The sequence below is a fragment of the Melospiza melodia genome, chromosome 10, assembly GCF_035770615.1.
Source record: "Melospiza melodia melodia isolate bMelMel2 chromosome 10, bMelMel2.pri, whole genome shotgun sequence".
In the NCBI taxonomy this organism is placed as follows: Eukaryota; Metazoa; Chordata; class Aves; order Passeriformes; family Passerellidae; genus Melospiza; species Melospiza melodia.
Window position 1 is genome coordinate 16,605,867 of NC_086203.1, and position 112,191 is coordinate 16,718,057.

At 45.5% G+C, this 112,191-nt stretch overlaps 1 long non-coding RNA gene across 1 annotated transcript; it reads right to left on the reverse strand.

Moving 5' to 3' along the window:
* Window positions 1-7,500: 7,500 nt before the first annotated feature.
* On the reverse strand, window positions 7,501-105,621 carry LOC134422313 (uncharacterized). Its single transcript, XR_010028777.1, has 4 exons — window positions 105,502-105,621; window positions 85,743-85,862; window positions 84,366-84,473; window positions 7,501-7,871 (listed from the first exon to the last, which is right to left on the reverse strand). It is a non-coding gene; the product is annotated as an uncharacterized LOC134422313 (long non-coding RNA).
* Between the last annotated feature and the right edge of the window lie 6,570 nt (window positions 105,622-112,191).

Below are 112,191 nucleotides of genomic sequence, written 5' to 3' on the forward strand. Positions count from 1 at the left end.
TTTGCACATGTCTTTGCAAGGCTGCATTCACAGAGGTGACTGGCACTGAAATTGCCCTACTTACCACAAAAAGCAGTGACAGTGCCACCACCACAGCAGGGGACAGACAGAGCCCAGGTCTTGTTTCAGCCCTTGAGTTGTAATTGGAGCAGGCTGTGCTGCCAGCAACAGGATCCTTTACAGGACCAGAGCTGCATCTCCCACAATGTTTTCAAAGGTAAGACAGCTGCATTTAACTCTTGTCCTGCTGACATCCACAGCACCAGTCCCTGCACACTGCCCAAGGCAGCCAGAAGTGAAGGGGGGAGGAGATCAACAGACTGCAGAGATTCCCAGTGGTTCTGCAGTCAGGGACACTGCAGCACCTCTGCTGGAACATCAGAGTGGGTGAACATTTCACCTTTGAGGAATATGCAGCTTTACGGCTGGATAAACAGGAGTCACTTCTCAAATCAGCACAGCAAACAGAACCATCCTGAGCCTGCCTGCTCTCTCACATGGGGAGTGTCTCGTGTCCTTCTGCTCCAGCATGAGCAGAGACTGAAGTGGGCATAATCAGGGGCTGGTCCAGGCTGTAGGTCTGTGTCTAGGGGCAATCTGTGCCTCTTGCTAGGAACGTGCTGCCCAGGCACTCAGGGCAAATGCTGCTCTCATTTAAATATTTAATTAAAGTTACTTAGGTGTTCTGCTGAGTATTTAAAGGAAGTATGTACCCACCTCCCACTGATAGCAGGAGGACTTGGGCACCTAATTCTGATGGGCTCCTTTGAAAATTCTGGCTTTCAGTGCTCAAAGGTCTGCTCTGAATAGCGAGATCATTGCCCATATCATGTGTGTGCTCTTAAATGATTAGCAGTGGAGCTACCTTACACTGATTCACCTTCTTCTGACTCACAGTCATTTATTTGCACTATTTCCAGCACCAGGAATTGAAACAATGATACATGTTTTCCATACCTTCACAAGAGAATTCAAAAACACCACAAACACACAACTTCGTGTCCAGCCATGCCAGGCTCCCCTAACTTCTCAGCCAAATGAAACCAAACACATCTGTTCTGAGCTGTAAGCATGCTGAACCAAGTCTAAGGAAATATTATTCCAGAGAAAACCTTTTCCCCCATTTTAAGGCAAATTCCAGCAGTGTGAAGGCTGCCAGGCTCAAAGACAAAACGTTTCCTCTTTACTGTGAGCTAGTCCCTCCTGGCTGGTCTTGGCTTGTGCCTCCACACTGCAAAGGAGGGAATGCTGAGAGGGTTGAGAAAGCCCTCCTGGCCCTATGGTGCTTTTCTAGTTTTGGGGTTGCAACTGCCCAGCAGCTGGTGCCAGCTGTGACACAGCTGTGCCCCAGCACAGAACCCAGCAGCTCCCAGCAAGATCCACATGAGGCTCTGAGCCCCTGAGTCCTTCCAGTGCTGCCCAAACTTCACCCTGGTGACCAAACCCCCCAGAGCCCAGGTGGGGCCACTTTCCTCTAACACTTGGGTGTTTTCTTCAGGGATGTCGGGCCAAATAAAAACCAGCAGAGGATTGGTTTCACCTTCTTAATCCAACTGTTAACTTAGGTGTGTTTCTAGACTCTGTTAGGCAGTGGAGGGACCCCAAAGCCACTGAAATTGCAGGATAGTGGCATATAGCAGCCAAGGTACTGGGACAGTAGAAAATTCAGCTACATTTGAACTAAATCATTTATCTCAGGATCCATCACACCATGTCTGACCACTTCCTGAGATGAACCAATGGAGATAAAACTGCTAATTTGAGTCTCAAGCCAGAGCAATGCCCTTGGATTAGTTGAGTGCAGAGTTAGGGCAACTTCTCCCAGAGCCTGACTCTGATTCACTCTTCAAACTCTGAATCACTTGGTTTTAGCTCAGCCACCAACTGCAGCTAAGAGCAAAATGACCATGTGTAGTTCCCCCAGGGAAATACTCTCCAGCTGCCTTCCCAAAAGAGAGGAACTGAGATTGCTCCTGCTGTGCTGGCTCTATGGGAAGCAGTGGGTGGCAGAGGCAAAGAACAGCCAGCCCCAAGACAGGATGGCTTTTTGAGTTTTAATTTGGTTTTTTTTACAGGCTGAAGGGAGACCTTCATACTCAGTAAAATTCAAGGGGATGTGAGCTCTGGATTGGGCTCTGGGGCATGGTAGCCCTTACAGCAGCCAGTTTAACTGGGAAAGGAAGGAAGGGTTGGTGCTAAGCAGATCACTTTTCCTTGAGCAATGGCAGTGAAAAGCTGGGCAGGGATAGATCCCATATGAGTCCAGTACAGGATCAGACCGGGACCATGAAGGGGTTCAGCTCAAGACAAGCTCTGTCAGAGCTGTTCCACAACTACTCTGTCTCCAGCTCCCAGTATCCCAGATTTTCTGCAGTCCTTACAAGCAATTGGATGGTCACAGCTGGGAGCTGAAAAGAAGCTGCTTAAATTCTCCAAGCTCCAGCTTTGAGGGCACTGAAAACAAGCCATGCCTGGGTGGAACAATTCAGTGAAGCCATAAATGTCTTTTCAGCAGCACATGCAGGCAGTGTGGTCTGCTTGTTGCTGTTGTGCTGTAGGACTATGGGAATATCTTACAGCTTCCTGGCTAGGGCTCTGTTCTAACATCACAGAATCATTTTGGAGATTTTCACTAGCTGAGCTCTGCTAGAGGAATGCAATGTGGCCACCAACCTGACATGAAGATCGAGTCAGCCCTGTTTATTGAGGGTTTGTCAGGACCACCCCCACTAAGGATCTTGTGGATCTCACCTATGGAGCTGAAACAAATGTGCTTTGTCTTTAAAAAAGGGGCAGGGCTAAACAAACTACTTTTGTGATCCACTTGCATGCCAGAGGCTCAGCTCCTCTAAAACTTAGGACCATTAGAAAAGACTCTGCAAATAGCCTTTGTCACATTAAAAACTGAGCACTAGGCCAGGCTCAGAGAACACAAGGCAAAATCGAGCCATGTCTGTCCCAGCTCTGCACTCAGGTAACCAGGGAGACTGCACTGCTGAGCAGGCACAGTGATGGTGTGAGGCTGGGCTGGAAAACAGAGCTTTTAGCAGCCCTCAGCAATGTGGTCAGCACTGCAGCTCCTTGGAGAGGCTCAGCAGAGAGGGCAAGGCTTGAAGCTCTGTGTGCTGAACTCTCCATGGACCCCTCTCAGGTGTCAAGCCCTGATCAAAGCAAGGAAGGGAGCACAGAGATAGGTCCATGGTTTGTGACCACGCTCTGATTTTATTGCCAGGACCCAAAACCCACCTGGTTGTGCTCACAGGGCTGCACCATCCCTGTGCTGGGGCTGAATCCCAGCTCTCTGCTTGGCTCAGTGCGGAGTTCATCATACTCCAGCTACCAACCCTCAGTGCTCTTCCACCAAAAAAAAAAAAAAAAAATCAATGAGACAGTTTATGTACCTTCAATGCCCCACAGAGGCACAGCTCATGGCCAGACACGGGTGACTGTGTGTGGGGGGTGACCTTGAGTCCCTACAGCTCTCCACTTGGTGCTGCAATAACAAACACACCCCAGCCCATTGCTGACTACTCTGGTGGGTGCATAAATCAGAGCACTTCTGAGCTATGGCTCAGGCTAAGGTGAGCCATAGCTCACAGGAAGCTGTTCTCAAGGTGGTTTGAAACTCTCTGCCTTCATTTCCTCAGCCTTCTTAGGGCTCATTACAGAAGATCTGTTGTGAGGGGCAACAATTGCTTGTAAGATAATAATTGAATTGAATGAATAACAACTAGTGAAACTTGAGGATAAGTATTAAAACTGACTAAAAGCTATCCAAGCTGAAGAGAATTAAAAAAACACGAAACTCAGCTACAAGCCTAATGAACAATTGCTTCACAACTGTTCCTAAATCATCTTTAAAATATATATTTTAAAAAGGGCACTTTTAAAATAACAGATTATTTTTCAAATAAAAATGTTAAGAAAAAGGAAAATAAATAGGTCCTTGTAAGGATTCATTTAAACTCTACATGGAAAATAACTCTGGACTCCCATTTCCCTCCAGTATGGTCTGTAAGAAATCCCCAATCACTTTTTTGCCCATTTAAGCAGGTTCTCTCTCCCTGTGCCTCCTGGACACTGTGTGCTCTTCCAGCATTAAGGACAGCCAAATGCAATTTAGCCAAATTCACACCTTTCACTCCATAATCTGTGATCTCTGTGTCAGCCTTCTGTGTGGGGATGGAGGGCCACAAAAGGTCAAATGCACCATTTGGTAACACACTCTCCCTTTTCTGGGCTTCCTTAAGCCTTTTGTTCTCCTCACAGTGGCAGCTCCCAGCCCTGAGACCCCATTTACACCATGAGCACACGGCACCTCTCAGTCAGGACATGGCTGGAGCTCCTTATAGGCACAAAAGCCTCCATTTAGCACAAATCCAATTTTAAATGCAAAAGCAGGTTCTTAAAAACAACAGAAAAAAAAGCAGCAAGCCATCAAGGTAGCAGAGTGTGATGGATATTAGCCATGCACTTAAGTGTCCTGCTGAATCAGGGCCATGGCCTATCGATTACGACGCTGCATTAATGACGTAATTTTCTCAGAAATGATGGTGGAGTCTGGATCTTGGCCAAGGTTAGCCAACATGTACAGCAAAAACAGTCCCAACAACAGCCTGGATCTACCCCCATGCCTCTGAACTGACAGCACACCTGTCCATGCCCTGTGGGTCCAGCATGGTGGGTCCCTGGGGTTGGCAGCACCTTGTCTGGCCAGGGCAGATCTGAGCTGGAAGATTTGTGCTGATTACAGGTGGACTGTGCAGAGGTTTACAGCTGGGCCTGTTGTGGCTTAACCCAGCAGGCAGCTAAGCACCACACAGCTGCTCACTCAGTCCCCCCACAGGGGGATGGGGGAGGGAATTAGGGAAAAAAGCCATTCCCCCTTGTACTGTCACTACATGCTCCTGCAAAAATTGCCTCTCCATCTTTCTTATTATCAACATTATTCTTCTTCTAATTCCAAGCCACAACACTGTACAAGCTACTAGGAAGAAAATCAGCTCTACCCCAGCTGAAACCTAGACACGAGTCACTAAAAGTGACCTAATTAATAAAACTTAATTAGCTAGCATTAATCAAATAAAATCCATTAGCAATCACTCTAAGAGCTGTACGGAAAGGTTATAAAGGAAAGCCTATTCAAGATTCAAACTCCAGCTCCATCCCCACTGTCTATATTCAATACCAGCAATGCCTTAACATTCCAGGCCAGTTCCCCACATGGAGTGCATCTCCAGACTGCAGTGTGGTGCCCGCCAAGCACCAGGCATGGCTCTGCCCTCACTGTTCCAGGCAGAGCTGTGCACAGAAGGAGCAGCCATCACACAGATGATGTTGTTTTATTTCTGCAGTTCTCAGCTGCAAAGGGCTCATCCAAACCATAGGCACTGCCAGCTTGCTGTGTGGTCCCTATCTTTGCATCCCTTTGGCCAACACCAGGAATGTACAGAGCCAGGACATGTCATCTCATTCATCCTGAGCACCATCACACACTGCTAACAGGCTTTGTGGCCTCTTCACCTTCCTGCAGCAGTGCTGTGAGGGGCAAGCCTGGAGTTCCAGCAGCTCATCCTGAGCCAGTCCTGGGAAGTTGCACCGCGTGTGTTGGTGTACCTGCCCTGAAGCACCTGAGTCACACATTGCTGCGTCTCCTCAATGTACAGAAGATCTCCTCTCTCCTCCCTCTTGCATCTTCACCCCGAATTTTAAAGCCACACAGCTTTCTGTCACTTGAGCCTATTGCCGGGTGAGGTTTCATTTCCAACATGTAGGGACAGCAGCCTCTCCCACTTTCCCCAGGAGCAGCAGGGATTTCGGCAGGAATTAACGCCGGGATCCAGGCACGGGACAGCCAGAGCAGGGTGCCAGCCGTGCCCTTGCCAGCAGCTTCCCCATCCGCAGCTGTGCCCTGGGCTGGAGCCGGGTCACGCCCAGCTGCGCTCCCGAGTTAATGGTGCGGGAGAGCGGCCGGGTGTGACTCCGAAGGAAGGGAGAATGTGCTTCCAGCTTTTCCATAACAGTTAATCATTAACACCTTTCATGGTCGCAGAAGGTGCTGGCCTCCTTACAGCTCCCCTTATCAGCCATAATTATTTCCTGATCTGCTCTCGCCTGACTACCTGGCAGACTCATGCACAACACCCCTGAATCACCTGACTGCATTTATTGCCCTATATCCCAAGCCAAATGGGTCTCTGCTGTGTCAGCTGCAATATTTACAGCGTTACAGTTATTTCTCCCTGCCCATGCCCAAACAAAATTGTTCTGCCCCCCACCTCACCCTTTACACCATCCCTCTTCCTGTGACAAAACAGAGCAGTCATCTAAATACCTCAGCACTCCTTTCTCCTCTTCTTCCACAAAAGCTACAGCTCCTCTTGCATATAGCCCAGGGGCTACTGCTGCTATATCCCTAAGTCCACTCTAAGTTTTCAACCATTTTAATTCTATAGATATTGCCTCAGTATCTAAATTAATACATGTCTATTTACACTTCTGTCTTTTTTCTTTTATTTTTAATTTTCTGACAAAATAGCTCACATCCATAGAGGAGAGAGATGTAAATCCAAGGGATAGATGTAAATGTGTCACACATATGGTGTGTTATCTGCTTCGGGAGGAGAGTTCAGAGTCACTGGCTTAACTCTCTTATTGAATAAAAATGGATAGAATACCCTGACCATCGAGGTTGGTCTGAACAAATGCAGCCCTATACGAGTGAAATAGTGGAAATTGCCAAGAGTGGGAGGATGGCTCATATTTAGGTAAATAAAAGAAACTTAAATAAAAGCAAACACTGGAAATGCAGCCCTTACTGCAGTTTTGATGAGCCAATCTATTCTCAGTGAAGAATCTGCTGTGTACTCTGTAGGTGGCACATGCCCATGTAACACAATTGCTGTCCAAGAGTCTTATATCAAAACACTTACAAAAGGGAACAAAGGTATCCAGACACAAAGGGGAAGTGTGGAGCAATGGGAACATGATAATTCATTATAAATTCATTTTTTAAGTGAGACAATAGCATCTATAAAAAGGAATAAAAATACAATGAAAGGGGATTTCATATTCATTACCAAAGTTTAGGAAAAAAACTTTTTTAGGGAAATTCAAAACCCCAAAAGGAGCAGGGGATGTACACAGAACAAACCCAGGGCCAGATTACACTGGTGTTATTACCAGCACCAGTGCCTGACACATGGCTGACTCAACATCCAGGAGGTTATAAGGCCACTCTGAAACACTTGCAATCTACAACTCAAACCAATGCTTCCTCTTTCTTTCTAGCACAGCATTCACATAACCCAGCCAGGAACTCAGGCAGGTCTCAAACATTACCAGGGAATTTGGAAATGCTTTAGTCTGCTTGTCTTGATTGCTGGAGCCAGGCCACTTTCAAGGCTGACCAAGCAGATGTGCCTCATGATCCAAGAGCATAAATAACACATTGGCAAAGTATAAAATCAGAAATTGTTCAGAGCTTACCTGCATGTGCAGTTCTCCAGCATACGTTGCTTCCTTCTGCCTCTCAGCCATCATTATTTTGCTTGGGGTTGCTGCTGGTAGTGCTTTAGAAATTCCAGCTTGGGGCTCAGGAATGGTCACAAACACATGTGGGATCTCAAAGGATCACTGAAAGGCTGAAGCAAAGGAAGGCAAAGCCTTCCTTTTTAAAAGCCACCATGAGAAGATGATCCTGTGGTTCGCCTAAGTCGTGACTTATGGGGAGAATGTCCCACACCCCCTCTTAGCAAGGACTGACAAGGCATGAAGAAGAACGGATTGACCAGTGATTTTTGCAGCTCCTTTCTCCATGTGGGAGGATGCCTCAGCTCAGACAAGAGGTGGCACAGGGAGGAGACCAAGGTCTGTAGAGATAAAAAGGGCAGAAAGGTGATTAAAGTAAAAGTTCTGGGATTTCTCACAAAAACCTCCCCCCTCCAGAAAAAAAACCCCAAAACCACCAGACCAAAACCCAAATCTAAAGCCACTGGAATCACAGGATGCCCCAAAAAACATCAGGATGCTGATGCCAACAGATGTGACCACAGGCCTGAGGTTATGCCAGAGGATGGATCATACTACAAACAGTTTCTCTTTTACACTCCTCCTACACGTTACTGGTTCCAGCCAGGGAGAAGATAAGAGCTAAGGTGAGCCTCTGGCCAGAGCCTGTGCAGATGCTCCAGTGATCATGGCCTCACTACTGGGTCACAAGCTACATTCCACCCCAAGCAACACTCAGACATGCAGCTCCTGGAAAATGCTCATTTGATTTCTTGCAACCTTTTATTTCAGGCCTTCTTCCTGTTGCTTCCTTTTGGCCTGTTCTTTTTCAGCATTAAAAATACACCCAATTTTAACTTATTGTGAAATACACTGCAATAAGCAGCCCTGCAAGTTGATGTCAGCTGTCAGTCCACAAATAATCCCAAAGTCCCCCTTTACTGCTGCCTGTCCATGTGCCCTGACCCATAACTAAAGAGGTCTCTTCTAGAGCAAGCCCAGAGCTCATTCCCCACGGTGCACTCTCGGCCTCTCTGCCAAGACAGCCAACACCAGTAGCTATTATGGAAGTCACTGACTGTGACATGATGGCCTGTCCATGGGGCACACAAGTCAAACCACTCCAGCAAGACCCACTGGAGTGAGGGAGTCACCAGGGAGCAGCACAGGGCTCACTTTTCCCTGCAGGGCACATCTGGCTTTCTCATCCATGGACACCACAGCTTGACCTGACCACTGAACTACCTAATGCAACAAGCCCTCTGTAATCAGCAGCTGTGGAAACTAATAGCATAATTCTTTGCATTTTCAATTCAGTTTGAGAGACTTTAATGAAATCTGATGAGGGACAATGTAGCCAGCCATGAATTTATGCATGAAGCACATTACCTGCACTGCAGTCATGCCTTGTGCCAATGCTCCTACAAGTCTGCTACCAGAGAAACTTAAACACCTTCTAAGGATATCTGGGCACTACCAGACCATGCAGGGCAAGTTATGGCTGTGTGTTCTGAGTTGCTCTGCTCTTTCACTATAGTTCACCTCCCTGCTTAATTGGCATATATGGTGTTGGACCTTCTCTGTAAAATGCCTAAAAAGGCTGCTACTTCCTTGGTTTTTAGTGGATTTCTAGGCAAAGTTCCACCTCAAGACAGAGTTAGGACCCTGACCTTTAGCAAATACTTGTATCTTCTTGTTCAGGGCTTACTGAGTTGCTCGGGACACATTCCCATGCTGCAGTTCCTGCTTCGCTGCAGGCGTAGGTGGGAGTTTGCTGGCTTTCCCCAGCCTGGAGCCTGTGCTGCCAGCCCCAGGGCATGCAGGGCCCTTCACCCCCATCAAGCTTCATCTTGCCCATCCACTGCTCAGCCTTGTCTAACCACAGTGAGTTGTTTCCTGTCTTCTGAGAAACATTTCATGGAAAAGTTTTATCACTCTATTTTTCTGAAGGAAGTTTTGGCTCTCAGGTAAGTTTTCTTTCCTAAAATCTAAGTCACACATACATCCCCCCCACAAGAAATCCCACAGTAGGGATGTAGGAAAAATTGGGTTTTGGTTAGCAAAACCTGTTGTCACACACACCCTACCATCAAAAGTCCTGAAAGGTCTTGATGGAAATAGTTGGGTTTGGAGCATATGTGCCTATCAGAAAGCCTCAGCTTCCAATGAGCATAACGACCCCCCCCCCCAAAAAAAAAACAAACAAAACAAAAGAAAAAAAAGCAAAAGCAAAAAAACCCACCCAACATACAACCAAGGGTTTCTGAGTTACTTTATGTTCTGAACCAAGCCAATAGACCAAGAGACAGGGCTGGTGAGTGAATCACAGCAGAGTGCAGCTCACAGGCAGTGCCCCAAAGACGCTTCCAGGTGCTCCCTCCTCCCGCCTGCTGGAGCTGCAGCTCCCGAGCTGTGCCCTCTGCTGAGCTGCCAGGGCCACTCTGTCCCCAGAGGGGATCCCTACCACCGGCAGGACAGATGCCACCAGTCATATCCATTCCCCGTGGCACAGCCAGGCTGTCAGCCCCAGTGACAGCTCTGCTGTGATGGCTCTCACAGCCAGTGCCCAGAGCACAGCCAGCACTGCTGAGTGTGGGCAGAGGGCTGGGCCTGCCTCTGCACCTCTGCAGTCACAGCAGCAACTTTCTTATGGTTAAAGAGCTTTCACTCCATCTTCCAGGCCTGTTTTTTCCATTTTCCCATGTTTGGTTTTTTACTTTGCACATAAAAACCAACCCATCTCTACTGCTAACTACACATGCAAAGCCCTGGGACTGGACTATGGTTCCCAGAGGAGAGCACTGGAAGGCAAAAACAGGGAGACAAACTGTATTAATATGGTTTCTGTTTTGCACAGGGGCTCCACCCTCTCTTTCAAGACCATGCATTCAGTTAATGAGAAACAGGGTATTCCCACCCCTCGTGCACAATCCCCTTTTTATTTCATACACAGAGAGGAATTAAGACATGAGACTTTCTCAACCACTTCCCACAAGAGCTGTCTCTGGCTTTGACTTTGATAATCCAGCTTGACTGATCTTTCCCTGGCAGTGGCCCTGGCATCAGTAGCCCAAGTGATGGATGGGCTTCACAGCTCTAACAGCCTTTGGGATAGCTGGTTGAAGAGAAGTGCCTAAAACCAGCAATTTATGCTTTCTCATGTTCCTAAACCACAGGATGTTTATAGGGACCTTTTTTCTTTAGTGGTGGCTTTGAAACAGGAGCAAAATAAAAATGGTGAGACTCTCAAGTAGCTGTGCTGCACCCACTGCTAGATGAGACTGAATTATATGACTGGGAAGCAGCAGGGGTACCCAAATTTTGCATCATCCCAAATTCCAGATGACATGGACTCATACACTGCTTCCTAGTTTCCCTCCTTTATCTGCATTTTAACTCCAATCCCCTGGGCCAGGTGTGACAGGAGTGAATGCTATTGTCTGCAGGTAGAAAATGAAAGTAGAAGACAGGAGAAGACAAATAGCTCAGCTGCCACAAAAGACAGGGAGGCATCAATGCAGTCTCTGTGCATCCTGGAAAGATGAACACCAGTAATTTTAGGCAGTTAGAGACATCACAGTTGTCAGGTCACAGTTTCAGATAAACTCATATTCTGCTCAATCTTTCCCAAGTTATCTCTGCCATCAGAGGATCTGTGATCACTTGGGTAATGTAACAATGGCTGAAACTTTAAATGCAGTCAGATTGATAGGCCCCATTAAGATGCTCATCACAAGCTACTAAAAACCCATTGATTTATGGCTAGCAGCAGGAAAGTTTCCTCACAGGCAGTTATATTTTTCTTCTTCAGCTTTCAGAGCTGCTTTTGTAGAGGTTTCACTGTTTAAGCACTTAGAGCTTAATGAATACTCAGACAATTGTCTGATGTTAAGCTCCCTAGATGCCAGCGATGACTGAGGTTGAAGATAACTTAGAAAAGAGCCCAATAGCAAACGGTGAGCACCAAGGCTCCCACTGATAAACACAATTGCTTTGTGCCCTTCAGAGCTTAAATTCGTGACCAAGTTGCCACAAAATGAATGCAAATGCACTTCAGATGACCTCAGCAACTTGCTGTGTATACAGTCTTAACCCTTAGCAAAGACAGAGGGAATCCAAGTGACACAGACATGCTTGCACATAGCAGCAAATGTAAGGCAGAGCCAAGCTGAACACAGCCCCAAACACCCTTCAAAGCCAGAAATAGGGAAAAAAATGTTCATTTGCTTCTTCCACACTGATACAGTGTCCAGGGCAGAAACTGAGAGAGTAGTCCAAGATATATCTGTCTGACATAAATGTAATATTTAACATCTTGGAGGTGTAGACCTGTGTTGGCTCTCCTGGAGGTTAATAACCAGGAGATTCTGAGCAGACAAGCAAAACTGAGCTGTCTCAACACCTGAGATGCTGGGACTGATGCACAGCTGTGTTTCATCAAGGAATGTGACATCCAACCTACTTTCTCATTATAAAAGCAGCAGGACTATGTTTTTAGGAAGATGACAGTTTCAACATTCTTCATACTTGAGGACTTTCCCAACTATCACTCTGCCATAGAGTAAACAGATGTACCAGGGTAAATTCAGGTAAAGAGTGACTCAGGATTTCTGAGGCATCATCAAGTGCAAACAAGACCTTTGAGATCAATTACTGGCTGCTTAAAGTAAAACAGAACTGACAGATGCACTCAGTGTCACAGGGCAGTCACCTCTCTCTCTTCAGAGGGGATGTTTCCTGAACATCAGGCCTATGAAAGTGGCATCTTCACAGAAGTGATCTGCAGCCATTTCCTCACAATACATAAGGAAGGCAACTGTTCTTGGTTGTCACTCCATGTGCCCCATTTCCTCTGGGAATTGTCCTGTTTCAACCAGGAGAAAACAACTAACATACTGAGTTCCTATGAATTTTGAGAAAACTGGGAGGCAAACAGAGCAAGAAGTCTCTGCTGGTGCCTTGCTAAGGGAAGAACTAATAAACTGAGCTTTCCCTTGACACCAAAGAACATCCAGAAGGATGTGTTAGAAAGCATATTTCAGGTTCTCTCTTCCTCTGTGATGTTCCCTGATGTTCTCCAAGCAGCTGAGATCCTGTCTTGTGGGACACTTCCTGCCCATGACCACTTGCGCCAGCCTTGCTGGGCTTGGCTTTTAAAGATTCTCTGCCTTTACCCAGAGCTTGGGGGCAACTCTGGATTCATAGTTCACAGTTTGTGGTTTTCCTCTCACAAGAAGCAGCAGTTCCTGAAATCCTCTACTGGCTTTCAAAGGGGACTTTTTCTCCTCATTGCTTGCAGTGCTTGACAGCCTCTCAAGTCAATTTGTTCCTGTAAATGTTCAGGGACTCCTCCAGCTTCCTAGAGTGCCCTGGGCTCTCATCTGCAGGATCCCTTTGGAGCAGGTCTGGAGGACCCCCAGCTAACCAGCCACTTCCCTGCCATGCTGGGGGTTTGAGTCAAAGCCTGACTGGGCAGGAAGCTGAGTCCTGGTTTCTGCAGGCCTGCAGAACAGCTCATCTCCACACTATGTGTGAGAGAAACTCCTAAACCTTTGTTCACAGTGAGTGGCAGCTGACACTCCTCAAATCACAGAGAAGAAAGGGGAGGATGGAAAAATGTTTGCCTCCCAGCTCTTACTGAGGCTTTAGAATGAGAACTTTCCTTGGGGGCTGGTTCTTCTCCAACTTTCTACATTGCTCCTCTGAAGCATCCTGCCCTTAGATCCCTTTGAAAATAAGGGGTACAGGTAGTTTTAGTGGGTAAGTTATAGTCTTCCCCAGGCAACTAAGATAACTTCAGACAATCCAAGTGAGAATCCTTCCCATCTCTTTTATGGAATGACCCTGAGAGACTGGAAACACTGAAGCAGCCTAACAGTAGGATACTGTACCAGCACAGTATCAAAGCCTCTCAAACAGAAGTTCCCCAGATTTTCCAGTACTCCCTTGTTGTTCAAAGACTCCTACTCCATCAAAGCTCAAACTGTTGCAGGACCAACAGATCACGTGAGAGGCATCAGAGGATTATTAATTTGAAAGAAATGGGTGGAAAGTGTGTCAAGCACACCCAATCTTTGAACTGGGTACTTTAGAAGATCATTGCAAAATAAAACACAACTGCACATTCATTTCTCTTTAGGAAGAACATATTGCACAAAGCCACAAAAGCTACATGACCTTCATGTGAAGGAGAACAGAAAGACCAATCTTCACTCATTGAAAATTGACTTGGAAAGGCAACAAAGCAATGCCAGTTTCCACCAGCTGACGATACGACCAAATGTCTGCAGTGCTCAGAAGATGAAACTGTAAGGCCTATTCATTGCAAACCCTTCTGGGCATATGGTAATCAGGGAGAAATTTCTTTCCAGAGATCATTATGGTGAAAATAGAAGTCCATGATTTTGGCCTGCAGTGGAGGGTGGCATCTATTAACTGCATCTGGCTGCAGAAAATCCTACAATCTGTGCTTCTGTCTGGTAGCTTGTGTTTATCTACAGCATCACCTTTACTGTGCTGTCTCCAAATCCCTGTGCAGAAGACAGGCCAAGAGCAGAACAAATATTTTTTCCATTGCCACTGTCTGGTCCAGCAGCACTGACAAGAGGGATCCATGCCTTGTGCCCATTGTGGCACCTCATGGGAGAGATAGAACTCAGTGCCTCAGAACTGAAGGTTGCTGTTAATGCACCCTTAAAGGATAATGGCACTGACCATCTGCCTAGAGCCCACAGCACAGGCAGGGCTCTGTTTAGGATCATTTCCTTCCAAAAGTGAAAGAGGATGCTCTGTGTTTTCTAAAGTGACACGGAGACCTGAAAGGGGAATTTTATCTTTGTAGAAAAGCCCCACATCTGTTTGTAGTAGATGCCAAAGGAACAAATGATGAGCATCCCTCCCATCCCACCTCTAGAACACCCCAAATCTTGGTAGCATCACCACTGAAGTCATATCCAGCATTTTCCACTCTAAGACACTTATAGGACTTTATATTGGTGACACTAATGCTGGTCTAACATTCATGAACGGAGAAATGAAGATATCAAAAAAAACCCCATATGGTATTCAACTGGTATTCAACTACCCAGCAGCCAACAAACACCAAAAACCAAACAAAAAACCCACCTCCAAAAAAAAAAACTCAAAACCACCCAAAAAAAAAAAAAACCAAGAACAAACAAACAAGAAAAAAACATCAAAAAACCCAAAACAAAACAAACAATAAAATCCCCCAAACATCAACCAAACAAAAAACCAACCAAACAAAAAATTCCATCTAATTGAATGCCTCCTAGATCTCTTATCTGCACTAGAAAAACTCTTGGCAAGAAAATAGCACTGGCCAGATCCCATAAAACTGCACATGAGAGAATTCTGATAGCCTCCAGTTTGGATAAGGAAATCACAAGCAAAGAGATATTTTGTAACCAGAATTCCCACACACACAAACATTCAGCACAGGATAGTCATAACAGCAGAAGGAAACAGATTTGTAAAGGTTTTTTTCTATTAATAAAAGTAGCCAGTATATTTCCTCACACTTATAGCAGCACAGGGCCCAGTGGCACAGAGACCCTCCTGTCCCCAGTTTTTAGGTGAACTGAATGCTGGCTGAGGCAGGATAGTCCAAGATTGGACTGAAAAGTCTCTAGCTGTGAGTCTGCCCATGTCCATCAGCTCCATAAGTCATTCCCAAATTAGTCCTTTTTCTTTAGTTTACAAGTTAATTAGCACCAGACTGAAAAAAGAAAGGGTCATTTCTTGTGGATAAAGAGATGCCAAACTTCCTAAACTCCAGGGGAGAGAGGACAGCAAATTTGTGGTTAACCTTGACTTCAACACCTGTAGAAGAGCACCGGGTATAGAACAACATTGACACAACCTGTGTGACAATGGATTAATGGAACCTGCTGCCCAAAGGATCCCAACAGCCATGTTCCAGCTGCTGTGCACACTCCTCAGGGGTCACAGCACACCAGGGAGGCTCTTTGGTGTTTCCATAGCAGGAACAGAAGGGAAGCAGACATTAACCCCCCACCTGCACCTCCAGAGGTATAAGCTGTAGCACACAGAGCATCCATGGTCTAGAAGGCCGTTGTGAGGCAGAAACACAGGTGGCAGGGTAAGAAAGGTCTGAAGCTGGGAAGGCTCTGCCAAACACACTGGTGGAGGACAGACCCGTGGAGGGCAGATCCGGCTACAAGTAACACTAGCTAGCACATACCTAGAATACACATCAAAAACCCTCATGTGCTCAAGGAGGAATGTCAAAACCAGGCACAGAGTTCAGAGCAGCTGAACCCTTCCACCTCTGAGTCCATGGGCTCTTCCCTGGGGGGCTGAACTCCAATACCTCTGAGGTGGAAGACAGAAAAAGGTTTGGCTGGGTGGATCTGCTTGGACAGCCTCACCCCTGGGCAGGGAACAGCCAGAGCTGCAGCCAGCAGCACTCTACAAAAGAAGCCTTTGACAGTGACCTCCCAGCTTCCCTGGCCTTCAGCAAGGCTGTGAGCCCAGGAGACACCAGCCTGAGTCACACTCACATCTGGCCTCTCTGCTCACCAGGACTGACCTTGGGTTTTAAGTCATCACCCCTTGAAAATAACCTCTGCTCCAAGGCAACCCATCTGACTTGCAAAAGATGACGCAAAAAGAAGATGGATCGGTAAAAAGCGGCAGGCATGAAAGAAAGAGAAAAAATATTAACAAAGAGAAGAAAGGGAAATATGGAACAGAGCAATCTTCCACTCTTCATTCATGTCATGTTCTGGCACACTTCATAGCTTTCATCTGTGCAGCCCCCACACAGATGCAGACAGCACAGAAATCAGGTGCTGGGCACAAGCACTGGAGGGAAGTCTGACACTGAGTGCCCTGCAGCCACCCCCTCCTCTTCTACACTGCCTGACCAGGGGGCAGGGGCTCTGATGCCCACTGTAATTAAGCCCTGCTCATATTTTCTCCCTAGGAACTGTCATAATTAAGTCAATGAATTATGGATGTGTTACTTAACTGAGACTATGAACCAGCTTGTAAAGAATTCACTGGAAGTCTCGGTCTTGCATTACAAAAAGGAATGTGACATTCAAGAGCAGTATCATTAGCAGCATGGCAGGGTCATGCCTGCACTCCTGAGTTCTCCAAGCCTACAGATTTCTTTGAGCATCAGAAGAAGTGACAGGATCAGATCAAGGGCATTAGTGTCTTCCTTCCTCGTTAGGTCATTGAAAACTCTCTGTGCTCCCAGAAGTCTCACGATTTACAACATTGCTCCAAGCAAATGCTTTGGGTGGGTGGGGGCTCCACACACATGTTAAAAAACAAGGAGCTTCATGGCTATGGGGAGGTTCCTCTGAAGACCATGCCCAGTGCTAATTCAGCAGTGACTGGCACAGAGACAGGCCGTGTCCCAGCTGTATTTTCTCAGAGCATCTGCACAGAAGGATGATATGGAGAGAAAAAGAGTCACATCTCTTCACATAAAGAGCCAGGTAATACTTAAAAATGCTATTTCTTATACAGTCATCACACAGATCTCATTAAGATAATTATTAAAGGATAAAGCACAAAGGTACCTTCATTTGAACATGGTCTTCTTCCCATTTACTTTCAGATTAATATTCAGCCACAACTTTTTTCATATCAAAGAGCACTGTATCCTTCTCTCTCCCTAAATATCACTGATCTATCTAGAATAGAGAATGCAGCACAACTGATTTTTGTGTTTGAAGTCCCAGGTTTCCCTGTTTCTGAAATCAGCTGTGCCAGTAAAACTCTTGCTGGGTTAGACTGTGTCCTTTGGAGCCCCAGAGCAGGACAACAGACCATCCAGCGTGAGCAAAGATGGTGTGGTGTATTCCATACTGTTTCTCCCATTTTTTCCCAAAATCTCCAGAAGGCATTCTGTTGCTAACAAACAGATTGTGACTCACTGAGACAGTCAAAATTACATTCCTGTAATTTCCATCTTTACTTCACTCATTCAAATCCAGCCTGTTGTGGCTTGCCCATCTTCTGTTTGGCAAATCCTCATGGCTGTCCTCATATGGCAGTAGAGTATGTTTGAACATCAGCTCAAAATAAGTTCTAGCCAGGACAGTGTTAGACCAGTTTCTTTAGGTGGTGACAAGCAAAATGAAGTAAGAACCTGAAATATCAGTGTCTCCTCAAAATCAGTAACACAGTCTCAAAGAAATGAAAAGCAAGAGTTCAAGCCCAGGAAAGTGAGGTCAAAGAGGAGCCCCAAGTCACCACAACATCAGTGCATTATCAAAAGCACCCTCCAGAGGTGCTGTAAAGTCCCCAAAGTGTGGGATGCAGTCCCTGCTCTGCCCAGCTGGGAATGAGAACACACCTAACAGGCTACCAGAGCTGGGCAGTGGCTCTGGATCCAAATGTGCTATGAGTGAAATTTAACATCCCAGTTTTCATGCCACATATTGTGATATTTAGACTCCAAGAACATCAGCAGATCACTCAGGAGGATGCCACAGGGCCTGGATCTCCTTTCCTAAAACATAAACTGCTTCCAGCCAACAGAAGGGGAGGACAGGCATTGCTAGGGGTGGTTGGGAGCTCAGACACTGCTAAGACACGGCAATACTTCAGTGTCTGCTCTTCTATTCATGCAGTTATTGAGCACAGTATTAGAATATGAGGTTTTTAAGAAGACATCTGTTTGGTTTCAAGGACCACAGAATTCATAGAACATATTTAAGCTGCTTTATTATTTTTTTCCTCCCAGCTGCTTACAGGGCTCTGCCCACACTTTACTACCACACCTGACATGGAAGCTTTCCCAGCTTCACCCAGTAGCTTTCACTGGACAGTGCAATCAGAGAAAAACAAGTTATCTCACTTTCCTAATTAGCATTTTAGATAGGACTGACTTGGGCTAAGCAGCTATTGCTGATTCCTGCCTCTGGCTCCAAGCAGTCCTGCAGAAACTTCCTTACTTCACAGCCCAGCTTTGCTCTCGCATCAGATGTGCTCTGTCCCAGGAGAGCCTTACTTAGAGGATCATAGTCCTGAAACTCCTTGTAGATGCTCTGCTCCTCTCAATTAACCTGCCCTGGAGGATTACTGACAGGCAGAACAGAGAGCAGAAATCAAAATGGTGCAAAAATACCTGCTTTCTAAGAAACAAGTACCCCAGAAGTTACTTGGGAACAAAGATTTCTGTTCATGCTGAAAGTACTAAAAAACCAATTTTGACCAAATAACTACATTTCAAAAGAGTCATTGTGAAACTGAAACAGCCCAGATAACATGCTCAGCTTGATTTGATTTTCCTAGGACTTTGATGAATTATATTCTTAGGTAAAGGCAGTCTGTGATCTGCTTGGTTTTCTTTGTCCTTTGTAGGTTCCCAAAAGAACATTGCCTTAAATGTCTGAGGGTCTTGGCATTTAGAATTGTAGAATCAAAATCAGTAGATTTTGTAGATCATTCTGTGTTGTAAGGGACCTCAAAGGATCATTGAGTCCAACCCCTGGCCCTGCACAAGACACCCCAACAATCCCACCCTGTGCCTGAGAGCATTGTCCAAACATTCCTTGAACTTTGACAGGCTTGGTGCTGTGACCACTGCCCTGGAGAGCCTGTTCCAGAGCCAAACCAGCCTCTGGGAGAAGAACATTTTTCTAATATCCAACTTAAACCTCCCCTGACACAGCTTCATAGCATTCCCTTGGGCAATTTCAGCATTTTCAATAGCATTGCTTATCTGCCTGCTTTCCTAATCTAAACGGCATTCATGAAGCAGGTTCTCTAACATCCGTTCACAATTTCTCGAGAGTAAACACACCAGAAGCTGCTAAATGTTCCCTCTCTCCCCATCACACACTCTCAGCTATACTTCACATTACAGAAAATGCTATGTTTACATAACATATTCTTTGGGTTACAGATTGCATTACTGTGCTCCTGGTACAGCCTGCCCAGGATCTTTCAGCATCCAGCTCTGTTCTCTTTTGCACATAACTTGGCTAAGTTTTAGCTCCTTGTGTTGCAATTTTCCATAACAGGCAACTACTTCAAGCTGGATTTTTAAGCTATTTCTAATCTTATATCCAAGAAAATAGATGTTTTTTACAGCCTAAACCCCTCTCCCATGACAGCTAACCCATACAAGCATTTCAGTAAGAAAGACTCCTGTCCACATGTTTGAGTTTGGGAACAAGATTTGTGACTTGGGAGCACTCCCCAAGGCACACAGCTGTAATAGGTTGACATTTTCCTTGCTTTCCTTATTCCTCTTGTTGTATATTTTATCTTGTGCTTCTCTACATGAGATAGAAGAGAGGCAATATAATACATTGCAATGATTACTCGTCAAAGTCTGGGAATTTTGCAAAGCACACAATCAGTTCTGAAGAACCTTAAAATGCTCCATATATTGGCATCACTCCCTCATGGAGCTGTTCCCCTTATGGAGAGGAATCATAGAATGGTTTGGGGTGGAAGGGACCTTTAAAAAAATCATCCCCTCCAACCCTCTGCCATAGCCAGGGCTATCTCTCAGTAGATGAGGTTACTCAATGCCTCAGATGAGCAAATAAATCTAATCAATCAATCAATTTATAAACTGGACTTTTTATATATAGTTATACACTGCTCTGCAGATACATCTCAAGTCTCCATCCTGTTTTCAACAGTGCCAATTCTGCATTGCCTTACTCAGTGAAATTTTATTAAAAAAAGAGAAAAGAAAGACACCCTCCTGTACACTCTAGGAGCTGGGAATACTCATTTTAAGCTGTGACCTGAAATCTGAACCTTGATGTCCAGAAGATATTCACCTTTTAAGCTACAGTTTCTAGTTCCCTGCTTACAACTCATTCTTTAATGCAAATACAATTTGATGGTATCTGGTGCATAAATCAATGATGTGGCTAAAGTCTCAGTCAACTCTTCTCAGAATAAATGTTGCCATTTAAGATGTGGCAATCAAGCTTGTAAAGGGAAGGAAAGAAATGTCACTTGCAACCCAAGTGGTTCTGTTAACAAGCTGGGTTCCTGCTTCAGGTTTTTGTCTGATAAAGCCACTTATCTGATGCTATGAAAGGTCACAAGTAGCTGTTGGAACAGTGGAAAGTCCAAAGAAGGTATTTTTGCCATTCTGCAACTTTTGTTTAAAGTTTTAGTTGAATCATTATTTCAGTTCCTGGAGCTGAGTAATTTCATCTGCCTGGCACAGGAACACGCACAGAGCAGCTCTGCACCACAGAACAGGCCTGGGGTGAGCAAACCACCTCTATCCTACAGGAGAATTTCCCTGGGTGTGGAAATACAATGAGCCTCTCCACTCACCTCAAGATGGTTTTGTGAGGATGCAGAGCTCTCTTGGTGGGAGAATAACATTGCTCATTAAAGCTCTCATGCAGCAGATCCCAGGGTAAAACCTCAAGCCTTTTCCTTGGTCCCACTGCACAGACGGAGCCTCACAGAGGGACCTTGCACATTTTAAATGTGCTGTACAAGGAGAAGGGTTTAGATATGACCAACAACTGTCAAAGGTATGGAGACTCAGAACCAGCCTTCTGTACTAAAATCATCTGCCTCTGGCACATCTGTCAACACCCTTTTATAGAGGCCAAGTAATGAATTCATTAAAAGACATATCAACTCTCTGAATTTGCTTCCACAACTGCTTCAGTATGGCATGCACATGCCATTTGTTGAAATATCATAAGACCTTGTAAACCACAAGCATTACTAAAATATTTTTTCCCACTCACACTCCCTCCCCCTTTTTTATATCAAGTCTATTTAAAACCTTTTACTAAAGATCCAGATTCTCCCACTGAAAGCAAGTGCTACTTGTCTGGAAATAGACCTTCTCTGTGCCTCAAAAAGCACCTGGAGCACATGGCCAGAGCCAAGACATACCAGGATCACAATCTCACACTTTCTCCCCCCTTACACATCAGAGGAATGGTCAGAGGGAAACATTAACTATTACAGACTTCTTCACTGAAGAGACCAACATCTGGCTGCAGTGGAGAACAGAACAATTCATGTCAGTATTGGGGATGTCAAATGTAATCTGAGTTCACATCTCCTAAATGCTCAGCTTCAGGGCCAGGCCAGGGCAAAAGAGAGTGATGGCAGAAAACACTGCTCAGGAGAGGTGCCCAGAAACAGGGATCCACACTAACAGGAAAACTTGCATGTCTTCTCTAAAGAACTGGGAAGAAAGGTCCTTTCAAAAGTCTGGGGGCTGCAGCCCTCATTTCAGTGGATACAAGGCTGCTTGCATCAAGCTTTATTTTTACAGAGCGTGAATCATTTCTCACTCGCTGAGAATCACTGGGATCATTCTGCTGTCGGTATCTCTGACACCAGCAGTGCTAAAAATACAAAAACTCCAAAGTCAACCATGTGCTGTCAGTTCTGAACCTGACTGCTGCATTGCTTGCATCTATTGACAAAGAGCAGGAGCGGGTGCTGACACCTTTCAGATCAGTCTGTTTGAGAGTGCAGGACTGGGCTCACTCTCAAAAACTGCCTCCTCCTCCATTCATCCCCAACAGTAAATATTTAACTTCTCCTCCTGGTCTGCTGAACAATGGCAGCCTGTAATCATAGCTAATACCATACAGGCTGCTGTGCTGTCACTCACTTCTGCTCCCAGCTATGCTTGAGAGCTGAAGGACCATAAAGGTCCTACATGGCACTAAACTACCTGCACAGCTCACACTCAGCTCAAGAAGTCACACTGAAGTGACTGGTTTCCCTCTGAAAAGGGTGACACGAACCAGAAAGCAGCAGAAGAACGTTTTCTAAAACGCCTTTGCCATTTTATAATTTCAACTACAATGATGGCTCAAAAATGTGTGTTAGCCAATTTTGTCTACCATACCACAGCTAGAGAGCAAGCCAGTATTGAGTCCTTCATTCTAATTGATTATTTACATAATCTTTAACATCCACCCCCTCCAGAAGAGAAATTATCTTGCAACATATGAAGATAGCTGTGCTAACTATGATTTCAGTTGCCATGAAACAGTCTGCAAATGTGGTCCCTCCCATTGTGTTATAGACAAGGTCTTGGGGTGTGGCTTGCTTAACAAGGAGCAATATTGCAGCTTAACTAACTGTACCATTTCATGTATGGTGGGATTGGGCAACCACATGCCAAGAGCTCTTAGAGGCCACAACTGGATTTTGCACCAACTTAGACAAATTCACAGAAAAAAGTCCATTGGACACAGCCTCTGGTTGTTAAAACCATTAAATGGCTGTCTGATGGAAAAAGTGTGTACAAGGCAGAATTGCACTGAACCAGCCTCTTCCTGAATCTGATTGCACAGCTGAAATTCAGGAGATAGGCTCTGGTCTCACCTCCTTTGGCCACTGTAACATGCCAGCTGGAAGTTAGGCTTCCTACCAGGTTTGATCCAGCAACAGCCCATGGGATGGCCTGTTCTTTCTCATTCTCACTTCCATGATAAGTGCTTTGTTTAGGGGAGATGGGAAAAAAGGAAAAGCTCTTTTTAGTGTTGTTGGATCTGCTTTGAAACCGCTGCAGTTGGGCTGAACAGGGAGGTTCTGGGCCCTCTTTTTGTCTGGTTCACACAAGATAATATTTCATTCAGCGCCACAGGAATCTCATTTCCTCTGGCAGAGTTGCTCTTTTGTGTCTTATCACTAACTAGGTGATAAGTTGATATCATAGAATCAAAAAATAGCTTGAGTTGGAAGCAACCTTTTAAAGGTCATCTAGTCTAAGCCCCCTGCTGTGGGCAGGGACACCTTCCACTGGACCAGGTAGTGCCCAGCCTGGCCTTGGGCACTCCCAGGGATGGGGTAGCCACAGCTTCTCTGGGCACCCTGTGCCAGTGCCTCACCACCCTCATTGTAAAAATCCTCTTGAAATACATTCTTCAAATATTTGAATATATAGGGGCATTCTCTGCATATTACCAGGAGTTTTGACACCCAGTGAATTTCAGCTTGGTGTCATCTATTAGAAGAATTTGTCTGACATCAAGAAATGAAGGCAGAGCAGAACCTGTGTCCTTCAGAGGATAAAGTACCTGACCCTGACAGCATTTTCACTTGCCCAACAAAGCAATGGAAAGAAAGAAGGAAATGGGCTCAAATCCATTATTGCTATATCACACTTCAAAAAGGAAAGGGGGTCTTCTCTTCACCGTGCACCAAGCCTGGCTTCCAGAAAAGAATGGAACAAGGAGTTCTGGCCCAGTAATAGCTGTTTAATTAAACTATTTTGTTAAACTCCAATCTAAACATTTTTTTCCTTCTTTTTACAGAACAGATTTGGGGATTTAACACTCAGGCTGACCCAAAACAGTGTCATGGTTCATTAGCAAATTAGAGTTAATTAGAGTTTTAAACCCAACAATTCTTACAGCAGTAACAGCAGGGCAGGATGTATCCTTATCAGAAGTTTAAAAGAAAATGCTGCCTAGACTACTGAGGTTGCTGGTCAGACCTAGAGGGCTCTTGTACCCCTGTTGATATCTGTGCTGATGCACACAGGTTTTGTGGCAGAACTTTGTCCAGTGGAGATAAACCAGGTGTTCTCTATGCCCAACATTCAGGCTCCTGAGTGCATTGCCCTTCTTTTTGTCCCTTGTCTTTGTAAAAAAAAAAAAACCTTTATGTAACAAGTTTTGTTGGATCACTTCCACACTGCAATAATTGTGAAATTCCTGTGTGGTTGGCAAGACACAACAGAGAGACCACTGCAAAAGGCCTGCTATATATTTTGCCCAATGCCCCATATACCACAAGCAGAGTTTATTCCAAGGTAACTCTGCCAAGCCCAAGCCCAAGGGAGTTTCATTTTGGAGGAACTTTTTCAACAAGTCTCAGCTCAGTAAGCAAAAAAAAAAAAAAAAAGAAAATTATCCTTCCTTGACACCTACAGAAAAAACAAATCAAAACATGTGGCTTAAGACCAATACAGGGCTCTCCCAACCTTCTAGCTAAAGACTAAAATACTTCTAAAACAAACAACTATTTGGTTTCTATATTTCTCCATCATCTTCTGGACAGATAATAAAGCAATAAAATGGAAGGAGTGCAGATACAATAGCTTCTCCTTACATCCATCCTTCACAGCCACTGGCTTCCTCCTCCCCACACACCCTTTGAAAGATAAAATCCTACCACCAAAGCTGCCTCTTTAAACCCTCACCAACAGCCTTATTGATTTTGTATTTTTCTAGACAAATTCTCAGGTTTCCGTGCACTGAGGTTTCTGATCCAAGCTGATTCTTTGCCCTTGTCCTTAAAGAACAGAAGTACACTTGGGGTTTCCTTGAGGCTGACACTGGAAGGTGTGTAACAATACAGACTTACCCTATGTTCCTTCTTATGGCCATTTACAAACTGCACAAGCCTAACAAAATAAGAAAATAAAACATGAAAACATGCTAATTGAAATATTTGCCATTAACATTTCAGTGCCTAGGTACTTCCCACTAATAATCTGCAGTATAAACCAGTGAAATCAGGCCAGTGCTACAAAAGCAAACACAACTTTTAACCTTGCAGTCAAATGAGGAGGAAATGGGAGGAGAGTGAGCCAAGCCTCCCCTGGTGTAATCAGGTGCAAAGCCAGTCAGGCAGTGGCTTTACACCTGTTTGCAAAGTCCAGCTCTGATCCAGCTCCTCAGCATGCAGCAAACAGCTTCAGTTTGTGGAAAAGTGGAGCAAGGGTCCAGTCCCTGAGGCTGTCACAGTTGAGATGGCCACAATACACAGAGTAACACCACACAATTTCAGAAATCTTCAACCCATACACAGTAACACCAGACCACTTCAGAAGGCTGCAAGCATCTGCCCTTCTTCAGTCCAACCTTTTATCCCCTCCTGCTGATGCCCTGCACCTGTGTGCCCTCTGCTCCCTTTGGTGGTTGGGCAGTGCCCCTGGGCACTCCCTGGGCACTCATTGCTGTCAGTGCTGCTCACCTGCTGCTCACAGCTGTGCCCACTGGGGATGAGGTTCAGCCCCAGCCCCACTCCCAATTACCACAAACCTACCTACATAAGGCTTGGCAAATTTTCACCCATCCCAGTTCTGTGGGAAACAGCCTCCAGCTGGGACCACCAGCTTTCCTACAGAGTTTTGGGCACTGTCAGCTGCTGCAATGCCTTAGCTAAGCTGGATGGAGAGGGCTCAAAAATATTGAATATCACATGAATACACCAAATCTAGTCTTCTATCAAGGAATCATTTGCTACAATGCAAACAGGTCCTTGCTCCCAAGAGGCAGCAGTTACAGGGCAGTCCTTCACCCAGGCAGGAGCAACAAAAGAAATGACATAGGTAATCATTGTAGAAAATGCATAATCCAACAAGTACTGGCTGCTGGAGCATGAGGCCACTGATCCCACTGGCACTCTCCTGGGCACCTTGATGAATCCTCTGTCTTGCTCAGGCATAGAGAAAGCTGCTCTGAAAATAACATTCTAGAACACAGTAGATCAGCTGGCACTGAAAAATGTTTGTATTCAATTGTTCTTCAGTTCTGTTAGCCTTTTGGCCATCTTCCTAAATCTGACAGCAACGTCTGTCATGTAAAATCAATTCTGGATTTTTTTTTAATGTCTTTATATAAGTATTCTGCCTTTTAAAAGGTAGAAGGCTGATGAGAGCAGGGAAACAAGGGACTAATGGGTCCCAGTGGAGTTACGGAGAAAGATGTTAGCAAATGCCTCTGCTGCTGTTGTTACAGCAGAGTTGCTGTAGCCACAGTGGCCCAAGGATGGTTAACCATTTAACACCTTCCTAAACTTTATCAGCTTCTATTTCAGACCTGATAGAGATCTCCAGGGCCACTTCTTGTCAGCTTTATCCCCAGACATAGCAGCTGATTTATTCTCAGATATTCTTCCTAGAAACCCTGTCTTGTTGGCACTATTAGAGACAGGTCTGTTTCCCTATTTTCAACATCTTGCACTTTATGGAAGTATTTTAGCAGACATAAACCACTGGACAACCCCTCACAAACAGTCACCCAACTGGAACAGCAGGCAGTGAGGGCCAGGAAATTCCAGCTGGAGTGTAACTGCACAGGTCCCACACTTGAGCCTCCCTCCACCAGGACAAGGACAGCACCTCCAACAGGAACAAGGTGTTTGCCAGTGCTGGCTCCTCTGCTCCTGCATCCAAACATCTGAAACTTCATGTAAAGTCTGGGAGTGGGGATCACATCACTAAGTGAGGATCTCAGTTTCCATTCATGTGGATAGAAAGGAAAAGGGAAAAACCCTTACAACCAGGTTTTTGACTGCCAGAGGCTTTCAGTTCTGCAGATCTCAATTAACAGCTGTCCAGCAGAGACACCAGTTTGCTCTGGTCTCTGACTGAGCTGTGCATACAAAGCTGTCAAAGCTCTGCCTCAAAGCTGATTGTGGGGAAGGGGAGGGCAGGCACAGCCAGTGGGACAAATGCAAATGCCTGCCCTGCTCTAGCCCAGCTCAGAAGCCATTCAGAAGGACTTTAGGAAATTAGTCCTTTAGGCAGGGGTGAATTTTAGATATCATTCTTTGATACCCCAGAGACATGCACCACCAGTTTATGTCACTGTCAGTGGAAGGTAATGTCAGGCCTCTGCAGGCAGCTCTGTGACCTTCTCTTTAAAGATTTGTCAGCTTTACACCATAACACTGATAGCAGCCACTTTTTAAAAACAGCCTCCAAAAGTGCACAGGTGTGAGCCTGCTCACAGTTACCCTGATTAAGCCAAGAACAGAATTCACTCCTTATTACTAATAGGGGAAACAGAACCAAAATGAAGCTGCCATAAATAAACCAAAGTAAAGGCCAGCTTCTGCCCTCAGCTGTAGGTGAGCTGGAAGGGGTCATTCAGGGAGGACAAGACAACTGAGTCTGGGGAGCATTGCCAGGATGGGGATGCATTCCTGCCTCTGCCTCCCCAGAACCACAGCAAGGCACATCCTGCTTATTTCTTATGTAAGCAGATGGACTCTGGACTGCACTGCAGTCAAACAGGGACAGCCTCAGCCACTCTGGACACATCTGTGCCAGTGGCACAGGAGCTTGGCTGGATACCCATAAGCAGGGTGGCTGCAGTGGCTCAGGATAGTAATTTTGGATGAGTTTTTCAACAAGGGAATATGATCTGTGCCAGATGCTCCACTGACACAGGTAGGCAGAGCTCCCCAGATGTCAGTGTCTGTGATAATCAGTGACTGGCAGATAATGGTTTGGATCTGAATGGCTTTAACCACATCAACACATGCTGCATTTCAGGTTGGGGCAAGATGGCTTGAAGTTCCCCAATGCACCTTTCAGACATGGTGAAGAGAAGCCAGAAAGCAAAGCCTGATGCAATTGCCCGAAGCAATTAATCAATTTACTAAAAAAAGCCCCCCTTGTGACATTATTTTTCTCTTCTTAAGGTTTCAATTCATAGCTGTGCTCCTTTTTGGTTTGTCAGCCTTCTTTTCCATCCTGTATTAAAACTTAAATGTTCAAACCCTGCAGGTGATTCAGATGGGAGGACTATAAGCACTGGATACACACTCTGCACCAAAACAGGCACAGCCTTGCAACATTTTCTTTTAGGAAACAGCACTGCCGAAACACAGCAGTAGAAGGGTCAATTTAGGCCATGTTGGGATAACCCATCCTTCCTTTTGCTCCTGCAGGCATGGCTGTGCATCTGTGCCCTTCCCTCTTTGATGATTTACATCTCACACAAACCTGGCCTGGCTCTTCAATACTCCAAAACCTGAGTGGGGCTGGCTTTAATCCACCTTGGTGCCATCACTAGTCCAGAATTGTGACAGGCTGTACCTGCACAACTGAGACTGTGCTGTATTTCTCACAACTCTGGCAAAAGAAAACAAAGTGAATTATATTAGCAGCAACAAAGGACTAGGAGCAGGAGCAAAATCTAGGCTTCCAAGGAGAGCTGCAAGGAGTTTGTTCTGTGGGGACCCTGTTCTCTCTCTCACCATCTATTTATTCAGCCAGGATTTATTGTAAGGGAGAGTCACCCCTTACATCTCACTCATTTTCACATGAGTTCAAGTTCACTGCAGCTGAAGGGAGTTGTGCAAAAGGATCTTGTTAAACTGTAACCAGCGGTCGGATGTGCCAGTTAATCATCTACTTTGAAACTTGTCCCTTTTGATAATAATTTTCCATGGCTGCAGAATTAAAGCTTAACTGGTCATTGGCTTCGAAAATGACCTTGTCTGACAGGGAATGTGGAAGAGGAAACAACAGTAACACGACCTTCTTGTGTAAATTCTAGATGTGGACAGAGGGGAGAAAAATACTGTTGGCAGGTTCCAATTGACTCAGTGATTTATCTCAACCAGTGTGCAATGTCCCCCTGGTCATCTCCAGGCATGAAAGGAACACCAGCTCCTGCCTCCAGGGGCTGCAGGGCACTGTCAGAGAGAGCCCTGCCAGCAGGGTTTATCGGGCAGGAGAGATGGCCTTGGGAAGCACAGGAACATCACAACCTGTGCGCCTGGCTGGTGAGCTGGCTGCTTCCTTCCTGCAGTACTGACCTGCCTGGAGGAAACATGATGGAAATGTTTAAGTGTCTAAAAATCCAGACTACAGGCAGGGGAGCTTCTGAGCAGATACCAAGTGTGACAACAGGTCCTCACCACATCCACGGGGAGTAGGCACAAGTGTTAAAACCAGCCCAGTTCCACTGGACCCACACCTTAGAACAGTAAAATTGTGTTAAAATCCACTATCATGTCTACAATTATTTCAGCCCTTTAAGTACATGATAAGATGGAAATGAATCCTAAATATTCCTAGGCAGACAACCAATACTCAAAAGCAAAGGGCAAAGACAAGACAAACACCACCAGATGTGATGATACATTACAAAATCCCTGCCTGACTTCTCCCAGCAGCCAGCACTCAGACAAGATGCTGAGGAGTCAGGGCTGGTCTGTAGTAACACATGGTTACTACAACAATTTTTGGTATGGGGCAAGAGGTAACATAATTCATTACCAGATTTAAGGAAACTTAGTCATACAGTAATGAGGGTAAGCAACCAGACAGATTGTCAAAGCAGAAGTTCTTAGCATGACTCCTCTCTTTTCAAAAGCACCTTGCTTAAGATTTACAAAACCACATTGCTGACTGGGAGTGAAATTTAAGTTTAAAATCCTTGAAAACATTACTCAGACAAATGAGATGATAAATCAATGAGGTGAAGAAACATTAATTCATTTATGTAATTACTTATTTACCCAAGATAAAATGGAGTGTATGCTGTTCTAAAGCACTGGCAGAGTTAAACATCTAAGGAAATTCTTCAGTAATAATAATTTATTTTTAAAAGGTTTTGGATCAAAGAACACTGGAATCAGATATTTCCAGAATTCCTCACAAATCAAGATCTCCCCAGCCAAAAAGCCCCTTCTTTCCCTGCTTGTGCCCACTGGTGGTCATGGTTTCACTGGACAGCTGCAATGTGCAGGCTTGGAAGAAACTCTCTGACAGGGTTTAATAACTGAATAACAGAACTGAAGTCTCCAAGCTTCCTTGGTGCTCTTCTTCAAGCCAGCTTCCCTGGCTAAATGCCCCAAGAATTGGAAACTTAGTCTCTGCAGATCCACTCAGCTATTTTGCCCAGACAAATAGGATCTCAGGCCACCCAATTAGTAAGATCTTGCTGTTTTGGAGATTGCCTATGAGGAAACTTGGAGCTGCAATCTGGATACTACAAATGTTCAGAGCCTGAAACACCTTCCTCTCAGAGGCCTTTGTTTGATGGGAAATGCACCACCCAACTCCAATAACTTGGAGATACAGCTTGAGATGACACAAGGAGAAAACCCCCAGCAAAAAGGAAGATGGGACCCTTAGAAGAGTTCTGCAGCTGTGAGGCATGAAGTGCTCATTGTTGTATAAAGGGAAAATTCTGAAGAGCTACAAAGAGCACAAAGATGCTGTTTATATCCACTGGTTTCAGCAAGCTATTTTATACTAAATTTCCCTGCTGATCCAGCTGCATTGTGCAAGCAGGTGTCTGCTAACATCTATCACATGTTATTGCATTTTTCCCTTCCACCTTCAGATGTAAAGGACACAATACATCACTGCACAATAGGAGAGGAAGAAGACACTGCCTAATTTCCCATAGGATGCAATATTTATCCTGTAAGTGTGGATTAACTGAATAACTTGCTAGATTTGTGTCAAGGCTTGTAAGGAGTGGTGACTAATCCTAGCTAGTGGGGATTAACAATGTTTGCTGTGGGAAATGTGCCAGACTTTTCAATTATATCATGTCTTAGAGACTGCAATGGTTCTACATGAATACAACTGTGTTCTTTCCACAGCACAGTGATAACAGGGTTTGTCCTTTCTAGTTTTTTAATGCCCCAGACTAGAGCAAGCCTCAGCAAGAACAGCACTGGGATGGACAGCAGTACCAGAGCCTGCTCTTCTCTTAAAGTAGGGCAAAGGGAGCAGGAGGATCAGGAGTGCAGTTAGAAAGCCCTAAAGTTACACCTTAAGAAGCTACAGTTGTGAGTGCACCACCTGTGTTGCCCTCCCAGGATAACACACACACTCACAAACTCACACATCTCCCAGAAGGAGGGAGTGAGCCCTGGAAGGCCACAGATGGCAGCCTGGACAAGTGGTGCTGAAAACTCAGACTCCAAGCAGCACCCAAGGCCACTCTCAAAATGGTGGAAAATCACATGATTAGAGCTTCAGCAGCAGCAAGGGAAAAAGCAGGAAGAAAACCAAGGTGTTGTCCAGCTGGCAGCATGAGCATCCCACTGTCTTCTTGCCCAGAAACACCTCCCCATAGAGCTGCATCGTGAAAGGTGCAGCTCATTCAGCTTTTCCTTTTGCTGCCTCAGCGGAACGGGGAGACACAAGGCTCCTCACAGTACAGAAGAAAGGTCTGAGGTGTGGCACTCAAAGCAGGTTGAAGTGATCCAGCCCATCCTGACCACTCCAGCTCATTTCCATATACCCATAGCCAGAGCAGGGGCTGGACTCATCACCAGTTTGCATCTTCTATTTGGTTTGAAAAATTTCTGGAAATCACAGAATCAATCAGGTTGGGGAAGGCCTCCGAGATCATTGTGTCCAACCTGCAACCAAACTCCCTGATGAGAGCCAGACCATGGCACAAATGCCACAGCCAGCCTTTCCTTAAACACCCCCAGGGACAGTGACCCCACATCTCCCTGAGCAGCCTGTTCCAAGGTCTGATCACCTTTGCTGTGAAGAAATTCTTCCTATGTCCAGCACAGAGCAGTTTAAGACTACATCCTCTCACCCCATCACAGGTTCCCAGGCAGGGGAGGCCAATTCCCACCTGGCACAGCTTTCTGCCAGGAGCTGTGCAGGGTGGCAGAGTCATCCCTGAGCCTCCTTTTCTCCAGGCTAAACACCCCCAGCTGCTCCTGACAGGACTTATGCTCCAGACCCCTCCCCAGCTTCTCTGCCCTTCTCTGGACCTGCTCCAGCCCCTCAATGTGCTGAACTGAGGGCCCAAAACAGGACACAGGACTCGAGGTGTGGCCTCACCAGTGCTGAGTACAGAGGAAGGATCACTTCCCTAGTTCTGCTGGCCACATCTGATACAGATAACAAGCAAACCACAATAAACACAAAAATAAAACAAACTACAGAGGCTCAGCTTGTCAGTATTGCTCTCTCATTCTCTGACCTGACAGAGCTCAATTCCCAGGACCAAGCTGATTGTCTTCTGAGTGCGACTCTCCTGCCAGGGAGCCTTCATCCAGACTCACTCATGAGAGCTTTATGCTTTGTACAAGAACAAAATCCCCTTGCTGTGCTCCTCCTGGAGCTCCCCTAATGAGCTACCTATTAACACTTATTTCTCCCCCAGGTATCAGTAGTTATTACTACTTAATAGTGCTCCAGCCTGCTTGGGAGTAACAATAGCACCGAGGTAATTAGAGGAAAAGGAACATCTTATGAGTAAGGCATGCACAGCTGAAGAGTGTTTTGCAATGGCATGACTGCCCAGTGGCAGCTGTTCCAGCACACCTGAGATGGCCTAGTCATTTTTCAGATTGATGACAGATTGTCCCTGCTGAGTGCACACACCTCCACAAGGACTTGGATAGAAAGGCAGAGAAGCCCATCATGAAACAGCTCACAGTCACCTGGCAAGGCCCTTCTGTATCATCAGAGACATTTAAATCCACATTCTGATTCTGAACACGGAGAAGGGATTTGAAACTGAGTCTTGAGCCTCACCTAGCAATGCTTTCACCAGCTGACTACAGGGAAAAGCACCACCACAATCCCATTTTTTAAATATTTCCATATGAAATAATTTTTGGTTTATTAGTTTAGCTGTTGTTACTTGTGAAACCAACAAAAGCTGCAAGGATAAGTGAGCTTAGGCCTCACACAGGTTTTTTCTGGTTACTGCACATCACTGGTCCCATGTGGACAGATATCATCACCCCATTTTGTAGTCAAGAGAGCAGAGGGGAAGGGAAAGGGGGTCTCACAGGCATAGCTGATGCTCTGTCAAGCCACACTCAGCCAAAAGACTGGCACAGTGAGGCTCTCCTTGCTCATCTATGGCCATCTCACTATCAGCAGAGACAGGTTTCTCATTTTTTTAAGCAGTTATTTAAGCAACAAAGTTAAACATCTCCATTTATTTCTTGTTCCCACATCCTTAAAATCCTATGAGTCTTCCTTGTGATTTTTCAGCTAGCTCTGAAATTTGCTGGGAGCTACAGGAAGCCTCTCTTTTCAGTTGTCAGGTCCCCAGGGTCACCTAAGCCAAAGCTAAAACTGAAGCATGATGTGGAGCAGGGCTTAAGATACTGCATTCCCCAGGCCTACCAGCTTGGGATCTCCATTTGCCTGATGGCACCTGGCAGCAGGGCTGGGCTAGAAAGCTCAAACCTGAGGTGGGAATAAGGCAGGAGCAGTTGTAAGGACATGGACAGGAAGGGCAGGGAGATCAGAGGTAGGTAAGACTTGGGACAGGGGGAAGGTGATGACAGTGGGACCCTATTTAAAAAATATTGGGCTTTGCTGCTCCAGATCCTTCAGTAAAACCTACTGTCAGCCTCAAAGAGAGCTTTGGTCATCTCCAGGCCATTTTAAACAGCTGCTCCCACAGCATTTGGATGTCCTGTCTCCACCTGCCCATTTCTGCCTTCCCTCTGCCAAGCATTTTTTAAACTAATCCTGCACCAATCTCCTTTCTTGATTCAATTGCCAAAAAAGATGTGTGTGGGGTGGCACACAAAGTGAGGTAAGGAGATATTCATCGGTTTGTGTCCCTCTGAACCTGACCACATCCTGGAGCAGGAACTCCTCATAGGTGTTCAGATATTGTGGTAATAGGTGTTTGGACAAAAAATACACCATCAAAAACAAGAGTTTGGAGAAAAAAGAGGAGACTCCTCAGAGAAAAGGAATGAAAGCTGAGGGGCCTGAGGAGTTTCATTTCCCACTGGACTTCGATCAATCTTCAGAGATTTCAGTCAAATGCAAGACTAATGAAAATGTTGGAGAGGATAATATTTTACAGATATAAACTGTATGCATCATGTACTCAGTATGCATACTACATAAAAATATTTTCAATGCTTTTCTACTAAGCTCCACACTCTCCTGGAAGCAACAACAACAAAAAAAAGTGCTCATATTCTTCATTTAACTCACTTCCTTATGTAAGGTTCATATGTTTTTCTAACACAGTGGTAGGAGAGTTGTGAAATACAAATAGCTTCTCTTTTTACTCTTCATCATTATGTACAATATTGACTGCTCCCACTCACTCACATTAGCTATATTTTGTAAACAGCAAACACACTTTAAAAGTGCAGATTTTTTTCCAAGGCTTTCTCAATTCTGCTGACGTAAAACTTCGCATTGATCTATTAAAATTGCTTTTACATCCAAGTACCTTCTAACAGGCTGTACCCCTTTCCATGGTCTCTGACCTGTACTTTTCACCACTGTTACAAAACTACAAAGCCCAGACCTACTACACTACATTTCTGACCAAGATTTGTCTGGGAATATCTGACTTGTGATGAACCAAACTCTCTAGAAATCATTCCCTCAACCTCAGCTCTTTGCTCATTTTCCATGCTTGATGCTCTAACCGTGCTGGCACTTCTTGACCAGAAAGACAAGAGCTGTAAAATTGGTGAACATTCCTAAGGAGTTGGCTGCACACTTACCTTTCTAGTATTTAGATAAATATTTTAGCAATATCAGATACTGTTCAGAACTCTGGTTCTGTGCACTGCAAATATTATCTAACTGTATTTTTGTAAAAACTCTACATGAAACATTTGTGCCTTTCAGGTCCTCCTTAAAAACCTAATTTCCCAAAGTATTGATTTTGAGTATATCTTAGTACAAGGATCTCTTTGCTACTGCTACTCAGTCACAATCATCACCATCATCATTAGTGTTCAGCTTCTCAGGCAAGAACTGATTGCTTTTTTGGCACTAGAGGGGTTAACCGCTGACAGGATATTTTTAAGTCAGCTATGTCAATTATTCTGCCAATATTTCAACTTTTCCAGTGTCTTGGGAGTTCAGTGCTGCTTTTGTTACTTTTCCATTATAATGTCCCAAACCCTCTTGAGCAACATCCCCCCTCCCCCAACCTCCCATTTGTTCAGCTTTTTAAGAAACCCTTTCCACTTGTATTGTGAGTGTAATCTATGCCAGAAATATTAACTGTAGGTTTTACAGCTGTATAAAATCTGATATAAATATCAAAACTCACTCTTAACTACCAAAATTTGCAACATACCTTTAGTGTCAATGATTAGACTATTTAAAATATGAACAGGCTGGTGGTGGCACAACATTTTCTCATTTGAAGAGAAATTTTATAGAGTTCTTTGGACTACAGATGCTTTGGAGAAATTAGTATTTGAAACTTGGACTGTTCAACTGGACTGTTTCTTAATTACAACAAATAACAGGCAATTTCTGTCAGCTGAAACTACCAAGAACAGAGTTGCTCCCCTCATCACTGCTTTGATAAGCAGATGGCCTCAGCCATTGCAGAGCTGGAAATGGAGCTGGTTCAATGCAAGAAATGGCAGAAACGAGTTACAACAACAGGCTGGCCTTGACCCTTGTCCTGTGCTAGGAAGTGGCACCTCCAGAGCAGGATAGCTCAGGAGAAGGATTCTTTGTTTTGGAGCTGACGCTTCTTCACTGCATTACACAGTATAAAGGTGTGAGATGATGCTGATCCTGTCACATCTTTACCTAACAAGATTCCTTCCTCCTTTCATTCTGATTTAGTATTGGGGCCCTCACTACATTGTGCCCAGAGAACAACAAAGCTGGCAAAGGATCTAAAGAAAAAGTCCTGCAAGGAGTGGCTGAGGGAGCTCACAGAGAGGCCTGGCCTGGAGAAAAGGAGGTTGGGGGATCTTATCACCTTCTACAACTCCCTGAACCTCTGCTCCACGTAACAAGAGACAGGACAAGAGGAAATGGCATGAACACGCTACATACTTGCAGCTATTACCATCACTGCTCAGATTAAGTACCCAAAACATCTTGGGTGGTGTTTCCTTATGGACTCACTCTCAGTGAAAAGATGGCAAAGAGTACAAAGAGTATAAGAACATTTCTTGAGGTATCAGAAGCACCCAGCTGAAAAAAATCCTGAGTGGGGCACTGGAATAATGGCTAATGTTTACATGATGGATCTACTAAGGATGTTCTTCCTAAAGGCAACTTTCAAGCAAAAGAAGTATGCCATCAAAAATGTTGAAGACTTTAGCTCTAAGGAATAAGATTTCAACACCTGCCCTGGTTATTTCAGGATATATTTTTTTACTTTGTATCAAACCATGTGTCACTCTTCTTTTTAAGATGACACCCTCCAGAGAAGGCAAGTGGATTACTCAGAGGCAGGTCCTGACCAGCACTGCTGTGTACAGGCAGGCAAAGGGAATGGAGGGAAAGTCATCTGGCTGCTTTTTGGATGGGAGAGCATCATCCCGGTAGCCATAGGAACAAAGACCATAAGCACAGCTTGCAACCACCTGGCCCCAGGCTATGCCTTGCCCTTCTTGGAGCACAGCAGGACTGGGTGTGGGCAGTGCTCAGATCCTGCAGGAGAACATGAGCTCCTCAGGAGGTGGTGTCTGACTCAACAAGGCAGAATGCAGGCAGCACTGGGGCACTGCACCATTTTAGGGACTAGGACTTGAAAATAATTGAACACACTGAGCCCAAATCAGAGCCATCATCAAAGACTTTGTGTCTGCTCTTGGAAACAGGGCTATTCCCAGTGATTTGGTGGTAGGCAAATAGCTGCTGTTTGCGCTTCCAGAGCTCAGTCACTCTGGAAATTTAAGCAAGTAGTAAGCATTTTCACTTCCTGTCCTCATAAACCATTCAAAACAACATCACCCGGTTTATCAGCACTGCCTCAGAACACCATTCCAATAGAGAGATAAAGCTCGTGTGCATATCATTTCTTCAGTGATCCCTTTGAATCTGCAGTGCTATTAAAGTGCAAGATCTTATCTGTGCATGGTCACAAACGTATTGGCTTTGTAGCAGGCTTTGCCCAACGTCATGCCAACTCTGCCAGCCTTGCTTCCTCTCTTGCAGACTGTTCCAGAGGGACAGAGCAGATCCTACTTTGCTGACCATTTATAAGCCATGTAAATAACAGAGAGCTTCACTTGCAATTTGTGTGAACATACATCTGATAATAGTAGGCAAAGTAAGCCAAAAATAGAGAGAAAAAAGAAAAAAATTTTACCTCATTAGGTGGGACTGAGTCTCCACAAAGTGGTTGTGGAATACAAAAGGGTATCTCCTGCACACAAACTCATTTGTCCCTTCTCTGACCTGTGAGTCCCCACTGTCACCAACCAAGTACCCTGATGCCTCCAAACCCAAGGTAGTTTCAGCGTTGTATCAACCAGCTCCTCTTCATGAAATATTCACACAGGCCCATAACTCCTAGTCTCAGTAGCCTGGGGTAAGTCTGTATCTGATTTTAAAATAGCCACCTCCAAGCTGGGCAGAAAAGTTGATGCTCTCTTTTACGAGGGGGAAGAGAGGAAGGGAGAAATCCTTGAAGTCTTCCTGTAAGTGGAGCTTTCAGCCTTATCTTCAACCTTTAAAAAATCCTCTTCAAGGCAGAAATGCTACAGCCAGTGTGTCCAAAGAACTTTGCTTCTATAATGATCAGTCAAGTCCAACCAAAATATCTTTCAGCTTCAGGCTGAATTGAGCCATTCTGAGCAGATGGAAGCAATGAGCATCAACAGAACAAACTAAGTTGCCACTATTGTTGCTGAGTTGTAAGCACATATCATGATTTGGAAGAGCACAAGTATTAACAGTTTAGTTATGCTATAAAAATCACACATAAAACCATTTACTTAAAATTCCTGCACACTGACGAGAACAGCCTCTAGATCACGGTCTTATTTCCTGCAAACATATATAAATTTATACAGAAGACCCCTGCCATGATTCACAGAGTGTTTATATCAAAGTGATTAGGTAAGTACTGACTTTTCAGAGGAATCCAATGAAAAACAAGGCCAAATGCCAAATATTTAGGAAACAGGGGTATTTAGAAATGAGATTACAACATCAATGTCAGAAATATCTAGAGTTGGAAAAGAATCAGGTAAATTGCAACATCAATTCTATCAAGTAACCCTTCCTCTCCAAACTCACTTTGATGTTCCAGTCAAATATTTCAGACTGCAGAGCAAACTCAGGTCTGGTTTTGGCGGAAGTGTTTTTACAATGAATTTCAGGAGTCAAGGACTTGGGGGTTTGCATCTGTAGGCCAGTAATCAGGCTGTCAAAAGAAAAACCATCATTGCTGTAGAGCAGGGGCTCCCTTTCCTACCAGTGCCAGAAAGACTGAATGAGTTCTTAGACTAAAGTATATACATTCCCAAATGCAGATTCCTGGAGCCTGTGTGTGCTTACAAGCACCCACATCAGCCAGCATAACAAGTTCCTACACCTATGGCTCGGAAAAAATTGATTTACACTAGAAAGAAAGTAAGATTGTGTGAGTTTTACAGCTTCTTCCAGCTGGAAAAGGATTTGCTTTGCCAGGACAGTTTTTCTGCAAGTAAAGATTTCTTTATTGGTTACTACAAAACTGAAAGTACTAAAAATGTGGAACTTGGACATAAACCTTCAAAGGATAACACTGTCCTATGGGGCAGTCCCTACCCCAAAACCCACACATAGCCAGGAGCATTGTGTAGTTTCACCCTGATCTCCTCAAGGTGCACAGCTCAGGAGACAACCTTGATTCAGCAGGAGGCTCTGACTGCCTGAGCTTTGCTGCTTGCAATTGTTGCAGGCCAGTGGAGAGCAAATCTTGCACCAATTTTTCCATGAAATGGTAATACCCCATGACTGGATACTTTAAGGGCTGAGGGGACCTCAGGGAACTAGAACTTTACTTCTCTGAGGCCTGGAAACCCACCAGTAATGTTTAATTTCCATGAGGTTTCTGTCACAGCAGAAGAGCCTAAACTGAACAAAAATTAATAAATAAATTGATTGTTCAAGGTACAGGGATAGAATGGTAGAAATGGAGTCTGGAAAAAGCAGGTTTGGTCTGCTTGGAAGACAGAAAATGACCTTGGGGGTTACCACAGTGCACTCAGGGCTAATATTCCCAGAGAATATCAGCACCATCCTGCAGGGATTTCCTCATCTTGAGATCCTACACTGCAGTGTGTGACAGCCCACTCATGGACTCTCTGCAGCACATCCCAGGCTCTGCTCTGGAAAACCAAGGACTTATATAGGAGAAGAGAAATTATGACACTTTTTCAGTTCTCCTACACTGCTGCAGACAGACCATTTGCAGAGCTTCTCTCAGTGGAGTTAACTCCCTCATGCAGCACATCTCCTGTCACTCACCCTGAAAAACAGGCAGCAGAAACAGAAGATAATGACTGTGTTAAAGGGCACACAACACCAGGGTCAAGAAGGGGAGTGGGAGGGCTGAGGAACAAGAATTCATAGCCAAGGGCTCTGATCATGCTATGGATTCACCCTGGGGCCTTGAACAATGCACTTGGCTCCTGTCCCTGGCCAAGGTCAGGTAGAGCCCTTCATATAACCTGTGCCAGAAGCAAAACACTTAAAGGAAAGTAAGGAACAGGTGCTTTAAGACAAGCCAACACCATTTCCAAGCTACAGAGAACCTCAGATGAATGGAGTTCTATCTCAGCATACTTTTGGTTATCTCAGTTGGCCCTAAGACAAACAGCATGAAGAGTAAATAACTCTGTGGTAATGGATCAAACAGGACAAGACAGTCAAACTGCTTCCTTCTCCAACCCTGATATGGGTTGCCTCTAACCACCAGTCCCTTCTCCTGAAAGGAATTTTGGGGGAGTGAAAGAATGTAGATGGGACAGGAGTTCTGAGAGAAGCAGTAGTCACAAGCCTCATGGGATGTTTCCTGGAGATGGCTCATTAATCATGGACCACTCTAATTTCTTTATGCCTCTCAACACCTTTTTTTTGGGTAAAATACATTGATGGAACAAGCTGCTACAGCAATGCAGCAGGAAGCAGAGCAGATGCTGCAAACCCCTTATGTCACATATAATCCATTGGAAGCAAGGCACAAGGAAAGCTGGCCTAGCCCAGGCCAGGGGAGACTGGAAGAGGTCACATCCTGGCTGTGCAATGGGAAGGCAGACAGTTCACTGCCTGGGAGAAGCAAGAGAAATAATCCAAGCATCTCCCCAGGCTGCTTGGTCTGAGGAAGGAACAGTCTTCATTCAGGACCAAACAGGGGCTCAGCTTTCCCCCAAGAATCAGGGGACAAGTTGACTTTGTCAACGTCCTCACCTTTCTCCTCATGCAGGACCTCTCACTTCCTAGGCTCCCTCTAGTCAGCAGTGAGGCAGAATTGAGGAGGTGGATTCAGCCCCCAAAAGCCAAAGCTGAGGGCCAGCATGTGGGCAAAGGGAGAACATGTCCTCAGCACAGTCACACGCTGAAGCCCAGGTCATGGGAACCAGCCAGGAGGAGGCTTCTGCTCCTTTCCCCTCAGAGTGAAACTGGGCAGAGCAGTGATAGCCTGATTTGGCTGCAGGAAGCTCCTGCTTAAAACAGCTGTTCTATAGCTGCCACAAAGTATTTTCTTTATGAAATCTCAGGTAGATATTTAGCAAAATTTAGAGGAGCAAGAAGAAACCTCACAAAGCACTTAAAGGCTCTGATAAGTCTCCAGTAAGAGGGAGCACTCTATCTTACTAAATCAAGTTCAATCTGCCAAAATTTGTGGTGTTCTGGTTCTTTAAATGGATAAATTGTGAAAATGTGTAATCATAGAGCAGTGATGTAGGAGATGGAGTCACAGAGACTTTCCTGATCCAGTCAGGCATCTGTGTGGTCCAGAGCAGAGAACTTTCCTGGGAAAAGGCAGAGGTTTCTGGCCAGGCTGTGGGGCTCAGCAACACCCTCCCCAAGCTGAGGGGAGCACAGCACAGCTGTGGCTGTCAGGACAGCTTTGTTTCCTACCCATGCTCAGAGTATGCCTTGAGATGAGAGATGTTTATTAATATCATCATATGAAACAAACTCTATGAACTTTAGACAAACTGGAGTCTGCTCCTGACATGGTCTTCAATTCTGAAACCAATATTTATCTCTGTGTGATGGAAGAGAAAAGATTGGTGGACTGCAATAAAAGGGAAACAAAGGTTCAGGACAAATTCCATTTCCCTGCAGAGCAGTTACAGTCAAGATACCAAGAGCTGGGTGAGTATGCAAGGAAAAGTGGAGAAAAGTGACAGACATAACACAGGAAGTTCAGAGCATCCCATCCTGTTCTCAGCTACTCCAAAGGAGATGAAACAAACTGTTTTCCACATCCTGCTGAGCTAGGCTGTTGACAGAGCCCTTCTTATTTGCTTTAACAACAAGGCACAGTATCACCAGTCCCTCCTAATCTGTCCATGCCCTCTCTCAGGATGGGCCACCTGGGAAGACTATCAGAAGTAAAAGCAGAAATGGGCAAGACACATCTGCAACCCTTTCCCTTGTGAGCCTTGGTGCCCCAGGGAACAGCAAGAGCTTTGCCTTTTGCCTTCAGAACCATGTGGGTTAAATACAGGTAGCAGCTAAGCATAAGCAGGGATACATTCCCAAATTATTGAATTTTTTTTTCAGTTTTTTGCAATGAGCTCTAGGAGAGCTCCTGCAGAGTGGTGGCAGCAGCAGTTCTGGCAGTGGCAATGTCATGTAAGCTACACAGTATTGCAGGCTGACTGTGAGAGAATAATGCCAGTGGGAAGTCAGGCTGGACAGATGAGGAGCCTTTAGACTTGTGGCAGTCTCAGGCCAGGAACATCATCTCTCTTAAGATGCACCTGAAACCATTTGAGTCCAGGGGTGAAGGAAGCAGACTGGGGACATAAGCAACAAAGAGGTGAGAGTCTACTCAAACTCTGCCATAACTCCCCAAATGCCTGTATTTTTGGCCTGTCAGTGTGTCAGCAATCAGGACAGAAGCAAGGAGATGTCCTCTTCCATCATTTAAGTTCATCTGTCCACTGAGATGGGGTCCCAGGCCAGATCTGTCCAGGTTTCCAGACCCCCCATGAACGGGTTAGTCACCATGGAGCAAAGGGAGGCTCATGCTTAAAAGTGACACTCACAGCCCAAAACCACCTGACTCATCTGCTCCTGCTCCATAACTCAACCTGTCTGCTCCAAACCATGTGGAAAATCTGGGAGAAGGCTTCACACACTGAGTGACTCACAGACACATTGCCTGTGCTACTCTGAATTTTCTCAAGCCCTCATATCCTGGGAAACTGGTGAAAAGGCTTATTCCAAATGTTAAAGAGACAAGGTTGAAACATGCTGGTGCAAATCTGGCCTACACAATGGATCCATTACATCCAACAGGAGCCTTTTCTCTGGCTTCAGCAGGCTGATTACCAGGCCAAAGTTTAGGAGAAGGGAGAGAAGATCACCAGCTTCTTGAATTCATACTTTAGAGCTGCTTTGATTTAGCCGTGCTCCCTGATGCTGAAGATCACAGCAGCCATAAACCCCATTTATGTTTTCAGGAAAGCACAGCATGTCACACAATGATAACTGTCAGGTGTTAGACAGGTCACTTAAGCAGTGTGGTAGGGGGTTAAGTCATGTAACAAAACAAACCCCTCTTGCAATTTGCTCAGCACAGTCTTGGAAGTTACCTCCAGCACCTGAGACAGGTGGGAAAGCACATCCAGGTAACTCAGCTGTTCACAGTGCTCATCCCAAGGGCTGTGCATCCTTTCAGCTCTTGTTTGTCCCCTACAGGACTTAAAGCAGCCACAGACTCTTGACCTCCCCAATGGCACAAGCAGTCACAGGCCCTGCCTGCACTCCCCTCCCTGGCCAACAGGCCACCAGTGGCACAGGACAGACCTCAGTGACAGCTCAGTGCCCTGCAGTGCCGCACTGAAAGGGAGCTGGAAGTAGCCAGACACACAAAGGCTTGACCTTTTCCTCTTATTTGGTTGACATTTTTTCCAGGAACTTGTTAAAATTTCAAATAAAAGTTTCATTCAAATGGATCTTTGTGCCAAAATGGGAGATGGGGGAAAATATAAAGTCCCTCTTCATAAAAAAAGGAAATATGTGTCCAAGACTTTAAACTTGTTTTCACAACCACTTACAGGACAGGAAATTCATTAAATCTGATCCTTTCACACAAAGGTTTCAATTTCAACAAAATTTTCTAATCAAAACACTTTCATGGAAACATTTGTGGCCAACTTGCATTTTATTCTATTCCTAGGACATGCACCTTACAGGTCTGGAAACAAGATGGTAATTGTAGAGAGAACAGGCAAATTTTTCACTTTAGTGAGCAATAGTTTTGCTTAAGGACCTTTCACCCAACAACTGGAAGTGCTCACATTTGATTTCTGCTGGCAAAGATATCCAAAACTTCATGGAGAACAAAAGCTTGACAATAGCTCTGCCTCCCCAGCTTTGGAACAGAGTTTAAGCATGATTTCACCATTTCACCACTCAAGCAAACCCCAGTCCTGCCAGCATCCAGTCTCTGGAGTTTTTAACAGTTCCCTGTTGCTATGGGCCTTCTTTGCAAGTGAGACTGGTTAACCAGTCTGCAGGTCTCTCTCATCATTCTTTTCCTCTTCAACACCCTCCCAACACCTTTGTCCTCACCAGCATCTAAAGGAGCTGGCACATAAACACACCTCATGATCAAATTCATGTCAGGCAAGAAGGACAAAGTCAAGTCACAGATATGAGAAGATGGGATTATCTGCTTGGCTGCTGCTTGCTCTGTAGAAGTTGCAAAGTCCAGGACAGTAAAATTTCCACTGAACTTGCATTTTCTGTGATGTAATTTTCTTAAATTATTTAGAGAAAAAAAAATTCAAAACTGCAGACCAGCTGCTGACAAAATGCCATGTAAACTGTGCCACTTGTGACCAGGCCTGTCACAGGCAACCAACACATGGAGGACTGGAGACTTTTGTTCAACAAATAGCTTAAGCAAGTGTCTGTTTCAACAGAGGTAATACCCCTCAGGGATGCTCTGAGACGCAACTCTTCCTTTGCATGCTCACCTGCCAAGGAACTTCACCTTCTCTGCATTCCAGGTGTCTCAGAAACAGAGCAAAGCAAATGCTTCTCTCTCAAGAGCCACCAGCAATAGATAGGGCAAGGCAAGCATGCAGCTAAGGAGCCAAGATGCATCCCAGGAGGCTCAGGGGAAACACAGGCTCTGCTGCTCCACCTCTTCCCTCCTGCCTGCATCTGCCACACCTGGCACGGGGCTGTGTCCAAGCAGGAGCTGTAGACAAGGCACAGTCCTGTTGTTAACAGCTCAGTAGGATGGAAAGAGTTCAAAATAATCAGTCTGGACTCAAGTGCAAGTTATTCTTGGGTACCAGATTCCCATTGCTTCAATTCTCCATTTCCAAAGCACACCCCAGAACTTGGTGAAGCTCAGCTCCACTCAGGATGCACAGCCTGTGTGTAAGGAGTGTGGTCACTGCTGAGTTTTCCAGGTCAGGGATGGAGAATGAGCCTTCTGACCCACCTCTCACTGGAAACACTGGCACCCCCAGGATTTCTTTTAGTATTTCCTCCTGGGGAAATACTCTCTGCTTCAGGACAGCAGGACCCTGAAACCTTGCCCTAAAGGCAAGCAGTGCTTTGTGCCATCCTTGTTCTTCCTTTCCTTGTGCCCTGTTAAATCTAACTGGGAAAAAGGAGTCTGTGACCTCCTTTTCTAAGGATGAGGCAAAGCACTCAACTGAAATGGCAATGTTTAGCTTAACAGGCCTCTTGAGGAGATCAAAGGGACAAGTACTCCCATTCAACTAAGCTGGAGTGACAACTAAGGGAGCTCCAGCTTCCCTTTAATGGGACACAGCCTTGTCCACTCAGTGATGGTACAACACAGCTCACAATGGCTTGTTCAAATACTGCAAAAATCGTTGCTGACTTCACAGAATATTCCAGAAGTCCAGAACTGCTGATACAAAATAAAAATTAAAATATGGTGAAAAGATACATTCATATTCTTCCCTTTAAGTTCTTTTTCTGAATCTTAGAGAAGATAAAACACTAGGGAAAAAATTGAGAGGTATCCATACAGCTACTAATCAATGGATATCTCAGCTGCTCAGTCTACAACTTGCACAGCCACACTTTCTAGGAAATACATTCTGAACTTGAAGCAGCAAGATCTTAACACAATCCAAAGTGGAAACTGCACACAAGATCCATTTGTAAAACTAATCTATCCTAGAAATTATTGCAAGGGCTGTAATTATCATGAAGTTGTGTAGACACATGTTTATTTTAAATACATCAGCAAGAAAAAGACAGGGGAACACATTCTGCAGTGGGGAAGGAATGGAATCATTTGCCCAGGCAGCACTTGTTTTGTTTTGTTCACTGACAAATATTCTCAAGGCAATTTATTTTTTTTTCCTCCTGGAAGGGTAGAAGGAGCTGCTCAAGCATAGTGTAACTCAGCTGACCAAGAAACCAGGTCTCCTCCAAGTGAGCCCAGCAGAGCAGGCTCTCAGAAAAACAGGAAGCTCCCACATTTGAACATTTGGAAATCCTCCTGTCTTTAGCAGTAAGAATACACCAGCAAACACGCAGGCCATGATGACATTGCTCAAGAGCTGATCCCTGGGTCCCTGCAGTATTTATCCCAGCAGACAGCCCCCATCCCTTACGCCTGAAGTCCTTCCATAGCTCACAAAACAGAGATCCCTCCAAGCACCTTGGTCCTGCCCCAGGTGTGGGCTGAGCGTGGCAGGGTGGTGGCTGTGCTTTGGGTAGAGCCTGGTAACATGAGGCTGGCACTGACCCAGCTGCCAAGTCACCAGGACAGCTCCCTGCCTGTGCCAGCCCTGAGGACTCATTTCCCCACCAACTATTTCTGCAATGCTTGGGCTCCTCACTGTTTACCTTCAGCCCCAGCCATTTCTGCTAATTCAGAGAAGGCGTGGAAAATTCATTCAAATATCATGTTCATCAGCACTGGCTTGGCAACAGCTTCTCTTCAACTCCCTGCCTGGCACAAGCCTCCTCTTATCTGTGCAACCCTGGCAAACAGGGCACTGCTGGCTCTTCTAGGCTGGCCTTTGCCTCTACCACCTACCTCTGTTTATGTTACTTTCCCAACACACTTGCAAATATGATAAAGGTTAATCTGGTACAAAAGGTAAATAGGGTTACACAAAGCTGGATTTAGCAATTTAGTTTTATTGGCCACTAAGGCAGGCAATTCTTCGATGCAGGTAATGAGGAGATAGTCCAGCCAGATAAAGGATCTGTGCAATATAAACATCCTCCCAAAAGCCTGCTCCCTGCTTGCATAAGCACTGTAATCATGAAAGCAGTTCTTCGTGGAGCCACTTGGCAGAGGCCCTGGCATAGCAAGCTGTGAGCCTCTCCCCAGCTCATGGCCTGGCTCCAGGAGCCTGTTACTACAGCCTGCAGGAGGAGGGGCAGGACAGGGGGAGACAAAGCTGGAGACAAAGCAGTCTGCAACCAGTGGCACTGGGGCAGGGTCAGGTCTCCTCTAACTTGTCACCTGTGTGGTTTGGAGCAGGCCAGTTATCCCCCTGTGCTCTGCATCTGCAAATGGGAATGGATGATTTCCCCTTTGTGCCCCATATTTCATAGGTAACACTCTTACAATGAAGGCTGTTCTTACATACAGATAAGGGCTTCTGGCTGGAGCTGTTCTGTCACTCAGAAACCTGCAGTATTATTTCTGCAAATGGGTGACTAATTTTTCCTGACCTTTCGATATCTGTCCCTTACCTTAGAGAAGGAAAACCAAAACAAACCAAGATCCATGTTTCCTGGCATCCTGCCCTCCTCCACCTCTCTGTACCAAAACCTAGCTGAACAGGAAAGCTTTTGCACCTCACAGCTTGTGCTTTTTGGCTTTATTTTCTCCTTGGCTATCATATTTAGGATGTCCCCCAAGGAGCACAGGAGTGCCAGACCTGCTTTTTCTCTCAGCAGAGATCACCAGTGTCTCACATTTTGTCCCTGCATGGCTTCCCAAGAGGTGATGGCTTGGGCACTGCTCAGTGGGACACCACCCTCCTTGGGCTCTGCCTTCCTGGCAGTGCCACAGCAAACACACTTCAGGCAGGGGGAAGATTCAGGAGAGTCTCTGTCCCTACATTTTCCATGGAAAGTAAAAAAGAAAGTGAAGCTTACCTCACCCCAAAAGTCCCTAACTGCAGGACAGCTCTAACAGTCACTTGCTCCCCATGATGTGGTTTTCTTACCCAGGCAAAAGGGGCCTCATTCCCACAACAAACAGGGCACATTTCCCAGCTGCAGGACTGAATCAGAGCCCAGACATCCACTCAGATATCCATAATGCTCATTTCCAGTGCCATACATTAAGAATTTCTCCTTGCCCAAACTCATTTAGCTTTCAGATCCTCATCAGATTGACATAGGAATTTTCCCTAACCTACACACTCTCAATAATAGTTGACCAGTTACCATATTAGGAGTAACTATTGGAAAATATTAGTCTAGAACCAGGAAGTTTTAGTCTAACAGAGATAGGCTCAAAGGTTTAGCAAAATAGAGTAGAGCACATTTTCTAGTCTACAGCCTGCCACTGGCACACTTCAGCTGAGTAACTGCCCTTTGTATGCTTTTTCTGCCCTCTGTGAAATACAGATGTACCTCTGCAAACTGCTCCAGGACCTATGAATAGAAAGTGCTGCATAACAATTTGGGGTTATTGGGCAGAGCAGGACCCACGGTGGTCTACACAACTGCCCATTCACCAGCTGTATCAGAGAGGCCAGTAGTGATACATTGACCAGCTAGGAATTATCTCCAGCTGGCAGGCAGAACACATTTAAACTGATTGTGCTTCTGGACTTTGAGGGTTTTTTCAACAGTCAGGTAAACACCAACCTTTTGTAGAAGTATAAAACATATCAGTAAGGATTATGGGCCTTTTCTCAAGCCTTCTGAAGGTAACACACCTGTTTGCATCAACATTATTAAACTATCCAGCAAGAACAGCTGAATCCAGCAGCCCCACTGGCACAATAAAGACAACTGTCTGCCAATATAGGACTGGGACCATAGGAAGACTGCAATTTTATTTTCCATTTCTGCTAGAAAACCTCACTATCTCCATTAGCATCCATACCCAAGCTAGGACACCAGGAAGGCAGTTGTTTCAATTTACATTCTACACGGATTTATTAGATAAGGTGATCACACAGGTTTCCTCATGGCACAAACCTACTCAAATGTCCTTGTTTTTATCATTCCCTGTTTTGCAACCCACCTTCAAATGACCCCATGTCACAGGTTGGGAACAAGCAGTTCTTTCTTCACTGAAGATAAGAGAAAGGCTGCCAGGCTGCCAGCACCTTGGGCTTTGGTTTGGGCCTTGTTTTTTTTTTCATTTTGGAACCACCCATTTGGCTTCAGTATCTTGATACATGCTAAAGAGGCGTTACTAAAGACAGGCAATTTTGGATTTGGGTTTTGAGACAAATCTGTGATTCTTCTATACTTAATCAGCATCTTAAAATACAGCTAACCTGCTTTCTTTCCTATTCCTTATACCTGGAAATTGTCTGACAAGCTATGAGCTTCCTTACCCAACCTTCAACTCTTATTACTCACCATCTTTGGCTACAGAAAACATTCCCCGGACTGAAGTTCACTCACTTTACAGCTAGAGCTGGTTCAAACTGACTAATCTCCACTGGCATTTAGGAAGCAATGGGTTTGATTTTTTAAATCAATTTATCTGTTTCTCTAGGTGGTATAAAATAATACATGACATAAGAAAAACCTTATCATGTGTTACTTAAGCGAGTGAGCAAAGGAGCAGCACAGGCATTCTTCAGAGAGCTCAAATAACAAGTGTTCTTCTGCTGATAATAAAGGCTAACTTAAGCCACCACAACTAATTCAGAGTGCAGGCTTGACACTTGTTTATCTGGACAAACAATTATGAAATGTTCTTTTGTCCCTGTGAGTACTGCGTAGGCAAGTGTCATGGCTTTCTGGGTTACTTTAAAGGGCCCCTGCTTAGGTACTCAGACACTGCTCAGGAAACAAGAGATGCCTCGGGCAGACTGACCAAGCTCAAGGACCCCTTTTCCCTCCTGGCTCCCTTCACAGGACCGACTCCAATCTGACCCAGTTGGAGGTTTGGGATGTGATTTCCCAGAAGTGGGAGGGTGTAGCAAGTAAATAATGTTTTCCCAAGGCATTTAGATCCCTAATGGCAAATTGCGATCAGGCACACAGAAACCGTGAGTGGATTTTAAAACCTAACTTGGGAGTATAAACAATTTAAAAACTTCAGTAATTTTTATGTGTATTTCTGAACTGGGACTTTACAACAATCTGTAGATTTTGCAATTTAGAAATTATTGGTAACAACAGACCACCATGTTACACTCTAGACCAGCTGCACACAGATACAATGGTCCCCTCAGCATCCTGCCTGGTACAGATGATTGCATCCCCTTCTCTTGGAAGGGGAAGCAACCTGCTTTCAGGACCCCCATTCCAGGCATCAAAGTGACCTTTGTGACTGCAGTCATGGAGCCGAGGGCAAAGGTTCCTAGGCAGCAAAACCCCAACACATTTTCCTGCTGTTTGAGGTTGAAAGTGCCCTATTGCCTGACTGCATGACCCAGGGTGGCTGAGCTCTGGTCACAGTCTTTGCTGAGCTTCTCAGAAGGAGCAAGTTCCTAGGGTAATGCCTTAACAGGGACAAGGACAGAAAAATCCAAAGGCAGCACAAATCAGTTTTTCTGGGAAGCAAGAGCAGAGAAGCCATGGTGTTACATCCTTTGTGATGTGGTTGTGGGAATGCCATTACTTACACACCACATCTCCTTCAGTGCCCTCCCATAGAGATCTCTTTCAGTCACTGATGAGATAAGGTGGCATTTGAAATTTATTTTATATTTAAATTGTTTATTTAAGTCAGCAGAGCTGGTCAAATATAGAGGTGACTTACAAACCCCCTGCAATACTTGCCCATGGAAAAACCTTATCTGACTGTTCCCGTGCTGCTAACTCATATCCTTGCTCCCAAAAAAAAACCACTGCTGGCTGACATTGTGCACTTCACCTTTTTCTAACACAAAAGGAGAAGAGAGACCTGCTAATGAGGAGATTCAAGAGCACAGGCTTTGCTAGAAAACAGGGCTGATTAAAGCTCTCAGAGTAGGACCCAACACCAGGACGAAGTATCACAGAAGGCTTCAACCACAACCTCTAAAACTGCTAATTGCCAGCAGATGACCAGGATATCAAGGGCTTACCAAGGATTCCAAAACCAATTTGACAAATTCGCAGGGAGCCTATTGGAAGATATTAAGCACAGGACATCTCCACTGCAGAGCACATCCCAGAAGGAAGTATCACCAGTACTCTTGGTTTATGCCCTTGGCCAGTGTCAAAAGACCAGTACCCAGCCAATGTCTCTCTACAGGTTGGTATGCCCACAAATAAATTTCTTGCTACTATCAACCAGGCATTAAATGCATTTTTTAAGGTCTATGCCAGTTCATAGCAACTGAGAAATCAACATTATACTTTCTTACCCTTTTATTTTGTGTGTGTATGTTTGTTTTGCACAGTGGGAAAAATTAACCATGCAAGGTCACGTTAAGCCAAGTTTAAGGGCACCCTCCATATCAAACCAAAAAATCTGTGGAGACACTTCTCTCAAGGCAGGCAATCTATTGTAGCTGTGCTTATCATTAGCTAAGTGGAAGGTGATGAAGAAATGCCCTTCACTTTAGATACACATCTCACCATAAATAGACTGCCTAATTAAGCCAGTTGTTTTTAAAGAGGAACTAGAGAGATTCGGCTTGTTCATAACAACAAACCAGCCACAATTAAAGTTCTGAGACTCAGTACTGTCAGGACAACCTGCCAGCTTTTCCCACCACACTCAGCCCCTTGTACAGCAGGTGGCCACAGCAGTGGCTGCTTTAGCACTGCTGGTGGTTGCAACCACCACTGAGACCTCATCCAGGGCCGGTGGACTTAGCCAGGCAACCTCCCTCTCTTTATTGCTGAACAGTGCAGCTGCATATTCATGGTGATCCATTAAAATAATAAACTCCACATAATAAAAATGTTAAGCACTCACTATAAGCTGGTGGAAGTACAATAGCTTCTCTCCCTGTTAAATGACATCCTGATAAAGATTTATGTCACGTACAACATTTTCAGGAGCACAACACTATTCAAGGTGACTGTCCTGCAGGTTTTTGATCACCATAATCTTATTTTTGAGCAGGCAGTGCTGGTACAGATTGAGAAACGAGCAATAAGGCCTTATCACATAAATTAGCTCTCTTCAAGGCAGCACTGCTGTTGATAAGATATCTCATGATAGCGTGTCATGCAGAGGGACAAGAAAAGCAAGTGACTACGTGGAACCCTGAGTGTAAGAAGGAGCAGGGCCCAGCTCCAAGAGCTGCCCTGGACCTGTGAACTGCTGGAAAAGGCTCTACCTGAGGAAACCAGATAACTCACATGAGCCACTGGGACATGAAAACACCATCCAGACCAGCAATTTCATGTTTTCAGGTGAGGACATCTTCCAGCAGGGAGATGAAGTAGGCACCATAAGGAAAAACAGAGGATAAAAAGCAACACAATTGGAGATAAGGCTTCTAATCACAACAGGAACACCCACACAACAACCCAAAACCATACAGCTGTACTGCTCTACCAAGCTTGTTGTGCTTTCTTTCACATCTGCAGCTCAGTCCAGTTCTGCTGAGCCCATCAAGTCAAAGTTCAGCTTCACTTTTCCCTTCCCTGGCTGCTTTCTGATGGCTGAGGCTCATTAGGCAAATGAGCATGTGGCAGCTGCACTGCTGCTGCACAGCTGGTTGGGCCCCAAAATTGCAAGGTAGAGGCACTGAGAAACCAACAGGACCTCACAGGCTAGTAACCAAAATTTCTCACACTTGGGGCCACTGATATCTTCTCTTGTAAGAGAAAGATGAAGAGTCACAGAAATTTGCTGAGGGTGCATAGAAGCAGCCTTGTCATCACAGCCACCCTCATGAATCTCCTTTCATACCAAGGAGCCATGACCATGTTGTGGGGCATTTTGGTATCCCAGGCCATGATGGGCACCCCACACTCAGCCCCACTGCCCACATGGCTGGTGGGCTGTGGTACAGGCAGGGAGGGCGCTTGTGCTTCCCTGAGCTGGAGCCTGTGGTCACTTGCCCTTCTCTCCTCCTTGTAAGCTTTATCTCATCTCTCTCTGCCCCAGGTTCCTGGCAGTGCCATGCTATGAAGAGGATGAGCCATATCTTTTGCAACAGGACTGGTTCACTCTCCTCTCAGGGTCATTGGTCCCTTCAGTCATCATATTATCAACATGACACACATTTTTTTTTTCCCTTCCTCCTGTTTATTGCTGGGAATTTGTTTGATCAGCCAGTGAATCATGAACCCAACAATAAAAAATAAGTCACAAAGCCAAGAGGCTTAAATCTCATGCAGTTGTAGCTTTCCTGTGTGAAGGGAGACGTGAGTTTTAACCTTCCCTTGAAACAAAATTGCTGCTAACAGCCCGTGCTGGAGAGCAGTGGGATCAGCAAAATACACCTGGAAGTCCAAGGTACAGAGGTCTACAGCACTGCAACCTGTCCTAGCTAACAGTGTTGTAAGCAAGTTGTTAGAGGTGGAAAAGGGAGGAATAGCCATTTTTTACCTACATTTCAAAACTGAATCAATATTTGATCCTTCACCTCTGCTCAAAAGACTAAAGGCAATATTCAGAAAGGATACACACTTCACAACACCTTTGGAGGGGAAAGAAACCAAACCACAAACAAAATAAGAAACTTGGTGCAAGAGCACCAAGAAAAGCAGCAGTAAATCTGGTAACAAACCCACCTCCCTCCTGCACCCCAGCCCAATAAAATATTTTGGTGTGACATCCCCCCCCCATATTCTTTATAACTTCTGAGTGTTTTTACCATTTCTGTTTACCTAGGACCAGAGCTAGCTGCTGTACTACACTGCAAGTCATCTTTGCAACATGCCTGAGAAGCTTTGCCTTTGGCATGACATAGCTGACATGAGATTTACTGCAGCTGCAGCAGCACTGAGTATAAATCTGCTTCGTGGTGGCTGCAGACTCTGCCCAGATCCCCTCAGACAGCAGCAAGTCTTACACTGGCCTGACAGTTCATTTCAGCAGCCATTTCTCCAGGGCATGGTATTAATATATCTTCATTGTTAGCCAAATACCACACAGGCCAGGAATGATCCTCTCCATAAAATCACAAGTCCAAGTCAAAAACCAAAAAGGGTTTTGTGCCCAGAGAAACTGCACTTTTGGGATGTCTAACCCGCCCCAGAAGATTTTCAAAACATCAAAAGCCTAAGAGCAGGAAGCTCAGAAGAAGAGATTGTGTTCTATAACCTGTGTTCTTGGCCACCTCCAAGCACAATTCTTTTAAGAAAGAAAAGCAAACAGCAGAGCAATGGATTTCATTACTGTTATTAACACTGAATGGAACTTTGCTTCCCTAATAGCTTGACAGGCAAATTAATGGCAAAATTTGGCCACTGGCCAGCCCCAGTGGGGAGCATTGGGGAGGAATGGGAAGCAGAGCTTTCCCAACCCCTGCTGATATCATCTCACAGCCTGGGGCATCCAATTTGATTACCCTTATCTGAACCTGCATGCTATTTGTATCCAGAGATGCTTGGATGCAGAAATCACCTGGATGACTTCCCCTAATGCTGGATTCCACTAAGCTTGAGGCTCTGGAAAGGCATTTCAGATACTTGCTCCAAGCTCCTCAGCAATGTGAGGAAACGTTCTGCTTAAACCTCAACACATTGACTTGAAACCATCCCTTTTCCACGCAAACTTTTTTTGAATGAGACAATTTCTGATTCTCAGTCTTCCACCAGGACTATTAAATTTTTCTTGGAGGTGTAGATAATGGAGCCATGTTGTTATGTAAAAGTAACAGCTATCACTGCTGCACAGAGGTCACTTAACAAATGGACCCTGAAGTCTCAAACACCAGAATGGAAATGAAAATTTCTATTCATTTATTCAAGCTATTGTTTTCACAAGGGATATTCTAAGGGTAGAAAAGTGCTGACCTATGATTTGCCAGACCTCTGAATCATGCACCATGTGAAAAATCTGGAGGACAGGGAAAAGGCTAAAATCTAGAGCTCCAGTAGACAACAGAATGAGGTGTGACACCACAAAGATGACCAGAAAGCTGACCTCAAGTCCGAAGTCAAATGGAAATTAATGGGAATTCAGGTTTCCTTAATGCAGGGGTAGACACCTAGGAAAAGGTACAGCAGTTAAAATCTCAACTACCACAGCAAATGAGTGATCTACATCTCATAATACAGAGACAAACAAACATCTGAAAAGCAAGAGAGGTTAACAAGAGCAGAGTCAGATTTCTCAGGCATTGCTTTTACCAGACAACCACTGCACAAAACACAGAGATTGCAAATCCATTTCCTGTGGGTTGTCTCAGGTTAGACAGCACACCAGCATGGCTCTAGATGAAAACAAAAACAAAGCCCCTAAGTCTATCCATATCACCTCCCACATTTCTCCATTTCCGGGACTCTTAGAGGCTAGAAAGCAGAAAACTTGTGCTAGACCCACCACTTTTAGCACAGTGTTTTTGTAACCCTCTTCTTGAAAACAGTTGATTAAATATTGCTGTCATAAATTCAGCCTAGTAACAGCTGGGACAGATTTACAGAGGATGTGTTTTTTTTTATGACTATCTATTATTCATGGTGTGTTAGTCCTTACAATGTGTTTAGCCAAGGAAAAAAAAAGATAAGATATCCTCTGGTTGATTATTGACAGGTTCTTGGCAGCTTGTGTCCCCGGGACTGCCTGGTCACAAATAAAATGAATCCAGCCTCTAAAAGCACTGATTTGATAACTTGGCTATGTCAGATTGGAAAATGAGATGGACTGAAGAGGACAGGGGCAATCACTTGTAACAAACACTGTGGTTTTGTCTCTTAAATCTCAGGCACAAGTTTGTCAGAAGAGCTAAGCTGTCAGCCCCAGGAGTGTGCAGTAAATGCTGCCCCAGAAACAGCCTGACCTGACTCCCTCCTCCTCAGGAAAGCAGGGTCTGCTCTGAAGGTACCAGTGGCATGTGCAGGAGGATTGCAGGTGACAAGTGGGTATCCCAGGAGCTGTGCCAGGTGTCAGCCACTCACAAATATCCTTGTAGGACATGGACAAGGAGCCAATCCTCCCTCAGCCTGGAGAATACCATTGCTAGCACACACTGCTCTGGCTGCCCTGTCAGCTACATGGGCAGATTCACCTGAACCATAGACAGCAGAGATCAGTGCCTGCCTGGTGTGATTTTTCAGGAGACATGGATATCAACTGCAAAGCCACTAAAGAGAACAAAAGTCAAGACTTTGCCATAGAACATTCAATATTTTAGTGTCCCCAGAAACATCAGAAGATCCCAAGACGTGACACTGAATTGAGGTTTTGTTCAGCAGCTGAAACCTGATTTCTTCCCATGTTTTGTCTTGTGAACTTCCCTAGTTTTGAACCGGAATAGCTTCCAAGGAACAGGGGAAACTGCCAGTAGCATTCCTGACACCAGCTCATCTGGCCAGTACCATCCCATAAAAAGAGGTGATGGGGATGAGTTACATCCCCCCTTCATTCACACACAGTTGCCATTAAAGCACCATCCATAGTTTTTACCTTGCCTCTATCCTACAGGGTTCAGATGTTGCTCAGGAACAACACTCCTGATGCACTTTAAGCATCTACAAGGCCTGATCCTAAAACCACTATATGCAGGGACTGTAACTTTCAGAGGCTGAACTTCCCAAGAGAGGAAAGCTTGGGGATAAATCTGCAGAAATGTGACATGTTGAGCAGAGGCACCAACAAGGACAGAAGACTGCCCTCAACCCCCTTGAATGTGTTGCCAATTCTCTCCCAGGACAGGCTCATCCCCAGCCTCATGATGAACAAAACCACTGCTGAGCTCAGTGTGCTCCTCTCACTGGAATTTTACTGTCCAGGTTCTTTGCACACCTGCACCTCACCTCAGTTTGCTTTGCTGCAGTCCTCTCCAAGCCACCACTGCTCATGTGGATGTTTAAGCACCAGAACAAGCTTTACAGAAGTAATTTCTTTAAAATGAGGCATTTGTATTCTGCTCTGAGCTGAGGATCTTTGCCAGCAACACAAGCAAGAGATTTTTTTCGGTCAGCTGGGCAGGCTCCTTCTGCTGGGAATTACAAGAGCTGATTTCAAGCTGGGTTTATTTCAATCTTGGTCAAGTCACTTCAACCCTCCGGAGCTTTTCTTTTCAGACTCACTTGTCTGCTGTTGACTATTAGATAAAGATGAACCTAGGCCAATTAAATAGCAGCTCTTTTAATTAGCTTTTTCCTCTCAGCAATTATGGGAAATACTGTTTGCTTGCACAGCAGATATAACAAGATCCAAGGTGAATGTATTTTATTATTGATCTTGCACAGTTCATTGTGCTCACACTTCCCTCACTAGAAATGGCAAGACAAACAAAGACTGGAGACAGCTCCTCAGCAGAGCCTCCCTTCTGGTTATAACCTGAAGTGTTGTTTTAACTCATTCATCATTTGTTTGCTTTGCCTCTTGGCTAAGTACCTCACCCCACCCCTCCACATGACTTCTTCCTTGGTTGACTCCATGCATGACTTGACTTCTAAACTGCAAGAGGTCACCTGACACACAGGTCAGTCAAACATTAACTCTGCAAGCACCCTGGTGTCGCCAGGACACCAGCTGCTCCCACATCCTGGCCCACAGTCACCAAGGTAGGCCATCCCACCCAGCACACTCAGGCACTGCCCCGCTGCCTGCTCTCACTGCTCCATTAACAGGAGCCATGTGCCTTTGGGACAAGAAAAAAGAACTAGCAGCTACCTGCTCATCACTCCAGGGAACAGTTCTAAGCATCCTCCTGCCACTGGTAGGGAAACCAGGAATCCCCTTCCCTAAACAATTAACAACGACCCTCAAAGCCCAGATTGGTTTCTGTTTGTGTGTCTTTACCAGGCATTAGCGACCAAAGCCTGAACTTAAACAACAAATCCTTTACTACAGTCAGCACTATTGTCATCGTGGGGGCTGTGTGGCCTCCAGAGACACCCACAGGATGACTGACCTGGGAGCAGTGCTGGAGCTCAGAGGGCAGGACTCGGACCTGCCTGGACAGCCAAACACACGGGTGAAAAGCTGGAGCCAGGGCAGCCCCAGAAAGCACAGCTCAGCAGCCAGATCTGGAGAGAAGAGCTGAGACCATCAACGAGCTGGTTACATGAAATAAAGCCCAGATTGTGCATGGGAGGAGAGACTCATCATCCTCGCTCCTGCTAAGACCTCCCGAAGGTGCTAATTGCTCTCTCTAGGAAAGCACGTTCCCCGAACTCCGGCTATTTCAAGACACGTGTGGCTGGGCTCGGTTTTATCTCTGGTTGCGATACCAGGTGGGTGAAACTGCAGCAGCGAAAGGATAAAACCAGAGAAGGTCTTGTGCTGTGTGACGGAGGCAGTGACGCATATCAAACACAGAACTTCAAAAGCCCTTATCCAGCTCCGAGCTGGGTGATGATGTGTCTCCTCAGAGCAAGCCGATAGCCTTGAGAGACAAAGGGCCCCCTGAGAGGCAGGAACGCGCTGCGCCCCGCCTGCCTTCATTAAAGCTTTGGGCCAGTTCCCAAAGAGCCCGAGTCTCGCTGAGGCTGCTGCCAGAGGGGTAGATAAGAGCACAGAAAAGCTGCATCTGCAAACCCCTTCCTGCCACCCTCCTCCCGGGCCTGCCTGTTGCACCAGTGCATTAACCTTTTGTGCTTCCCACCCTTGGTTTTTCCTTCCCATATCTGTTTTTCACCATCACCACAACCCCCAGATTCAGAGGCCATAGCAAAGCACAGCAGCTTCTTTGCAGGCTTTGGACACCATTCCTAAAGCAGCTTTGTGTCAGTCTCAGCCCTGGTTGCATCTAGGACCTGCAAACCCAACGAGCACAGCTTGGAGAGAAGGAGCAGGTGCTCCAAGGGTAGGGCCAGCTTCAGGCACAGACCTGTGAAATAATCACCCAAGAGTCATGCTGCAAATTCAGACAGGAAGGGAGATGGATCAGATCCCACCAGAGCCCTGGGGAGGACTTGGACAGGCAGGCTGCTCTTACTCATCCTGTAATTCATCTGGGAGAGAACTTCTTTTGCTTCCCATTGCACAATCATCACTGCCACATCTTCAAATATCTTAACCTGTGTCTTGAAGAATCTTCCCTTTTATAATTACCAGGATTTAAAAATAATTTATTCATTTGCCTTTATCAATATCATGACCAAAGAGCTTTTGAAACTGAGATTTGGCCTGGAATGGGGACAGGATAGCAAAGAGTCAGCGCAGTAAGAGGTGAGAAAATATACAACCACCTGTATCTTGCACAGTTTTTCCACCACTTTGTATTGCTGGGTCCTTTGTAGCCCAGGGTAGAAAGCACCCACACCCCAACAAAATCCTAGGTGAGAAGTTTTAGCCTTATGTTGGCATCAGCATGAGCAGATTACAAAGGAGGCAGCTGTGACTCTCTGGAGGTGACTCTTCCTAATCACCCTGAGAGAGAGCACTTCTGCCTCAGGCACACACAGAGGTGTCACAGAAAAGCCAGCACTGCTGGCAGACACAACAGAGGCACAACTTTTGGGCTCTGGCAGAGCCTCGTGCAGATGTGGTGCATTCCCAACCCAGCCCACAGCCCTGACACCCTGTGGCATCACACTTCAGCAGCTTCAGGCTCTGTTCCCATCTGTGTCTGGAAACTTTCTTTCCTTTGGAGGCAGCAGCTTGGTGAAAACTCGAGTGACTTAACTAAATCTTGTGACAGAGACTGACAATGTTCTGATGCCTCATGGAACCATGTTGCTTGTGACCTCTGCCTTCCTACCTGAGCCAGAGCTGCCGACAGACTCAGAGTGGTTCCCCATTCAGAGAGTTTAATGGAAAAAGAGCATGGTTGGATATTAGGAAGAAATTCTTCCTTGTTTGGGTGGTGGGGCCCTGGCACAGGGTGCCCAGAGAAGTTGTGGATGCCCCATCCCTGAGAGTGCTCAAAGCCAGGTTGGATGGTGCTCTGAGCAACCTGGGCTAGTGGAAGGTGTCCCTGCTCATGGCAGGGGGTTGGAACAAGATAGCCTTAAAGTGCCTTTCAACCCAAACCATTCCATGATTGTGTGATCTCCATGCACAGCTACAGGAGGTGGCTTTCTCCTCTTCCTGCATTTGGGAGACAATATTTCAAAGAAAGCTGCTTAAAGCAGCCAAAGCAGCAAGCTCCTCTCATTAAAAGGGAGCTCTACCAGATACAGCTGCCATACTCCTGGCAAGCACTGCCTGCAGCAGTGCCAGGTCTGAGCTTGTGGTAATTAATATTTTTAGACAGGTCACACTTCTGATGCATTTTACAACAAGCAGAGAAGGATACCTGCCCAAAGTCCAGGTGCTTTGGGACTTATAAGGAGTCATCCTAGAAAGCCAACTGCATCAGGTTACTCTGGATGCTGAGTTTTACATGAAAAGGAGACTAACTATTCTCCAAGGGGTTATCTACAAGCCCTTTCCATTAATTGCTTCATTAATGTCTTGCAGAGAGAGTTCTGGGCACAAGGGCAGTAAAACCTAAGAAATGCACCCTGCTGGCAGGTGGAATTGCTGGCTAGAATCTGCTCACTTTGCATTTGCTTCCAAACTTGAAGCTGTGCCCTAAAGAAACCACAAAGCAATCATTCTTCAAAGAGAACCTCAACAAGGGGACAGGATTGGTTTGGCTTTCCTTGTTGCTTTCCAAAGTTCCAGAAAAGAGAGGATATTATTTGTCTATGGAAATCTCATATGCAGAGTTACATCTGCAGAAAATAATAAAGAGAGCATTGATGATAGAAAATCCAAGAAATAGCTCAAAAAGCCATGTGTTCATGGAAAAACTACTATTTTTCTTGACTGTAAACACATTTAGGGAACATAAAAATGCAAAGAATCAGGTTACATTACAGATCTGTGATTGCCCAGCTTATTTTACACACATGCAACCCTTATCCTTTCAAGCTACAGCTCAAATTCTGCAGTGATCTCCAAAAAATTGACAAACTTCCAAGCCTGAAAAAACCCTGGCTTTTGCTCCTGTAGCCAGTTGAGACCTTCCCAAGATTTTCTAACCAGTTAATACAGCAGCTTAAAATTAACATGGAAGCAACTGAGCGATTTGTATAGAACCTGACAAGCTGGTACAAGAATAGATTGGTGAGTGGGTTTTTAAACGTTAAGTCTGAGGATTTCTTTGAATCCAAAATGAAAGCAAAACATGCCATGGTTGTAAAATCCCATAAGATGCTTTGAAATTATTTGAAGGGCTCCTTATATACCAAATACTTTGAGTTTCTCAGAATCTGAGTTTCTAGCCCTTTCTCATGGTAACAGTCAGGTTCTGTGCATGACAGTGGACAAAAAGTGGATTCCAGTTCTTAAAGGCAATACCCACAGCAGAAAAAGATGGTGAATCCAGGTGTTCAGGTTTTTTGAAAAATCAGGCCAATTTTCTTTTCTTTCTAAATACATAGGGCCTAGACACAAAGCTTGAAAGGGAGAACAGCAGAGTGAAGCAAAAAGGTATAAAGGTATTCCATCATTCTGTTCTGACACAGCCCAGCCTCAAGTTCTTGTGGTAAGTGTTCATGACGCTAATTTTTAAAAATCCATTTACGTATTTTGGAGAAAAAGCAGAAATGAAAGCAATGTGAACTATTAGGGAAAACCAGCAGGGAGGGGAAAGGGTTATAAATTCTTAGCACAAGCCTTACATCCTATTCTGCAAGGGAACTGACCAGAGGAACACAAGCTACTTGTATGGGACAGTTTCACCCACTCAGCTCAAGGTGAGTTTGAAGCACAAAAAATGCACTGGTGGAACACAGCATTGCCTATACTCTGCTCAGAGGAGCAGATGTTCAGCCAGAGGAGTATTCAAACAGAATGAATGGCTGCCAAGGCACAAGTTACATGGATACTCAAAATAAAAATACCTGCAAGTTGCATTTTTGAAAGCAGACCACTTTCTGAGAGACATATTAAGATGCAAGAAGTACTTTGACAACAGCAGTTTACCAGGACAATCTGTTAGATGCATTAGGCAAGTTAAAAGAAGTGATTTCAGAATAACTGCACTGAGTACACAGTACACATAGCACATCTAGTAGAGAGAATTCAGCTCTGCACCTCTCCTAGAAATTATGTGTTTTGATTTTTCCATGCCAGTTCCCCTTTACTTGTATCCACTCACTCTCCCAGCATAATGGCACCCATCTGAATGAGGAAAAACATCTTATAAATCCTTCAGATTTTCCTGGGGATTATGTTGTTGTTATTGTTTGCCATTACTTTGTTCTTAAATAGTCTCCTAAAAATTGTTTGCTTACATTGCAACCTCTTCATGTTTGGCATTTCTGCCAACAGCAACAGGGAAATGAAGAAGAAAGGGCTTGGCTCTCAGACAAAAGGGAAAGGATTCAGGTCCAGTTACTGGCTACCCTAGAGGAGCCCTTTCTGAGGCAAATCAACTTGATAAGGATTTTCAAAATACTCTGTGTTCCAGAAATAGATCAATGACCAATATAAAACCAATATTGTCAGGAACATGAAACCAGTATTTGTTATTTATAGGAACATGACACCTCACCACCTACCAGCCCCTAAACTGCTTGCAGTCTTCATCTTACCCACCCTGCCTTCTGAGAGGGCTTTGGGAACACCCTTGGTGTAAAGGGGATCATTTTACCAATATTACATATTAATTTTTAGCAGTTTCCTGAAGCCTATGAATTTGCACTTCACAAACATCCCTCAAAAGCAAAACTGAACTCAATCATTTTTGTGCAAGGCCAAAATCCAAATGGTCATCATCATGATATTAAGATGGCTGAAATGCAAACTCTTGTTCCTACTGAGGACAGTCCAAGAGATGCAATAAAACTGTCAGACATCCCCTCCAAAGGAGAAACAAAGCTCTCCAAACACAGAGCCAGTACAGCATCTTATGGAAGTCAGAAACCACCACTCACCACGATGATGTGACTCATCGCCTGATGGACAAGGCAAAGACAGCAGAGCTAAAAGAGGAGCAATGAATGATCTTCACATCAGCCAGAGACATGGCAACAGGCTTGGGATGCTGGAGGAGACAGCACAGCCTGTTTGCCATCACACACCACATGACAGATCATACATTAATCCTTTGCATTTAAGGGAAGAGGTGGAAAAGTGCACTTTCACTCCAGTGCAGAGCTGGGCAGGAGGAAGCTCACAGCCCCTCCTGCCCTCTCCACCCCAGTTCCTTCACCTGGCTCTAAGATGTGCAAATGTCACAATGCACAGGCTTTTGCTCCAGCCACTTCAGCCAGAGGACATTCCTGCTCTCTGTGGCTCTGGACCTGTGAGCAGCATTTTCTTGTTGAGGCTTTTAAGGCATCTCCTGCTGCACAGTCCTATTTACTTTCTATTCCTATGTTCTGACGTGAGCCCAACTTGTGCACACAACTGACTCCTTTTAGCCATGATGCATTTAGAGTGATCATTCCATGCTTTCCCAGGGTGTTAGTTTAGCAAACACAGTGTGTTTGTCACTCAGCCACAGCACAAATCACAGCACACTGCTCTCACTCTTTCCTTTCATATGGGGAGATGCAAGACTTGCCAGGAAGCCAACAGAGGGTGCTGGGCATATGAGGGCTGCAGGGACAGGCTGCACCCCAGTCCCTTAGCAGATCTGGAGACTCTCCCTTTGGAATGCCTGAAAAATGCTTGCAGCTCCATCATGAAATAAAACAAAAACCACTTCATAACCAGCAACTGCATTGGAGCAGGTGGATAGTGAGCCGGATGGGATGCCCTCCCACAACAATTTGTGAGGTTTTAAATATCTCCGCTCAGAGGAACTAAAAAGTCAAAAAAATCTCACAATTTCTCCAGAAATAAGAATGCTGGGGGAGGAAAAGAGGAAGAGAACATTTTGTTTCTATTCATTTTCAGGAATTCCATTTCAGTTCCAACATTTTTTTTAACCTTCAATTAATGCTAGCTATCAAAATGAAGCAGCATTTGGACCTAAAAACATTGAAACTTTGCCATTTAGAAAAGGTCAAACAGTTTTCAAAACATTTTCATCTAATATTTTTCAGCAACTGAAATTCATCAAAACCAACATTTTCCCACAAAATTGTTCTGTCTCAGACAATTGGCATTTTCTGAGGCACGATGCTCCTTGGGGGATCTCCTTGCCAGCACAAAGGGTTGCTCCTTGCCTTTTGCCACCAGCTGCCCCCTTCAGCAGGCAGCCCCTGCTGTCCTCTCAGACCTTGGCAACACACCCTGGCCCCAGCTCAAGAGATCCAGTCAATCAAAGTCTGAACCAGGCCTGGATATGCACATCCACAGGGGTCAGCACATACCTCCCTGTCTCAATGTTTTATCTGCATTTTGTATCTCTGTTTCATCTCCCAAAACACAGTCACCAGGCAGAGGAGTGAGGAGAGGTCTCTCCCACAAGCCTGCAAATCCCAAACACCTGCTTACTCTTGGATGGGATTTACTGACAAATGACTAAAAGAGGAAAGCTCACAGCAAGGACTTCATTGCAGCTACAGGAGGCACTGCCACAGGTTGTGAGCAGAGTTACACAGAGCCTGGCATGCAGCTGCTTCTGCTCTGACTCCATGCTGAGAGGTGTCTGGCTCACAGTCAGCCCCATCTTTGCATAGGCAGACAAGCTCAGGTGTGTCTGTGCTCATCTGTGTAGACATGAGTAACATGCTGGGGCCAAAGGCATAGTCTGGTCCATAAACAATCTCCATCAGAGCACAGCAAACCACATCAATTAAAGGAGAGGAGACTGAAGCCTTCACCAGGAACTTACTGGGGACTGAGTCAACAGGAGAGCAGACATACACCTGTACTGCCAGTGTTGGCTGGCATGGGAAGCAGGAATAGCACCAAATAACAGCCACAGACTTCCTCAAAATTATACAGGACTATTAAATCAAAAGGCAGAAATGCCACATTCTCTTCTCTACATACACTTTCTCTCCCCAGTCCATGCCATTTAGAAAACAGTACTAGAAAACAGCAGTTCTGAAGGAGCACCTTCACATTTCAATAGAAACTAAACAACATTCCCTCCCAGAAACTATCAGGATCTGGGGCTGAAAATTCAGCTCTCTACACCTGTCAGTGCAGTGAAAACTGCTTCCAAAAATCCTGTTACAAACACAGCCCTGAGAGCTATTATGAGTGAGCAGGCCTGGGAACCCACCAGGTCATCACCTGCTCATTGATACACAAACCCACAGCAGTGTCTCCAATTAAAGCAGCCCCAAGTTAAGCCTTGTTCTCCACATCTGGAGCCTCCTTCCACACATCTACAGAAAAACTGGTTGTCAAAGGCTTTTGGGCTGTGCCAGTTACCACTGCCTGTAGATGGGAAAATTGTTGTGCAAGGAAGGTTTTCACCAAGGACCTGTTTCCAGTAAATCCAGCTCTAACAGAGAATGCCAGAGGGATTTCTCTCACACACAAAATGCTGGATCCTCACAGCATTCTAGCCAAAGAGCTGAAAAGGGCCATGGCACACAGCCCTCCCTTACAGTGCCACCATGGTGGCCTCAGCTCTGAGGGGGATACAAGCACACACAGTTTTCTTCCAGCCTGGAAAGAGAACAGAAGCACTGCAGGAACCCAGAGTGATGGGAGCCAGGGCAGCAGATGGGAGCTGGAGATCTGGACAGCACCAAGGTCACTTCTGTTTCCTTCAGCAAAATCCTAAATATGTGGCTCAAGCCCCCCAAAAACTAGGTGCAGAACTGAGTGCACAGGTTATATCATCACCACTCTGTGGTTCACATTACTGAGCAAACAACTGCTGCATTTGGTACAGGATGGGTGTGCTATGCTCTTGCAGAAAAATCACAATTCTTCTATGACTCAAAACATTAATCTTAGGGCTTTTCCAAGTTTCCAGGTCCTCCTTCAAGAGAGGTCCAATTCCCAAATCTAAGTCCAAACTGTGAAAACACATCAATCTTTCATCCCACTTTAGAGACTGGGTTTTCTTCCCCTCACATAGTCCCAGCAGAAATAATATTGCCCATGTTCCTACACAAGTCCTCAGGAAGCTCCAGAGCAATCCAGGGGGAAAGAATCAAAGCCTTCTTGTAATAGATACACAATAGAAACTATCAAACAGCTTTATGGGTTTTCCACTGAAGCAAGAGCTGCTTAAGCATTTTTCAACTGAAAAATACATGGCAAACATTTACCTGCAGCCTTAGTTTCAGTTTCTTGAATGCTTCTAACAGTGTAAGTTTCTAAGCAGCACAGAAAACAATGCCATAAATCTAGACTGGTTGGATTTAGAGGATAAAAAGGCACTAAGCTGTTCTAAGAAAAAGGATAGCCAGAACTCAATTTCCAAAACCTGTGATTCTACCATCAGTGCTGACCCTATTGTACACCTTATCTGTCACATGCTGGTGTTTTTCTACCATTCCTGAGCCTTTAGTAGCCACCTTAAAGAAGGGCACAAGAGTTATTCAGTGCTAGCTCTTCCTTATGTACTTTTATTTCCCAAGATCTACAGATTACCAGTATGAGCAAGAGCTGGTTCTTCACATCCCCCTTGCCCTACAACCCAGCTAGCTGGATTGGATTGTGTTTCTGCCTCAGCAAAGGTAACAGCAATCCTTTTCCCAACTCCAGCAAGTCCATCAAGAGGCAGAGGTGAGTGCAGGTCCACAGCACAGGGATGCTGGAAGCAGAGCAGGCAGCACTGGGCCAGTCTGGCCCTGGCCAAGGCTGTTGGCCTTGGTTTGCTTTCACACCACAGGTAAAACAGAGAGGCAGCAAGAAGGGAAAGAATTAATTTGGAAGAGCTCTTGGCTCCTGCATCTGCACCTTATGCTTGACAGGATGGGGCTGGACAGAGAGAATGCCTGTTTATTCAGCATGTTTACACTCTCTCTTTCCGGGAAACACTCAATCTGTGATGCCACTCAAAAGTCCCCAGCACCTGGAGAAACACCAGGCTGGGCTGACACTGAGCTGCTCCTGCACTGAATGGACACCACTGTTTGTGGAGGTGGTACTGGCCAGCACAGGGCAGCTGAAGAGAGGATTTATTTCTGCTCATTCTTAGCCCCTTTTGTAACTGCTGGGCCATGTTTTCCTCCCACATGCTCAGGTAAGGAAGCTAAAAGGAAACTGTTTGTGACAAAATGAATGTTTATGAATTCTACAAAGGAATTATCCAAACTTCCCCTCTCTTCCTGCTCAAACTCAGTGACAGCATACACTGCAGTCGAGATGGCCAGGATACAGAGTATCATCACACCATTTCAGATAGCTCCAACCCATACAGTAACACATACCTCTTCTGAAGGCTTCGGGCATCTGCCCATACAGAGCAACATCTCCCCACTTCAGGAGGCTGCAGGGCTCTGCCCTTTATCAGCCCAACTTTTATCCCCTCCTGTTGATGCACTGCACCTGTGTGCCCTCTGCTCCCTTTGGTGGTTGGTCAGTGCCCCTGGGCAGTCCATGTCTCATTACCTTTAATGCTGCTCACCTGCTGCTCACAGCTGCAGCCCATTGGGGATGAGGCTGGGCCAGCCCCACTCCCAACTACCACAAAATCTGTACCTGCAAATCTTCCTGGGAGGAATTTTGGACAAGTCATTGAGTTGGTTGGGCTTTTTTAGCAAATTTACACCTGAAGCATCCTGCAGGAAAAGGTGATTTCAGTTCTGAGATGCAAAATATCATTTAACTGCTTTGCTTTAACCCTCATACGCACAAGGGACACCAGAATACTGCACAATCAACATCCAAACAGTTTTGTAGGAACAACAGAGCCTCAGAAGGGGCACGAATTTGTGACACTGACAGCATTTTTACTCAAGCCTGCTTTACACATGGAACCTCTGTCAAGTTTCATTCCTTGCAAACAGCAGGATATGCCAGTGTAAACTGTTTGCTGAGGAGGTAAGAGTCTCCATTCAAGGAGCTGTAACTGCTGGGAAGCTGAAAAAAGTGATTTCTGTTGAAGTCCTGTTTCTCCTCCAGCACTTGTTCCATCCAGATAATTTAGCTCTGCGGCACTAAAAAGATATCCAAAAATCAGGGTGAGGAGCACCCAGGTTGATGAGTAGTCAGCTTTGGGGGTGGGCAGCTGGGAGCTGATTAAATGAAGATTAAGAACAGGTTCATCCTCTTGGACATTCCCTTGTCATGCATTGACCAACCAAGCACAACTGGCCTTGGAAACCAGGGAGTGAAAGGATAAAGGCAGGGCCAGCTGCAGCCTCTGGACATGGGAAACTGATCTGAGCCATCTACACAAAAGTTGTATCCACTGGCTGGTGAATAATGGACCCTGTACCACCAGAGCAGCACCAGCTGCTCTGGTACCAAACCACACTGGTGGTTTCTGTGTCTTGGACCATGGAGCAAACAAGGGACAGACCCACTCAGCTACACTCTTTTGCCAGGTGCATCTCAGAAATTGTCACAAATTTACACCAATTTCATCAAAGCCCCTGAAAATTCCAAACTTCTGCAATTATCGGAAGTTCATTTCATTAAAAAAACTCCATGCATATTTTACAGGGTACAAGTGAGAATGCTCCTTCCCATATGGCAGGAGGGGGTTTTCCAATGCACAAACTATTCCTAGGAAGTTATAAAGCCAAATACAGATTTCCTGGAAGAAAATGTACAGCTCAAAATTAGTATGTGCAGAACAGCCCCCACATAAACACACATTATTGAGCACTGCAGGCAGCAAACTTCTCCAGGGAGCTGGAGCCCTCATGGCCAAAACAGTTGTCCAGCTCTGCTGCTTTCAACCAGGGCAACTTTGACAAGCATTTGTCTCCTTTTCTTCATCAGTTAAAAGCTGTTTGGGACTGGGTTGAATCAGACAGATTAGGAGGTGAAATTGCTACATCTGCTCTTGGAGGCAGCCAAGCCAGAAGTCAAAGGCTTCTGGCCCCATGGCTGGATTTTATTAAAGCACTAAAAGGTACAAACAGGACACGATAACTCCAAATAGAGAAAAGGCAGACATGTCACATGAGGCAAATCAAGTTAAAAGCTCAAAAGCAAAATCTCTCTGCCTGTGTCTAATGCCTCCTGGGATGAATTTTGCTCTCCAGTTTATTCCAACAGCTTTTGGTGAGCTCCTAAGCAACACAAACCCCACAGTCTTTTCATCTGTCCTCTGCAGCTTTGTGGCCAATCTGCACCCCACAGCCAAGAGGCTTTCCAGTGTCTGGGAGGCTGCAGGTACATATTTTGGCTCCCACACTCCTGCCTGGTGCCCCACTCTCTGAGGCAGCCCAGCATTTGCTGACATTCCTGGGAGAGCAGCCTAGGGCTCAGTGCAGCCAGGAGTGTGCTTTCATCCCAGATCCACCACCTTCAGTGAAGGGCTCAGCTCCCTCCCATTCTGGGAAATTTGGAGGACAAAAGGGATGTAGGATGGGACAGGGCTTTCAGCTGTGATCCACAGCTGGGCTCCAGGATTGCAGCACCAAGGTTTGACCCATTGTCCTACACAACTTGAGGAAGCTCCCAACTTAGTCAGCAAGGGATCCTGGGGTACAGCCTGCCAGGAATTCCCCAAGGAGATTTCTCAGAGGGCTGATTCACTGAGGTCTAATCCAGCTATGGGAACACAACAGCTTCAGCAATCTCCCAGTTTAACATTTTGGGAGGAGGAGGCATCTTGGAACAGGCCAGAACTGTTCTTGTTTTAGAAGGTTTGGGTACCTTATGTGCCTTTTCTGCTGCTGCCAACCAGTTTGGATTTTTTTGTCAATTACCAGGAAACACAAAATTACAATAAAACTCACTGCAGTTTGCAAGGAAAATACTGAAAATCAAAATCTTGAAACAATCTTACATCATGAGAAAACTTCCTCTTCACTCTAAATCCATCCCTCTGATCCAAAATGGGGATGAGACTGCATGAACATTTGTAACTCCCAGAGAGACTGACTCTTTCCAGCAAAGTCTACAGTCATGGGCTGAAACATGTAATGACAGAAGACAGGACGAAGGATATGAAAGAAAGGAAACAAGGCTCTGAATTTTCTAAGCAGTTGTTTATGTTAGTAAAGTCCAAATTCAATTGGACTGCTCACAGACCAGAATTTTGAGACACTGGGTCAGAGTCTAGTCAAAGATTTTATCTTTTTGAGTAATTTGCTGGTGGCACGTGTTAGAACAAGGGAACAGCCTCAGGGCTACTCTAACTTCATGTGGTCACTGTGGTCTGGACTGAGGGATTAGGACAACACAAAACCAGGCTTCACCCCAAAGGAGGCAGTGTTCAAGGAGAAGCAATTCCAGTCTGCATCATCACCAGGAGGAACAAAGGTGAAACAGCCTCTCCCCACACTCCTCTCTGCAGGGCAGATAAAGCCAGCCTTAAAAATTCCCACAGAAGGTTTAATGGCCTTATTACACTGGAAATTCTGGCTTTTGTGGCTACAGTTTCCAAACAGGTCCAGCCTTCACCACCAGCAGCTGATTTCCTAAGGACTTCAGTGCCCTGCATAGCAAAAAATAGCAATGAGGCTGCTGTAGGAAGAGAAGGAAAGTGGAAGGGGAGAGACCACTGAGCAGCTCAACTTTTTCCAAGTTATAATGAGGGTAAAACTCAGAAAGGGAGCACGAAGCACGAATCAACACAGATGGAAAAAAGGATATTTCTGCCATTGTGATCTCTGGCAAAATCCTGTTTCTCTGCCACAGATTTCTTGTATGCTCCAGGCAAGCAGTTATTATTATTTTGCCTCTGTGCAGTCTCAGCCCAGTGAGACAGGAGCATAACTACATTATTTGTGGAGGAGACAGTCTCCATCCCAGTGCAAACCAGCCTGTGGCATTGCAAGGGAGCAGGCACCACAACATCCCTCCCATCCAGTGTCATCCTGCAGAAACCATCCCACTGATTTCTGACCCACTGCACATTTTTCCCATCCAGCAGAACTGTTGATTAGGAAAGTAAATGTGGATAGCCTAGGTGGATGGTAACTTCACACCAGGTTGTTGTAAAGACACAGGAAAATAAATACATCAACAGAAGGTACAAGTGGAACATGATCCTTCAGTTTGATGGTTATCTAGAGCTACCTGCACTAGGTAGGTCTTTCCAGGGACATCGTGCCCTTTCTGGCCCATAACTGTCATACACACTGATTCTCCTTCATGCTGCTAGCACAGGCATTTCAGAGACACACAGCCTTGCTGTGGAATTGTGTGCCTGCCCACAAGTGGCAATTCTGTCTACTAGTGTGAATAATTTCAACTCCCAAGGAAGCAGAGGAAAAATAACTCTTGTCCCTTTCTCAGAACTGGTGAGGGAAGCACGTCCAAGTATGCCAGCTAAGGAATTACCCCAAAACATTTCTGTGAGGCTTGAAGGAAATGTGTACTAGAGACTTGCTTGTAAGAAGAAAATATACATGGAAAGTTCTGTGTTTAGAGCAATGAGGTTGGTTGAGTCGTGCCAATCCCCTAAAACTAAAGCTCTGCTTACTTCTAGCATATTTTCTCCCTTTCTATGGCCAAAAAAATTTAAAAACAAAAAAAAGGGTTGGCAAGCTATGGAAAAGTCCCCAGACAATGAGGGTCAAGGGGAGGTATTTGTCAGCAAGGACACCAAAACAACTTGAGCTTCTATTTGTTTGCTTGTTTTAAACAGGTTAGTTCTGCATAAGATCAGTAAATAAAAAACCTACATCCACCACACCATAAATTGCAATAAGCTAATTAAGTCATAATATTTGTGATTCAGTATACACCATGCAAAGGGAAACATTAATGAATTTTGCATAACAAGCAAGCAAAGAACATTACTTGTCAGATAGCCTCAGAAATTCATTAAACAGTCCTTTAAGAGAAGTGGCTCAAGTGCAGAGCTCTAAAATGATAACAAAACCTATTAAGGAGCCTGTTTAATTAAGCACATACTTGCTGGCACATCTGACACTTATACAAGGTGTTTGTGCTAAGACAAATAAAGTCTTTCTTTTGCTGTACAGCCAAGGAGATGGCAGACAAGTCTATTCTTAAAACACAAAGATAACTGTGACTAAGCAGCCAAATACCACACTGTGGAAAAATCTATACAGGCACTAAGGGAATTGTAGATCTTTTCTGTAAAGGCCTAGATGAGCTTTGTGTGTGCTCTGGAATAGCTGAGTGACACAGTTTGACTCAGAGTCATGCCACAGATATCTGTGACATCCCAGAGGAGGGTGGAAACAGCTGATGCTGAGCTGCTCAGGTTTAAGAGGCTGCTCTTGAGGAACACATAAAACAGCAGCAAACCCAAGGGGTGGGGTGGGCCAAGGAGGGAGCTCCCTGCACCCATGCAGAAAGGACTGAGAAGCAGGGAGACTTTGTGCCTCCCTAGGGCACGATATAGCCCTGCTCTGCATCTTCATTTTCTCTCCTGATTGTGTTGCATGAGCTGCAACGCACTGAACCCTGTGCAATATGCAGGATTTATCATTTTAACTGACGTGCTAAGGGTGGCTCTTACACAGATCTGTTACACAGTGATGCCTGTGAGGAACAAACTGCCTGGCAGCACAGAACACCCATCGCTCACTCCCTCAGAGCCACCACAGGGACAGAACTCTAAATACGTTCCAGTCAAACCACCCACGTGCTCCACATGCTCTGTAAAAAAAAAAAAAAAAACACACCAATAAGAAAATACCATTTTATACTCTTCACCAGAAACGTTTCTCTTCCTCTCCTGTCCTTGTCCTGCTGCTTCTCTTTGCTGTTGATCATTCTGTACAGTACACACATCTTAGTTTATTACAAGCTATTACTTAATCATCATCTCACCGGTACTTTGGGGAAGTTTTATTGCAAATGACCTACCAACACTCAAGTCTATACAATTTTCTCAGAATACACTGTAATTTATTCTTGAAACAAGGCAGTTGAGCCAGCAGACCCAGGAACTTCAATTAAAATCAGTCTGATTGCACCTCCTGCCCATGGGCACAACGAGTAATCATCTGTCAGCTAAATCAACTTGTGCTGGAGACAGTCCTTTTATTTGCTTGTTTGGAAGCAGTGAACTTGGTTTAATCCCTGTACATTCACTTAAGATTTGGACTTGATGATCCTTGTCCCTTCTATCTCAGAACATTCTGGGAATTTTCTGAACTTCCCTCATGCTGCTGAGCTTCCTAGCCAACACCTTTGGCTGCAGGGTTTCCACACAGGTTTAACAGAGCTCAGTGCTATAAGCAGGTTCCAGTAACAGCCTGTGCTTCTCTCCTGCTTGGCCCTGTTCTAGTTCTTCTGGATTTTAGTACATGAGTCTGGGACTCTTCAGTATGCCATTCCCCTACTGACCTGGGCACCATCCTCTACCCTCCCAGTTTCTTTGAAGGCAGCACTTTACTGAGAGAGGACCAGAAGCTACCTGGGAAAACAATTCATTTTCCTTCCTCAAAACTTTCTCACAGGACAGGTTTTCCCAGCTCTCAATTCCTGCATTTTGAAAATGCACTCCAACTCCCTTACAGCTTACCCAGATGACACCTGTGTCTCCAGTTTTTCCCAGTCCTACAGACCTGTGCATCCTCCAAGCAAACAGCTCCATCAATAACTCACAGGTTGGGAGTCAGCCACTAGTGCTGTGTTTGGGCAGGAGCTTGCACAGCATTCCCATGTGGTCTGTCTCTCCAGCATCCAACACTGCTCTCTTCAAGCCTACCTACATGACCTGACCTTGTAGAGTTTCCTGAAGCACTTCAAACAAAAGCATGGTCAGAGAAGGTCTGATTTCCCATTAACCTGGGGAGGCACTCAGGAACAAAAGGCCAGGAACAGACCTATTACTCAATCAACTTGGGCAAGAAGTCAAAAGGCAAGCACCAAAGTGGAATTGCACTTGAGGAAGGACTGAGAACTGGAGGGGATGGAAGAACTCTTTCCCCATATCTCTTTCACTCTCAATCACCTTTAACTCAGGAGCTCTCAGGGCTTTGCTGCTTCCAAACAGCACCCAGGACAACACCATGTGCCCTAAGGCACATCTCAATGCATTACTAACAAAGTTCTCAGCAAAAAAACTCTTGAGAGGTGCCTTTACAGCCTTTAGGGGCACACACAGCCCCACAGATTCAAACTGTTTAATGTTTATCAGTCTGAGACTTAAAAAAAAAAATAGTAGAAACTTATCAGATGCATGAGAAGCGAGGCATGTCCTCCCTTTTTTCCCCTCTCATGCTTGCTAAGTGGCCAAGCTTCCCTAAGAAAAGAAACTGCAAATCTATCCCGGCAGGACAGCTCTAACTTAACTTCAGAGAGCTTCCTCCCCTGCTCCCCAAGCCCCCATCAGAGGTAAGGATCCCACCTGCCAGGGCAGTCAGGGTATCCCTGCCTGGCACAGACCAGGCAACCCACGGCGGCCCTTCTTGCACCAGGTGGCCAAGGCCACAAAATCATCTGTCTATTTGCCAGGCTTTATTTCAAGCGCTGCTTCATCACCAATTCTGTGTTTTCCTGCATCGGAGCAACACAAGAAACAAAGAGGAGGGCGGAAAGTCTGAATGCAGCAGTGCTGACAGAACCACTGCATTTCAAAAGCCTTTACAAATGGTTATTTACAGCCCTAAGGGCTCCAAGGACCCTATTTGTAAGCATTTCAGACAACCCTATTTAGACATACCTGGATCTAGGGTCACCACGAAGAACAGCAGGGAAACCTGATCCTCCCTGTCATTCCTGAAAGTATGCATGGCATGCTTTTCTCTCCTGGCATTTACAGCCAAGAGAGAGATGCTGGTAGCAAATCCCTGGCCATGAAAGGTGTCTGCTCAGGGTTTTACAAAGCATCCATGGCTTGTCCCCTTCTTTCTGGCTGCTGGGCTGGCAAAGCCAGGTGTAGTCATTGCTTGGGCTCACACCTTCTAAGCCATCTGCTGTCACTGCTGCTTCCTGATCTCTGTTGTGAAAGGAAGGCACATTTCTGTGCAGTGGCTTTTAAAACTAGAGCGCAGGTGCAGCCTGAAAACTACCCCAGGCTGACCCCTCTCAACTAAAGGGTAACATTTTTACAATAGCAACAGTAGCTGGCAAGAAGAAAAGTCCAGATTAGATTAGTTTAAGAGTTTAAGGAAACCTATTTTCCAGACATCAGCTGCCATCTTCCTTGAATACAATACCTGAAAGGGCTCCCACAGGGATTCTGGTCTTCATCTCAGTAGTCTTCTTATCAGGCAAGTCATCAAAAAGTCCTGAAAGTCCAGAGGATTCCGGAGTAATAGTTCACTGCATTATCAGAACTCTCCATCTCTGCATCACATACTGATGCAAGGTTAATTGAATAATGAAAGCAATTCAAATTGCCCACAGCTTGTTCCTATCTCTGCTTTCAATTTCCTCCCGATTGAGGCTGATTGAGGAATGTCTCACCTGTCTCCTGGTGCCAAACTTAAGGCCAGGAAGGAATTTTCCCTGGAAGACATTGTCCAGGAGAGCTGCTACACTCTTCCCTCTCCAGTGTTCAAGTGCTGAGCTTTCCAGGACAGTGGCATGGATTTTACCTCCAGCACTCCCAACCATGAGTGCTCTGCATTTCTCTTGCTCTCCTTTGTGTTGCAGAATTGCCCTTTCAGACTTTTTTGATCTAAAGATTTTAAGGTAACTGAAGTGCTTTGTGAGATGAAGCATTTTTCTCCCCTTTCCACCAGTTTCACTGAGAGAACAAGTCCATCAAAGTGACTTTAGAGTGCAAGCCCCTGCTCAGCAGAGCTTGCAAAACACATTTTGGAAACCAAAATTCACAAGTTCTGTGCTTTTCACCACTTGAATCACAGAGGAAGAAAAAAAAATATCATTCACCTACTGATGACTCAGGGACAGAAAAGTGGCTCTGCATGGAGGATGTTTTCCAGAGCCAGTCCCAAGCTCACAGAAGTTATATTTTAATCTACCTTTTCCCCGAAACTCTCTTAACATAATTCAATAGTACAATTATCTCTGAGTGTGTTATCATGAGCAATACACTCAGTGATGCTTTTTGGTAATTTGAGGTATATTTATAAATTTTGAGCTCTTGCACAGTTTTAGGGCTAGACAGTCTTCATATGACAAAGAAAAATCAAGCAATTAGCTTCTCTGGTTTTGGAGCTAGAGGTAGTGTGACATGCCATGCAGAAACATCTTTTGCAGTTAACACCTCCTGTCATCTAGAAGCCCAGTTCTGGCAAAAATGCAATTGTCATTTTCAATTTAACAGTCAGCATTACAATAAAAATTACTTCCTAGCACATTCATTGAGTAAAAAACAACAAAATGTCACTCCAGAACTTGTGCACTTGTGTGTTTCTAATTAATTCTGACAACGCTGGTTGGGCTTCAAAGGTGCAAATCTGTTTGGTTCTCAGAGCAAGGAATTCTGGCAAAGACACTACAACTGAGGCCAGGATCAGGTACTGGTAATTCCACTGTTCACATAGACCTAGGCTGGTTTGTCTGGGGTCTGGGCGAGAAACAGGGGCCTCAGGTGCTTTTGAGGGCACAGACGCCAATGGAAAAATCTCAGAACAGAGGGAAAAGGTGATACACAGAAGAGAGATAGAGATGAAAGGTGATACACAGAAGCAAAACCATTCTGATAAAAGCTACAGGGAAAAAAAAAACTGACCTGAACAATTTGCATTCCAAAGAATACAGCTTTAAGAGATGAAAACCACATCTCACTTCCCAAAACTCTTGATGAAAAGTAAACAAACACAGTGAAAAAAACGCAGGGGGAATTTTGACACGGCATCATTCTTATCAAAGCCTGGTACATAGATAAGACTGCTTTGGTCTTTCACAATAACCAAATCACAATCTTTCCCTATAAAGCCTCAGAAACATGGTTTCTTGCCAGTGATAAGTCTCATCCTTATTTGTACCTTTCTGACTCTGTTTTCCATGCCCCCACAATGGTGTTTCACTGGGAAAATACTCCACAGGTTGCTGAAGAATAGTGTCTCCCCATGACCAAAGCATCAACCATAATCCTCAAGATATTTTTCCCATTTTCTCCACACTAAAACTTCAGTCCATTTATCTCTTCTTGTTTAATGAAACACAGTCAATCAAAGCTCCCTCTCTTCCTCTTGTGGGTGATGGTTTGTGAATCTGATTTCCATTTCAATTGTTCCCCTGAACTTACACAGCTGCCAAAAGGGAGCATTTCAATCTACTCAGCCCTTCAGCAGGTACAAATTTCTTGTGGGACAGAGGGAAATGAAGGATTAAAAGGTCTATTAGTACATCTTGTTCAGCAGCACAAGATGTGGTGGGTAGTTCTTCCTCACCAGGAAGGACCAGAGAAATCAATTACTATGAAACAGTCTGTATTTTACAAGTGTTTTCTCCTGTCATGACACCATGGACAGCCCAGGCTGTAGGAACAAGTCTTGACAGCGAAGTTCTGCAGTGCCTGAAGAGCTGGAAATACTTTCCCAACACCAGGACAACTCCAGTGCCTTCCCTGCATTAGAAATCCAGCCGTAGGTAAACTAAGAATAATTTTAGGATCTTATTTAGAATCAGGGCAGGGATATGTTACTTTAAATTTGACTTAGGCAGAATAATGACAGTAATAACACAGACAATATTTAAGATCTCTGAAGGAAGAAATTGCTAGACAAACTGAAAGAAAAAAGCAAACTAAGAGCAGGAACATATTCTGGTTTAACAATAATTAAGTCACACAACAACCATTATCTGGGTGAATTCACAAGGGATCGCAAGAACATTTTCTTCAGCTTTGATTCCAATTGTTCACATCTCCCCATTTTCAGATGTCTAGTTTAATCCAGCCCTGAATTTCAAGCAACACAACAGCTCTCTTCTGTTACTGTGTGGAAAAAAATTTTTTCTGTAACAATAAGATCCTTCGTCCCTGATTTGTCTCCAGAATAGCTGGAAAAGCTTCAAAGGAACCCTGTTTGAATTATTACTTTGACAAGGACCTAGTTGTAGGCTCTGTGTGTAGAATACTTGTAGGACCCATGCAGAACACCCAATAAATCATCTCTGGCTACAGCCGGGCTGCTGGGTCACCAAATCCCTTCATTTGGGAAGGGCAGGGGCTCCCAGGGACAACAGTTGTCCCACTTTACCCTTCAGTGACAAATGGGGATCTCCAAAACATCACAGACATCTCCCAGCCATCCCCAGAGCACCCTTATACTCCACCCTCTGAAGTACATAGCATGTGTGGGAGGATTTTGCTATAAACCTCTGAAGGCTGGCAACAGCTTGCAGCCTTCAATATCTGCAATCATAGGCCAATTTAGGAACCTATCAGAAAAGAGGGGAAAAAGGTTTTATGTTCCATCAGCTTGAGATGAGCTCAGCAAGGAAAAAGAAGGGAGCAGGAGGGATCAGCACAACCAAGTGCTGAATTACAAATACACACCATGGGTGAGTTTCTTGCATTGCAAGCCCCATGCAGTGGGAGCCCTCTGGGAGGGCCAGTTCTCCCTCTACAGCTCTCTCCATCTCCATTTAGCCACCACACTCAGCTAAATGCCTCCACACTTCCCAGCCCGTTGGGAGGAATCCCAGGGCTGTGTCTGAGCACCAATGAGTGGGAGTGCCTCTCAAAGGAAACCTCAGCTCCCTCCCTTCAGACCTGCCCTAGGGCAGGAGGTATCCTTTGCATAGCTGGGCCTGGCCTCCCATGGGAGAAGGCTGCAGCAATTCTGCTTACACATTTTACAGCCTTATCAGTGAGGAGGCTTCGCTTTCACAGGTGGCTTCTTGCCAAGGCACATCCCCTCCTCAGGGGCTGCTGCCCACCCTGTCCCTCCTTACAACCCCTCCTTCATCAGCATTTTCTGCCCTCCCTTCTCACAAAACTTAGTTATCTAACCTGAGCATTTTTCTTCCCTTAGTCTGGTTCTTGCTCTCAGAGGAGTCATTTCCCCCTGTCTGTTGATGATTGTTATTATTTCTGCTCTGTAAATGCATCTATCATGATCTTTTCTTGCAAGGTGTGAGCAGTCACAAGTTCCTCATATTTTTCAGGGAACCTGTTTAGCAAGGATTCTGCAAAAGAATGGTTTCTCTTCTTGTCCTGGAAGGCTGCAAGTGCCACAGTACAGGGCAGCTTGCTGATTGCAGCAGAAAACACTAGAAATATTAGCAGCTTAAAAAGCAAACGAGAAATAAACCCCTAAATCCCCAAACATCCTTTCCTCAGGCTGGACAGAAGCTCCTGCCTGGCCAGCCTGCTGAGTTGAGAAACAGATCACATCCCATGGCTGGAATGCTAATTAATTTTGCATCTAATGAGCTGGTGATAACACATTTACCACACTGGAGATGTGAAGGGAGGCACAGCTTTGATACACAGTGTCACCTTCCCCAGTGGGTAGACAGGATATCCCCAAGGCATCCCCAAGGCCACATGCTCTTGTTGTGTTGTGCTGGTAGTTGAGGAAGTGTTTCACACCAAGATGAATCTTTCCAAAGAATCAGCTCTCCGTAGAGACCTCTCAAGGGTCAGGGATCAGGAAGGGCTGGCAGTTCCCTACAGGATGAAGAGTCAAGGATAAGTCAGTCAGCAGGGCAGGGCTCCCCCATCCTACAGGACATAAGTGAGACCAGCAGCCAAGTCTGGGGAGGGCAGCCAGGGCCAACTCAGAGCCCAGACCATTTGTGGTGTGGAGATAGGTCAAGGCAGGAGCTCAAAGTGCAGGTCAGTCAGCTCCAGTGACAGTAGCCAAGGTTGGACACAGTCTAGTGGTCACCAGGCAGGTCTGATGCCAAAGTGGGAGGTCAGTCCATGGATCAGGGTCCCAGTGTAAGGCCCTGTATGGAGTGCTACATCTACAGCACAGCTCAGGGAGCAAGGGAAAGCCATGGACTGAGTTTCAGTAGAGCCCCTGAACCCATGGGCATGGCAGTGTCTGGAGGCCTATGAGAGGCTCATCGGGCTCATTACACTTAGGGCCCTAACACTTCATCTCCACAGCCCTGGCCAGTATCACAGCCAGACACTGAGAGAGATGCCAGCACATCCCATGACATCCCAGCACCTGTGTTCATTCCAGGTAGCCCAGAGCTTGCAGATGGATTTTGCCACTGTCCCCTCTGAGTGCAAACTCCACCGCCTTCACAATAGGCATAAATGCCCCTTGATCTTCTCCCTCAGAGTAAGAGGGATGATATTCCATATTACAGAGCAGCCTGTGTCTGAGGCATCTCAAGAAGGTGAAGCAATAAGCAGGAACTGATTTTCCTCCCCACATGCTGATGTGCCTTGGGGCAAGGAAAAGCAGCTGCAGGAGCAGCAGGGCACCTCCCAGCCCATCAGTACGGAGGCAAAGACAAACAGAGATGCAGGAAGTGATTATGCCTTCCGATAACAGAGCTGCAAAGCTGAGTAAGCAATTGGTGATTTGAGCTGGTGCTAAGCGTGGGGCTTTCATTACAGACAAACAACCTAAACCCAAACAACACAACGGTGGCAGTTGTTGATATCAGTGAGGAAAGTTAAATAACCTGCCCCAATGGATACTACAAAAGTGGAACATATGGGATAAGGGCGACAGTAGCATTAGAGGCTGGAAATTGGCCGAGACACAAGTGGAGCACACACACAGACACCCTCATCATTCAAGAGGAGACGTTCAGAGTTCCAGGAGCATCATGGAATGCTCCCTTCTGGGTGACATTTAACTCTGTCTTCAGACACCAGACAAGAACACACTCTGCAATAACTGGAGATGTCTAATAATCCAAACCAGAAAAAGCTTTCCATTCTGTTGCTGAGCTGTATCCTTGCCATGGTACTCTCTGACCCTGGGTCAGAACATACAAGCTTACAATCAGAAAGATTTAATGAAAAGCATGCAACAGCCAGAGATCCTGCTGCCAGGGGAGGAGGGGAAGAGAGAGCAAGAGAGGAAAAATACATCAAATGGCTTATAAAGAAAGAAGCATGTGCACTTCCCAGCAGCGGATGCAGTCTTTTAAGCCATCCCACTTGGGGGAGCTTCCCCTAACTCTGAGACTTGCTTGAAGGCAAAAGATAAACACATCATGGGGCCAATATAAGGGTGTGCAGCTGCACAAGTCTCTTAGAAGGTCCCTTTTGTATTGCCTTGGCTTGCTCTTCAAGCTCAGAGGGAAGGTGAAGTTGAAGTCACCTGCTCTCTGATTCCCTGTGTACGCACTTGAGCTATCGCAAAGGGAGCAGCAGGTTCTGCCAGGGACAAGATTTATGCACTTAGTCCTTTTGAAGTGAAAAATAAAGGAAAAAGTCCGGCTTTCAGAAAAGCAGCTCTGGGAATATGCATTTCCCCAAAACAAGCTCCATGTAGACATGACATTTAACAGTCCTCAAAAATCCCTCTGAGGAGTTGTCAGACTTGCTCATAGCAATATGTGGGAAGTAGAGAGTCTGGCTTCCCATTCTGAGGAAACCAACAGCCAGCACTGCTCCTTTGGGCTGGTTGTGCTCAAGAGCGACTGGGACAGAGATGTTCCCACACCTTCCAACAGAGAGCTTCTTTTTCATCACTAGCTCCTACCCCATCCCAGCACAACTCTTACCCAACTCTCTCAATCCACCTATCCACTTACAGGCAGCTGAAATTTTTCAAACAGATACAGCTTCCCAAAGATTATGTTTCCAAAGTCCTACTGTAGTGCCTTCCCCTACACCTCCCCTCTGCCTTCTGGCCCCTCTTGTGCCTTACTCTTCCCAAGAAGTCCCCATTCCTCAGGGGATACTTCCCTGAGCAGGCAAAGGCCTTCCCATTTACTGCTTATGCGGTCAGGGAGGGCATTAAGGAAATAACTGAGACAACAGATAATTTAGGAATAGCCTGGAAACAATTTCTAAGGAGATCAGTCATCCTTGGGACTCCTTCCTAGGAAGCTCTGGTTGTGCTGATGCTTCTTTTGCAGGACTAAATACATTAACAATATTGTCTCCAGGCTTAAGTGTCTCAGAACTCCTACAGCAGCCACATGAGTCCACAGCAAGGATCCACCTACCACCACAATATAAACTATGGAGAGACACCTAGGAAAGAGGAAGAATAAATCAAAAATACATGGTACTTCCCTTCTCAAACACAAATTATTTCCTTAACCTTCAACTATTTTCAGCTGAAGAGATTTTTTTTCAGCCCTAGAGGGTTGGTCTATTCTGTGATCCCTAACAATCTTGGTTTCAAACACTATTGTCTTCCTTTGAACACAAGAATACAGCTTGCACCCACAACACCCTCTGATGAGAAGTTCTCTGTGTCTCCTACCTGGTACATCCAGAACCTGCTCCCACCATTTGTTTGAAATCTGCCCACATTTGTTGGCCTCCAATTCTTGCAAGGGAAAAGGTAGGAATAGGCAGTCCCTACCCATTTGCTTCATGCACCTCCAGACTTTGTTGGTCTCTGTTACATTCCCCCTCAAATCATCCCTTTTCTAGACTGAAGTATCCCAGAGTGCTTTATTGCTTCTTTTATGGGAGTTTCCATGTCTGGACTCAGAAGGTCACACACAGCAGATGGGACAGGATATGGTGCTTTCCCACTTTTGGAGTACCCTGTTCTTCAGAAATTAATTTGACTTGTGCTTTCACAAGGCTTTTACAGAAAAGAAAGAAAACATGGACAAACATTCCTTTTTTATACTCACTTTTCCTTCATTTGAAATCAAAGGCAATGCTTTAAAAGCAAAACAATTTCTCTTCTAAAAGCACAAAAATCCCCTTCTCAGAAGAGCCAAACAAAAGATCATGACTCAGACATGGAGCTTTAACTTCCTCATCCTGTGATCCAAACCTTTGACCTCCAACATTCTCTGAGTCTCTGAGGGCATCATAGGTCTGCCTGATCTCCAGTTTGTTGGATTGATCTCAGAGATCCATGGCACTTCTCAAACACATTTTGGTCAATTCAACAGCACTCAGAAGCAGCACCTTGGAACTGGAAAATTTGACCTTCCAATTGTGGTTTTCTTTTATACATAAGATATTTGGGTGAGTAGGGAGGGCAGGGTAATGACTGGTGGAGAAGGTGCTGTGTTTAAAGAATACAGCCATCAAAACCTCTCTGGCTGTCCATGGACTTCAGGGACCACTCTCCTCCAGGGCAGGCCAGAGGGATTTCCTGGCTGATATCAGGTAAGGAAAGATTTCTGCTGAATAGCTGCACGTTAAGATGTATTTTATAACCCCCTGGTTAGCCCAGAGGAATTCACTGGCTGTCAGAGGATCAACACGTCCACAGTGCTGGGATGCCTTGGTATTAAGTTACAGCTTTGGCATCACCCTTAAGTTCAGCAAGTCAAAGGAAATTGTTGCAGGTTGTTTCATTTACTGAGCATCAAACAGGCAATAAGATTACAGACATGCAAAATCAAATTTTTAAAAACTACAAATGAACATTTAGAAGGTGTCTCAGATTTTTTAAGGATTCAGCAAACAAAATGCTGATTAGTTTAATACAGTCCTTCACAGCAAGGGTTTTTTTTTGTGGTACAAGTTGTTTCAAGAGATCCAGCCTTCCTCTCACAGCCCATGGGCATTCCAGGATCACAAGGATTAAAAACCACTAATTTCCCAAATCTCAGGTCAAATCAAGAAAGAGCTTTGGACCTTCCAAAGTCACTAGATCAGCCTGTTCTACATCCTTCAGAAACATCCATGCCCCCTGCAGTTCTCCCAGGCCCAGGCTGTGAATGCAGCAAGGTTCCTACTGCTTAGGGCCTTGCTGAGCTCAGGGTTAATTCTGACCACGACCATTCTCTCCCACCTCGTAGAACAGCTCCCAGTGGGTGCTCTTGCTTCCAGCAAGAGTCAAATGATTCCCCAGCTCTTACATTCCCAGACTGGTCTGGAGACAAATTCACACAGCCAAGGCTGAAAATCAGTGAGGAAGTTCTCCAGATGAAAGTCTATGCAACCAAAAGGAAATCACATAATGCTTTATGATGGCATTGGGAACTTTATTTAAAAAAACATAAACAAACAAAAGGAGCAGCAGTGGAAGGAGAAGTTTCTGGCCATATTACCACCAGAAGAAATGCTCAGCAAACCGTGACCTCAGCATGAAGCCTTTTCAAAGACCAATCCCTGTTTCATAATGAGCATGAACCACCACTCCACATTATACAGAGGTAGCAAGGCATTTAACCTATTGTAATCTTGATTGCCATCCACCAGCTCAGAGCAATGTGTTAGGAAAGCACCATCAAGGAGAAGGAAATAGGGATTGCTGCAGAATAGCAATATTTACATTAAAGAATACTGAGCACCCTTAAAATTACAATTCTTACATTTTTATATGTAAAGAAGGGCAGCAGGAATAATCATATTGGTCTCCTGCATAAAAATGTTCTTAGACTTCATTTGATGTCCCAAACTACTTCTAGCTGAGATAACAAGACATGGATTCTTCAGAGGCTTGAAGAGACAGAACCACCACTGTATCCCTTGGTAATTGGTGCCAATAATTATTTAATTGTTGCTATTTAGTCACTGTTAAAAACCACGTACCTTCTTTTACTAGCTCACATTTATCTAAGTTGAATTTCTAGCTGCTGGTTCACATTATGCTTTCATCTGTTTTTCATCCACACACAGGCATTGCTTTACCAATGAAATTCACCCCTGCATTTTAAGCTGACAAAGCAAATGACATTCAACAGTTTTGGCCAGAAAGGAAAGGATCCTGCACCATGCTTCATGTGAAAGTCTGCCACTGAATTCAGACAACAAAGATGAAAGGAGACATCTGCCCTGTAGTTAAGGCTTGCTTAAAGCAGTAAGGACAAGCATCACCCCCCCAGATGTTTCTGGAGCTTTCTGAAGGGGTGGCCTGAAGCAGCCAGTCAGCAAGGCTGGTAGCAGTTGACTGCTTTTAGCATTGCTGTTGAATTACTGCCATCATCAACTAAAGTTATGAGTATATGGGAGTCCAATAAAAGACACCAAGTGCCATCAAAGTTGCAGAGAAAGTTTTGTAACTATTCCCTAAGGGGAGACACGTGGGCAGGGGTGAGGACATGAACCCCTCAGCAGCTCTGCAGGATGTGGCTGTGCTGCCATCCACCACCCTGACCCTGCTGCTGTTACTGCTGTGCTTGAGAAACAATAGCAGATTTACCCTTTACCTCAGAATCTGGGTCAAGCTTCAACAGTGGCTGACTTCTCCAGCTGAAAGGTCTCCTGTCCTGTGACACAGGCTCTCTGGAGGCACAGCACAGCCAGCTGCAACCAAACTGTAAATGGAGAATTTTGAGAATATAAGTTAGAGTCCCATGGGTCTGGCAAGGGCCTAGAGAGGGAGAATAGGAGACTTCAGCTCTCTCTATGAGCTGTGGTACAACCATCCATCTCCAGGACAGTGATGCTGTTCACAATCACAGTGGGGAAAAAATATTTGTAACAGCAATGCTCAAAACAGTCTGTCCCCCCCACCCAGGAATGACACAATGGAGGAAGCAGCTGGTGCAGCCAAGCAGCACCAACTGGCATTATCTTAACACTCTGGGCTGTAAATTGTGTCAGAGCTCTTTTCTGTGCTGTTCAGTCATTCCCTTCATGAGGGCATGAGTGCCTGGGGCAGGGGAGCACAGATAACCCTAGCCAGGACCTGCCCAGAAGACCCCTGCAGCTCCATCCCAGATCTCTGAAGCAGCAGATCCTTGGACACCAGCAATGGATTGCTAAGGTCTTAAAATAGCTGCCAGGCTTTGCTCTTCCAGTCATAGCCCTGACACAAGCCACGTGGGCAAGATGAGTCTTGGCAAAGAGGGCAAGTCTGAGTGCTGAGATTAGGAATTTCCCCACTCTGGGCCAGTGGAGAAACAAAGAGCAAAGGGGAACCAGCCTGCTACATTTAACTGCGTGGTTAGACCAAACAAATCTATTTTCCTTATGTCTGCTGTCAAGATGTGGAGGATTTTTTCCATAAAAGAACTGACAGTGAGATATGCATGTGAGATACAGGGAGCAGGTCTCTCTTTTTCACTGTGCTGACTAGTTTCTCCCAAATGACATTTTTTATGTTTAATTCCATGTACTTCTTAGTGTAAGAGAGGCTCCAGACAGGACTGATGCTTGGACAGCTGGGAGTCACCCCCACAGCCCAGAGCCAGGACAAAGACAGTCCTCCAGGTAGACTGTTCATCACAGCCTAGGAAAATTCCTGTTTTCCCTTGTGCCTGAGGCATGTGCACACACACACCACATCCCAGATCCAGCTGCAAAGCAAACCTGCTCTAGCTTGGAGTTAGCAGGCACAGGAAAAAGGCTGAAACCTGACTCCAAACCTCTAGTACTGATTGGGCCCAAGTGTTCTCCTTTCCATGTCTTGAGACTTTCTCTCCCCCCTCTCCCACATGCACCCCTTCAGTCACTGGATCACCAAGATGAATTCACCAACTAAGCACCCCATGTTTCCCAGCCTAGCAGGATGGAAAACCTGTCTGACAGCTGAAGTTCCTGCTAGAAGCATGATGAGGTGCTAAGAAAATAACTGTGCTTACAGATTCTTTGGGCTGAAACAGCTGCTTTTGTAGCTGGACGGGTTTTTGGCTGGCAGTCAGCTCTCCCTACAAGGCATCTCCACAAGACACTCCATTTACTTCCTGTTCCCTGGCAAGTCCCTGCAGGAAAGCAAAGAAACTGGGATTAAACATATATGACAGACTCAGCCAAGACACACAATCTGAATTCCCAGACAAAGTGCAAGACAAATATAAGCATCACAGAGGAACAAACGTAATATGGGCTTAAGTCTTGCATGAGCCCTCTGTAAATGTGATCTAACAGCAGGCTGCACCTTCCAGCCTGGCAGATTCCACAAATGCAAGAACTCACAAAGAGAGACACAAGGAATCAGGGATTTAGAAAGAGACCTTAGGGATTCACCACAAACTTAAAGGACATAGAACCCCTACACCCAAATGGTGGTTGGTGCACTGACATAAAATGAAGGGGTTCTCTGAGTCCCAACCCAGTTCTGCAATTGGAGCTGCACAGCTCCAGGCTGTGGAAGGGAAGGATTGGGAAGGGAAGAAATTAGAAACAAAAATCTTGCCTGAACTCTTGTCTCCCTGTCTGTCTGGGACAGGCACCCAGTGGCCTGTAACACTATAAGAGTACCTGATGTCTGAGACATTATCAGTGTACCTCCAGTTGTACTACAGACATGTCAACACCAGGGTAAAGAAGGAATAAAGGAGTGAAGCAACACTGCCCAGCCACAGCCAATCTTTTATTCTTAGTTTTCCCAAAATAGTTCTCTGTGGTCTCAGCATAAATTTCCTTCATAACATTAACAAACCCAAGGGCTGCCTTCCACCCATGAAGGACTTAACATCATACCTACTAGCAAAACTCAAGTGTGAGAACCTTGAGTATTTAAGTTGAATGTGGTTCTTGACAGGTTTCTGCTCTGCTCAGGAGGAGCCTGAGACTTGAGGTACCGAGCAGACACTCCATGTCCTGCTCCCCACAGGGGAAATCCCACTGAATCCAGCAGCATTGTCAGCCCAGCAGGAAGCATAAATCTCACAGGAAAGGCTATTCTAGTGATGTTTCCAGGAAGGTTTTCCAGATCAGAGACATTTTGGGATCAAAGCCAAGGCTGAGCTGGCCAGCACCTCCAAGATGGCAGCTAAGTGGAAAATCTCCACAGTGGTAGAAAGAATAAAGGGTAGACACTTTTTATGAAGTTTCAATTACTCCTGAAAGCAATGGGAAATTTTTTTCTCTCCCTAAAATGTTACATTTGTTTTGGCAGTGGGGAAAAAGAATCCCCTCCCCATCATGCAGACATATTTCCGTACTTCTGAAGTGAAAGAACAGAAAAAGGAAAAAAAAATCTGCCACCAGAGTAATGATTTTTAACAAGTATTTTTAGTAGTCACCATGAATAGGGAATATCAAAAGCAGCCAAGTCTGCTTGATACTGTTGACACCTTTTCAGGAAGCAACCATCAGGGCCACAAGGACATTTTCTGTCATGCTGGCAGGGGGGCAGTGAGCTGCACACAGCAGCTCAACAAACTCCATTCAAGGGCTTTGTTGAGCTGGGGTCTAAGCAAGGAAATGCTAAAGGAAGCCTGGAGCCAGAGCACTTCCCATGAGACAGTGAATCAAGACCTTCCCCCTCCTGTGAGTCAGTGTCACAGAGGCTTCTGGCTGGCTGGAGCTGCAGCCATGGCACTGCAGCAGACTGGCCCCTCCAGACACACGGAGACAGGACAGAAGCAGGACAGGAGACCTGCTGGGGAGGGCCCATGTTGCAGCTGCTTCTGTTCCAAAGCCTGGCGAGCATCAGTCATGCTGAGAAGATATCAAGGGGGTAGCCGGCACCACTGCTTCATGCACAAAAGTGGAAGAGAATAAGAAAGAACAGCTCAGGAGACTCAGAGGAAAGTCAAGGGATGAGAAACACACAGGTCACAAAAAACACATGCAAAGTGCACAAAAACCATGCAATTACCTGCTGCAGAAATGACAGCAGGATCGCCTCATTTCACAGATCCCTTGAGAAAAAGCAGCCTTTCTGCCACTCCATCCTGCTTCAGAGGCTTTCTTTCATGCCTCTCCTTAGCCTCCTGATTGATCCTCTCCATCCAGCTCTCCTCCATCTATGAGCAGAGCAGGGACACTACTGAAGAGCAAAACAGCTGACGTGTTTTTGAGAAGCCTACATTCCTCTCTAGTCACCAAAACAGCCCAAAACCAGCAAGAAATGGTGACTTCATGACAGAAAACAAGAGCAGGGAGAAAGGAGGATGGTTTACAAAGGCAGCCAAATATTAGAAAGTAAAGTCATTGCATTCACATATAACACAAAGCCTCCGGTTCAGTGTGACCACATCAGAGCCTGTGAGGATTACTAACAGCCTCTGCATGGGTTTGCTGCCCACACCCATTCAGCAAAGGGTACCCACAGCTAAGAGAACACGTGTCTTCCTCTTGCTTACTTATTTGGAGCTCTTGTTTGGAAACTCAGACTCAGAAAACTAAGAGCAGCAATTTCCAAATACTTCTTAGGTGGTTATTCACACACTTGCAATATTCCATAAGCATTTGTCATTGCTGATTATCTTAACAAGCACTGTTTGCAAAGCAGAGGTGAAGAAATGGTGCAGGGCCAAGCAGTTCCCATCCCATCTTAAAGCAGGCCTCACTTTTGTGTAGGATGGCTGAAGCACATGGACAGCCTCTTCCTAAAAGGTTCCAAGGACAGACACCATAAGCTCTCCTCTGATTGACAATCTACGTCTTGCTTCATAACCCTCAACTACCTAACAAAGACTTCCCTCTCCAAAGTTTCATATTGTATCAGATATAACAGCCTGCCTAAAAGAGGGAGAGGTGATGAAACATCAGAAGGAAAAAAAGCATGAGTGCAAGGAAACCCTGCAATTTCAATCCACCTCATGCAGTCAGCCTGAAGAACAAGAGGTGAAACGCCAGCTCTGGTGAGAACCACAGGAGTCTGGCAAACAATTTAAGAGCTGCTTAAGGTACTGTGCTGAGGAGGTGCTGCAATCTCCACCCCAGGATGGAGAGAGCAAAAACTGAATTTAAAAATCCACTGAAAGTGAAATGGTGAAGGGCTGTGAGTTTTCATCAATTCCCACTGCAGGGTCTCCTTCTGTGAGTAGCCCTCCAACAAAGGAGACACTCCTTGTTTTCCTCTTTCACTCCAGGAGTTTCTCTCCAGCTGTGAGCTACTCACTGCTAATGTGCTTTCTCCTGAGCATCTCACCAGCAGCAAGTAGTGCTGCATGGGTCATGCTGGAAAGCGTGGTCTCCACTTCTTCTGTCACCAGGGAGAGTCCTGTAAATTGCAAAAGTTCAGGGATGCCAGGTCCCTGAACAAAGGGAAGAAGAGGCACCAGGACTGAGTAAGTCAGAGTGACTGGCTTAATGTAATAGCTGCCCAAAGGGCCAGTCTCAATTCCACTGTTACTCTGTCCTCTGCTGATGTTTCCAGCACTGGAGATGCCTACATGAGCCAAATTCAGTTCACTGAACTGACCAAAAATTAACACTACAAAAAAACATTGCAGCAATGATGGGCTCAGTCCTGGTCTGGCTGCATCCACCCAGTGCATGTGAGACTATTGCAATGAGTGCCCAAAAGAGTTATTTTGAGCTGAAGGAGCACTGAACACTTACTCTCTTGAGAAACTCATTTTGTGCATGCTGAACAGACTTTGTGTAGGCTGGGCTTACGTGCCACTAGCCCTCCAAAAAGCCATGGGACACTCGATAATTCTGTGCAGCTTTTCCCAACTTTCCACTTATGTATTTTAACATATTTTTCCTTTTGATTTAGAACAATCTCTTCCTACCTGTGCATGCCTCACACAAGAAGATCCCATCTCTGATGGGAGGGCTTTGCACATCATGGCAAACAGCAGCAAAGCCCTGCCCTCCACTGAAAAGTCCATCTCTACATACAAGTGGTCACTCCAACCTCACTGCTGGGTGAAGATGTTTCTTCCTCCCACAAGAGATAAGCTACAGGACCTGTACAAGTCACACTCCCTGCAAGGCAAAGCAGCAGCAGGTAAGGCCAGTAGACACTCCTTACAAGGAAATGGAACATTCCCTCACTTACGCACGAGAACAACCATCGTCACCCTAAAGGGTGAGGGGAGAGACAGGACTGTGAGCAGCACAAGGAGATTACACAGAAAACCAAGAAATGTGTGGATTCATTGTATTGTTCAGGCTTGAGTTCTTAGGAAAGATTTCTTTCCCTGGTCTTCGGCAGCTTGAAACATCCTTCAGATGACAGCAGCACTTCCAAACCCTTACAGCACTTGGGGGGAGCTGGCAGAACAAGTCCTGGCCACTTCCAACCAGGCACCTCTGGCTTCTCAGCTGCCACACTGTCTGTCCCATCTGACCACAAGAGAGCTGGGTAATTCATTTAGTTTTACAGAAAACTGTAATTTCACAGGGAAACATATGAAACTCTGCAAATTCCCAAATAATTCTGGCAATGAAAAGTCTGATGGTTGGAAACCCTCAACTATTTTGAAGAAGCCATTTTAAACCACACTTGATTTCAGCCGAGAAGATTACTTAGAGATGATATACTGCCTCTTGAAGAAAGGCAAAATTTGAGGTGAAATCACTCAAAAGGACAGTGGGGAGGTATTTCTACTGGCACACCTGCAAAGGCAACTAAAACAAGTGACAGAAAGCCTCAGCAAACATCAGTCTCTGCTCCCACTAGTCCTCCCAAAAACTCACACTGAGAGACAGAAGTCACATCTCCTGGTTCTACTGTCCCTGGCCTCTGGATAAAAAGCATTTCTGGGTAAAAAGAAGGATAATTCTAGGTCTTCCCTTACACTTCCAAGTTAAAATGAGGAAGGCAAGCCAAGGGCCTTGTCACACCTACCAGTCCCCACAGTATTACATCAGCCACAATGCCACAATTCCAAAGAGAGGCGAGCATGAAGGTTAAAAAAGGAGGCTGAATCAAACCTGTGATACTCCTAAAGATATCCTGAAGCTTAATTATTTTTAATCTGGGGTGGATTGTGTCGTCCTGGAACTGAGTCAAATGAAAAGCAGACATTCAAAGCACTTTACTCTCCCCCTGCTGCCCCTCTGCTCTGTGTCAGTCATCACTTCTGGGTTTGTAAAAGCTTAGTGGGATTTGCACAGGGCCAGGCAAATCAGGCTTCTCCATTTACTGCTATACAACAAATGTATTCCGGTAACAGGCTGTTCTCCTGCCAATGCCTTCTGTTTTCCAACTCATTTCATTTTCTTTAGTGACTTTATTTCAGACAAGTGGATAACCAGAGCCTTGGGTTGACTCCATATGTGGATTCTGCCTCTCAGCAGTGCCAGTTAATTCTTTGCAGAAATCCTGCTCATGTAGGACACAGGTACAAAATCTCTCCTTCCCATGCCGGACCCAGTTTATTTGCTCCTGTTTCAGCTCCCTTTTCACCACCAGTCAGCCCACAAAGGACTGCCTGCTTCTCTGCCTGAGGCTTTCCCCTGCTGCCTCCCTGCCTTTCCTGCCAGGCTCTTGCCAAGGAAACCTGTCCACATCTATGCAGGCTAGGGCAGTGCCTTTGTTTTGGGCAGTGACGTGTGCTTGGGGTGGAGGTCACCATTGTTTCAGCTCCCTGATTCCACAAAGGAGTGTTAATAATTTCTCAAAACTGCAGTAAATGAAGAGTGGCAGTTACACCCAGTCTATAATATTAGACATCCTTGCTTTTCCTCTTACCTGCCAAAAAGAGGGGCTCTTTCTTTCACCTTGGGGAGGTGCCTGAGGTTGCAATGTGATCTAGGCAGAAGCCACTAACTTTAATGGGCTTTCTCTCAAATATATCAACCATATTGGTGCATAAGAGAGGGCCACCCTGCCCTGAGCCAGGCCTAAGAACTCCTGGGACTGTTTGGATCAGAAATAAGAGCTGAGGTCCCTCCCTCACATACCATCATGTCTCCCCTCACAAGGAGGGGATGCAGTGGATAATGCAGCTGCCATCTGTGGTATTCAAACAAAGCAGTGACAGTGCTAACACAAAAATACAACCGTGCTGTGGAAGGCAGATGCACGATCACAAGAATTAAGTACCCTTCATGGAGCCCATAAAAGATATTTCTTGCAGAGAAATTGTACAAGAGTCAGTCAGAAGATCTCTAATTTGTCTCAAGAGGTACCCAACTTTTAAGGTGTTCTCTGACTTGAAGAGTGCAATTATACACCAGCCTTTGGCTTCTTTGAGCATCATATAAAGAAAAGAAAACAGTAGGAAACATCTCCAATGCCCCTTCCCTGCCTTGTGTAGCATGAAGGTTATGTACAAGAACTAAAACATCAGAGCCAGAAGCCCTAATTTGCAGAAAATAATCTCATTTTTCATATTCAGAGCAACATTAAAACCATCCTCCCAAAACTCAGCTGTGCCAAGGCTTATGAGCTTAGAGTGAAATTATCCCTCAAACAGAAAATTTTCACTGCCCAGTAAAAAATGAGGAGCAGTGGAAAACAGAAACAAAATTACGCAAGTGGTGAAAAGTAAAAGGAGGTGGTTTAGACACATCCCATCTTGATATGCAATGTTTCAGTAACCAGGGTGAGGAAATGGGTTTTCCTTTTAAGCAAGGGTGGGCCAGATCCTTGGCTGGAATAAATCAGTGGCCCTGCTGAAATCAATGGATTGTTGCTCATTCACAGCAGCTCAGGGTCTGGCACATGGTTTTCTCCTGACAGTATCACAGTAATGTAATTCTAAATTAAAATCATGTGGAGATGTTGTTTTGATAAAATGTTGTTAAATGCTAAATATACCAAATATGAACTGAACTAAAATGAACCCAATATGAGAAAGAGCAAAGGGAATGCCTCTCTGTTTTAATATGGACTCAGAGGGTAGAAAGAATTACAGGACAATTTGATGAAATCCCTTGAAGCATTCTCACTGACTAATTAGTCTCTACATTCTGGAAGGTTTCAGGGTTTAACACATTTCCTCACGCTCACTAAGAGCTCACTGTAATTCCTGCAGCCAAAAGCACCAAGGATGCAGAGCAGATGGACCAGCTGGCAGAGAGGTGACTGTAATGGTGATCCCCTCACTAGCCCCCAACAGCCCAGAGGGGCCTGCTGGGCTTGCAGCTGGTGAGTTCTGCACAGCATCCCACTGCCAACTGAGCTGCTGCAAGCAGCTGAGAGAAACTAAAGGATATTCTTCAGCTGCAGACTTGGAAGCAGCACCCTGGGAACCCCTTGAGCATCACAGCAACCAGACAGGGGAGACATTGCAGTCACTTATGCAACTCTGTCTCGTTTAGTCACAAGGTGGATGTGAGCAGGACTATTGCAGCCACACCAAGTAGGGAGTAAGGGATTTCTCACACAGCACCCCAGGCACTCTCCTCCCAGCTGATGCTCTCCCTCCTAGATTCCATCCTCACGGCCATGGCAGTGACATGACAGAGACCCACCTTGCCCTGTCTAGCCAAACCCCAGTTCCCCTTGGCCCCAAGCAACCAGGCTTCTCAGCCTCTTTCAGGATCAGTCGGGAAGATGCTAATTCCCTGCTGAAGTGGGTGGCAGTCTTTATGTTTCAGGCCTGAGAAATCTCACCAGTGCACTGAGAACCACAGGGCTCCTTCCTAATTAGACAGCAGAGCACCACATGATTAATGTCAGCAGCTCCCCAGCCCCCTCAGCTCCATCCTGGCTGGTGTGACACAACAAACCCGAGTGGAAGTGATTAGCAGGTTGCAGCCAGGGCCGCCTGCCTGGCAGCACCATTGCCAAACACTGCACCCCAAGGAGCCTGTTGAATCACTGCTCCCCTGCATTGCAACATCGGAAGTTGCACTTTAAAGCCATCACTGGGCTGCTCTCCCATTTCCCAGTGGAGCTAGAGGAAGATGGAGAACTCAGGCTGAGTACATTATAGATGCATTTTTGAATTCCCAGGGGAGGCTCGAAAATTAGAACTAGCTCTAGGCGCCCTTTTGTTTTTGTTTTTCCCTTCCCTCCCCTCTTTCCTTTTGGTCTGATTAACTTTGGTGACTGGCTTGCACAATTTTATCAGGTTGGGCCTGATGAATCATTCATCTCCACCAAGCAACAGTGAGAGATTGCAGGCCAGGCAGGGTCTGTGTTGCAGTAACCAAAAACAGCAAAAAACCACCCCCACCAAGAGACAGGGAATGGGGGCAGGGAAAAATGAGACAGTGGGCCAACAGCACTCATGGACAGCTTTCCGATGTCTGGTCGCAGACAACTAGCAGCACATTCATTTGTAAGCCTGCCAGACCTCCTAGGAAACCTAAAAGGCTGCTGTTATTTATAAAGCAAGATATAGTTATTCTGCCTGTGTGCAAGACTAGCTCATTGTATTTATAGGTACCTGTCCCATTCACCTACTTCTGGGCCCTCATTCCCATAAATCCATGAGGCTGGCAGGATCTGCCTTCAAACACTGAGATACCTCTCCTTTCCAGGCAGGGCCATTTGGAAGTGTCTGTCACCACTGCAGGGCTCAGCAGCATGCACATGTAAATATATACCTGAAATCCCCACATTTCTGTCAACATACGGGAAAACAGATTCAAGAATTTGTCTTCCACGTGGAGAGCACCAGATTTTACATTTCATTTGTAAAAAGCTCCCAGTAAATCTTAACGACAAAAGTTTGATTTAATGATGGTTTAAAAGTGTCGGCTGGCTTCAGTAAGGAAGATATACAAGCCAGTCCCATCAATTCCGGCAGCCTGGAATCCCAGTCCCCCTTAAATAAAATCAGCCATCCTAGATTTTATGCCTGAACCTCAGACAATCTTCCCATAAATCCAGCTTGGAGCTCATGCGATCAGGACAAAGAGCTTTGCAAACAGTGAAGCTGGGGCTGTGGGCAAGCAAAGACAGCTCCCTACAAGTTACACTGGGGACAGGAAAAGCAAGAGATTTGGCCTTTCTAGTTTGTGGATGTTCACACACAAACACAAGAGAACTTTTCTATTTTGAAGGTGAAAGACTTGTATGTCTTCAGATAACAACAAAACAAAAAAAAAGTAAACATGGCAAAGACAGCTGTATGTCACGTCTCACTGTTGAGACCAGCTGGGCTCACTCCTGCCAACCAGAAGCCTTGCCCAAATGTAAATACAGAAACTGAGGCAGTGCTACTTCCAATTGCCCATACATTCAGAAACTTTCCAGAAGAACCAATGTTCTACCAGTCCAAATCCCAGATTTCTTAAGTGCTTCAATTTGTGCCATTTTGGACTAGCAGTTGCTAAATCACATCTAAACCCTCACGCAATTGTCCAGGCCTGGCTTCCTCAAGCAGGCACACAACCATGGCAAGAAGCATTTTGGCTCTCTGCAAGCCTCAACAGTGGGCACATCTTGAAAAGAGTCTCAAAGAGCCCCCTCAGAGGAAGAAACAAAATCCAAAGGCAGATACCATTTTCCCTGCTTAATCTCTTGGAATAATTCTCTCTCTCTCAGACACTAATTAAAAGTCATCCAGAGAAAAATATCTGCCCTTGTGTAGTTAATTTCAGGGACTGATTATATAACATTTGATGTGGCATAAATTCAAACTCTTAAAAAACAAGAACCAAAGAAAAATAAAGGTACTCCCTCAGCTTAGAGCATACCCATACCCCACATATCTATCCAAGAGAGCCAACAGTCCAAAGCTGAGGGGGAAATAAGTTGAGATCTGTGGGGCTGGATCTGGAAGCAGGAATTTTCACACCTTAGTTCCAGGGTCTGACTCACTGCTGGAGTGAGCAGGTGTCTCTCTACAAGAGGTAGCCATAAACATTTTAACCCAAATTTATATTTCTCTATTAAAGTTGTTATCTACATAATGTAGCATTTACTAATAATCATCTCAAAAGATTCCCAACCAAATCACCTAGGAACATAAACAATACAGCTTTGGGTTAAGGGTGTGAGAGAGATGAAGCAAAGCTGACTCAAGCTGCTTCCAGTGGCTAAGCTAAGTAAAATACAATAAATACAATCAAACCTGATTTTCCCCTTGCTGCTGCACACAATATTTGCAAGCAATTACACTGGCTGCTGCAGTTTAACACACAGGAGAATATCAAGATATTTTGTGTGTTATTTACACAACTAATTATGAAATTCAGGTCATAAACTGAAAACTAGATTTTTAAAACAATTTTATGCTTTAATATGCCCATTCCAGGAACAAATGGAAACAACTAAATGCATTTGGGTTCTTTTCTCTGTGAACTTCCATCTCAGATGATCATTTGTACCTCTCTAGGATTAACAGCAGCTCACAGTTCCCTCCTCTATGATCATCATAGATTTTACTTCATCACTTCTACCTTATAATCCATAACCACAGATGATTTATAGCATGTTCTTTAGAAACCCTCCAGTCTCACTGTAAGGCAGTGAGGAATCCATGTTCTCTGCTAGGTTAAGGCCACAATCAGTTGACCTCAGAGGAATGAAATGCCACCAAGTGTCCTGGGAGAATGGAAAGACAACAGCACCTCTTGGAAAGAATGAAGAAAAAAAAAATCCATGCAGAGTTTATTTTGTTAACAAAACCTGGCCATAGCCCAGGTATCTTAGAGGATACCTGAGGACCTCTCTGGCAAAAGACATGTAGGACTGGGTGACTACCTGGGCACTGTGCACTCACAGCCCAGAGCTCAGATTTCATTGAAGTAAATTAAATAGAAACCTACAGCCACCACTGCCTGAAAGCTGAGCAGTGACCATGGTTCAGCTCCTAGGAAACAGCCATACCTGCCCCAGCTCGGCAGCAAATCAAGCCTGGAAGCCAAGCAACCCCTCCATCTAAGAGCTCTTTCCCCTCAATAGGAGCAGACACAATCTACAATGACAAGTGGAAGCTTCCCTGGGTCTGTATTTGAGGGACACAAGACCCTTTGGACCTCTGATTCGCCCTGCCCTTCTGCTGTCATGCTTTTAGGGAGCTGGAGACTGGGCTGCAGCAAGCACCAGACATGGAGTGCCTCTGCAGGTCACCACCCCATCTCCAGATCTTCTCTGGTGTGGCAAATGCCAACTCCTTGTCTGCAAAGCAAGCACAGATTTCAGGAGAATCCTTTTTCAGGGGGAAAGCACCTTCTCTCCCCACTACCCCCATCCTTGAAGCAGCACTCAGCAGCCTCTGGAGTCTGCTAATATTGTATTGGTGCAGCAAGATTAGCTTTGCAGAAGGACTTGTAACATCATCACCAGGACACCTTGTTTTTCAGTTCTGAAGTGTTACAAGAAGCACACCTCAGGAACAAAAAAAAAAAAAAAAAAAAAAGAGAAAAAAGGAAAGAAAATAAAAGAACATTTACTGCCAAAGTAAAACTAAAACAGCATAAACAAACACTTTCATTTCTGGAGTCTGGGGAAGAGACAAAAGAGTTTCTCTCTCAGGGTCTCAGCAGCAGAGCTGAGCAATGGATGACAGAGTAGCTCTCCAAGCCATTTGAGGAACATCCCACAGAGTCTGAAAGCAGCATTTTCAATGGTGTTTTGCAACTGGGAGAAGAATCACAGTATGATCCAGTAATCAAGGAAAGGAGTCAGATTCATAGAATATTTTTTAACCCATAATAAATTATAGTTTCCTAAACTTTATTGCGGTCACAAAGTCAAGACAAAATTTGATAAAAAAATACAATTATTGTGCACAGAAAATCTTGAAAAATGTCACTAAATACTCAGGGGAAAAACAGTGAGTGCCTTTTTAATGAAAACCAAGCCTGTGGATTGCTGCTTTCTGAAAGCAGTTTGGTAAATGGTTTTGTTTTCCAATAAGCAAAACAAATACTGGAATGGGCCCATAGTCCTTTCTCTTCTCTTGCTCCAAACCTCCCCATTTTTCAAAGTGGAATAAAGGATGTCTCTCCTCCAATTTTAAAACCAGTAAATTGCTTCCAAATGTACTGTGGGACAGAAGAGAGATAGGGCAGTAAAGGAAGGTCGGGAGGCCCTGATGTATCCCGGGAATTGCAATGAATGGACAACAAAAAGCAAAAGCAAAACCTGCTCCTGACAAACTAGATTGGGAAAGTGCCTGGAGATGGGGCTTATCATGCCCCAACTTGAAACTCCCCAAGCAAGGCACACACCCATGTCTCTACATGAAAGCAATGAGATGGGAAGGAAGCACAGTTAGGGCTTGGTGCAGCTCAAACCCCATGCAATTACAGGCAAGAGTAAACACCTTATTCAAGGATGAGCAATCATCCCTCAAGGGAAAACCCTGGAGCTTCCAACCCTCCCAGGAAGGTCACAAATGGGTACAGGAAACAAGCGGAGACTTGCACAAAGGAATGAGCTAAACCTTACTGCCTGTGAGTGAGGATCTGAGCAGACAGGTCCCTGTGCTCCAGCACTGGGCACAGATTTCAGAACAAACACGTGGGAAGCTGTGGCGTCACTGAACCTTTTATTTCTGAAGCTCCAAGATTATTATTTAATCCTTCTTCCTAATACAGCAACTGCCATAAAAACTCCAGTTTGGCAAGAGCACTTAATTTAATGCTCCTGACAAAGAGTGTTTCTTCCATGGCAGAATAGTTGGCAGCATGAAGCTGTGAGCAGATCTGTTCCTTATAAAGGCAGGGGATCCTCAAATTGTACCAGCTCTCGTCAGCCCTCCCTTAACACATCCACATCCCATTACTTAGGCTTCAACATCTCCCAAACTCATGGCTTGAATAGTCTTTAAATTCATTTTTCACTTTCAGGGCTATCCACTTGATACAGCCAAGTTTAGAGCCTTGCAGATGCCATTTCCCATTCATAAGGGCCCAACAAGGCGTGAGCTGTACAGTGTCTGATCCAGGAAATTCATACTCGGAAGCCTTACTCAGGGGAAGTGATTGAGAACACTTCTGCACAGCTGTGGGGGTCCCAGGAGGGGAGCATAGGGGCTCCTCTGTTGTCACATCCCTGCCACCATCCCACACAACAAGGCAGCTCTCATCAGGCTCAGAAGTCCTTCTTCTGTGCAGGTATGAAGTTGGCCGCAGAACTGTTCTTCACAGATGTAGGGGGTCATGAAAATATAGCCAAACTGTGGTCAATCCTCCCTTAACACACCTACATACCCTCACACAAGCTTCCACAGACACCTTAAGAACAGAGACAGGTAACATGTCAGCACAAAACATCTAGGTACCAAATGCCTGAGGAAAAGTCTATTGAACTCCTTCAGCAGGCTCAGGAAGGGACAAGTGACAGCTCATTTGTTGCCATAAGTACTTGTTCCTCAGATGCCAGGGCCAGTCAATGTGAGCTAATTAATCTCCCTGAAAAAAATGAAACCATCTGGCTGCACAGCAACCACTCTTCCTGCCTGGGCTCCAGAGCCCACATGGCAGATCCCAGAGGGACCATATCAAACAAGAAAGCACAGCAATGAGATACTCTTTGCTGCTGTCACACAGCCCAAGTAGCCACCTGGGAAGGCCAGGTAGCCACCCAGCCTGCAGACATTTCCCTCCTCTGCCCACTGTCCTGCTGCATGGGAAGAGCCTCCCTCGCCCAGAGACAGAGCTGGCAGCCAGGTGCCCTTGTGCCATGGTGGTGTGTGCCAGGAGGCCAGAGTAGGCCCTTTCAGCACAGCCAGAGGAGCTGCTGCTGCCTGAGGGTCAGTGAGATTATGGAGCTCTGATCACAAAGAGCAGGGCTGACAGTACCAGGATGAACAGGGGCAGCCCATCTGCCTCCAGCTCACCTACTCCTATTGATCCTTGTCTGTGAGCACTGACTTCTATTCAGTGCTGGTTTCCTGGCTGCATGGGGAGAAGGAGTTTCCTGCTCTGCAGAGCCACAACTTGGCAGAAGCACCTGCAGCTTCCATAGCCCTGGTGATCACGAGTCATTGGCTTTGCCCCTATATGGCCAAAGTCATATCCAATCCCCAAGGCAAGGTGCCAGGATCAGGCTCACAGTGATGATAGATAATTACCAATAATCACTCAAGCTGCTCCCAACCTCCCACCACTGCTATGAGCAGGAAAACCAGTGGAGGAAACAAGCCTTTGCTGGCAATGCCCCAGCTAAACTGAATCAGCAACGCGTTTTGAAGGATGGTCAGACTGGTGGCCACTAAGGGACCTCCAGAAATGCCACTGCTTCCCTTACACTGCTGTGTATATCCACTATCCAAAGTTTTCACATATTGATCACATGAACAACATTCAGGGCAGTAATGAGACAATCAAACCCATGGTTCACTACCACCATGGCACTTGGTGAAGGTTTTTCCCTCACTAACCAAAGTGCAGCCCATCACCAAAGCAGGAGCAGAGGTTTCTTTATCAATTTTTTTTTCTCATTACAAATGATGGCAAAACTAAAGTGAGCATACTAAGAAACCAACATGTGTAAACTACAAAAATTCCCTGAAGGAACCAGAAATCATACTCCATGAAAATCTGCTAGGAAAACTAGAGCTGCACCATACTTCTCCCATGCCAGCTGCCTGGAGAGCCTCATGTGTATGGTTTGCAAAGATCTTCCCCCAAAACAGAAGGTTTCAGCTTTTAACAAAGAACAGAGTTAAACTCAGCTCAAGTCGGTAGCAACAGGCAGAGCTTTATTTCAAGCATGTCCCAGTTGCTCAGTGCAGTACAACTGCAAGAACTAGGAAGAGGGAGGGGGGAGGAAAAGGCTTTGTGGTTAATTATGAGTGTGCTAACATGGTGAGAAATAAGGCAGTGAGGATGGCAGAGATAATTACTCTATGAGCTGCATTTCCCTTTTGGACAGGAGATAATGAGACATCCTTTGCTATGCAGAGGAGTCTCCTAGCAGAGGAAACCAAAGGGCAAGCAAGGTGCAGCTGCAAAAACCCACTGTCTCCTCACCAGGGCCAAGCATTCCTAACAAAAGGGGAACAGAAAAAAAATTAACCAACTCTGGGCAACCAAAGTAGTTTTCCCTTCTCCTTGGGCAGTCCTCATGATCCCCAACATGGGCAACTGCCCCAGGTGCCCACAGATATCATAGATGCACCCTGCTTGGCAGGGACCTTGGCTCAGGGAGAGGTACAGAAGGGACAGATGCACTCCACTCACTTCTTAAAGCCTGGGCAGGCAGAAATGAGCTACTTGGGCTGGGAAGCCCCAGAAGATTTCAGGGAAATGCATGGAATATCACAAAGCTGTAAAAAAGAGCCCACAGCATAGCAGCCTGCATCCAGGCACAGATTATCCTAAATTCCTTGGTCTCAGTGAGCCAGGGACCACTCCACACCTGTCCCCTCCAAGAGAAAACTGATCTTCAGTATACTCAAGCCCCCAGGAGCACTTCCAAGTGCTGCAGCCTTGTAAGGTCTCCAAAGCACTCACCTGCCCAGGGAAAACACTCAGTGTGAGAACATTAAAACAAACCTCCAAAGCTATGCAAGCAAAATCATCATCGGGTACACAGTTACTCCAGGCAGTAGGGATGGAGAAGCCTCCTTTTGCTCAGAGATGGAGACAGAAAGCTTTGCTGGTGTGTTGCCTTGCAAGTCCGAGTTAGTCCTGGAGCTGTCAGGGCAGTGGGATGGAGTTTCCTCTTGTTTATTTACATCTCGAGTCCACCTCAGCACCTCCTCCCCAGGAGCTCCTTTCTGATCACGAAAAGTTTCAGTTAATGACCCTATTTTTAGCACCCACAGCTGGGAGAAGCTAAACCTTTTAACAAAGCCTCCTCAACACTGTAACGAGCACATTATTGCTGAGGGGGAGGAAAGAAAAAAACTTGCTCAAGCTGGGGGTTAGCCTGTATCTAGGTCAGCATCAATCTCTCTCTGTCACCTATAGTCTTGTTTTATGGGAAGCATGTGGATAATAAATGGTGATTACAGAAAGTGAAGGGGAAGAGGCAATCCTGAGAAATTTATAGATAGGAGAGAATTCACATTAATAGCAGATAATAAAGAGCTGCAAAACTGTTATAAAAAAGGCATTAGAAAAAGCTCTATAATTGGGGTTATTAGACACAACTACACCAGGGTGGGGTTTTTTTTCCCATTCTGGGTACATGTCACAGTGATGTATGTCACTTTTGATCGTGATAATAACAGTAAAATATCCGTGTTAAAGCCAAGTACATTAACTTCTATATTGGTGTAATTTACTGCGTTATGAGTTCCCATCATTCAGGAGCCAGACAAAATGCTCTCCTTACAACGTCGATAACTGTGCACACATTTTACAGGAAGAAGTGTTTCTTTAAATATCCATCATATGTTAACAAATTCTTTTAACTTTCCATTACTCTTGTCAGAAAAGACAGGGAGCAGGAGAAAGGGGGAAGCTATTCCTACTGCTAACATACATCATGGGCTGGATTTGCCATTGCCCTGTGTCCGTGTCATGCACAGCTGCTTTTCCAGCCAAACACATGAGAGATTAGTTTGCTATATGGGAAGGGGCAGAATGGACTGGATGGTAGCTATTATTTTGGAAAAATACATATGCATCAATATGATATTGAAGGAAACATTAGGCATTACTCACTTGCCAACAAAAATAGCCAAGAAAAAGGATTCTCCTGATTTACAAGTGTGGTTCAATAACAGGAAGGTATTGAACCCGTCTCAGAATTGAAGGGATGTTGTACCTGGGTAGGTGCTTAGAGTTATAAATAGAACAAGCTAAACCTCAATCCTTTTCTGTCTGTTCTCCATTGCAGGAGCCAAACAACTGCTAAAGGAGCCACAAACCTGGTCATTCGCAGGCTGCAACCAGAAATTGCAGAGGCATCTACAACACAAATGCTGGGTGAGGCTTGGGCTCCCTGAGGAAGCAGGGAGGAGGCTGCTAATGCTGAGCCTTTGGCTCCAGTCACTGCAGAGCTGCAGTCTACTCTCAGGTGCCTCCCCAGGCACCTCTGCACCCTGGGGCAAGTCACTCCTTTACTACTCTTTCCAAAAAGTGAACGCCTCCAGCTAAAGGCTGTGATTGTACAGGGACAAGCACAATGAAACCTCGAGGGACTGCAGCAAGAATCCTTCCTGCTTCAAGATAAACTCGTTCTGAGACAGTGTGGAGCTGTAAAGCAAACCAAACCACCCATACCTAGGGCAAAACCATCCTTTGAGAATCTACTTCAAAACTGCATGGAAGAGGACTTGATGCCAGTGGGATATCAAAAATGGGGTGGGCATTCAGATGCTGAGCTAGAGCAAGTTTTAATGCTTTAAAAAAAATCACATAAGAAAATTTTCCTTCTTCCTGCAGTACAGACAATACAATACAAAGCAATCACTCCCAGTTACTCTTAGCCAAGAGCCCCTGTCCTAACAGCAATGAGATCTCCCAGCTCCCTCCAGCTGCTGTGTTCCTGAGGGCCAAGGGGTCTTTAGGGCTCGGAATGTGAAGGTAGTTCTGTTCACACTCAGTTTGGCTCATGAAATCGATCAGTTCACTTTCACAATCAGGCACTGAGAAATGCAATCAGCTCCCCCAAGCTGCACTTTCAAATTGCAAATTACAGAATAGCTTCAATGTTAAGAAAGAATTCAACTACTCCAGCTTTTTTCCAAAACAAAACACTGCAGTGAGGCATTACTGAACACCATCCCACCCAAATGGAATTCAATACTCCATTCAAGCCCAAACATTTTGCTTCCACATGTGCAGATTAATTAAGGATTCAACCATTTATGCCCTACTATGTGCTGGCCTGGGGTTTTATCTTTTAACAGTAACTGCATTTGACCAGTTGGACTCTTACCTACACACATCCAAAAGGCTTTAGCTAGTGCCTTGGAAGTGAGACAAGGAAACCTGGAGAATTCCCTCCTTCCTTTACCTCTGAGCTAGATGACCTCATACCTACTGAAGACCCTGCCTTTCTTTTGTTGTTCCTCACTGTGTGAGCCACACTCTGCTCTTCCCACTCTATGCAGCCCTGACAGTTCCCTCTCTGAGTGATCAGGAGGTCTCTGTGCTGGCTTTCCTGGTGTCATCCACCCTGGCACCCAACCTATCCACAGATAACCTGCCACCTCCCCTACTGTTGCTTTCACAATGGCTTGTCTGCTGAGAAAATATTTGCTTTGCATTTGAGAAAAGGTCATTGACTGGTGGTTTAAAACACTCTCCCCTGGGACAATGGGAGTCAGACTTTAAAAGAGAAAATCAGCCTAGAGTCTTTTTCCTCCTTCCTTGCTTCCTCCCACATCCAACTCAGATGGCATGAAAAGGCTGTCAGTGGCTCCAAGCTCAAAGAAAGGAGACATACTTCATGTCCCTCATGAAATCCACCTCCATTGGTCCCTTGTTCAGCAGGAAGCAGGGCTTGCCCTAATTAAAACCAAGGTGGGTAACAAAACAGAAACATTCATTTCCTGTAGCACCACTGGGCTGGCTGGAGCTGTTCCCTGTCCTCAGCATTCTTTCTAAGGACAGTCCTCCAAGTAAACACATCAACTGGAGCAGGAACCAGTTCCATTTGACTCTCCCTGCCTTTGAAATACATTTTGTCAGGTGTGCTCCTTATCCCCAGCTGTAGAAGCAGAGACACAAGAGCACATCTGTTGCACCACAGTGCTGCATCACAGCAGGACACGTGGGACATGAAACAAATTTGGCTACACAACACCTGGTCAAAGGAAGCAATGCGCCTTCCTGTGCACAACACAGTGGTTTGTATCAATGGCAAGTTCACTTCTTACCAGGAACTTGGAGGTTCCTATGTGGTTAGGTACACAAAGAACAGAAGGGCATAAACACTCTATAATTTCAATGAAAAAAAAAACAAAAAACCCACTCAAATGAAAGGAGCAATAAAGTTAACAAACTATATAATTACAATCCCAGAGTACACATCTCTCTGTTCAAAATACCCCCAGTACAGTGACCAGCCACACAAAAAACCTGTGTCCTACAAATTAAACCACCTGAGTAACACCAAGCCTAATTCAAAGGCCATTAAACAGAATGTGAACCTGGATGTTTCAGTAGCTTTGGACCACTCCAGCTCATGAAAAGTTTCACCATTCCTTTCCTTGCATCTGTCCATTCAGAGCAGAACAGCTGTTTAACATGGGCAGTGGCTGGAAAGAACAAATATATCAGGGAGGAAGGGAACTGAAAGAATCCATGCTTAGGGAAAGGATTAGGAGCAGAGAAGTGGAATTTTAACAAGGATGAAGATTGCTGGTACACAGATCCCTCCTGGCTTTAAATAACTTAGCTCCCATGCTGTAACAGCACAGATTCAGCCTGCGCAGCTCTTCCTGCCTCAGATCCAAAAGATGAGGTTTCACAAGATGGTTGGTTCAAACGAAGACCTCATTTCACGTCACTTTGTATCCTGTCCCCTGCCCCCCAAAGCAGAGCCTCCCTCTTCCCCTGGGCCCATTGCAAAATTAGAGTAATCCCCTGGGGACCTGCTCCATCTCAAGAGACAGCAGCAAGTATGCTGTCAGGGAAAGAAGTCGTAGTTTTTGGCTGAGTGTGAGCAAAGCAATTTCACAGACAGGTAGGTGAGTAAACAAGATGTTTGCTTTTTGCAAGGTAAAGCAGAGTTCTACAGAAAGTACCAAACTTCTTTCATTCACCTTTGGAATCATCCTGCCTGCCTACTGCAGACGGATTTGCATGGCCATGCACTTAAGGAAGGGATACTATAGATAACAATCTGCACCTCAAATGCAAACAGCAAGAAATTGTAGCTGTTTCAGGACTTCCAATCACTTAGACACCTCCATGATTACCCAATATATTTCAGGCAGGTCATATTCCCTGCCCGGTGCTTACCAGTTTCTCTCTCCTTCCAAGAGGCTCCCAGTCACCAGTTCCTTTCTGTAGAGCACTTAGCAGCCCCTCAGGGGAACCACACCATTGCCTGGCAAGGCTCCCACTGTGTTTTGTTTGCAGCCAGCTCAGTAGTACGGGAGCAGGATGAAAAGGTGGGGTCACTTCATCCCTCAGCCTGCAAGACAAAATGGTCAGGGAGTGCAGAGAAAGGGCAGATAGGGAAGTTGCCTTAATTAAAATGCTGAGAACACAGAGTTGCCACTACAATAATTTATTGCAAGGTAGAGCCCCCCCCTTAGATAGTTTTCTGTGGGCAATAAGAGCACATGGATACGGGAAGGAAAGTACTTGGCTCTTGCTTTGCTTCAGTTCCCTAATCCAGCACAAATGCATTTGGGGATTTATGGGTTTTTGGAAGCTTCCAGCAAAAGCTCAGGGCCTGTTCCTTGGGTTATTGTTTTCCCATCTGCTTCTCTTCATTTTATTCCATCACAGAGGCCCCATCGTGGGACACAAGAATGTGACCGGAACAATAGGCAGAACTTGCAGCCTCCAGGACTGCAGTGAGGGCAGAGCCACCATTGCAGGATGGGAGCCAGCAGCTTCTATATTTAGCCCTTTCTTGCTCATTCCAGATCACATTCTAACCACGGACTCAAGAAGTCAGGAGGCTTTCACCAGACCACTGTCCCCGAGCACTGCACATCCAGCAGGGCCCCCTGAACATAAACCATTCATTTCCCTTCTAATAAATGCCAACAGGAAGACTTCCTGCTCCCCCCTCTTTTCCAGATCCCTAGTTTGACAGACTTATTTCTTCATATAAGCAAGCTAAACAAAACCATCTTCTCCTCTGCAAGGCTGGCGGCCTTGGAGCAGCCCCAGGACTCCAGACCTTGGACAGCACAGCACTGCCTGTCAGAGCAGGGCCCTGGGAAGAGGCAGAAATGGGCGAGCTCTTTTTCCCCCATGTCTGAGCCTGTGTTAAACTCACCAATCCACAGAGACTTGCCCAAGCCAATACCCCAACACCTGATGGCAGGGCAAGTGGGGGACAGCCAGGTCTGAGCACCCATCTGGCCTCAATCACCACCACAGCATGTGCATATGCCTCTCAGACGAGAGGGTCCTGCTGAGCAAAAGCTCAGGTGTTGCAAAGTCAGCCCTTTCATGTCCAAAGGCACCTCCCTATCCCTTTGAAGGCCCTGCAGGGAGCCCAGCTGACTGTGACACTGACCATAATGCCATTTAACACGTACCTGAATTCTATCATCAAGTGAGGAGATCCCACAGAGCAAGAGGGAAACCTGTCATGTTTCCAGAAACACTTACCTAAAAGCTGCGTCACTTGAAAGCAGCTTGGCTATAGACAAGTTCTCCTTCTGCCACTTTCACAAGGGTTGTAGGTTAGGACAACTGTGCACTTTGTTTCTCCAGCCCTACCAAAGTTCCATCAAAGGCTGCTGGTGCCCCAGTGAGAGGCTTGAGCACACAGGTGGCCTCCTGGGAACCTTGTTGCTGTTCATATTACTCCTCCTGTTTACCAGTGTGTTTTCACACCCTGCCTTTTCTCCTCTTGGCATTCCTACCACTACCAGTTCCCCATTCCTTCTAAAAGCGCTGTAAGAGGTTGCGTGAAGAAGATGCAAGAACAGAGTTGGTTTTCACTTTAATGTCTGTAGAAAATTAGTGGTACCTAGCAGTGCCCAAGTGCAGATGGAGAAATTACATCTTCTGGTCATATCTCAAACCACACAAGTAATTTACTTTGTAGCCTCAAACTCGTGGCAGGTTAAATTTCCCTCCCTAAAGTATTTGTTTCTGAGGATTGCTCTGAAGTAGGGGTGCCCAACGAGTGTTTGGAGAGGCCTGGACAAAACTAGCATAGTTATGAGGCTGAGCAGTCTGTCTTTCTGCAGTTTAAGATCCACTGAACACCTTTGCACTGCCAGCACTGGCACGTCAGCTGCCTTCATCTGCCACACAAATCCCTTCTCCTTTACTTTTTTATCTTCTGGAGCCTGGCTTCCCTCTGCTCATGCAGGGAGGCAGAGCCCAGTCAGCTCTCTGAACAGCTACCACACACCAGCAAGCTGTAAACGAGCCCTGTGTGCCCAGCCAGCCTGAAAAGAAGAGAACACTTTTCCTCTGGTATTCCTGCAGGTCTTGGGACAGCAGTTATTTGTCCAAGGTAGACAAGAGAAAGGAACTGGAGTTTCCAGTGGAAGAAGCTGACAGAGAGAAGCACTAGCAGCACTTGAGGCCTTGCTTGGCCCACAAAAGCCCTGAATAAAAAACCCCTATGCTGCTCCATTTTACAGCCAAAACTTTCCCTTACATCTTCCCCTTCCCTCCCAGATTTGCCTCCCTGGAACACATGAAATGAAGCTCAGACCCTTTGGAAGCTTTAGCTTTTAACCACAAACACTGAGTTTTTACCACCTCAAAACCAGAGCTGTGCTCTGGCAGAAAGCCTTAAGAGCAAGAGAGGCTGCTGCCATGGAGAGAACAGATCCAGCCAAGGAGAGACAAGGAGAGGTAACAGAGAGCTTGCAGGAGGTCACACAGCAGCTCAGGGTAGGACTGGAAAATGACCTGAAACTTTGATAAATCCTACACCACAAGGATGCTTTTCCAGAATATCAAACATAGAACTTATACCACCTTTCTCAGAGCAGGGGATGCACAACCCATCAACTGCACCCAGACTATTTTTACGTGCTCCCTTTTCCCTGTGTGACTGAAACACCCTGAAGTGTTGCCCTGCATTTATAACAGGCCTTTACCAGTCTCATACCAACTTTTAGTTCTCAGAGTTCTTCATCTCTCTTCATCCTGTTTTCCTCCCATCCATTTAGGAGAAAGACTAATAACACAATTGTTCTCCTGGAAGTCAGATGTAGTGCATCTCCCTACAGACACAGGCATATACCTCCTTTCAGGGAGCCAGAGAACAATCATGATCCTTTCTGGATGCCAAGGAGAGAGTCTGGGTCCTCAGTCCTGCTGCTCCACCAGCCTCAGACACCCCAAGGAAATCACTTCTTTCCCAAAACACAGCTGGGTAGCAAGGTCCAGTGACACTTTCCAGCTGGGTGGGAGGCACAAGAGAATAAAGACAAGCATGCAGCAGGGCAGGAGGTGGCTTAGCAGAGCATCACAGAGCACAGAGAATAACAAGCAGATGTATAATACCAGAAGCTTTAACCAAGCAGAGATTATAACTTTACAGATAAGTGCAATCAATGCATATGCACAAAGATTTGTGGTCAACAGTGCAATTCCATCCCCAGCTGAATGATCCACTGGATACACATGTTCAAACGTGTGCAACGCTCACTGCTCAACTAAAACTCCGTTCCCATAAAGCCACACAGACTCCCTTGGGCAGAGGCCAAGCAGTTAAATAAAGTCTATCCAGAGTGAGAATTCTTCAGAGACATTCCAGCATCTGGAAAGGGGAGGGGGTCTTACTCTGAGAACTCTGGGAGAGCCCGACCTTCTGTGGTTAAATACGTGCCGCATGCAGGGCTAATTCCTGGGGAGCAGCCTCACATCATTCCCACTGCCTGTGCAGCAGGACCTGCAGTGAGCAAATGGGTCTGATTCTGCTCCTCTCTCCAGACAAGAGTACAGCCAGAGCCCAAGATGAGATGGCAGCTGGCCATTCAGTATTTGCTTTTTAGTGAGGCCAGACTCACAGCATTGCTGGTGACAAACAAAAGCCATTGCTGTTAGTGTGGGCTTCTTCACTTCCTTTTATTATATCCCCACCCATGGCATGTAAATAAAGTTGCAGTCAACTTCCTCCAAACATTGGGGGTGCTGAAGATTGCACAGAGCATCAGGAGGGAGCCCAGCCACAGCCAAGGCTGAGGGCATTACCTCCTTCCACCATTCCCTGAAGAGACCAGGCACTCCCAACTACATTAAAAACCTCTTAGAGTGAAAAAGGATCACAGGACCTTGCTCTCAACATGCCTTTGACATGTGAGCTGGTTTAGGACAGCAGTGGTCAGAAGAAATTAAGCTGGATGTAGGACTTGGCTCCCTTCAGAGACCTGCCCCAGGAGGCTGTGTTCTGGTAAAGCACAGCATGGGAGATGGCTGTATAAAGGCTCTGTATTTCACAGTCACATGAGGTCTTTCTCCTGGTGAGCTTCCAAGAGCTCAGCTAGATAGAGGGACCACCCATATACATGCAATTGCAAGAGAGTGACCTTGGAGAGATACAGCCCCAGAGAAATTAACACATTCACTGGGAGCTCTCATCCCATTCCCTTCCTGCCAAGAGACACAGGCAACATGGAGGAGTACTCAACCAACATCAGAGCTCTGAGCCATGGCAAACCAGAAAGAAAACCACCTTTCTATAGGTGAGAGAAGAGGCCAAACCCCACTGCTCTAAAGTTCAGTGCATGTCATTAGTCAGTATCTCTTGAGACAGACCCCAGAGGCAGCTCAGCCTAAGGAAGCATCATTCCAGTAGAAAGTTCCAGGGAAACAGGATGAGAAAAGACAACAGGGCACAGCTCTCATCCCTATAGGACAGCATACAGCTAGACACAGGCAGCCAATGCACCAAGTGTTATTCAGCACGAACAAAAAAAGCTCTTTCCAGCCTGTGCCTCACAGCTGCTCATCTGTATTCCAACCCTTGGACCCTGACAACCCTTCTGGCTGAAAGAAATGGAGGACATAATTTCATCTGCTCCCTCCTATCACTCTCCTGCTCCAGCACCCTTAGCCCACCCATCCCTGCTCGCTGTGTGTCTCCTTCACAGGGTGACCTCCCTGCAAAAGATGAGCCTCTCATCTGGACAGCAAGTTTCCTGGATGTTATCTGACCAGGATGGGGAAGGAGGAAAGAAAGGTCTTCCTCCAGAACACAAGAGATGGAATTGGTTGAAACAGCTCCAATCAATTGGGCTGCAGTATCTGAGATGGTATTTTGATTCCAGCCCAACAGCAAGAGACAGCACAAGGCCAGGGGAGGGCAGATTACATGATCCCTCAAAGCCGCCTTTCAGTGCAGCACAACATGTCCTCTGTGCTGTTAGAGGGCTTTTTGGGACTGAATGAAATAACACTCCACAGCTCTTGACTCCTACCTCAGGGCAGCAACAGCATTTCTCCTGCCCATCTTTCTCCAGGGAGGAGATTAAATAGCAGAGATGAATCAAAATGCAGTCAATCAGACCAGGCAATCTGCCAAAGCAGGAAAAAGGAAGGGAGGGAGCAGAAAAGGTACCTCCATACTGAAGTGACCTGTTTTAATGCTGCTGCTGAACATCAAGCTGCTGGATGGCTCCAAGAGACAAGAAGAGAACACAGAAGTGGGAGCTTTTCTCCTACCTTGGAGGATGGGGATGAGCACACAACACTTCTCAAGCATCAGCTACCCTTGAGGAAGGGGGCATACTCAGCTGGAGGAGCTGAAGACAGTCCAAGGTTAGTCCAGTCTGGGTCTGGCAACTCAGACTGGCAATGACCTAGAGAGGAGAATGAGGTTCAAATGTGCACTACTTCAGGAACTGAGGAAAATGCACCCCTCAGCCCAAGGAATTGCACAGCTCTAAGGCCATCCAGTAGGTCCCAGCCCACAAGACCATCTCTGAGTAGAGGTACAAAGGTCAGGCCTCCAGACCTTCCTGGACCTTGATGGGTAACTGCACACAGGGCATTTCCACTTACCAGCAGCAGAAACATAGCCGGAGCCAGCTCCTTTAGCCACAAAAGCACAAGCTGCTGGGGCTGGAAGCAAGGGAAGTTGCTTCAGTGGCTCTCTGTATTTCAGCCACATTAGGCCAAAGACAGCTGAATCTGGGAACAATTCACATTGTGCTACCACATCAGAGTCCTGCTCTGAACCAGAGCTCTGCTGTGCCACAGTGCTTTGCACAGACACACAGAGAAGGCTTTCCTCTTCCAACAGCATCTGCCTGCACTGCCCATCTGGATAACCTGAAAACCACAGCAACCACTTGGCAGGGGAACACTGCCAGCACTGCAGGAGCAGGCTGAGTTCAGAAAGCCCTGCAAAGTCTTGTCAAGAGGGCCTGAAACCCTGACCACCACCTCAGAAACCCTGTGCCATCAGGGTGCAAGGCCAGGGAGCACAAGGCAGAGTTCTCAGGAACAGATTGTTCACATATCACCCGTATCTTCAAGTCAGGCAGCAGCAGGTAAACCACAGCAGGAGGGGAGATGGGAGAGCAAAGCAGAGAAACACCAGAAACTCTGACGGAAGGATAGAAAAACCACACCAAGAATGGAGAAACAAGCTGTGGTCTCTGAAAGACGTATTTGCACTCATACACAGGCACAGTTTCTTGGACTGTTTATCAAGTTCAGGAAGGAAGAGGGATCAGTCTGCCAGAAAGATCAGAGATGCTGGGGCTGTCATATGATGCTCCCTCTAAGAAACAAAACCCACAGAGCGCGCATACACAGACAGAGAGGAAGCTACAAGGAAAGCCTTGAAAACAGCAGAGGAAACCCTAACCCCACCCCAGAAGTCCTACCTTTAACTAACCCCCCTCCCAAAAGCTAAAGAAAAGCATAGCTAAACCTGCATTATTTTTTGTACTTCCCTGTCCCCTCCTGCCCTTTTAACACAGCAATTGGACAAAGTATTTCTTAGCCTGGCTGTGTCAAGGACAGGAGGCTCTGCCCAGTCCCAAGTCTCTG